Raw genomic sequence first — 144179 nt, forward strand, 5'->3', positions numbered from 1 at the left:
CCCGACTTATTGACAACGCAGTTGACGCGAAACACGTAATGCGGCACTTGTCACTATTGGTTTCATATCAGCCGCTAATCGGTATTGACCAGGGTCAACTCCATGACGATAAGGGGTAAGGGGACGTGCTCATTTGTGACACTCCTCATTCGCCACACCCGCCATTTACGCCGTCGTCAGCTCGACCACCATTTTCTATTTTTTGTCAGTCTTTCCATTACTGCTTTCACTCGACACTAATGTCACTGTCTCCTGCAGCGCTCGACAAGCGATTCCTGTCTGCTATCGACCTGTGTGTTGAATACTAATATCTATGTTTCTGGGATCACGGATCCCTTACATCCCTGCCCTAAAAACCTTATTTGTAGCCACAGGTGAAAAAGAATAATGGGAAATAATTATCACACAGCATATAAATGAAGGTGAGGAGCATTAGATTCTGGTTCACATACTGAAAGTTACAACGTATCACAAATAATACTATATTGACTCTGGTATCAAACTGCCCTACAGAAACATCATATAACATCAATCTATCTTAATTAACATAGCATGGTAAATATATTTTCAAACTTTGTCTTATATTCAATTACCAAAAATCTCCACTTTCAAAGGTTTATATGGGCTGTTAATTACATATTTGTTACTGATTACTCCTCTATAACTTGCTACAGCAAATGCAAGAAAAAAACTAATCGAATGCTAGCTACCCCTTTGATATGCCGTCCTTTCACTGGGGTTCCTGCCATCCACACTACTATCACACTGACTTATAACTCACTTGGTCAACACACCCGAAAGTTTAGAAATAAATTCACAACTTCTTCATTTGAGTCATTAACACAAGCGAAATTGAATATGAGAACAAAATATAGCATTTATACCTTGACTTAAGCAATTACTTTACAATTACTCATACCTCTACAGATTGATTCAATAATCTTAAATGCTCCATTATTGCACTAAACATGTCTTACATAACTATTTGCATGGCTATAACTAATGTATTATCCAATGAAAAATTTTGAATTACCATAATTTCATTTGGCCAAATATTTATACTGTCATATGTGAATTGTTATCACAAATGTTCAGATGAGAGGTACAGCTCTTCCTGTTATATTGACATTAATCCAAATCTGATAAATGGATATTTATTATTCATTACACACTGCCAGAATTCTGCTTCTAATGGTCGACCTAAGTATAACCATAATTGACGATGATAGCTAATTGGACACATGACTTACTCATGAGTTACACGTCCTGTTTTATCAGCATCCTTTGATCACCCCATATACCTACAAATACCTATAAACAGATGTTGCTTGAGTGCTAAATGACAACTTCGAACACCGCAAATTCAATACACCTCATTACGCAGAACTCCCTCAATTTAACAGCAACTTCAACAGCAAATATATATATCTTCAGCTTACGTCAACCCTCCATATTCGCTGCAATAGCTACATAAAAATACTACTCCAAGATCCTTGCCCTCTCCATACATCATATTTCATATCATTTATTCAAACAGGTATCTCATCATTTATTTGTTTCTTTATATGCCTTCTTATTTACAAACTAATACAATACTTAGATTCTCTTACAGTTGCTTGACCTTTTCATGCCTCGTAAAAACAACTCTATAAGATTACACAAACTCTTGTTTGATCAGTTAGCTTCCCATCACATTTTATAAACATTGGTTTTCTGATCTGGTTCTCATTTTGTTACTTCTAGCACAATTAACTTTGTAATGTTCTGGCACTAAACTGATTTTTAACTTATTGATCCTCTGACACCACACACTATACGCCAACAGTAACTACTTGTCCTTATTAAAAGTCAACTATAAATTTGTTAAATGGTTCCTGACTGAATTATTTGGCCAACTACCTATCCTAACTACTACACACTAACTTTCTTAACATAAGGATAGAGAAGGTGGTAGAGGAGTGAAACTTGAAATAAGAAATAAAGTCTCACTCAGCTGGGAGCATACCAGTCGCCACTTGACATACCAATGAAAGAGTTACTGGCTCTCTACACCTCCTCTGATTCTATTCCATTATCTGGGTAGATCTTATCCTCATGTGGATATTATCTTTTTCTACTTTCGACATGTTCCTTACCATGAGCTCTTTTTGTTTGCACATATTCCAGTTCAACTGTGTTCAAGTGATCAATTTTTGTGATTCTAGATGGTCCTTTATAAACATGGTTAAATTTATGTATCTCAGAATTTATTTTCTTCGATTTGGGGTGCACTTTTACTAACACCAGGTTCCCCACTCTATAAGTTATTGGCTTAACCAATTTATCATGTATCTCCTGTCTCCTATTTGATTTCTCTTTCATACTTAGTTCCACTAACTCTCATTTCTTCTCCCATGTTATGTCATTTCCTGGTGGATAATCCAATGGCTCACAATACACACTATCAGGTTCTTGGTTAAGTAAGATCACACATAGAGTCATGTGGGAGATGATTCCTGATACATTCAAATGCCCCCAGGTGCTCCTTCCATGAAAGGCCATCGGATTTTCTATTCTGGTTTTGGGGGTACTTCAACAGAGTACGGCTGTTCTAAGATGGAATAGTTAATGATTGAAGGTTTTTCTATTTTTAAAGGCCATAAAGGTTGCGATATACAAACTGATATGTATTTTCTATTAACACACAATGTATTTTGAGATCCGAAAGGCGAAACTTCGTATAATTTTCTGAATAATTAGCTAATGACATTTAGTTTATGAGCAGGTTACTGTGTTAAAGACCTCTTTTCAACTTTTTAGTACTTTTGAACTCACTGGTACCTCTAAATGGTACTATGCCATATTCATAGCGCATTCGTTTGACAATCGCTAACGAAATGTGCATTTTCGGAACTAAAGACTGAGTCATGTGCATGGGAGATGTATGTGAGAGCTGTCAGTTATGTTCAATGTCACAGCTCCTGAGCGCCCATCAAGCATACTGCAGAGCAGTTCCAGCGTGAGAATTGCTTAAGTGGAGTGAGAATGGAAAATATTTTGTGCAATTACAAATTTGCCATTTTCTTAATAAAACGGGTGTGTAAATAATTAAGAAAATCATTTTTTTTGTAATCGCCCGTCGGGCGCCTCCCCAGGTGTTGGATAAGGGAAAGCCCCACATATATTGGTGGCACCGGGAAAATGTAATACCTGGGGTGTACCAAAACTGGCAACGGGTCGGCGTCTGTACTCTAGTGGAGCGGCCTACCAAAGGGGGTCTGTACCCCATGTCGGGGATGGCCTGCAAATTGAATCGCCAATCCGCTATGAAGCAATCGTGGCGATTGTGCTTCTCACCTTTGAGTAATTATGTGTAACATTAATGTTAAATTTTCCGGAATAATAGCCCCACAGTCGGATCTCCGGGTGGGAGCAACTTTGATGTCCCATACACCAAGATATGCTGAGAAGAAGATGCTGATTTTTCAAGTCTGTACAAATACCTGTTGCTCTCTAATAGGTAACGACAGAGTAGAAGAGATCAACTTGAGTATTGTTGGTTTAAGTGAAGTACGCCGGGAAGGGGAAGACTGTCTCCGTTTGCACTCAGGCAACTTGTTCTACTTTTGTGGCTACCCAGAAGGATATCTCAAAGAAGATGGGTTCTTAATTAACAAGAATAGCGATGATGGAGTATCAGTCTTACAGGGAAATCCAGCAGGATAGCTCGAATGGTCCCTAAGGTGTTGAATAGCTATAAAATATAGATTGTCCAGCCACCATGACGAAGAAAATGAATCTTTTGATGAAAGCCTGGATAGCATCAGTAAAAAAGGTAGCGGTTGACACTTCCAGATGATTATTGGCTATTTTAATGCAAACGTTGGCACCAAGAAACGAGACGGTGTGGATCTATGGGATTGATGACCGAAACGACATAGGTGATGGATTAGTCCAGTTAGCTGAGTACACCAATATGTCTATCACGAATACGTTCCTTAACAAGCACCGTGACCGAAAATGGACTTGGAAGAGCCCAAATGTCAGCGTCAAAAATGAGATAGACTTTATTCTGACAAACATTCCGCAGATTGTAAAACACGTATCGGTACTAAATCAGTCAACAGTGATTAACGTCTGGTGAGAGCAAGCGTCGAACTCAATGTGAGAGATGAAAGCAATAAACTTATGAAAGGGAAGAGAAGCGTAATCAACCTCAAAATGGTGGAAGGACATTCGGCCGGCCGCTGTGGCCAAGCGGTTCTAGGCGCTTCAGTCTGGAACCGAGCTGTTGCTATGGTCGAAATTTCGAATCCTGCCTCGGGCACAGACGTGTGTGATGTCCTTCGGTTAGTTGGGTTTAAGTACTTCTAAGTCTAGGGGACTGATGACCTCAGATGTTATAGCCATGCTTATAGCCATTTGAAACATTTGAAGAACATTCGTCGAAATTCCGAGAAGTCTTCCAAAGCAAGTTCCACGTAACTAAAGACCGAGCTTTGGCGGGAATGATTCTTTCAAGTGCACAAGAAGTTGGTGATCTATGCCAAAAGAATAAACAACAAGAAGTTCAGCGCCAAAACTAAAAAATGAAAATACAAACCAATCGTGACATGGTAGCGTATTTCGAATGTGTAAGGCAGTGCGAAGAGAAATGAAGAAGACAAGTTTAAAGTAAGCCAAACCCAAACTCACAATCGGTTGAAAGCAGGTTATCGCACTTGGAAATGAATCACTGAAAAGGAGGACGTTTTGAAGTTTATCAGAGAATTTTATAGTAATCTGTATAGCAAACCAAGCGAACAGTTGAGTGTATCCAAATTAAATGATGTACCTAGTGTTCCAGATATACTCCCATCGGAAGTGTGCTCTAGATAGCATGAAGAAGGGAGCAGTGCCGGGTGATGATGAGCTCAATGTTGACATCCTGAAACTGGCAGGAGAGGTAACAATAAATGTCTTGCCAAATGCATTTATTTCCTGCCTGCACTATGCATCAATCACACTATCGTGGAACAAGGCAAAGATCATGTTGATACACAAGAAAGGAAATATTCACAATATCAAAAACTATTGTTGTATCAGTTTGCTCTCAATTTTGTACAAAATTTTCACAAAGATCCGGTTGAATCAATTTAGTTCCCCCATAGACTCACCCCAACCTATAGAAGAAGCAAAAATAGTTCAAATGGCTCTGAGCACTATGGGACCCAACTTCTCAGGTCATTAGTCCCCTAGAACTTAGAACTAGTTAAACCTAACTAACCTAAGGACATCACCCACATCCATGCCCGTGGCAGGATTCTAACCTGCGACCGTATCGGTCTCGCTGTTCCAGACTGCAGCGCCTAGAACCGCACGGCCACGTCGGCCGGCCCTAGAACAAGCAGTATTCCAAAGCAATTTTAGCACTGTTGACCACATCCTGGCCGTTAGAGAAGAGATAAGCAGAGCAAATGAATAACAACTGCCTCTCTACATTGCCTTTGTTGATTTTGAAAAGGCGTTTGACTCCATTAGCCGTATAGCTGTCCTCATAGCTTTGATTGAGCAAGGAGTGGGAGCAGCGTATACTGAAGTGCTCAGCAGTATCTACGAGACTTTTTCAGCTTATGTTAAAGACGGTGAATCAACTCAAGAATACCTCATCATGAGGGGTGTCAAACAAGGCGATCCCACCTCCCCAGAACTGTTCTCGGCTGTGCTGAAAATGGGTATGTCAGAGCTGAGCTGGGAAGGTAACGAAATTAGAATTAATGGAAGAATGTTTACCAATTTGAGGTTTGCTGATGACATTGCCTTACTGGCCAACGACTTCGCAGAGCTCAAAAACATGGTTACAGATCTTACATCGGAATGTCAGTTGGTTGGCTTGAACAAGAACCTTCCCAAAACAAAAGTAATGTCCAACAAACGGGTTACAGCTGCAGATGTAAAGTCAAGGACTGTGCATTAGAAGAGGCCAGTGAATATATCTACCTTGGTCACATAATAAATATAAAGGGAGATGTAAGGCTGGATATCTATCGGCAAATCAAGCTTGGCATTTGGGAGGAATTAAACAGTGTTCAGACCAAAAATGCCAGTAAATCTGAAGAAAACAGTATTTGAACAACGCATTCTTCGTGTGCTGACGTATGGTTGCGAGACATTAACACTGAACTAATTTACGAAAGGGAAACTTAGGACAGCACAGAGAGACATGGAAAGATCTATGCTTGGTTATACAGGAAAGTATAGGAAAAGGGCAGATGGCATAAGTTCTGTGACGAAGGTTTGAGAGATCTTACAGAGAACAGGCTCCTTGAAATGGATGTAGGCTGGCCACGTTGCGAGAAGAGAAGACAGCAGATGGACGAAGCTAGTAGTGGAGTGGAGTCCAACAGAGCATCGGAGATCTAGAGGCACGCCACCAGTCAGATGGGCCAAAAATATGTAGAAGATCGCTTGTAACACCTGGCAGAGAATTGCCCAAAACCGTTTCACTTGGAGAGGACCGCTGGAAGCCAACCTGAATCCATGACTCGAAGAGACCCAACATCTAATGATTGAATTGGCTGGTGATGATGATGATGATGATGGCGATGATAATGATGATTGTCTGCACTCGTTTGAAACATTAAAAATTTTACACGAATTACTTCAAAATCAGAAGGCTGTGTACTGAAGTGTAAAATTACGCTGTCTCTATTGCTTTTGTAATATAGACTCTTGTGTATGAATAAGTTTTAAGAATTCTGTTGCATGGCGACCAGATTCTAACAAAACGTCGTTGAAAATGTAAATCAAGAAACCAAGGACAACATATATACGATAGTAACTGAGAAGGAACAAATGGTGTAATGGAAGACTCTGCCGCAGTAGAAATTTTAGGACGATCCCTGAATGAAATGGATATTTGTCACTCAAAGTTATTCGGCAGTGGGTACTCAAAAGCACACAACAGTGTAGTAACAGCTCGGCATTATCACGGAAATATTATAACAAAATTTTAATATGTGGATCACGTCCAGTAGAGGATAGGCACCAGGCTGAGGAAGTCGAAGCTAAGCTTGAGAAACAACTTTCTGATGGTAAAACCATGAGAAGTAACTGCCAAACAAAATTATTGATGAATTACAACAATATTATAGGAGGATCATTAGGAGTAGCATTGCTGATTCATTCTGAATGAGTTGTGTAGTATGGACATCTCTTCCATTAGAAACCATTAGATTACCTTTGCCCTCCTTGGCCAAATTCATAGTGCAAGTATCACAACGCCCAGTACTCAAACTCTTGATACAGTCTTAAATATTCTATTCCAGCAGCGGTCCAGGAAGCCATAAGGCACATTTACAGAGACTTGATACATCCTGCTTTGTTGAAGAAGAATCCATATGGATACACTCCGATTCCAAATGAGTCTTTCAGCAATCACTCACTGACTTTCATTACCAAAAATGTTTCTATAGGAGAAAGCACTAACATGGGGGGAGGGGTCTGTGATGCTGTTACTGCTCTCAATGAGGCCAACGTTGGTTGGGCGGAAAGTGCTGCAGTATGAAGAAATCATTCCTGTAATAAACATCATCAAAGTGCTTCAGAAGATGACCAAGTTCTGCGTCGACAAAGTTCTGTATGAAGCAGAAAATGTAAATACATACGTGAAGTAAGTTTAGGCATTTCACACTGTAGAATCTGCTCATAGAAATGTACATTTTCAGTTGAATTTTGTCCTAAATCCAAGGAAGTGCATCAAATAGAATATTCAAATTTTCAGGGCGTTGCTACCTACACATTTTTAGTCTGCCAGACTAAAATAAAATAAAAATATTAAATGTAATTAATATTATTTTGGAGAAGGTACAAAAATATTATACAAAATTTTTGCTGCATGCTGAATACTTATTAATGTATCCTCTTAATTCTCCAATGTCGAACATGTTTGACTTTCCTACACTTTCAGTAATCTCGATACCAAGCATTCTGCTTTTTCATCCTTCAGGTCTTTTACCAATAAATCCTCCCCCCCTCCAAACTTTTACTGATGTACTTCGTGCAATGTGTCACAGAATGTAGCAGGAAGGAAACCTAATCCATCAATTTAGGGAAAGTACCCTCTGAGATGTACTTTGCAGATGCTTGGCAGAGCAAAGATGTGAATGTCCTAAGATCTTTCCATAAACAGAGTCACTTTCTGTCCATTGCTTAAAATTTAGTCCAATGAATTGCAATGTTAGGTTTTTATTGTAAGGAGTGTCAATAATTTTCCTGCTGTAAAAGACAATTTTGTTTAAAATTTCTGTTGCACAGTAATTCCTTGTGATAATTTTAAATATCTTTATATACTTTCAATATAGTTAGTTTATTAGCTGTGCATGAATATTCCAGAAAATGCTCTCTGCTAAAGATATGGTTTGTCGACTGTCAGCTGACCTTTACCATAAAAAATAAAGAAACATATATAAGCAAACTTACTTATTTTAACATGTTTCTTTTTTGTAGGTATGAAGCTGCAACTGGAATCGAGCACTACAACTAGAGTTGAAAGTGAAGTTGGAGGTTTAAGTGGAGGTGTAAGACTAGGGGGAACTGAAGAAGGAATTGGAGGTGGAGCTCGAGGTAGAGTTGGAACTGAAGGTGGAGACAGAACAGTAGTTAGAGGTGAAACTGGAGATTGGGGTGCAAGTGGAGACGAAAGTGGAGGTGGAGATGGAAGTGGAAGTGGAGGTGGAGGTGTTCGGAGAGGCAGAGGTGCTGTTCGCAATGGAGGTCGAAGTGAAGGTAGGGGTAGTGGTGCAGTTGAAGTTGGACATTTAGGTAGAGATGGAGGTGGAGGCGTTGGTGGTAGAAGGGGGAATGTAGGTGGGCATAGAGGTGGAGTTAGTGGTGTAACTGTTGTTGGAGGTGAAGATCGAGGTGGAAGTGGTGGCAGACGAAATAGTGGTAGAGGTGGTGGAAATGTTGGTCGAGGTATAGCTGGCAGTGGAGTTGGAGGTGTAGGTAGAGGTGGAGGTGTAGAAAGAGGTAGAAGTAAAGTTGGAGGTGCTGGAAGTGGAGCTGGTGTAGGAGTTAGTGGAAATGGAGGTGGACATAGAGGTGGAGGTGTTGGAGGTATTGGTGATCGAAGTGGAAGTGGGAGTGAAGGTGGTCTTAGATGGAATAGTAGTAAGGGTGGCGAAGATGCTGTTGAAAATGCAGATGGGTGGAGAAGTGAATGGGGAGGTGGACGAGGAGATGGACATAAAGGTGGAGGTAGAGGTGGCGGTGGAGAAGGAGGTAGAAGTACAGTTGGAGTTGCAGGAAGTGGAGTTGGATTAGGGGTTGGAATTGGGGTTGGAGTGGGAGTAGGAGTTGGAATTGGAGTAGGAGTTGGAGGTGGAGTTGGAGTTGGAATTGGAGTTGGAGTTGAACCTGGGGATGGAAGTGGAGATGGTTACGGGGGTCAAAATAGAATGCATTTAGTACCTGACCGTTCATGCATGCCAGGGAATTTGGTCTTTCGAAACCACAGCTATAACTGCTTTTGTTTAGGCGACAGTGAGAAAGTTTTATGCGTTGATCTGGAAGTCAGAGCTATAGGCAAAGGTGAGGTGACTCCTTAGAACAGATTTACATTCCAATCATAAGAGTTAAATGTTAGTTCTAAATGATCTCTTGATTACATATGTTGTGAACTCTCTGTGACACAGGAACACTGACACATGAATATTTACTGCAGAAGTTGTTGCTTTTAAATTTTGCTACTTGTTACGCAACATTCAGTGATATATTTGTTTTATGTTCCCTAGATTCTGCCTCTGCCATTGTTCTGTTGAAAAGTGTAGTTCAGCTACAGACGTTTGGTTGAATGCTTTGGTGTTTAGTATTTTCTTGTGATCTTTCTTTGTTCGAACACTTTGAGGATCTTGGTACTTTGAAGGGACACCTTGTCTATTTTTAAGCTTAATAAAATAACAAAAAATGGGAAACTTATTTTATTCAATTACCACTTCAGTTTTAAATTGTAGCTAGAGGGTGATCAGTTCTCAACATGTGCGCCTGGTGGGCATTTTTTCTCCTCGGTAGTGCTAATGGGGACTACATATCCGCTCCGGTGTGACGCCTTTCTACGTGTAGAGACCTCGCGGAAATAGTAGATGTTTATAATGTAACACAATAAAGTGTATTACGTGAAGGTGTTTCAAGTGAAATGGGGAAATGCAAGTATTTTGCTTGTCAAAGAGTATTCATGTATGAGTCATACGTGCATACAGAATTAACGCATGGAGTAAGGAAATTATTTCTAGAGTAATATCCTGATGCTGTTGTTCCTAATTAATCGTAATATGATTCATCGATCGGTAAACAAATTTCGTGAAACAGGGAGGTTTTTGACAGGAAACATAAGCCACCACATACAGTACTCACAGAATAAAATGTGGATAACACTGGACATGCCTTCGAAAGTTCTCCTAGAAAACCAGTTTGCCATCTTCCTCAGCTGTTCAAACGGCTACGAAGCTACAGAAGTTTCATCCCTATAAAGTAACTGTTGGGCAAGAACCTTAACGGGATGACCCGGCCCAAAGGTTGTGGTTTGGTAAATGGATTTCGAATATGGTGCATGGCGGAGAAATTGACCCTCACCTTTCTTTCCGGACAAATCATGGTTACACCTACATAAATATGTTAACTCACAAAGGAACGGTTACTGGAGCTCCAAAAACCGTAACGTAACACACGAGTAATCCCTGCTTGATCAAAAGATAGGAATATGGCACACTTTAATCGGAGAGGCAGTAACTGGCCTGATTTCTTTCCCAGAAACAACCAACAATAAGAGGGACATGTGGAAAACGTTTTCCAGCTTGTTTTGGACCACTTAACTGATATGAACGTGCTTTCGTGATCTTTCAGCACGACTCTGCGCCGGCACACACAACCAACTTCTCATTACAAGAAAGTCGTGGGGTACTTGAAAATAGGACTATCACTAACGACATTGTCCCCTTCATTACCCAGAGTTAATTCCCAACCATTTTTTTTTATCTCGGGGGGGGGGGGGGGGGAGGGGGCATTTCAAGAGAAAGTGTGCAAATCCGGTCCAAAAATTTTAAATGAACTTAACAATAAAATTCGGCAAGAAATTGCTGCCCTCTCTCACAGGGAACTGCAGTGTGTAATGAGCAATACCCTAAGCAGGTATCAGAAATGCTCGAACGAAACAGGAAAGCAGTTCCAGCATCTCCTTGTTTCATAAAAGTAAGAAACTTACTTTCCTTTTTAATTTTTTATGTTATGTACGTCAGAATAAACTTCTGCAACAAACCGTGCTATAATAATTGCGGACCGCTGCAACAGCAGAGGACGGGCCGCGCACCGCAGTTGCTTTAGCATTGATCACCATGTAATAACACATAAAACATAATAATTTTTAAAAAATAATTAGTATTGTCGGAATGTAGAAAAAAACCATATGTTCATAATAGTTTTCGCGGAGCATTTACTTACTCCAGTGGGAACGCCAGTGCTTTTTGAGCTGTTATTTTAGCCACAATCTGCAATTTGTAAAACAGTTAAGTTTCGGTTTAAGGATCCTGTGATCGATGTAACTGCCTGTGAGCTAGTTATCAGCAGGCGCTAGTTGGCGAGCCTTCGCATCTAGAATTTCTTGTAGTCTCCCACTTTTTCCTGCGATCATGGCGTTATCAGGTTGCATCGACTATGCGAGATTCTGGAGAGCGCTCGAGGTTAACAGGAGAGTGGTGTCGGTCGAGTGAACATATAATGAAGGATTAATGAACGATTCGTGAGTCAGAAATACGAGAAGTTGAATCAATAGTGATCAACAGTATATTGAGGGAAAATTTCATGGGAATAGGAATATTGCATCGTCCCTGTCATTTTAAAATGAATATCTTGGAATTTGTCAGCTCCATCAAAATGAATAGGTCCAGTACAGTTACACATGTTTTCTTTCGTTTGGAAAGTCAGTTAACTATGTTAAAGGATGTTATCCTTTAGTTCAAACGAATCTTGACAAAATTTTGCAGTAACTGATAGTTCATAACAGAAACAGTTGGGCTCCAATTTAGTTTTTTATGCGATGGTGGCTGAAGTAAGTCCCTCTCCCTATAGTCTACTAACCATACATTATGATCACGGTCAGTTCTCTTAAAATTATAGGCTATCACAGCTCTCAATAGTCGGCGACCAATGTTATACTCCTACAAGTTCTATTTCATGAAGTATGTAACTGAAAACCTCAGAAGTGCTGTTACATTCTCTTGGGGCCCTTCCTGCATCCCTTTTCTATGGGACATTCGCCACCCATTATACAAAGCTGAACCCACTTGGTCAATTATTTCTCCAGCGGATCACAATTGGTAAAGACAACCCGTATGATAATATCCTGGTTGGATTTTCAGTGTGGCGGATGTTAATATCAATACCACTCATCTATGAGCTTGTGTAGTGGTAAAAAATCGCTACCGTTCTGTTTGACCAAACACATATACTCACCTAATTTTCTTTATGACCTTTTCACCTTTGATCACCATTGTTTCAGTAACAGCATCGTGTTTGCTGATCCCTCTCTCACTAGTGGCATCGTCGAAAATATCGAGCCAGTTTGTTGCTAGGTCGTCTTGAATATTGTTTCCTCTTGTGCATTATCTGAGGCAGTTGTTAGACAACGTTTGTATCTTACTTTCCAAGACTGTTTATCGTCGCTGGCGATAACATACGTGTAGCTTTCCCGGTTGATAGTGGGCAGGTAAACGTCTCCAACAACTTCTACTATAGGCTGTGGGATTTCCACGCTATCCGGTTTATTCTACCTTAGAATGTCTCCACAACCAAAGTGTATATATTTTGAATGACATGAGCCTCACTGGTTGTAAAATACTTTTATCCAATGTTAGAATCAGTTTCGCACCAACTGAAAACGCATCATCAGGTGACATGTATGAAAATTAGTAGAGAGAAGTTTCTACAAATAACGCTTAACACTGGTTTGAAGAATAAAGGGATACTGATAAACATTATCATATAGCAATACCCGAAGAATGCTCCCAGCGATTCTATTAACATGAAGGGATTATCACAGAACCTATGAGAATAAAACCTAGACAGCGACCACGTGGGACAACTGGGATCTAGACTAGCAACACACCTAGACAACTTCAGGGTATCAACCCAGCATACGAGAAGAGCTTTAACCTTGCCACGAGCAGGAAGGTGCTTTAGAGGCGACACGCAAGAATATGTAACACTACTTTTCTGTTTCCCCTTATTCTTCAGACTGTTGTTAAGAACACTTTGTAAAAACTTTTTCCTTGAGGATTTTAGTACAGATCGCGGTCGTGGTTTTGGATAAAAGTATTTAACATCCAGTATAGATCGTTTCGTTCAAAATTTAGAAATTTTGTTGCCGTTGCTCACGATTTAAAATAATATGCTCAATAATTATACGTCTAGTCGTAAATAGAAACGCCCAATTAATCGTATTAGTCTAAGTTTAACTGAGGCAGTTGTCCATATTAGTTCGCTATCGAGTCCATTTTGGGCCTTATTCGACCTAGGACTTCTTCTTCGACCTTTAAGCACCATCCTCCTTTAGAATCTAATCTATCTTTCCACCACACATTCCATGTGCTCTCCAAAATTTTCCTTCTCTCTACTTCAGGTATCAATCCTACTGTGAACTTTGCAAATGGGGTATATTAATGGTCTGAGACTGCTATTGGTAATATCATTGTAGACAAATCTAGGAAATAAATCACAAAACCAATAGGAAATGGCCTATTTGATCATGAGATGCTACAGCTTGTGTTAAATGTTGAAACTTGTCAGGAAAAAATATTTATTAAATCTGTGTGCAGGAGGGTAATAAATCAGTAAAAAATTGAAAATTTTATGAGACTGCTCATAGACATGAACTGGATAGATGTTTAGAGTACTTCTGATTCAAATGGGAAATAGAAAGCATTCATTAATAAAGTTATTCTCTCTTTTGAAAATTGTTTTCTCCTAAATGTAACTCAAATCAAAAAGAACTCCAAAACTAAACCACAGATTACATAAGGAATAAAGATGAGATGTGGGGAAAAAAGAATCCTATATCTGTTATCTAGGAATAGCTCTGATGTTTAGATAGTAATATGGTACAAAGAATACTGCAAAATATAGAAACAAATATTCAGAAATCTAAGCAGTACCATTATGAGAAAATGATAATTACATCAGCCAAGAAAATAATAACTATATGGGATATAGTGAAGACAGAGACAGTTAGAGGCAAAAGGAATAAGAATAGATAGCTCTAGAAATAAATGAGACATTCCTAACAAGTGCATGTTGTGTCACAAACCTTCTAAACAAGTACTTTGTTTCTGTTACTGACAGCTTGGGTTATCGGGTTAGTAAACAGTGCAATGGAGTATCTGAGACTATTCTTTACAAATAACTTCAGTAAAATGGAAATGACTCTCATCTCTCCCAAAGAAGTAGTGTCCATAATAAAATCCTTATATTCTACTTGTTGTGATAACACATCAATGAAATTTAGCAAAGAGTTCTCATATGAGCTGAGTTCTGTCTTACTTTACTTTTACAATCAATCTCTTATTAGTGTAACATTTACAGACTGGCAAAAATATGCTAAAGTTAAACCCCTTTACAAGAATGAGCATAAGGAGATACCATCAGACTATCGATCAATTTCACTTATGCCAGGTTTCCAAATATATTGGAATAGGTTGTGTTCAAACATCTTGTTAGGCATGTGACTGCAAATAATGTGCTGTACAAGTCACAGTATGGGTTACTTAATAGTTCCAATATAGAAAAAACTATTTACACATGCAGTGAAAATGTACTTAATTCATTAGACAACTAATTAAAGGCTACTGGCATTTGCTGTGACCTGTCAAAGGCCTGTGACTGTGTGAATAACATCATTCTCTTATGTAAATAAGAATACTATGGTGTAACTAGCAATGCTGTGAAATAGTTTGACTCTTATCTAACTAACAGGAAGTGAAGGATGTTATGAAATACCTGTGCAGTAATTAGTCAGGCTCCATCTTATTAGGAATTAATTACATGTGGTGAGTGTCAAGGTTCCATCCTGGGTCCATTCCTTTTTCTTCTGTACATCAATGACTTCTCATCTGTTACATTGTCAGATGCTAAATTTGTTTTTTTGCAGATCATACAAACATTGTAACAACTAGCAAGTCAAGTACAGATTTAGAAATGGCTGCTAATCAATTTTTTACTGACATTAATAAATAGTTTTAAGTAATTCACTCTTATTAAACTTTGAAAAGACCTACTACATGCACTTAAAATTCTGTAAGAGATTTCCTTCCTGGACATATACAACATATGAAGACATACAGATTGAAGAGATTGACAGTTTTAAATTTCTGGGATTACATCTGGATAACAAATTCTGTTAAGAAGGGCATACCACAGTATTGCTGAAGCGCCTAAACAAGTCTGTATTTTCAGTGAGAATGATTCAGATGTAGGAGATATAAATATAAAAGACTTGCATACATTGCTTACTTTAACTGCAGTATGTCATATGGAATCATACCTTTGGATAAAGCCATCAGACTGAGCAAGTGTATAATGAGACTCATTTATTGTGTTCAAGGAACGTTGTATTCTAACCACAGCTTCTTAGTTTATTTATTCCTTAATGAATTTTGATGAAAGTAATTTATCTCTGTTTCTAACCACCAGCTCAAAATGTAGAATAAATATTAGGAATGAAACAGTCTACATAAAGACTTAAAATCACTTATCTTGGTCTAAAAAAAGGAACACAGATTTTGAATAAATTGCCAGCAACCATTAAAAACTTTGTTTCAGGTAAAGCATAGTTTAAACAGAATTTGAAAGTATTGCTGATAGGCAACTACTCCTACTCCATAGATAAACATCTTAACAGACACTGTTACACAAACTTAAGTAAAAATGTATTTTAGATCTCTGCTTTCACAGCACTTCCTCACAACAGTCAAGATTAGGTATTTTGTGTACAATAAAGTTATTAAAACTGCATCACTGTGTTTCATTTTGAAAATGAATTAATTTTGCAGATATTAGTCATTCCAGTTTACCATAATATATTCATTTGTTGTCATAGTCTCCTGATGAATGATCAGGATAGTTAGCATTATATTCAGATGTTTTATGTTTCTTATGTTACACTTTCTGACTTGTTTTACACCCAGGAGTCATCTCACTTTGGGGTATATGGAATGAAAAGTGAATCTAATCTAATCTAAGTAGAGGAAGGTAAGGAATTCTGCTGCCTAGGCAGTAAAATAACCCATGTTGAATGGAGCAAGGAGAACATAAAAACCAGACTAGTACTGGCGAAAAGTCCATTCCTGAACAAGAGAAGTCTACTCGTATGAAAGATAGACCTTCGTTTAAAGAAGAAATTTCAGAGAACATGTGTTTGGAGCACAGCATTGTCTGGTTGTGAAACACAGACTGCGGCAAAACTGGTAGAAGAGTATCAGAGCATTTGGGATGTGGTGCTACAGAAGCAATTTGAAAATCAGGTGGACTAATAAGGTAAGTAATAAGGAGGTCCTCCAAAGAATCGGTGAGGGAACGAATGTATGGAAACCACAGAAAGATAAAAGGAATAGGATTGCAGGGCAGCAATTAATACATCAGAGCATAACTTCCATGATACCAGAGGGAGCTGTAGAGGGTAAAAGCTGTAGAGGAAGACAGAGATTGGAACATCTCCAGCAAATAATAGAAAACGTAGGTTGCAAATGCTACTCTGAGATGAAGAGGTTGGCACAGCAGAGGAATTCATTGTGGCTGCATGAAATCAGTCAGAAGACTGATGAATCAAAAGAAGAAAGAAGTAGCCATATAGCTATAATTTTACAGACAATTACTACATTTGCCAGTTACAATTTTTGTAATTTAATATGTTCTTATGAAGTATTTTATGTGATGAGAGCATTTTACTCTTAAACCTTGTCATCTGATGCTACTTGTGATTATTTGGGTTTTCTAATGATGACATCCATAGTCAAAACTAGGTCAACAGAAAGTCTTGTTGCAACTTGTTGGATTTATGGTACATAGAAAACAATAAAATCAAAATATAACAGACCCACGAATCCAAATGGAGTTAACTTTAAATTGATTAATTTCGTTTTTAAAATCATTTTTCATATTTCCTGAATTTTACAGGTTAATATATAGTCTTCATCTTTGTACTAACTATAGCACAATTTTTATCAGAAATTGTCTATTTTATTTTAAAATGGCAATTAATAACTCAATATATAGTACCAGAGTGAGAACAATCTACATAATGACCTAAAATCACATATCTTGGTAATTAATTAAAAATGATAACAAATATTTATGTCATGTGTGAAGAGTCATCTTATTCTTTTTTATAATCATTTAATCAAGATTTTCATTGTGAATGGATTAACTAAATTCAGAAATTTACTCATATTTTCAAAAATAGTTTACAAATAAAGATCTATATAAAAATACAGAAGTATCACTGGCTTGTAGCAGCCATAGAGGGGACTTTGTAGATGCAATTCATGTCTGGAAATGTAGAGTTAATAATATGTTAGATGATTTTATAGCTTTCAAGTATCTCACTTCATGGTTTGACCATAGCATAGGCATTGGGCACTAACCTGTGGGCTCTTTAGCAGCTTATATCATGGACAATATTTCGAGTATTTATCATCGGATGCTCTTCTCCGCGAGAAAAGAAGGGCTGTTCAGAGTTGAGACTGAAAAATATTGGAGGGCCACAATTTGTACTCCTAGTTGCGAAAATAATGAACACAAGATGTAATCTCATTACTAAGGAAACATCTCATGTTTTGCTTCCGGTGGAATGAAAGTCCCTTTATGCTTACGTGGATAACTGATTCCTGCTGATATTATTGTTCATGGCTCTTTCACATTAGATATCCCACATTTGACAACCTTTCAGAAGCCTTAGGAAATCTAAAAATTACCAATGTGGTGTCTGCTTCACGTAGTTTTTATTTTTTATTTTTCTACTCACGTTCCAGTAAAAAGACTTATTCGAAACATTACAAACATTATGAGGTGACTTCTCACAATTTCATAGTAATGTATGAAACATACAGGCTGCTTGATACGCTGCTATGACAATGAGGTAACAAGAAGGAGCAATGTGGTCCCAGCTGAATGTGAAACTGTATCACGCAAGGTATAGAGTTTACAATGTTTACTTCCGATTAACACCAGACTTTTGATCAATACAGAAAGGAGAACTCAAGGGTAACTGGTATGAGTGTGGAAGCATGCTCAACACAATCCGTCAATTGGAAGTACAGAGATTGACAATTCTTTCATGTCTGATGACTTTATACTACAGAGAAAACTGTTCTTTATCGGAAAATGGGTTGTACTGGTGTCCCTTTCTAGGTGATACGCCTTGCCATCCTCAGATCTTAGAACTGACTAGCCAAATCACTTGCCGGGCGGAGTGGCCGAGCGGTTCTAGGCGCTTCAGTCTGGAACCGCGCGACCGATACGGTCGCAGGTTCGAATCCTGCCTCGGGCATGGACGTGTGTGATATCTTTAGGTTAGTTAGGTTTAAGTGGACTGATGACCACAGCAGGTAAGTCCCATAGTGCTCAGAGCCATTTGAGTTATCTGAACCAAATCAGTTCTGGACACCAACTGTTTTTAATGTGGACTCGTAAAAAGACTTTAACTTGACTTTTGATCATTAGTATGGCCAAAGGATTAAGAAATTATTAGGAGATGGCTAGACGTAACACCGGACTTTTGAATTTGGCTTCCAGCGCTCACACACTTAGCCACACTTTGAAAATTTGTAAGCCTTTGATGCTAAAATGTTAATATTGAATCTAACTGCCGCAGTCTCAACTGATTTGTTCAGGACGTGTCATTTTGAGAATATTTCTTAACAACTCCAACAAAACACAGCCATTACTTCAGAAACAAATATTTTTATTTGTGTTACTCACTCATATTTTCTCGAATAGTCAGGCCACATTAAATCACAACGATAATCTCTAATGTTTAGTAGATTACGTACCGTTGCGTTTCACGGAATTGAATTCTTTGTCCCTAGAAAGATAGCCAGTATTTTTTTTTAATAATTTTATGTTGGAACTCTTTCATTTTGTCCGTGTTTGCATAGAAAAACATCGATGATGGTGACATTTGTTGCCGAAACTACTTTAGGAGAATAAAGAAATGAACGAATAACAAGGTATTTTGCATCAAGGCGGACTCAATTTCTGATATTATTATTATTTTTTTAGCTTTTACGGTGATATTTGTCGTATGGCCCAATGTCTGTTTCAATAACTTTGTTGCAGCCCCACTGCTGAAAGAAGGCCAATCTCAGAGCATCCTGAGCGAGGAAATGCAATAACTTGCGGATTTCTCGGGCTTTGAAATTTTTTCTGGGGCTCTACTCTTGCATTGTTGCTTAGTGGTACAATCTTTTTAATCATCATTTATCGTTAGGGAAAGCATACTCATACACCACATGATGATACTGCGTGATGGCCACACAAACAAACTTGACATTATAAACAATTCTCACAATCAGTAACATACAAATCAGCAAGTGAAAGTTGCCCGAAATGAATAATCATTCACCGGGTTGACAGGCAGCACATTCCCTAATCCATCAATCGGTTGTCTCTCAGACATGTGGCCACACAGTCACATTAATTAGCTGCACGGTACTAACTCTTTATTACACTGTGCCCTCGCATTTTTCAACTTATAAAGCGCCTCTAGTTGGTATGGTAACCATAATTATATCTTTGTGGCAGTTATCCATACAAAAGTAAAATTCCTTCATCGATGAACATTCATTTGCATTTGTAAAAGCAATAATTAGTCGTACTGGCTGTTGCTAAGAAGTGAAAGCGTAGAGACAGGAAAAATACGCACAATATTAACGCTTAGTTTCCGCACAAAATCTAAAATAAGTACGTTATAGAAAATCACGTCGTTATGCCAGTTTGATGGTGTCATGTGTAGTAAACTACGCTTACTCCATAGATACTTTTACTCTAAGGTGTGTTCAAACGTGCAACAAGCGAGTGAGGTGCTTCTTACATTTCTGGTGAACGGCAACAGCCAAAATGGTTCAAATGGCTATGAGCACTATCGGACTTAACATCTGAGGTCATCAGTCCCCTAGAACGTAGAACTACTTAAACCTAACTCACCTAAGGACATCACCCACATCAATGCCCGAGGCCGGATTCGAACCTGCGACCGTAGCAGTAACGCGGTTTCGGACTGACGCTTGGTGGGGAGGCTTGCGTGCCTCAGCCATACAGTTGGCCGTACCGTAGGTGCAACCACAACGGAAGGGTATCTGTTGAGAGGCCAGACAAACGTGTGGTTCCTGAAGAGTGGCAGCAGCCTTTTCAGTAGTTGCAGGGGCAACAGTCTGGATGATTGACTGAAATGGACTTGTAACATTAACCAAAAACGGCCTTGCCGTGCTGGTACTGCGAACGGCTGAAAGCAAGGGGAAACTACAGTCGTAATTTTAACCGAGGGCATGCAGCTTTACTGCATGATTAAATGATGATGGCGTCCTCTTGGGTAAAATATTCTGGAGGTAAAATAGTCCCCCATTTGGATCTCCGGGCGGGGACTACTCAAGAGGACGTCGTTATCAGGAGAAAGAAAACTGGCGTCCTACGGATCGGAGCGTGGAATGTCAGATTCCTTAATAGGGCAGGTAGGTTAGAAAATTTAAAAAGGGAAATGGATAGGTTAAAGTTAGATATAGTGGGAATTAGTGAAATTCGATGGCAGGAGGAAGAAGACTTTTTGTCAGGTGAATACAGGGTTATAAATACAAAATCAAGTAGGGGTAATGCAGGAATAGGTTTAATAATGAATAACAAATAAGAGTGCTGGTAAGCTACTACAAACGGCATAGTGAACGCATTATTGTGGCCAAGATAGACACAAAGCCCACACCTACTACAGTAGTACAAGTTTATATGCCTACTAGCTCTGCAGATGATGAAGAAATTGATGAAATGTATGATGAGATAAAAGAAATTATTCAGATAGTGAAGGGAGACGAAAATTTAATAGCCATGGGTGACTGGAATTCGTCAGTAGGAAAAGGGAGGAAGGAAACATAGTAGGTGAATATGGATTGGGGGAAGAAATGAAAGAGAAAGCCGTCTGGTAGAATTTTGCACAGAGCATAGCTTAATCATAGCTAATACTTGGTTCAAGAATCATAAAAGAAGGTTGTATACATGGAAGAATGCTCAGATACTAAAAGGTATCAGATAGATTACATAATGGTAAGATAGAGATTTAGGAATCAAGTTTTAAATTGTAAGGCATTTCCAGGGGCAGATGTGGAAGCTGATCACAATCTATTGGTTATGAACTGTAGATTAAAACTGAAGAAACTACAAAAAGGTGCTAAATTAAGGATATGGGACCTGGATAGACTGAAAGAACCAGAGGTTGTACAGAGTTTCAGGGAGACCATAAGGGAACAATTGACAGGAATGGGAGAAAGAAATATAGTAGAAGAAGAATGGGTAGCTTTGAGGGATGAAGTAGTGAAGGCAGCAGACGATCAAGTAGGTAAAAAAGACGAGGGCTAATTGAAATCCTTGGGTAACAGAGGAAATATTGAATTTAATTGATAAAAGGAGAAAATATAAAAACGCAGTAAACGAAGCAGGCAAAAAGGAATACAAACGTCTCAAAAATGAGATCGACAGGAAATGCAAAATGGCTAAGCAGGGATGGCTAGAGGACAAATGTAAGGATGTAGAGGCTTATCTCACTAGGGGTAAGATAGATACTGCCTACAGGAAAACTAAAGAGACCTTTGGAGAGAAGAGAACCACTTGTATAAATATCAAGAGCTCTGATGGAAACCCAGTTCTAAGCAAAGAAGGGAAGGCGGAAAGGTGGAAGGAGTATCTAGAGTATTATGGAAATGGAAGAGGATGTAGATGAAGACGAAATGGGAGATAATATACTGCGTGAAGAGTTTGACCGGGCATTGAAAGACCTGAGTCGAAACAAGGGCCCGGGAGTAGGCAACATTCCATTGGAACTACTGACGGCCTTGGGAGAGCCAGTCATGACAAAACTCTACCAGCTGGTGAGTAAGATGTATGAGGCAGGCGAAATACCCTCAGACTTCAAGAAGAATATAATAATTCCAATCCCAAAGATAGCAGGTGTTGACAGATGTGAAAATAACCGAACTATCAGTTTAATAAGTCACAGCTACAAAATACTAACGCGAATTCTTTACAGACGAATGGAAAAAATGGTAGAAACGGACCGCGGGGAAGATCAGTTTGGATTCCGTAGAAATGTTGGAACACGTGAGGCAATACTAACTTTACGACTTATCTTAGAAGAAAGATTAAGAAAAGGCAAACCTACGTTTCTAGCATTTGTAGACTTAGAGAAAGCTTTTGACAATGTTAACTGGACTACTCTCTTTCAAATTCTGAAGGTGGCATTAGTAAAATACAGGGAGCGAAAGGCTATTTACAATTTGTACAGAAACCAGATGGCAGTCATAAGAGCCGAGGGGCATGAAAGGGAAGCTGTGGTTGGGAAGGGAGAAAGACAGGGTTGTAGCCTGTCCCAGATGTTATTCAATCTGTATATTGAACAAGCAGTAAAGGAAACAAAAGAAAAATTCGGAGTAGGTATTAAAACTCATGGTGAAGAAATAAAAACTTTGAGGTTCGCCGATAACATTGTAATTCTGTCAGAGACAACAAAGGACTTGGAAGAGCAGTTGAACGGAATGGACAGTGTCTTAAAAGAAGGAAATAAGATAAACATCAACAAAAGCAAAACGAGGATAATGGAATGCAGTCAAATTAAATCGGGTGATGCTGAGGGAATTAGATTAGGATATGAGACACTTAAAGTAGTAAAGGAGTTTTGCTATTTAGGGAGTAAAATAACTGATGATGGTCGAAGTAGAGAGGATATAAAATGTATACTGACAATGGAAAGGAAATCGTTTCTGAAGAAGAGAAATTTGTTAACATCGAGTATAGATTGAAGTGTCAGGAAGTCGTTTCTGAAAGTATTTGTATGGAGCGTAGCCATGTATGGAAGTGAAACATGGACGATAACTAGTTTGGACGAGAAGAGAATAGAAGCTTTCGAAATGTGGTGTTACAGAAGAATGCTGACTATTAGATGGGTAGATCACATAACTAATGAGGAGGTATTGAATAGAATTGGGGAGAAGAGGAGTTTGTGGCACAACTTTGAAAAAAGAAGGGACCGGTTGGTAGGACATGTTTTGAGGCATCAAGGGATGACAAATTTAGCATTGGAGGGCAGCGTGGAGGGTAAAAATCGTAGAAGGAGACCAAGAGATGAATACACTAAACAGATTCTGAAGGATGTAGGTTGCAGTAAGTACTGGGAGATGAAGAAGCTTGCACAGGATAGAGTAGCATGGAGAGCTGCATCAAACCAGTCTCAGGACTGAAGACCACAACAACAACAATGTAGGACAGCCAAAGTCTAATTCAAAATTGGTAAGTGTAAAGTGTGTTCTGGAAAGTTCGCGGACGAGAAGAATAATCATTTGCACTAACGTGTTTATAGTAATAATAGTTTTCACCAAATTAGCATTTTGTCCGATTGCAGTGAACTACGCTATTACGAACCTTTTACATCTAAACTGTTTGTCTCTAAACTTATCTCTGCCGAAACGACTGAACGTCTACGTTTTCCTCTCCTTACTTGAAAATAATCGTGTCTATTGACGTCGTATGATTTATGAGATCACAGATTTTTTTTAACTTACGATAAAAGACATGTCCTTCTTTACAGCCACGCTATCAGACACGATTAAACTTTTTTTTTAACTGGTTCCATAAGTACATATTGCGCAGCCTCTTAACTTCAGAGAACTAACAGTTTACAACTGACGTCATTTGTAATATACCATAATTTTCTTTACAGAAACATACAGCGTTCACAAGTTTATAAAAAAAAGCCAACTACATTTTCTGTCTAACTAAACTCCACAGGAAAAGGAAAGAAAAACTATAAGCGATTTTCACAAACAAATTTTCTCTTGTTGTGAAGGCACACTTTCAGAGAATTTTTGTGTAATGAATGGATCCGTGGTGTCTTGTGGTTCGTTAAAGCTTAATTGCATTTAGTTTCAATCCTTACCTCCTTTTATATTCTGATCAGCATTGCACTGGAAATATCTGCACAAGGTTCCAGACCATGACAGTATGCTTTGCGTGTCTTTTTTTCAAACTGACTTGTTGTATGCAGTCACGGTACAACATGTTGAAAACGGTAACACCTACTCCATATTCCGCCCTCACGTTTACATTCAGTACTCCTCGGTTCTGCCTTGACTGAATTTCATTCTTGTCGCACGGTAGCAAGGATATATGACAGTGTGCAAAGGTGTACTGACGAAAAGTTGGGCAATACGCATCACATGTATGTGCCACTACGTTCAATGAAAGAGCAGCATAACCACACAATGTTGAGGTGTTACCGCAGGGGTGGCAAGTTGCCACTGGGAACCACAAGTGTGGTCGAGTTCTTCCGAAGTTTGTTACATTACCTTGTGATTTGTGTAGTACCTTTTGGTGACTGCATATCAAAGGCCTTAACTGTTGTGAAGGTATTTTCACAGAAACAAAGTTAATTGGGGTAACAAACGGAATAAATTGTAATCACATTGTTACTCTGAAACAAGCCACCGAAAAACAAAATACTCAGAAAATATCTATCACTGAACAATTTTCGAAATTTTGTCGGTGAGTTTCGGACTCATACTGTATAAAATGAAACTTCACACATATTCCTATACATTCGAAAGTCCCGGTCGATTAAGGCTGTGAGCATCATCATGGCGATACGGAGCGAATGTGTATGTTTGTGTGTAAACTGATATGAAAGTGCTACTGAAGTAAATGTGAACTAAAAAAAAAAATCTTTCTTCCGGAGAGGTAAACGTTAGTGATTGCATTCATGGACTCATTAGTGACCATACAAAATTACTGGACCGTTTTCACTGTGAAATGAGACAGGAACGAGTGACAACAGCGCGCAAAATGGCGATCTATCACCATGTAAAAGAGTCTACTCATGCAGACACTAATGCAATGGCCAAAGTAGCACGACCTGCGGCTCTTAACGGCTATTCACTTTGCAGGGTGGCTGTATATACGATAATGATCTTTCGTGTTTCTGCTCTTACCGCTTCAGTAGATGACGAGTGTCAGAACACACACATATTTTTATGCTATCGATACACCTGTGCAGGAAATCTTTGGGCCCAGATCGTACGTGTATTATACTTATCGTTACGTTGTGTGAAGTTGGTCGAGAAACCTGACGCCAACCTCTGGTGTAGAAAACGCAAATGAACGCTTTGTGTGGACGCGCACTCACTCTGTTGGATGCCATTGTAGAGAGCAGAGTTGTTCTGAGCACGTCCTGTGGGCTTCAATGTGGGCTGTGGACATACCTCTACATCTACGTGATTACTCTGCTATTCACAGTAAAATGCCTGGCAGAGGGTTCAATGAACCACCTTCAAGCTGTCTCTGTACCGTTCCACTCTCGAACGGCACGCGGGAGAAATGAGCACTTAAATTTTTCTGTGCGAGCCCTGATTTTTCTTATTTTATCGTGATGATCATTTCTCCCTATGCAGGTGGGTGCCAACAGAATGTTTCCGCAATCGGAGGAGAGTGATTGAAATTTCATGAGAAGATCCCGTTGTTTTAAAGATTGCCACTCCAATCCACGTGACACTATCTCCCCTATTTCACGTTCACACAAAACGAGCTGCCCTTCTTTGTACTTTTTTATGTCATCCGTCAGTCCCACCTGATGCGGATCCCACACGGCACAGCAATACTCCAGAATACGGCAGACTACCGTAGTGTAAGCAGTGTTTTGGTAGACCTGTTGCACCTTGTAAGTGTTCTACCAATGAATCGCAGTCATTAGTTTGCTCTACCCACAATATTATCTATGTGATCGTTCCAATTTAGGTTATTTCTAATTGTAATCCCTAGGTATTTAGTCGAATTTACAGCCCTCAGATTTATGACTTATCGCATAATCGAAATTTAGCTGATTTCTTTTAGTACTCATGTGAATAACTTCACACTTTTCTTTGTTCAGGGTCAATTGCCACTTTTCGCACCATACAGATATAGTACCTAAATCATTTTACAAAGCCATTTTGATCACCTGATGTCTTTACAAGACGGTAAATGACATCATCATCTGAAAGCAATCAAAGGCGGCTACTCGTATTGTCTCCTATGTCGTTAATATACACTCCTGGAAATGGAAAAAAGAACACATTGACACCGGTGTGTCAGACCCACCATACTTGCTCCGGACACTGCGAGAGGGCTGTACAAGCAATGATCACACGCACGGCACAGCGGACACACCAGGAACCGCGGTGTTGGCCGACGAATGGCGCTAGCTGCGCAGCATTTGTGCACCGCCGCCGTCAGTGTCAGCCAGTTTGCCGTGGCATACGGAGCTCCATCGCAGTCTTTAACACTGGTAGCATGCCGCGACAGCGTGGACGTGAACCGTATGTGCAGTTGACGGACTTTGAGCGAGGGCGTATAGTGGGCATGCGGGAGGCCGGGTGGACGTACCGCCGAATTGCTCAACACGTGGGGCGTGAGGTCTCCACAGTACATCGATGTTGTCGCCAGTGGTCGGCGGTAGGTGCACATGCCCGTCGACCTGGGACCGGACCGCAGCGACGCATGGATGCACGCCAAGACCGTAGGATCCTACGCAGTGCTGTAGGGGACCGCACCGCCACTTCCCAGCAAATTAGGGACTCTGTTGCTCCTGGGGTATCGGCGAGGACCATTCGCAACCGTCTCCATGAAGCTGGGCTACGGTCCCGCACACCGTTAGGCCGTCTTCCGCTCACGCCCCAACATCTTGCAGCCCGCCTCCAGTGGTGTCGCGTCAGACGAATGGACACGTGTCGTCTTCAGCGATGAGAGTCGCTTCTGCCTTGGTGCCAATGATGGTCGTAGGCGTGTTTGGCGCCGTGCAGGTGAGCGCCACAATCAGGACTGCATACGACCGAGGCACACAGGGCCAACACCCGGCATCATGGTGTGGGGAGCGATCTCCTACACTGGCCGTACACCTCTGGTCATCGTCGAGGGGACACTGAATAGTGCACGGTACATCCAAACCGTCATCGAACCCATCGTTCTACCATTCCTAGACCGGCAAGGGAACTTGCTGTTCCAACAGGACAATGCACGTCCGCATGTATCCCGTGCCACCCAACGTGCTCTAGAAGGTGTAAGTCAACTACCCTGGCCAGCAAGATCTCCGGATCTGTCCCCCATTGAGCATGTTTGGGACTGGATGAAGCGTCGTCTCACGCGGTCTGCACGTCCAGCACGAACGCTGGTCCAACTGAGTCGCCAGGTGGAAATGGCATGGCAAGCCGTTCCACAGGACTACATCCAGCATCTCTACGATCGTCTCCATGGGAGAATAGCAGCCAGGATTGCTGCGAAAGGGGGATATACACTGTACTAGTGCCGACATTGTGCATGCTCTGTTGCCTGTGTCTATGTGCCTGTGGTTCTGTGAGTGTGATCATGTGATGTATCTGACCCCAGGAATGTGTCAATAAAGTTTCCCCTTCGTGGGACAATGAATTCACGGTGTTCTTATTTCAATTTCCAGGAGTGTAGATCAGGAACAATAGAGTGCCTATAACACTTCCTTGGGTAACGCTGGATGTTACTTCTGTTTTCTGGTAAGGAAAATTTTAATACCTGACCTACGTTGCAAGAGACCTTCGTTTATTAGATCGATGAAAATGCTGCATATCCTTGCAAGGTCTGACGACATGTTCCAGCAGCTTCTCCGAAAAATTCTGCACTGGTGTCCATAATTAAAGCAACAATCCGAAATTTTGTAAGATTGTGGTTATTTTGGTAGAAAACGGTGTAAACAGTTGGCAGCAAAGTAGAAACGATGTAAACAATACAGAACGTAAACAATTACACCTCAATAACGGTAGACAAAAATATTGCTCGTATTTTCCAAATTAACGGATTTAACACTCATTATGACAACTGGTTAATGTTCTGAGTGTGTGTTGTGACCAACTTTGACAGCAATGCAGGACCGACAATGATGGTATATGCTGTGAATGGTGTCATCAATCTCATGTTGAGGAAAAAACGCCCGTTCTTCCTGCAGAACTGCTCGCTAGCCTTGGAGAGTGATTGGTGGATGCTGACTTGATGCAGTCTGTCTCCCTAGTGCAACCCGGGCATGCTCTATCGGATTTATATCAGAAGAGGGAGCAGCCCACACCACGCATGTAATATCTCCCAATTCCAAGAAAACATCAACCATCCGTGCTCTATGAGGTCGAGCATTATATTCCATTAGTGCGAAGTCTGTACCCAAAGGACCTCGTAACAACTGCACATTAGGTTCCAACATCTCGTTATGGTAAATGACAGCAGTTAAACCTTGCCGATTCACTCATACAATTTCATGATGAGGTGTTCTCGTGGTCAACGTAATCTCAGCTCACACTATTACAGACCCTGTTTGATATCGGTCTCTGCCCACAATGTCTGGCTCCCTAAATCGTGTTCCACGTTGCCTCCAGAAGGGAATACGTCGACAGTAACTCACCACATAAATTGTGATCTGTGAAAAGAGTATTGGCCCACTCCTGGACAGTCCAGGTGGCATGTTGGTGACTCCACCCTAGATGTTCCTTCTGTGAAGACGCATCTGATCTACGACAATAAAGGCCGCGCTGCAGAATATATTGTGGCATCAAGGATTGCCCAGTCTGAGAATAGAAGTTCAAGCCATGCGGCTACGCCTTCAATAATAAAAATTGACATTAAAACAATAGCATTTTGGTTCTCATACTTTTTCTGGTTTTAAAAGATTTCAAAATACATTAGCTGTGTGGTAATTTTTTTCTTTTTTAATATTTTTTTTTGTTTTTTTTTTTAATTTTTTTTCCTATTCGCTCACACATTCACACAATATATACATTGTACTCACACATACATTTTACAGTTAACACATTCTCACACTCATTCATTCACCTGTTGATAAAGTAATAATAACAAATAAATAAGTGATAAATACAATGAAATAAGATTAAAATATAATGAAAATAAATAAATTATAAGTTAAAATAAAATGAAAATTAAAAATTAAGTTAAAATTATTAAATTGTTAAAATATTAACATTATTAAAATTATATAAAAATATATACTCAAGATGTGTAGTCTTGTTATTCTCGTAGTTCATCAGGCCATCTGGTGGAAGCCAGGTAGTGCATCCTGTGTCCAAGTTGTCGTGCAAATTCGTTATCTGACTGTTGCGTGTTTTCATAGAAGGCTTTTGCAGTGGTTCTGAATCGGTCTTCCAAATAGGCTACCCCTGCAAGTTGGTCAAGTTCATTTGTTGGGAACCGGTACAGCAGATGGAGTGCTCTTTTCAGAGCACGATTCTGAATTCTTTGTAGCTGCTGTATGTGGGTTCGAGCAGCATTGCTCCACACGACAGCAGCGTAGTCTAAGATTGGTCGCACCAGTTTAAGTTACGACAGTAAAGGCCACTCTGCCGAAGCCTTATGTACACCGTTTGCCTCTATACAACTCATCCAGTCGATGCGGCGAGGTCACACGTCAGTTGCCGTGCAGTACTAAGGCAGCATCGTTACGTCATTACAGCCAAATAACGGTCCCCTCTTCCTGATGCTGCATGTGGTCGGCCCTGCACTGGTCTTTGGGATACACTTTCGGTGTCTGTAACCTGTCTCCGCATCAAGAAACAACAGAACGATTCACATTAAGCCGTCGACCCACATCAGTTCGCGACTGTCCTGCTCCCATTCTTTCTATGGCCCCCCATCGCAGAGACCCCGCGAGGTAGCCGACTCTAACTTTCTACACAAAGATTGTGGATGTGGAACTAAACGGCAAATGCTATCCCGTTTGATAGGGGTACTGACGTCATTGTTGGCAAGGTTGACCATTGAGCGGAATGCCACCTTCTGTTCAGAACACGATCGTAAGAACATCTGTTGTCAGTTTGTATGATTATATCGTGAATTAGATAATGGCCCTGAGCACTATGGGACTTAACATCTGTGGTCATCAGTCCCCTCGAACTTAGAACTACTTAAACCTAACCAACTTCAGTACATCACACAAGGCAGGATTCGTACCTGCGACCGTAGCGGCGGTTCCCGACTGAAGCGCCTAGAACCGCACGGCCACACAGGCCGGTGTGAATTAGATACTGGGCTGGGAAACAGCTATTTGTTGCTTCAGTTTTGGACACCAGTGTAGTTACTTCACAGCAAGCGCGAGGGGCTATATTGCCGAATTAGTACATATTTCGTGAGTCCAGCATCTTCCGTTACTTTGTTGTGTTAATTTTCGACTGAAAACAAAGACACGATTTTGGCATTTTATGGTTCTGGAGGTACCGTTAGCCGACGTTCCTGAATCGTAATTTGTTCAACACCCAACTGTAAGTTCAATGAATGTTCAGGCCATGTGGGCAATCTTCTTTCAATGGGAACATGTGGACAGTCTTGTTTCTCATAATTTTATCTTGACACTCTTCCACTGTTCCGTGTCTGTGTGCAAAAACAACAACATGGAATTGTGGGTCCGCCTTGATGCAAAATGTTGTTGTTGTTGTTGTCTTCAGTCCTGAGACTGGTTTGATGCAGCTCTCCATGCTACTCTATCCTGTGCAAGCTGCTTCATCTCCCAGTACCTACTGCAACCTACATCCTTCTGAATCTGCTTAGTGTACTCATCTCTCGGTCTCCCTCTACGATTTTTACCCTCCACGCTGCCCTCCAATGCTAAATTTGTGATCCCTTGATGCCTCAAAACATGTCCTACCAACCGATCCCTTCTTCTAGTCAAGTTGTGCCACAAACTTCTCTTCTCCCCAATCCTATTCAATACCTCCTCATTAGTTACGTGATCTATCCACCTTATCTTCAGTATTCTTCTGTAGCACCACATTTCGAAAGCTTCTATTCTCTTCTTGTCCAAACTAGTTATCGTCCATGTTTCACTTCCATACATGGCTACACTCCAAACAAATACTTTCAGAAACGACTTCCTGATACATAAATCTATATTCGATGTTAACAAATTTCTCTTCTTCAGAAACGCTTTCCTTGCCATTGCCAGTCTACATTTTATATCCTCTCTACTTCGACCATCATCAGTTATTTTACTTCCTAAATAGCAAAACTCCTTTACTACTTTAAGTGTCTCATTTCCTAATCTAATTCCCTCAGCATCACCCGATTTAATTTGACTACATTCCGTTATCCTCGTTTTGCTTTTGTTAATGTTCATCTTATATCCTCCTTTCAAGACACTGTCCATTCCGTTCAACTGCTCTTCCAAGTCCTTTGCCGTCTCTGACAGAAATACAATGTCATCGGCGAACCTCAAAGTTTTTACTTCGTCTCCATGAATTTTAATACCTACTCCAAATTTTTCTTTTGTTTCCTTTACTGCTTGCTCAATATACAGATTGAATAACATCGGGGAGAGGCTACAACCCTGTCTCACTCCTTTCCCAACCACTGCTTCCCTTTCATGCCCCTCGACTCTTATTACTGCCATCTGGTTTCTGTACAAATTATAAATAGCCTTTCGCTCCCTGTATTTTACCCCTGCCACCTTTAGAATTTGAAAAAGAGTATTCCAGTCAACATTGTCAAAAGCTTTCTCTAAGTCTACAAATGCTAGAAACGTAGGTTTGCCTTTTCTTAATCTTTCTTCTAAGATAAGTCGTAAGGTCAGTATTGCCTCACGTGTTCCAACATTTCTACGGAATCCAAACTGATCCTCCCCGAGGTCTGCATCTACCAGTTTTTCCATTCGTCTGTAAAGAATTCGCGTTAGTATTTTGCAGCCGTGGCTTATTAAACTGATAGTTCGGTAATTTTCACATCTGTCAGCACCTGCTTTCTTTGGGATTGGAATTATTATATTCTTCTTGAAGTCTGAGGGTATTTCGCCTGTCTCATACATCTTGCTCACCAGCTGGTAGAGTTTTGTCATGATTGGCTCTCCCAAGGCCGTCAGTAGTTCTAATGGAATGTTGTCTACTCCGGGGGCCTTGTTTCGACTCAGGTCTTTCAGTGCTCTGTCAAACTCTTCATGCAGTATCATATCTCCCATTTCGTCTTCATCTACATCCTCTTCTATTTCCATAATATTGTCCTCAAGTACATCGCCCTTGTATAAACCTTCTATATACTCCTTCCACCTTTCTGCCTTCCCTTCTTTGCTTAGAACTGGGCTGCCATCTGAGCTCTTGATATTCATACACGTGGTTCTCTTCTCTCCAAAGGTCTCTTTAATTTTCCTGTAGGCAGTATCTATCTTACCCCTAGTGAGATAAGCTTCTACATCCTTACATTTGTCCTCTAGCCATCCCTGTTTAGCCATTTTGCACTTCCTGTCGATCTCATTTTTGAGACGTTTGTATTCCTTTTCGCCTGCTTCATTTACTGCATTTACTGATGCAAAATAGTTTTGTTATTTATTTACTCCTAAACCAGATTCAATGACAGAAATCGCCATCATCAGCGGGTTCTTTGATTCTAAAACATGTAGAAATAGCACCTTATAAAACACTGTAATACGTTAATAAATTTGTACTAAAGATTTTTTTGTCACCCTAAGATGAAGTCATCAACGTGTCAGTCTAGTTGGCTGGTCTTGGCCTACACAATATCAACAGGCATAATGATCCTTTTTAAATCCCACAACAACATAGTAAATAGGTATTGATGGCTTGTGGCAGGAGTTTTCTAAGTAAATCTGGAGCAGCGGTCAACGAACACCAACGTAAATGTGTTTAACGGTATTCGAGCGGTTATCAACGATTTACGTTAATGTGAATGGGTTTTGGTCTGTATAGCTTTAGTGAAAGTTACCCAAAACTTAATGCCATGTGCTGATACGATGGTCATTTACACGCAATATAATCATATGCACATACTCAACTACCGTTAATCAGAAGCACAGTAGGCATCCGAAAGATTACAACGGGATATACGCTTACCGCAGTTCAGTCAAACACTTAATATCGGCTGGCAGCATGCCAGAACAATAGAACGTAGACCAAAGGCGTAGATACTCGATCGAGAATTTAAAAATGCCTACTACTGGATAATGTTAACGATCGAGTGACACAACTTTTAGCCAGTCCCAACTACTATCACAACAAAGAGAACCGCGGCAAATCAAAGGATAGAGATTTCGTCTCTTGAAATAGGTAAACGCTCTGCTGAATCAACGTCCGGGGATAGAATTCCACCACCCACGGAATTCTCAGTCAACCTGCCCCGCGGATCCATAAAAGATGTCATTAAACCATCTGAACGAAGTTGTGAGTTAATCTCAGACGGTTACACGTCATCGAAAGAAAAAAGCTGTGCGATCCCTCACATCACAACTAAGAACAGGAAAGAAAAGAGCCAAAAATCAAGAAATCAAGTAAAAAACATGTGATGTAGCTGCGAACATAAACTCCCTAGCTGAACCGCGACCGAATAGTCAAACTATACAGCCGGAGTTGCAGTTAGATCTTAAATTACCTTAGTCTAAAGGCATGTCCGCTTGCGTGAGTACATAAGCTTACCTTTTAGCAACTAGAAATGTGAAGAGAATATCTTCTACCACTTACAAGCTTGAATTATGAAAGCAGAAAGCGAGATACTGGAGGAAGTAAAAGCTGTGAGGAACGGTCGTGAGTCGAGATTGGGTAGCTCTGTTGGTAGAGTACTTGCTCCCGGAAAGCAAAGGTCATGGGTTTGAATCTCGGCACGGCCTGAAGTTTTAATCTGCCAGAAAGTACCAATAATGAAACTGAACAAATGGCGGGTAATGAACACGTAAAATCGGAAGTTGAGTCGATCGGCGATAAATCGCCACACTCCAGCGAAAGCTTACAAAATTCACCACAGTTGTGCGAAATTTTAGAACAGCTGGCAACAGACACATCAGAATGAAATTTTGCTTCAATGTCTTATGAATTAACACAACACACCTCATCTTCAGTGAACAGTTACGTATGTTCACTCTGCGAGAATCCGACAAATTTCCCAGATGCTTAAAGAGACATAAGATGAAAATAAGAAATTACTGTAAGAAAGAAAAAAAATTACAGGAAGAAAACAGTAAATCACATAGCGAAGAAATTAAAAATGACCTTCAACCTATAATCAGCAGTTTTGCTACTAGATTTAGTGACCTTGAAGCAGAAAACGAAAACTTGAAAACGAATGAGCATTATGACAAGGTTGAATTGGTAGCTAAAATCAACACTGTAGTTCCGGTGCGACAGTTTCACACATAAAAGAACTGAACGAATTGCTTTACACAACGCTAAAGGAAATTAGTGAACAAGTGGAAACTATGACACTAAATTCTGAAGAACAAAAAGCATGGTGAAGCACAATTAAAGAAAAAGTTTATGTCCCGACAATGCAAATGGCAAATTTGTCAAGCAATGCAGACAGAGATTCAAATGACACAATGCTACATTCATACTCATAAATTAAGGATAATTGCAGACTGTGGTGCCACACAACGTGGCACTACACAAAACTGGCGATAAGAGTATAGGCATATAGGGAACACACATGATACAGATCTGCAAGTCCACGGTATTGGTGTTAAGTTGAGAAAACCGTCCCGAAACACATGTGCTACATAACGCCACTGTCTCCTGCGCATGTTCCTCGACATAAAAATGGGATCAAATGGCTCTGAGCACTATGGGACTTAACATCTGAGGTCATCAGTCCCCTAGAACTTAGAACTACTTAAACCTAACCAACCTAAGGACACCACACTCATCCATGTCCGAGGCAGGATTCGAACCTGCAACCGTAACAGTCGTGCGGTTCCGGACTAAAGCGCCTAGAGCCGCTCGGACTCACCAGCCGGCCCCCCGACGTCAGTATGGAATATGGACACCATACACACGTACACAGGCCGCACAACGGGGTGGCATACTCAGGATCAGGTGGTCGAGCAGCTGTTGGGGTATAGCGTTCCATTCTAGCACCAGTGCCTGTCGGAGCTCGTGAAGTGTCCTAGGGGTTTGCAGGCGTGCAGCGATACGTCGACCGAGAGCATAGTAAACGTGCTCGATGGAGTTTAGGTCTGGAGAACAGGGAGGCCACACCATTCGCCTGATATCTTCTGTTTCAAGATAATCCTCCACGACAGCACCTCGGTGGGGCCGTGCGTTATCGTCAAATGGCTCTGAGCACTATGCAACTTAACTTCTCAGGTCATCAGTCGTCTAGAACTAAGAACTAATTAAACCTAACTAACATAAGGACATCACACACATCCATTCCCAAGGCAGGATTCGAACCTGCGACCGTAGCGGTCGCTCGGCTCCAGACTGTAGCGCCTAGAACCGCTCGGCCACTCCGGCCGGGGCGTTATCATCCATCAGCAGGAAGGTGGGACCCACTGCACCCCTAAAGAGGCACACATACTGGGGCAAAATGACGTCCCGATACATCTGACCTATTACAGTTCCTGTGACAAAGATATGCTTGGGGTGTACATGCACCAATCGTAATTCCACATATAACACTATCGTCCGTCTGCTACTGCTATACCATAACCTTAAAGTTGGAAGCAGGTCGTGAAATAAAACTATCTTGTTAAAGCACTTATGGTATGAAGCAGTGTTACCCTCTGAGAGGAATTTTGTTAGGTTGACCGTGTTGTACCTAACGGAGGTGGCTTATCGGAAAGGAAAGTCAGAATTACGTAAATATTAGAACAGTAATAAACAAAATTTTGCCTATCTGCACTGTTCAACGGATAAAGAAAACGGTCGCCAGCCTAACTAGGCAAGAGAATGATTAACATTCTCTTTCAAGAAAATAGTTATTAATAACTTTAATGGATAAACACAACCTATACTTTGTCACACGCGAGTGCAGTGAACTCTTAACACATACGTATGTTATTGTAAGATTGAAACTAACAGTTAGAGCAGCACAAACTATTTGCAAAATTATAACAGATACCGAAACACACTATTACTTTCAGGGCTTGCACAAACTGAATGGCCTTTATAACGTTATTATTACTATTCACTGCAGAATCATTAATTGGATATAGGTTAAGTCTCAGTTAAATACTTGAATATTTAAAATGAAAGTTAATTGGAGTCCAGTAACAGGTTGCTTCTCACTATCATTTGAATAAAGAAATAATGTTTTTCATAATTAGTGGTTCTCCCATTACTTGTTACCTAGCGTTAACACAATAGACAAACTGTGGATCCTGTTATATTATTAATATGCCCTTCCAATACACAAGAGAGACAAACACTTAGCAAACATGAGTATATAACGTTTCACACTGCAGTTTTCCACTTTTACTACATTGAGAGACAAAATTAACATATATGTAAGGTACTGACTTACCTTCTGCGATTTACAAAAGGCAGTAATGTGATCATTTACTAAGAAAAACTTTATAAGCCTCAGTCTTAAGAACTCTTAATTTGAAGTTGGCAACAATACATTAATAAGCAGTGTTATTAGGAAAATTATTTTCAGCAAGCATCATTAACTTTAACTCACTCTCTTGAAATATTAACTTTAACTTTCTTTTTACTATGTTCAAGAGGCATTAATTAGCAAAAACACTGGTCTTTAATGTTATTTCAGTAGATACACTCGGAAATCACTATAGTTCAAACGGAGAGGAACCTGAGAGGTGTTACGATAAGGAGAAAAATTAAGGTAGGTACATAAATTCAGTTATAAGTTACCTTATATTTGAACACACTAACACATCCATTGAAGTTGGTCCTTCACTGTACATTACTATAGTGCTCCATTACAGTGACTGCGCAATGTGGTGGCGATTGCATGTTGGTAGGTGAAATTGCAGGTAGAATTGATGGACTCTGTCATTCTTGGTGGCGATGACACATACAAATTCCAGAATAGTTCCAGCTATTTATTCATCCATCCGAGGCATTGGAAAGTAGCAGAAAAATCCTCTCTCGGGACCAGCACAATATGCAACATTTACATGCCAGTGCGCAGGTCGTCCCTGACTCGTAGCTCGTCCCCGACTGACTCCCAGTTCCACCTTTTCTACTTAGGCCAACCACAATTTGCGCGCGCTACACAGTTCCGTTCCCGAGGGGAATCACAACAACTTTTACATACAGAATAACAAGGAACCCTAAGTGAGGATCAGCAGTTTACATAACAGTAACCAAATACATTAAACAGAACATTTAAACATACTGACATTTCTACAAAAAAAATTATTCATTCAGAAATTACAATTAAATATAGTAAGTTTCGTTCCCTCCAAATGGGACAAAGAATTTAAATTACAGATGTACTACATTGTATAGAATCAAATCAAGGCATCAAAGTTCTTACAAAGAAAGGAGTGTACAATTTTGTGTTATCTATTCTATCAAACACACTTACAGAAACTCAATGATGTAACATTAAATGGAACAAAAGCAACATAAATCTGTGCAGCATTAGAGCTATGGTGTTACACACACCGCACGATCAAACCACGACCTCCGTACAGGTTCCTTTCAAGGACATGAAGGGCTTGGTATATGGCTCCTGGGTCACGCCAGAAGAAAACCCAGCGAGAACCACTGTTCAGACTATACCTGGACTTGTCCGTGAACATAACTGGGACCACTGTTCCAATGACCATGTACTGTGTTCTTGACACCAGGTTTAACGGGCTCTCCTGTGACCAGGGGTCAGTGGCATGCACCTTGCAGGTATCCGGGCGAATAAACCATGTCTGTTAAATCGTCTGTAGACTGTGTGTCTGGAGACAACTGTTTCAGACTGCGGTAAGGTCCCGAGCAAGGCTACCTGCAGTACTCCGTGGCCGTCTGCGGGCACTGACGGTGAGATATCGGTCTTCTTGTGGTGTTGTGCACTGTAGACGTCCCGTACTGTAGCGCCTGGACACTTTTCCTGTCTGCTGGAATCGTTGCCATAATCTTGAGATCACACTTTGTGGCACATTGAGAGATCGTGCTACGACCTGCTGTGTTTGACCAGCCTCCAGTAGCCCTAGTATTCTACCCCTCATAACGTCATCAATATGTGTTCTTTGAGCCATTTTCAACACACAATCACCATTAGCACGCCTGAATACGTCTGTCTGCACACTTATTCGCTGCACCGTACTCTGACATGCACCAACACACATCTGCGTATGTCGACTGCAGCCAGCGTCATCGTGCGACAACTGCAGGTCAAAAGCAACGCATGGTAATACCCCGATGTGATTTAAACCCACAAAGAGGGCACCAGGGCGTTGTTTCACCATATATCAGCATTATCCTTAATTTATGAGCATGAGTGTAGTACAGTTTTAAGAGACAGCAGAATACCAGTCTTTAATAAATTTTAAAGAAAATCTAGAGAACATTAATCGGCAAAATAAGCGTTACAGGAACACGATGAATGGAATGATTGAACGATTGAAGGAAAGCTTATTTGCGACGATTTAAAGACGAATAATGGCGTGTACATTCATATTCAGAAAATTTTGATGACCATACAAATTTATGGCGTGTAGGCAACTTCCGACGAGAACAGTACCACACATCCAGATACGACGATGAATCGCCGATGCGGCGCAACAGAGAGCGATCTGGTGCACACAGAAACGTCTCCTACCTTCCAAACATTACAGAAGCTCTCCTGCGAACCTTTCAGAACTAGCAATCCTGAAATAAATGACATTGCGAAAGGCAAAGGTCCCGAGTTCGAGTCTCGGTCGGGCACACAGTTTTAATCTGCCAGGAAGTTTCATATCAGCGCACACTCCGCTGGAAAGTGAAAATCTCATTCTGGAAACATCCCCCAGGCTGTGGCTAAGCCATGTCTCCGCAATATCCTTTCTTTCAGGAGTGCTAGTTCTGCAACGTTCGCAGAAGAGCTTCTGTGAAGTTTGGAAGGTAGGAGACGAGGTACTGGCAGAAGTAAAGCTGTGAGGACCGGGCGTGAGTCGTGCTTCGGTAGCTCAGATGATAGCCGGCACGGTAGCTCAGCGTGTTCGGTCAGAGGGTTACGCGCCCTCTGTAATAAAAAAACTGAGTCAATCGATCAACAACGAACATAAATGGATGTCTTACGACGTCCGCCCCGAGCAGATGCAACGAACAAAAGCGAAAAAAGTGAGATTGAAAAAAAAAAGATGTTAGAGCACTTGTCCGCTAAAGGCAAAGTTTCCAAGTTCGAGTCTCGGTCGGGCACACAGTTTTAATCTGCCAGGAAGTTTCATGTTGTTTTGTCCTTGTCAAAAACAGATTTGCGACAAAGACATTCACACATCCCATGAGGTTCTCTGTGGGCTGCCAAACGGTTCAACGTCGTTATCTCCGTTCCTTGTACTCAAAAAGCAAAAAGCAACCAGATCGTGTAATTAACTCCATGATATTTTCAGCTTCGAAAAAGTAACGATGTAAGGAAGTAGTAGATATAGTGCTAAACATCAAAAAGGCTGCAGAAAGAAGAAGGAAATCTCAGCAGTTACAAGTAAATATCAAAAAGCTAGAGACTGGACCGAAAAGTTTGGTTAAATCTCACCCTTTATCTTGTAAAAGCAAGCATCTTAGTCATTAATTCTTTCTCGTATCAAAGGGAACTTACAGGATTCGTAGAACTGTACATGACAATGTTGTGAAAATTGAAACGATTCGGACACACAAGAGCAAGGGACTTAATCATATTTCGCATATTAAACCATACACAGAATAATCCTAAATACTCAAGTCTTACACAGGTGATAGAACTGTAGTATATGTCCCTATTCTAAAATATTTCTTTCGTTACAGCGCACAGCAGCAGTCAGCGATAAACATGGCTACTTCACCGCTCCAGAGCGACTCGCGTCGCACGGCAGACAACTTTTGACAAGAATCGGGCAAGTATCTCCGAGCCACAAACTTCATTTATCGCGCAACAACTCGATTTACTGCCAGTAAGCGTGCGCTAACAAGCTGCTATGAACTTCGAATAGTTTCTAATAAAACGAACATTGATATTATTTTTAAGCAGTTCTGGGAGGATACACAGGTTATCAGTAATGTGTTGTTCGCTTGTGAAATATTTCTTGCTGTAAGCAATGATGATAATGCAGAGACATTTAACACTTTCTATTACTTTTGATGAACGTAACAGATATACCTCACAATAATTCGAGAAGTGCATATTTTGTCACCATTTGTGCACGGAAAACATTTTTACAAAGTTGTGGCTCAGCACTGGTTGCTGTACTGTGACACTCTTTAATGTATGGTACCTCATTCAGGGACTGATGACCTCAGATGTTAAGTCCCATAGTGCTCAGAGCCACTGAACCTCATTCACTTTTTTGTGGTTTGTCTTTGTGTTAGTCTATTTTCTGGTTTATAATGATGAATGACATTGTTTTTTTCTGGTTTGTGTGTAGCTACATGCACTCACAATTTAACTTCCACTGAATTCTGTAGAACTAATCTGCCTTTCATTTGTCTAGCAGATTAATTTCACATAAGTATGTAACGATGTAGTAACTGTCTAGATGTTTGGAAAATTTTAAATTCTTAGGAAATGAAAATGTAACTCATGACTCATGAAACGTGACATGGATAGAAAGTACACTTGATAAGAGAAAGGAGATATAGAAAGTATGTGAGACATTAATGATGTTGTTTTTCTTACTTTTCTGCTTTACGTAATTTTTTAAGTCTTTTTTACTTTTCAGCTTTTCTTCTTTGCTGTGGCATTGGATAAGATTCTTTTAAAAATATATTTCTACTAATATGTGTGACTTTCCAGACAGTCTTCTTGTACTTGCATATGTTGTAATATAACAATATGTATTGTTTTAACGAAAGGAATTTTAGGTCGTATTTACCTTTTATATTTAGGCATTTATTGAGATTTTTTCATAATGCATATTCTCTGTATAAATTCTTGCTACAGGATGCGGAGACATTGGTATAATATTTATGTTAATTATAATGCTGTAGGGATCTCTCATAAGGCATTTAAGACATGTAAGAAATAATGGAAGACGTGTAAGAAGGAAACGACGAGAAATAGTTAAGCAAGAGTAAAGAAACGTATACAAAAATGAAATATGAGAAATGATTAGGTAGGGCAAAGACGGCAAATAGTTACGTAGGGCAATGGAACTAAATAATATTAACTGAAGAGAATGTATGAAACGTACGACAGCAAGAAGCAAAGAGTACAGAAACATTGGTATCTGTTGAAAGTTTTATGAAATTTTAAGCAAAAGGACTGAAAGATCCACGAACTAAGGGATGAAATTAACTAGATAGCATGCTAATTACTGACCATCGTCCTCTGATTGCGCTTTTAAAAAGTGTCCATTCTTCTTCAACTATACTGCCTACTGAGTTATTCTTTGTTGCCGTGTCTATAGCCTTAGAAATTTTCAAGCCTATCTCGTCACTCCTTAGTATTTCGTATTCCACGTCTTTGCGTATTGATTCTTCCTGACTAATCTCTTAAACTTCAGCCTACTCTTTATCATTACGACATTGTGATCTCAGTTTATATCTGCGCATACTCTGACTTAGAATCTGATTTCGGATGTAATCAAACTGAAATTTTCCTGTATCACCCGGCCTTTTCTAAGCATACCTCTTCTTCTTATGGTTATTGAGCAGACTATTCGCTACTACCAGCTGAAACTTGTTACAGAACTCAATTAGTCTTTCTCCTCTTTGATTCCTTGTCCGAAGACAATATCCTCCTGTAACATTTTCTCCTGCTCCTTCTTCTACAATTGCATTCCAGTCCCGCTTGACTATTAGATTGTCATTTCCCTTTACGTACTTTATCACTATCTTGCAGCTTCACTATCTTTCATCTTCAGCTTGCGACATCGGCCTCTATACCTGAACTATCGTTGTCGGCATTGATTTGCTGCGGAGTCTGAATAGAACAGCCTTATCACTGAACTGTGCACAGTGACACACTCTCTGCCCTACCCTTCAGGTCCAGATTGTATACCGATTAGGTTCCTTTCAGATTACGCTGATACAATAGCTCCCTACTTAGCAATCATATACAACTGCTCGCTCACCGATAGATCTGTACCTCCAGTTTGGAAAATTTCGCAGGTCGCACCAGTGTTTAAGAAGGGTAGTAGGAGTAATCGATCGAACTAGAGATCCATATCATTGACGTCGGTTTGCAGTAGGGTTTTGGAGCATATGCTATATTCAAACATTATGAATCACATCGAAGGGAACTATCTATTGATACGTCATCATCGAGTAAAACTGAAGTGATATTAGGTGTTCCCTAGGGAAGCGTCCTGGGACCTCTGCTGTTCCTGGTCTATATAAATGACCTGGGTTCCAATCTGAGCAGTTCTCTTAGGTTGTTCGCAGATGATGCTGTAATTTACTGTCTAGTAAGGTCATCCGAAGACCAGTATCACTTGCAAAGCGATTTAGAAAAGATTGCTGTATGGTGTGGCAGGTGGCAGTTGACGCTAAATAACGAAAAGTGTGAGGTGATTCACATGAGTTCCAAAAGAAATCCGCTGGAAATCGATTACTCGATAAATAGTACAATTCTCAAGGCTGTCAATTCAACTAAGTACGTGGGTGTTAAAATTACGAACAATTTCAGTTGCAAAGACCACATAGATAATATTGTGGGGAAGGCGAGCCAAAGGTTGGGTTTCATTGGCAGGACACATAGAAGATCCAACAAGTCCACTAAAGAGACAGCTTACACTACACTCGTTCGTCCTCTGTTAGAATATTGCTGCGCGGTGTGGGATCCTTACCAGGTGGGATTATCGGAGGACATCGAAAGGGTGCAAAAAAGCAGCTAGTTTTGTATTATCACGTAATAGGGGAGAGAGTGTGGCAGATATGATACCCGAGTTGCGATGGAAGTCATTAAAGCAAAGACGTTTTTCATCGCGGCGCGATCTATTTACGAAATTTCAGTCACCAACTTTCTCTTCCGAAAGGCAGCTAGTTTTGTATTATCACGTAATAGGGGAGAGAGTGTGGCAGATATGATACCCGAGTTGCGATGGAAGTCATTAAAGCAAAGGCGTTTTTCATCGCGGCGCGATCTATTTACGAAATTTCAGTCACCATCTTTCTCTTCCGAATGCGAAACTATTTTGTTGAGCCCAACCTACATAGGTAGGAATGATCATCAAAATAAAATAAGAGAAACCAGAGCTCGAACAGAAAGGTTTAGGTGTTCGTTTTTCCCACGCGCTGTTCGGGAGTGGAATGGTAGGGAGATAGTATGATTGTGGTTCGATGAACCCTCTGCCAAGCACTTAAATGTGAATTGCAGAGTAACCATGTTGATGTAGATGTAGATGTAGACCCTTTCAGTATCCTCATATCACTATCTTTCATCTTCAGCTTGCGACATCGGCATGTATACTTGAACTATCGTTGTCGGCATTGATTTGCTGTCGAGTCTGAAGAGAACAGCCTTATCACTTAACTGTTCACAGTGACACACTCTCTGCCCTACCCTCCTGCTCATAACTAATCGTACTTCCGTTATACCATTTTTTGCTGCTGTTTGTGCTACCCTGCACTCGCCTGGTCAGAAATCCACGTCTTCTCTCTATTTAACCTCACTGACTCCTACTATATCTAGATTGAGCCTTTGCATTTCATTTTTCAGGTTTCTAGATGCCCTATCTCGGTCAAACTTCTGACACTGCACGCCCCGACTCGTAGAAGATTATGCTTCCGTAGGTTATTCAATCTTTTTTCTCATGGTCACCTCTACCTTGGAAGTCCACTCATTTCGATCCGAAATGGGGTCTATTGCGGAACCTTTTGCCAATGGAGAGATCATCACACTTCTTCAATTACAGGCCACATGTCCTGTGGACACATGTTATGTGTATTTAATGCAGTGGTTTGCATTGCCTTCTGGATCCTCATGCCGTTGATAACTGCTGATTCTTCCGCCTTCAGGACGGTTTCCCACCCCAAGGACTTGAGTTCGCTGAACCTCTGTCCGCCCTTCCGCACCCTTTGACACGGCCGTTGGCCGAATAAGGATACCTTCTTATGCCGGAAGTCTTCGGCCACCAATGCCGATTGTTAATCGAAATTTAATAGGTGGTGGGTTTCGAAACATGGACCTTGACCATTTTCATTGCTAAACAAAGACGCTATCCCTAGGCCACTAACTAAAGACAATAACCAAATAAGCAACATCAGGAACCTGCTTCACAATCGGAGGTACCTATCAGAGTTTCACGTAAAACGAGGCAAATGGAGAAACTAGAGGAATGACCTGCCAGAGTAAATTTTGTTTGCACCACTATTCTTCAACATCCACACCGATGCTCAACCCCTTCCTGCAGGTGCAAATAGCTATAGATTACACACATTACACACATCTGACAGGGCAATTACAGCACAATGGAAAACATTGGAGGGAATGAAACAATATTTTATTAAGGTAATAGCAGAATTAGTTCTGTATTGGCGAAATAACCAGTTGAGAACAAATCCAAGGAAAAGAAAAGTGTGTGCCTTCCACCCTCGGAACAGTCAGTCCAGCAGAAAACTATATGTCGAATGGAAAGGGGTACTATTAGAGTATTGCCCCAAACCCCAGTGCGTGGGTGTAACAATAGATACGTCCGTAACATACAAACAGCACAACCTTAACACTAGACTTAAAGTTAGCGGAACTAACAATATCATTCGCAAGCTCCTAAGCTTTAAAGGAGCAGCAAAATCAAGGGTCCTAAAAAATCTCAAATGCGCCCTCCGTCACAATGCTATAGAGAATAAACGCCCGGTTTGGTAAACATCAGCACACGTAAAGTAAGTTGATTTTGCTCTTAACGGGACAACAAGAATCACAGAATCATCAACGGATATTTAAGTCATACCTCAGGACACGATACAGCTTTTAGCTGTCTTTGCCCCTGCAGGCGTGTGTAGTGGGGCAGCAGCATTTAAAGAGCCATTTCAATCAGCAGAACAGGAACGCCACCTCCTCTACGGTCTCAAACCGTCTCAAGTGTGATTAAGGGGCGCTAGAAAACTGAGCCATACTCATCACAAACGAAGCTACGCCGTAAATTCTAAACTCTGTGATTGCAGAGTACTGTAAACTACGCTTCACATATGCACCCCTCCACTGTGCCCCGCCAAATGTACTACAGAAGACCTTATGAGAGTGAAGAAAAATGCAGTTGACCCCGTCAGTTTCAGGGCAAGGAATGTTTATCTCTAGCCTAAAATTATGACACAATTTCATATTTTTATGTTTGTTGCATCGTAATCTTGTTGTTGTTGTGGTCTTCAGTCCTGAGACTGGTTTGATGCAGCTCTCCATGCTAATGTATCCTGTGCAAGCTCCTTCATCTGCCAGTACCTACTGCAACCTACATCCTATGAATCTGTTTAGTGTATTCATCTCTTGGTCTCCCTCTACGATTTTTACCTCCACACTGCCCTCCATTGCTAAATTTGTGATCCCTTGATGCCTCAGGACATGTCATACCAACCGATCCCTTCTTCTAGTCAAGTTGTGCCACAAGCTTCTCTTCTCCCCAATACTATTCAATACCTCCCCACTAGTTACGTCATCGACCCACCTAATCTTCAACATTCTTCTGTAGCACCACATTTCAAAAGCTTCTATTCTCTTCTTCTCCAAACTATTTATGTCAATGTTTCACTTCCATACATGGCTACGCTCCATACAAATACTTTCAGAAACGACTTCCTGACACTGAAATCTATATTTGATGTTAACAAATTTCTCTTCCTCAGAAACGCTTTCCTTTCCATTGCCAGTCTACATTTTATATCCTCTCTACTTCGACCATCATCAGCTATTTTGCTCCCCAAATAGCAAAACTCCTTTACTACTTTAAGTGTCTCATTTCCTAATCTAATTCCCTCAGCATCACCCGACTTAATTCGGCTACATTCCATTATCCTCGTTTTGCTTTTGTTGATGTTCATCTTATATCCTCCTTTCAAGACACTGTCCATTACGTTCAACTGCTCTTCCAAGTCCTTTGTTGTCTCTAACAGAAGTACAATGTCATCGGCGAACCTCAAAGTCTTTATTTCTTTTGGATTTTAACACCTACTCCGAATTTTTCTTTTGTTTCCTTTACTGCTTGCTTAATATACAGATTGAATAACATCGGGGAGAGGCTACAACCCTGACTCACTCCCTTCCCAACCACTGCTTCCCTTTCATGCCCCTCGACTCATATAACTGCCATCTGGCTTCTGTACAAATTATAAATAGCCTTTCGCTCCCTGTATTTTACCCCTGCCACCTTTAGAATTTGAAAGAGAGTATTCCAGTCAACATTGTCAAAAGCTTTCTCTAAGTCTACAAATGCTAAAAACGTAGGTTTGCCTTTCCTTAATCTTCCTTCTAAGATAAGTCGTAATGTCAGTATTGCCTTACGTGTTCCAACATTTCTACGGAATCTAAACTGATCTTCCCCGAGGTTGGCTTCCACCAGTTTTTCCATTCGTCTGTAAATAATTCGCGTTAGTATTTTGCAGCTGTGGCTTATTAAACTAATAGTTCGGTAATTTTCACATCTGTCAACATCTCCTATTTTTGGGATTGGAATTATTATATTCTTCCTGAAGTCTGAGGGTATTTCGCCTGTCTCGTAGATCTTGCTCACCAGATGGTAGCGTTTTGTCAGGACTGGCTCTCCCAAGGCCGTCAGTAGTTCTAATGGAATTTCTACTCCCGGGGCCTTGTTTCGACTCAGGTCTTTCAGTGCTATCGTAATCTTTACATCGTTTTAGATACACAATTCTGTTTTGTGCTTCTTTGTACAGGGTGACATTTATTAAACTATATAAAGAAGTAAGTTAATTAGAAACTACTGCGTGCACACACTTTATTCAACATGAAAGCGTCAGTACAGTTATTCGGATTTAGGTTATGAAATGTTCGATATGCCTGCCATCATCGGTGACGAGGTGGCGCAGACAAATAGCGAAATTGTGCATGACCCGCTGAAATGTCGGATCATCGATGATGTCGATGTCTTCCTGAATGGCTGTTTCCACCTCAGCAAAGGTTTTGTCGTTATTTATGTACACTTCTTCATTAATATAGGCTCTCAAAATGGAGTTGCACGTGTCCATATCTGGAGAACATGGCAGCTCAGCGAGGCCCATGCCAGTAGCACCCCCGAGCCAGAATGTGATCCCGAAAGTCTTATTCCAGGATATCAAACACTCTCTTGCATCGGTGGGGTCGAGCTCCGTTTTGCATGAACCACGTCTTGTCGAAATCAGGTTCACTTTGGATAATGGCGATGAAATTATATTCCAAAAGCTTCACGTACCGCTCGGTAATTACCTTGTCATCAAGCAATATCGCACCGATGTTTCCTTGACTGGAGATTGCACACCACACAGTCACCTGTTGAGGGTGAAGAGAGTTCTCGATAACGAAATGCGGATTCTCAGCCCCCTAATGCGATAGTTTTGCTTATTGACCAACCTATCCAAATGAAAGCAGGCTTCGTCGCTAAACCAAACCATATTCACACGAAAGTACTGTTCGTCAATTCTGTGGACACTAGTGTTAGCGAAACACAGCTGCTGTTCCATGGCCCTGGCGCTTAATGGCTGATGGGATTGAATTTTCTACAGGAAGAGATGCAGGTCTGCAACAACAATTTGTCACAGTGTCTTCTGGATGCTTCCCACCTGTCGTACAGATCATCTGATTTATCTCCTTGGGTTAGTTTGAAACACAGCGCGTAGCTTCTCGATGTTTTCACCCTTTTTGGATGATCGACATTGCCACCACTGTCATTACTAACACTACCCGTTGACTCAAACTTGCGAATCCAATTCTTGTTCATCAGCACACTTGGACCGGTTGTGTTCAGCTTGAACTCGGTCGGAAACAGCCGTAGTTGGGCTGTTATTGTCCTCACAGTAGGCCTTCACAAGGGCTACACGCTCAGGCACGCTGTACCGTAACATAATCACGTGCAAATGGCCGACAACAAAGCGCGTCCGCATGCACACGCTGATTTCCACCATGCCCCGCGGCCAACCGTGCAGTTTGAACGTCCTAACGCAACCGGTTTACAAGTCATGACGATTTTATTTCATGTAGTTCAATAACTGTCACCTTGTTTATGTTTCACCTATGAATCTTCTAGATACTACACGAAACTTGGTGATGCTTTTTACATGAGTAAATAAATTAGTATTTGTTTGAGTGTAAGCTTATACAGAAGTGAAACGTGGATGAAAGCAGCTCCAAACAGGAAGACAACAGAAGGGCTTCGCGTATGGTACCGCAGAAGAATATTAAAATTAGGTGGACAGATCAAATAACTAATGAGGAGATACCAAGCCGACATGTGGGGAAAAAAATTCAAGGCACGACTCGACCAAAAGAAGAGATCATTTCGTAGGACACAACATGAGGGGTCGAGGAATCGCGTAACAAACTGAAGTGAGAAGGGTAAGAATTTTAGAGATGGGTCAGAGCATGGTTGTTGTAAAGAGGTACAAATGGATTGATTTGGCAGTACTTATAACGAAGTAAAGAGCCTTACAGAGGGTAGAGAGCCGTGTACAACCACATCAAACCACTTTTCGGAATGAATACCACAGTGGCTCATACAACTACATCTGAAGCTACGTTCGGCAAAGGCCCTTGACGGTGTTTGGGGGAGGGTACTTGTGGTATTTTCCGTCATCCCTCTTCCTTGTTCCATTCGCGAGTTCCACGTGAGAAGAATGATTTTCTGCAAACCCATATCATCTCCAATTGCTCTGTTTTTTGTCGTTGTGGTCATTCTACGAGACATGTGTGGGAAAGATTAATACATTACTCGGTTCTTCCTTGCATTACTGTCCCGAAATTTTCATTTTAAATCTCTTTATGGTGTATAACTTGTCTCCTGTAACGTCTACTGCCTGAGTTCGTCGAGCATACACTTGAAGCCTTCACATCCACTAGATGATCTTGCGAGGAAAGATGTCGATCTCCTTCGGCTCTTACCTATCTCATCTATTAATCGAATCTCCTAAGGATCCCAAACTCATGATCAATACTCAAGACTCGGTTGTGTTTCGTTAACCATCTCTTTCTTGGACCAATCAAATTTTCTTAATACTCTACCCCTGAACTTCAGCCTGGCATCTGCATTTCCTAAACTTTGCGCAGTCTTCCAACTTAAGGTCACTTCAGATCGGTAGTCCTAGGTATATTACAGTACTTAATGTTTTTTTTACTTTTTTTTAAAAAAAATTCTTTATTTCCAAAACAACTTATTATTTACACAATTTAGCCCACTACCTTATGTGATTACTGGGCCGAAATAGTGATACAATGGTTTAAGTTGCAGCTATTCTAAGTTATATTTTAGTAACTAGCTAGTATGTGAGCTATGAGATAAATGCAATGGGCAAATTAGTGTGTTAATTAACTACTAAGCAGGTAACCAAACTATAGACTCGTTACTAAGGCCTACAGCGTTACAAATGTGTCAGCTGAATAGTATAAACCTACTATAGAGCCTTGCTCATTGAGCTAACCCCAATGAGCGTGCCCCTGACACTGGGCAGGCCAAGATGGTGATCGCTGCAGGTTTCTAGAGATAGTGTCTAAAACACTAAGTCCTTCAACTAAACTTATTCTAAGGTCCAATCAGGTGAGTTGTCGACATCGGTGCGGTTGCACCCCACTCCCCCAGAATCCTGTGGCGCGGCGGATTCCAGACTGAGGAAGTCGGCCTTTCCGCCCCCAGGCGGTTTGGGAATAAGGTACCAGACTCTATTGGTGTTTAGGTAAGTCTCTCATAGGTGCTAGTTTAATTCTCTCAGATAATCCTTTAAGACCTTCTGTGATACCACGTTTAATGTTTACAGTAATTGTCAAAAATGGTTCAAATGGATCTCATCACTATGGGACTTAACATCTATGGTCATCACTCCCCTAGAACTTAGAACTACGAGGGTCGGTCAAAAAGTAATGCCTCCCATTTTTTTTCTACTTAAAAAAATTAAGTTAAGTGAAAAATTTGAATTTGGCGCCATTCCTCAAACCTTCTGCAATCCACTGCAGTAGTAACTTTCTGTGTCAACAGGTGGCAGCACAGCAGAAGTTTGTAAGATGGCCGACATCGATGTTCGTTTGAGACAGCGTTGTGTGATTGAATTCTTGAATGCAGAAGGTGAAACGCCCATACGCATTCATGAAAGACTGAAGAAGGTGTATGATGCTGTGACAGTGGATGTCAGCACTGTTAGACGATGGGTTCGTCGTTGTAAGGAAGCTGAAGGGCAAACACCGTTGACTGACGAAAAGCGGAGCGGCAGGCCGGTGAGTGCAGTGACTCCACACACTTGCAGCGCTTCCGTTTTTTTCTGAAAAAAATTGTGACCGGGGACGAAACATGGGTGCATTTTTTTGAACCAGAATCAAAGAGGCAGTCAATGGAGTGGCGTCACACAAGCTCGCCGAGGAAGAAAAAATTCAAAACTGTGTGATCGGCAGGGAAAGTTATGGCAACAGTTTTCTGGGATACAGAGGGTGTGATTCTGGTTGATTTTTTGGAGCAGGGATGCACAATAAATTCTGTTCAATACGTCACAACCCTCAAAAAACTTAAAGCACGTCTTCAGCTAGTTCGCCCAACAGAATCAATGGCAGATGTTCTTCTTTTGCATGACAATGCAAGACCACACACCAGTCGTCACACCTCTGACGAGATTGTCAAAATTGGATGGGAAGTTTTGCCTCATCCCCCATACAGCCCTGACCTGGCACCATCAGACTTCCATCTGTTCGGGCCACTAAAAGAAGCTCATCGTGGGATTCATTTTGAAGATGAGGAGGCCGTCAAAACATCCGTGCGTCAATGGCTTAGGAAGCAGAGCTGTGATTTTTACCGTGCTGGTATACATGCCCTTGTTCAAAGATGGACCAAAACTGTAGAGATGGGCGGAGATTACATTGAAAAATGACAAAATGATCCTCAATGTTGTGGTTTCCAACCTATGTAATTGCATTTAAATTTCCTGACAATTAAACGTAGAAAAAAAATAGGAGGCATTACTTTTTGACTGACCCTCGTATTTAAACCTAACTAACCTAAGGACATGACGCACATCCATGCCCGAGGCAGGATTCGAACCTGCGACTGTAGCAGTCGCATGGCTCCGGACTGAGCGCCTAGAACCGCTAGACCATCGCCGCCGGCCCAGTAATTGTCGCCAATAGCACAACTGTGGTGTCACCGCCAGATACCACACTTGCTAGGTGGTAGCCTTTAAATCGGATGCGGCCCGTTAGTATACGTCGGACCCGCGTGTCGCCACTTTCAGTAATTGCAGACCGAGCGCCGCTACACGGCAGATCTAGTCTAGAGAGACTCCGTAGCACTCGCCCCAATTGTACAGCCGACTTTGCTAGCGATGGTTCACTGTCTACATACGCTCTCATTTGCAGAGGCGACAGTTTTGCATAGCCTTCAGATACGTCATTTGCTACGACCTAGCAAGGCGCCATATTCAGTTACTATAATTACTATATTCAAGAATGTATTCTGAACAGATAATATTGTCAATCATGTACCGTCAAGAGCGACGTTCACCATTTTTGGATTAAAGTTAAGTAGCAAACCAATTACTTACGCTTTCTGATTTCTCATTCCTTGTTAGGTTCCAGACCTCACGTCAGTATAGTTCTTCCCTCCTCACGGCAGCCTGCGTGAGCTAAAACTCGTGCATTTCGGCCTCCACTCGTAACACGATGTTGGCTCTTCTGCTAACACAAAATCAACAGTAGTGGATTTCTTCGCCTGTTTATGTGCAAAATGTTAAGTTACGTCAATTTTTTCTGCCAGTCGCAGTACAAATCATGGTTCCACAACAGGTCTCTTTACAATCTACTACAGTCTTCCTAGAGACAACTTAACTGTCTTCAAATGACGTAACGCAACTTATGACACTATCCAGGAGACCATTGAATTATATTATGAACAGTAACTGTAAAGTCTTCTCCAGGTAATGCAAGATGTGAATAAAGACGGGCAGTATGCAACAGTCAAGCAGAATGCCAACACGGAATGGTCCCTGATGTTGCATTGCTACACGCCACGAAAGCGGTCCCAACTTGTCATAGCATTAGAACGACGTCATAGGGGGACAGGGTTGCTATCGTTGTGGTGACCAGGTAGAGGGAAGTAGGAAGGTGTACGTCAGACGCAACAAAAAGCATTGTGAGTGGGGACTGTGGAAAACAAGTCTGCCACCACCCATGATAAGCGAAGTTAAGACACATTTCAGCTGCAATTATGGTGAAGGGAGACGAGAAAAACAGGCCAATTGATGTCTTTTGATGTCTTTGCCACCTCAACATCGAAGTACATGCGTCAGTCCTGTATAATTATTTCTCCCTTTCACGAGGGGGATCTACTCAGTTTGCAGTAATCCAGCCTCTAAGTTGGATCTCTGATGGTCCGTTCCCTATTTGCCTAGCTGCCAACAGCCACTGATGTATCAGTGAGTGCCACCTTAGGGACATAGCCACTACGAGCTGCAGCGCCGTCAGCACAGCAAAGACTGATGGGGGAAATGTGGGTGCTATCACACGGCCAACCAGTGGAGCAGACTGTCATCCTTCATCATGGGGGCATGCTGCTGCAGCTCTCCGCCTTCCTTTCCGTGAGCTGTCGTAGATGTTGCCGGCCGTTCTCTAGGCGGCAGTCCACAGTATGACCCGACACAACTACATTCACTCTGTGTTGAGCTGGTGGTACTTCTCCAGCCCGCGTTCCAAGGTAGATCGGGGTGCCATGATCACCTGTTTTCTGGAGCAGTTAGCAGCTATGGCCAGAGCGCGTGACGATGCTTGCACCGAAATGGCCACCAGCCCTGTGACTTCGATGGCGCTGACGTCATCGTTCCATCACTGTCGCAGGCCGAGACTGCACGCCGAGAGTCGGTGGCGGCGATTTTCTGTTTAGGGCGCACGTCATTCCTGCCCTCACGTTGCAGGTGGCTTTAGAATCAAGGCTACTGTGTTACTGATGGTTCATTAGTGCTTTCGGGGTGTCCAGCGGCGACATCAACCAATTCCAAGCTGCACCACTGAAACCAACAACAACAACGGTAACAACCCTGGCCTCTACAGTCCTATCACCACTCCTTGGGCTAATCTTGAAATTACCTTTACGTCTATATGGGAATGCAGGCTTCCTGGGCTAATTTTTAGGCTGAATTCTGCTCGGGTTATCGGCCGAGTCCCGGCGTCGTTCTGCAGCAACGTTTTAACAAGTTTGATCCACGTCACCTTCACGTGAAGTCTTCGTCTTAAGATAACAAGTAGGGAACTTGCCAAAATGCTGCCGCAGAAAGACGCCTTGACTCGGTCAGTAACCCAATAAGACTTCATCATACTTTTACATCTATCAGTTTCGTTCCATTAAGAGCGGCGTTTTGAGATCTATCGGCAAGGAAGCCCTGAATCCAGTCACAAATCTCATTTTTTTTTCAGCCAACGACAAAGTGGGACAGTATTAAAAAATGTGTGTGAAATCTTACGCGACTTAACTGCTAATGTCATCAGTCCAGTCCCTAAGCTGAGACACTACTTAACCTAAATTATCCTACGGACAAACACACACACCCATGACCGAGGGAGGACTCAAACCTCCGCCGGAACGGATAGTATTAAATTCTTCCCCTACTTTAAGAAACTGACCTAAGACACCTATTTCCACGGTGTTCTGCATCTCATGGACATCAAAGCGAGCTGCGTTTTGGCAAAATCTCGAGGGTTTCGTTGTCCCAGACGTCATATCACATGGGCATGAAAATCTTCCGCAATTGTAGAGAAGATTGACATCAGTGACCTATCTATCGCTTCAGCCGTGTCCCGCAGTTACGCAGGGTCAGCAATCATTGATCGGATTTGGTATATTAATGTTAAGGGGTGGCCGGATGCTCTTCCTGCTGTCACACCAAACCCCCAGGTATGGTATTAGTGTACCCCAACTGTCTTCATCGAGTGTAATCCATGGAATAATGCGAATGTGTGCATAAGTCTGCGAGCCGTGTAACTGAGGCGGAACATGGGGATCAGCCCGGTATTCACCTAGCGGGATGTGGAAAACGGCTAAAAACCACATCCAGGCTGGCCGGTACATCGGCTCTCGTCGTTAATCCACCAGGCGGATTCGATCTGGGGCCGGCGCGCCAACCCGAGTCCAGAAAACAGCGAGTTAGCATTCTCGGCTACCCTGGCGGGTGGATTGACGTCAGTGATGAAGAAGTGTAATTATGTGCATCTGTCGGAAGATTCTTTATGAAAGCTGGAATAGCGTGCTGGTTTGGCAGTCGCTACGTACCGTTTGTTACACCAGCGACATACAAAAAAACACTGCTAGAAGAGGAGCAAATTCTTTCACATAATCTTTTTACAATCTCACAGGTATCTGATCTGGTAATGAATACTTTCCGTTAATGAAATATTTTATTTGACTCCCCATTTCTACCTCATTCACATCAATATCCGACATTTTGGCGTTAATGCTGTGATTGAAATGAGGAAACGTATTACTGTCTTCCATGGAGAAACAGTTTCGGGAAACCGAATTCAATATTTTTATCTTCACTGTGTCATTTTCCCTTTCGGTGCTAGTATGGTCACTGAACTACTGCATACGTGACTCTGATGTGCTTAGTGACTTTGCGTAACACTTCTTAGCGTTTTAAGCAAGCTCGATTGTAAAACTTTACTTCTGAATTCATGGCACGCTACTGTCTTGGCAACTAGGCTTTGACTACACTCACTTCTGTTATGAACCTCTCGTTGCTTTCGTAGAAATCTTCTAACAAGGCTGTTAAACCACAATGGGTGTTCCCCACACCTTGCTCAGCATGTACTGGTCTAAGGCGTATTCAGTATTGCTTTTGAATTACTTCCATTCGTGCTCTACATCATATTTTACGTTCACTGTTAAGGTAATCTATAATTTGTATCATAGTTCTTGCTAAGTCAAAGTATTTTCCTAACCTCTATGATGTGACCGTCACACACTGGTTTGCAGTTTTGTATCTGCCCTGTGACGATTACACAATAATTAATTCTGAGAGCTCGCTACAATTTTGCTGGGGTGGCAATTATTCGAGTCCCCGCTGGAACATAGCTGACCTGGAACTCTCGACAGTCCTACAAAGTCGGCAGAATTCTTTTCATGGTGTCGCCTTCTACGTGGTTGCCAGTTTTCGGAGAAATTGATCCTGTTTGTAGAAATGGTTATTGTGGACAGTTTCTGGTGATAATCTGCTCGCTACAAGCATGGATGCTGCCGGACGCCACAGATTTCCCTGAGGGTACATAAGAGTGAAACTGGTCTGCCCATCTGCTCGTCGAAGAAGAAGCCGTGCCCAGCATTTTCATGGCGTGAAAAAGTTCGTTGCTTCCCTCCAAAAACAAAGGAGAGTCCAGTACAAATAACTGACTCACCTCTGAACGCAGCAATCACAGTTCCTGTCCATACTAAAGGCCGCCCGATAAATACTTACATATACCCAAATTATAGGAGATGAACCTAAAGAACACTGATGAAATGTAAAGCTGTGTCAAATTACATTTCTCTGATGCGCTACTGCAGCTGCTAGGAAAGGTATCACTCGACTGAAGGATCTGACTACCAGAGGTGGTCCTTGAAACACAAAAACAGATGCCTGGCGCGAAGCAAACTGCGGTTCTACGCACTATACAGTTAATAAAGCATGGAAGTGTAGCTGATAAATAAAGAAACGTGAACGCAATATAGGAGTCAATACTGAAGACCACTGACGAAATTTGAAATAGGTCACTTCTTATGAGAAGCTATGTCAACTCACAGTGCTCTGACAAGCGGCTGATGCGCTGAGATCTACCACTCGGCTGGGTGAACTAAGTACTGCAAGTGGTTCTTGAAATATAAAAACGAATGCCTGTTGTTTTACCCAATTTTTAGGGGATCATGCAGTCCCTCCTCTAAGTGCAGCTTGGAAATTGTGGGTTCTGGGTAAAAGTTTTATGGAGAGACAGGGTTCGCTCCTCGGCTTTAGTCTGGTGTTGACCAGTGCCCTCTGAAGAATGTGTTTAGCTCAGGCAGTTCCACAGTCTATCTTCTGAGCAGCTCATATTGATTGCCCTTGGCTACGCATCTTATATCCATCTCTGCTGAACATTTTGTCTCTTTTACCTTGCTTTTGCGAGTTGTCGGGATGTGAATGTCTAATACATTTCGCTACCTATAGTCTCATAGTTGTATGTGCATACCACAGAGTTTAGAGTCATTTCTTTTTAGTTTGCAACAAGTTTCAGAAATCTGCTCTGTACTATTCACTGTGAATGGTTTGCTTGATTTGTTTAAATTGTACTTCCGTATTCTCAGACTAACACACATTTTGTAATTCTGTGTGTCTTACAACGTAGTGTGAGTTTAATATGGATGTTAACATAGGTTATGGAGTTCAGTTTATTTCTTCTACCAACACTTAGAGAACAAGCTTTTAATAGTGACCAGTTTGAGCCGTAATTGACGATCTTCAGAAAGCATATGCTTTCTGTTTTCTGAAAATCTTAACAGTACAACCGAAACTGGCAGCATTTAAAATCGTGTTATGTGATTATGTGTGTTGTGTTTTTGTAGTTGTCAGTGCAGAGTCTTATTTGGTGTACGTATCCATGCCGATATACTTTTTTCAAGTGTTTTCGTATCTGTATAGCTACCGCAAAATACATACGTTTGGGGTATTCAAGCTTTACTCTTTCCCCACTCTTGACACTTCGCAGACATTCCTAACAATCAGTTCCTTGTAATTTATGTTTGTAAGAATTAAAATTAAATATATTAAATGGTTTTTATTCTATTTAAATTAATTTTGATATAACGTTTGTTCCATAGCTCCAAAGAATGAGGAAATTGTCTTAAAAAAGAAAGCATGAAATGTACTTACAAGGTAAATGATATGCTGATGTTTCTTCCACTGATTCTAAGTGGGTGTGAAATAAGATGAAAAGAAAATCTTTTCATTTGAGAAGTAATAAACTTACCAGAAAACGTAAGAAATTATAGAACGCACTGAGGTGCATATGATAATTCACAGGCTACTGTAGTTACGCATCATCAAACACACGATCATTTTACAACACTTACTTACATTTACCACATTACTGCACTGATGGGGTGCAGAAGTTAGATATTATGTGCTACTTAAGTTATTTGATACTATTAATAAAATTCGGTTCATACGTCAGCTTTGACCCGTGACTTAAAAGATGCTGGGGAATGTGACGTACTACGTGTTCAAACAAAAGTAATATAATGAATAGCGATAATGTTGGTTCTGCGTCCAAATTATTTTGTGGAATGTTGGTTGTGGTGCCAGACTGGTGTGTATCGTAGAGTCAGTGCGAAATGCCAGAATGCTTTCTTAAACATGGTACAGGACTCTAGCTATAGTTTCATTCCTATTGTCCGTCTTCACACTATGTCACTTGGAGTATCTACATATAGGCTGTACCACAGTGTGAGATCGTACTTTGTGCAGCGCGCCTTTTACATAGGCTTTGGAAAAAGAAAAATCATCAGAAAGCGGTATATTTTTTGCATGCAACACGTTGTCAAGCCTTCTAATTGCACAGTTCACATGAAATTCACGGAATCCAGGTATTGTTGATTCCAGCTGTACATGCATCGTCGTATCTGATTATCTATCTATACATGGAGTTCACAGGGACCTAAAGATGGCATTAATGAGATGCAGAAACTGGTCGTGTAGATAAAATAAGAACTTCTAGGAATATACGGCTGTTCGGTCGTTTATCTGTAATAAATATCTGCCCGGTCGCTGTTCCGTATCTACAAGAGGCATTCAAAGGAAACCCGGTCACTAGTGCAAAGCAACGGTAACGATTTTACTAGCTCAAAAATGTAGCTATACACAGTAAACATACTCAAAAAGTAAACATACTCAAAAACAGTCGCCAAAACTGTTGGAACATCTATCCCATTGCGACACTAGCTGGTCGATTACATCCTTGAAGAAGCCGCTGTCGGATCCAGGTGTGGACCCAGTCACACACTTGGTCGTTCGTTGCGAATCGATGCACGCGAATAGCTTGTCTTAGAGGTCCAAACACGTGAAAGTCACACGTTGAAAGGTCGGGACTGGACGGTGGACGTTCCTGCGTTTCCCACCGAAACTGCTGCAATGCCGTCTTCAAGTGACGAGCATCATCTTCTAGTGACTCGCGCCACTCAAAGATTCAGACTACACTCACCATACACAGCCTGTAACACCATAGCTCTAATACTCTACTGCTTTATTTTGCCTTTTGCTTTGGTTTAATGTTATAACATTGAGTATCTGTAAATGTGTTTGAATCGATAACACAAAATTGTATACTCCTTCCTTCGTTAAAACTTTGATGTCGTGATTTGATTCTATGCAATGTAGTATATCTGTCATTTAAATTCTTTTTCTCCATTTGGAGGGAACAAAACTTACTATACATAAGTGTAATTTCTGTGTGAATAATTTTTTGTAGAAATGTCAATATGTGCAAATGTCCTGTTATATTTAATGCATTTGATTGCTGTTATGTAAACTGAAGATCCTCACTTAGGATTCTTAGTTATTCTGTGTGTAAAAGGTGTAGTGGTTCCCCTCGGGAACGGAACTGTGTAGCGCGTGCAAATTGTGGTTGGCCTAGGTAGAAAAGGTGGAACCAAGAGTCAGTCGGGGACGAGCTGCCAAACTGTGCACTGTCATGTAAATTTTGTATATTGTGTTGGTTCCGAGAGAGGCTTTTTCTGCCATCTTCCAATGCCTCGGATGGACGGATAAATAGGTGGACCGATTCTGGAATTGGTATCCATCATCGCCACCAAGAATGGACAGAGTCCAGCAATTCTGCCTGCAAATCCACCTACGAACATGCAGTTGCCACCACATTGCGCAATCACTGTATCGGAATGCTTTAACAATGTACAGTGAAGGATCAGCTTATTGGATGTGTTAGTGTGCTCAAATTTAAGGTAACTTATAACTGAATTCATGTAACTACCTTAATTTTTTCCCTATTACAACACCTCTCAGGTTCCTCTCCATTTGAACTATGATTACCGAGTGTCCTAGTTTGTGGAAAAAATGAAAGCCTCAAAACATTAAAAGATGTGGTTTGATCTTTGGTAATAAGAGAGTATTCAGGTTTACTGTGGAAGCCTCCCAGTGATGGAAATAGTCTAATTTATAGTTTTGTGGAGTTTCAAAGTCACCTAATTAATCATTTACTCGAAAGTAGAAGACTTTGGTAATAAATACTATTTGCTGTTTATTTTATAAATTGAAGTTCTTAAAATTGAGGCTTATAAAGATTTGCATTGTTAATGATCATAGTGCTACCTGTAGTAAATTTTAAAAGGTGAGTCAGTTCTTGCAAATTTGTCAACATTGTGTTTCACTGTAGTAAAAGTGGAAAACTGCAATAGTAGAAAATTATATGTTCATGACTGCTAAGTGTTTGTCTCTCTTGTGTATTGGAAGTACATATTAATAGAATAACAGGATCCACAGTTTGTCTATTGTGGTAATGCTGGATAACAAGTAACAGAAAAACCATAATTTCTTTATTCAAAAGATAGTGAGAAGCAACCAGTTAGTGGATTCCAATTAACTTTCATTTTAAATAATAAAGTATTTAACTGAGAGAGACCTAACTTATGTCCAGTTTATGATCCTGCAGTCAATGTTAATAGTTATGTTATAAAGACCATTCAGTTGGAATAAGCCCTGAAAGTAATAGTGTGTTTAGTTATTTGTTATATTTATGCAAATACTTTGTGCTGCTCTAGCTGTTAGCTTCAATCTTACCGTAAACGTGTGTATATGTCAGAGTTCATTGCACTCGCGTGTGGCCAAGTCTAGGTTGTGTTTGTCCGTTAAAGTTACTCATACCTACTTTCTTAAACGAGAACGTTAATCTTTCTCTTGCCTAATTAGGCTGGCGACAGTTTTCCTTATTCTTTAAACAGTATAGCTAGGCAAAAATATTGTTAGTTACTGTTCAAATATTTACGTAATTCTGACTTTCACTTCCGATACACCACCTCCGTTAGGTACAACACGGTCAACATAACAAAACTCCTCTCAAAGGGTAACACTGCTCTGTTGCTCTATACCATAATCATCCTAACTAGTTAGTTATATTTCACGACCTGCCTCCAACTTTAAGGTTATGGTACAGTAGTAGCAGACGGAAGTGTGACAAGCCTTCATCCGACGACACATTTCATGGCCTCCAGCTCCCTACGCTGCCAAAAATCGAATCACTCCTCGTTGTTGCTGCCTACTCGCCTGCACGTTCGGCAGTGGACGATGACTTGTGTGACCACCTTCTCTTTTGCGTGAAACCACCAGTGGCGTTTTACGAGATCAAACGGTGCGCAAGCGTCAGTCTCTCTACCAATAGATGGCGCCACCATACCCGCAGATACGTGGTGCCACCTTGCGTGTAAGGCAAAGGTAGGCGGACTGACCAGGTTTCATTTGAATGAACCTCAGCCGATGGATCAAGGAGATTTTAAATTGTGCACAGAGTGCAACCATGCTTATAACGTGTCTATTTCTCACGAAACACGTTAACACTATGTGGAATACGGATGCTAATATCGAACATAAATACCATAAGGGAACTGCACATACAGCATCTACATAAAACACTGTGTCCTGCACTGAAGTGCTAGATGGGAGACTGATGTTTGGTATTCCTCTATGGAAATAGTGGCGCTCTTTTGAGAAACTCCAGTTCCCCCATAACAAGGGTGAAGAGCTGCACTTGCTCTAATCCAGATCTGTAAAATCCTTTTGTTTTGCTTTGTATTCTACAGTCTACCATAAAGCACGTACCATCATTGGATACCAGATCGAGAGTTTCACTCTGCAGCGAAGACTGCGCTGATATCAAACTTCGTGGCATATTAAAACTGTACGCCGGACCGAGACTCAAACTCGGGACCTCTGCCTTCTGCGGTAATCTCATTTTGATCACTATTATTCTTTGTGTCTACTCGGGACGGACGTCGTAAGACATCCGTTTAAGTTCGTTGATGATCGATTGAATCAGTTTATTTATTTATTTATTTTACAGATGACTGCTAACCCTCTGACCGAACACGCTGAGTTACCGTGCCAGCCCATCTGAGCTACCCAAACACGACTAACGCCCCTCCTCACAGCTCTACTTCAGCCAGTACCGAGTTAGAGTCTCGGTCTGGCACAGTTTTAATCTGCCAGGAAGTTTCCATCGTTGGATACCATTGCTAACTAGTTATTCAAGCAGAATTTTCCAGAACTTTATTATTCAACATATAGCTTAGATTATTTGCCATAACAGTATAACTACTTTTGAAGAGACATTCCTTTAAAGAAATATTCACGATTTAAAAGTCATGTAAACTACCAGCACACCAAAATTCCACCTTGGTAATAATTGTTTCATTTAGGACTGCAAAACTTTATTTCAAAGATCGCCGGCCGTTGTGGAACCGCGCGACCGCTACTGTCGCAGGTTCGAATCCTGCCTCGGGCATGGATGTTGTGATGTCCTTACTTTAGTTAGGTTTAAGTAGTTCTCAGATCTAGGGGACTGATGAGCTCAGATGTTAAGTCCCATAGCGCTCAGAGCCATTTGAACCATTTCAAAGATCTCATTTTGCTCTTTCCAACAAACAATTTATTTTTTCCAAAACTTGCCATTTTAGAAGTTCTTCTTAATCAAAATTCTCGTATTCTTTAAGATCATAATCTTAAAATTAATAGTTTACATAATCCAGTGGCCTAATTGTGTAGCTCCAATTTTTTCGGTTTCCAGAATTGTATACAGCTACTAAAACAAGAAACAAAATGTTACTAGGCGACAAATTCAAATTAGGAAGTTTAATTTTCCGGAAAAGCCTTGTCGGTATTTTGTAGAGCCAAGCGCACGCCAAAATCTCCGCACCATAAAATAAATTCATTATTTGTGCCGATTTAAGAGCACACAGATTATGAATAAACAAATTTACCTCATCACCTAATGTTTTCATGCATATTTACTTTTTTTGTCGTTTATGTGAATATCTAAAACGTAATATTTCTGTACTTAAACATTTTGTGATTTTCGTCCTACACTTGTCTTTACAAAGGTTCGTACAGAGTCAGTCAGTCGTTGTCCGAAACTCAGTACTCAACTCTCTACGTCAGTGAGTTGGCAGCTAGCATTCATAGAGCGCAGTTACTATGTTGCACTGAGCAAAACCATGTACATATTCGAGAGTCGAGCAGTTAAGGAAAGGTCACAACCCCACGTTTAACTAAGAACTTGTTAGATTTCGTTTTGGGTACCTAGTCTGTATTACAAGAGATGTATAATTCAATATAATTAGGTAACCTCCCACGCGTAAATGTATTTACTGGAAATAAAAATGAATGGTTTGGGAAACTTAACTCTGACCTGTAGAATCATTTAACTGTTGTTCAAAGAGCGTAATAATTACTGGAAGATATCAGGTGAACAAGATAATCTTCAAGGGTTACGAGGCACTAAACAGGTTAGTAACCTCAGAAGCGCCGCCGGCCCTTCATTTTACAGAGTGACTGTAATAGACCTTTCCGTACATCGAATACCAGTAACACTTTCAATTACTGAAACTATGCCGCTGTTTTGTTTTATACAGTGAATCACTCCTTGGCGTCAGAAGTGTTATCGAGTCTCTTGGTAACCTCGACCTCCGAGGTCAGAAAAGTCGAACGGAGTGCAGCTCCACCAGATAAGGTGAAGAGCCACAGCCAGCCGTGTGGTTCACTGTCAGTCACCAAGGAAGCCATGAGGTTCATCGTCGTTGTATTCGCCCTAGTCTTACTGGCTGTGGGGACGACTGCGCAAAATGAGAAAGGTACAGTGTTTCTGGCAGGCAGCCTGCTTTCTGTCAGTCAGCGCTCCGGTTCCTTGTTTTCTTTTTTTATTTCAACAGGCATCATACTACTTTAATGCCGCCCGCCACAAACTTCTCTTATCTAAGAGTAACACTTACCCCCAACATTCTCTATTATTTGTTATACATTTTCCAGACCCTACAGATTCAACCCTCTGCTACATTCTCTAATAGCTTGTATGTTATTTCCTTATGTCTGAACACATGACCCTATCAACCTTTCCCTTCTTCTTGTCAAAATTTTCCAAATATTACTCTACTCACAGATTCATTCCCTGTCATTCTATCCAATTTTTGTACCTCCCTCTATAGCCTCAATCAGCAGACTCTTCGATTCTAATCTTTTCTGGTTTTCTCATCCTCCGTTGTTCACATCCATACAATGTCTTGTATTCCTAATGTACATTCTCAGAAATTCCTTTGTCAGATTTAGATCTGTATTTAATACTAGTAGACTTCTGTTGACCAGAAATGCCGTATCTCCTTGTACTACTTTACATTTTATGTCCTCCATCACGTGTTATGTGCACCCACGGTAACAGAATTCCTCCACTTAGTCTAGTCCGTGGTCCCTAATTTTAATGTTAAGTTTATTGTTAAGTTCATTTCTATTACTCATTACATTCATGTTTCTTCCGCTTACTTTCAACCCATAGCATGTGCTCATTAAACTAATCATACCATTTAATCGGTCCTGCAATACTTTTTCACTTTCACTCAGGATAACTATGTCCTCAGCGAATCCGATCATTGATATTCATTCTCAATTACAGTTCCCCCACTTACTCATTCTTTCATTTTTTATGATTGCATCTTAGATGTCCAAATCGAATACTAGAGGCGAAGAACAACTTTTCTGTCTTAGACCCATTTTAATGAGAGAACTTCGTTCTCGGGTGTCCATTCATTGTCCACTTTTAGTTCTTGTACATATTGTAAATTGCCGGCTCGTCGGTTGGCTGGTGAATTTTCGGGAAGGGACCAGACAACAAGGACTTTGGTCCCATAGGATTAGGGTAGGATAGTGAAGAAAGCGACCGTGCCCTCTAAAAGGAACCTTCGCGGCATTTGCGTGGAGCGATTTAAGGAAATCACGGAAAAGAAGAATCAGGATGGCCGAACGTGGGTTTGAACCGTCGTCTCCCTATGTGTGTGTATAAATTAACAGCCCGTCCTTTAATTTACACCTAGTTTCCTGAGAATGTCGCAAGTCTTGCAACATTTTACATTGTCGGACATTGTCGGACGACTTTCTAGGTTGACAAATTCTATGAACTTGTCTTTATTTTTTTACTTTCATTATCAAGCTTAACGTAAGATTGTCTGTAACACACCAAACGTCTCCAATGTTTCCTTGGGTTTCATTACTGACTCACGACCGGCCGACCTCCGCTCGTACAGGCAAAACCACGAGTGGAACAGTCTTCTGAATCATTTCTCCTTCGAGTGTTGTCGCTTTAGAACAGTTCGGCGGCTACCGTGGCGGGTTTCTCTGTGCTCTCAGCTGTTTTGATTATAGTGGCGATATACGTAATTTCCATTATCACGCGCAGAGAAGGCATTAACTGTGTCTTGCCGCTAGCTTACTTTGCTTGCGAACAGAATGTCTATGGATTTTCTGTCAGGTTTCGAGACAAATTTTCTGTGTGGGAACTATCATAAGCATAAATTTCATTCTTCTGCAAGAGACCGCCAATATTGGAGACTTTGCGTTCGTTGAAATTTTGCATGCTTTTTTCGGTGTTCTGCAGCAGTCTTCTGATCCGTTTTGTTACCCAGGAGGATCAGATACGCCCTTTTTTAATTTTTTGTAACTAAATCTGTCACATGCTGCCGACACTCTTTCTTTGAATTCAAGCCACATCTGGTCTACACTTACATTGTTAATTCGGAAAGGGCAGAGATTTTGGATCTGAGAGGGTCCTGAAATATTTCAGTATGCACTTTTCCACTTGTGCAATGCATTCTAGCCATGTCTTTTTGCTATTTCAGGGCCTCACAATTCAAGACCATTCCTTCAATGGAAGGAAATTTGTTGTAGTCAGTCGTAAGATTATATGTAAATGTCCTTTTTTCTTTATCGGCATGACCCACGACTATTTTTTTAGATTCTTTTGAATCTTCATATGAAAGTGACGTTCCGCCACGCACCGTGTGGTGGATTGCGGAGTATGTATGAAGATGTAGATGTAGCATCGAAGTCGATCACGACCTAGCCCAACTCTGCCTGCCATCTTCTGTATCTACATAAATACCTGCCAACCACCGTACGTCTCTTGGAGGAGTGTACTCCGTACCACTACTAGACATTTTCTTTCCTGTTCCACACACAAACAGAGGGAAAAACGAGTCTTTATATGCCTCTGCAGGAGTCTTAATTTCTCGTATCTTACCTTCATGGTCCGTATGAGAAATGTACGTTGGTGGTAACAGAATCGTTCGGCAGTCAGCTTCAAATGCCTGCTCTTTTGTCGGTAGTGTTCCTCATGATGCACGACATCATGAGGATCGTATAGATATACATGTCATGTGGAATTGAAGTCCTTTTTCCCTATTCAGACCATTCGCGTTATTCTGATCTACAAGTTTAATATCTGCATTATTGAAATGCTGTCTTGGACCCAGTTGTAGCACAGGTGATATATAAATTCACATTCAGTCTGTTGCATTGTTATTGAACCCATTTAAAAATTTAAAGTGCTGTTATAATACACTTATTAAAATGTATAATCATATGTTGAGAGTTTAACACAATGAGACCTATTGTTGATGCTGGAAACTTGTGTGTTTGTCTTGTGACAGTGTCACTAACGGTGCGCTAATAAACGGTCTTCCTTCTTCTACTGTATGGGAACGATAGCACTTAGCGACTTTCAACAGAGTTTACACGTAATTTGAAAACTGTTACTAAACATGTTCTCGCTAACGCCCCTCGAAAAATGATAAAAGGGAAAAAAATTACCGTGTGCTGTGCGTTAGCTGTTGATGCTGATTTCAGCATCAGACATGACCTTTTAACGAGCTTTTAACTTATTACTTCGTTACTACTAACGCTATTTGCAGCAGAGTTTGCCATTGAATACCCCTCTAAAATTATGTCACTCTACGACGTGTAGTTCAGGAGATATAACGTCATAAACATTTAAATGTGTGAAAAACTGGCTTTTGCTTAAAATGGAGGGCAAATTACCAAGTTGGTTTTCATTCATTGTTTCATAATGAGAGGCCTCGCCGACTTGCAACAAACTTCAAGTATAGTTGTCACCGTTCCTAAACTTTTTCTCACTTACATGCCTAAAGGTAAGTATCTAGCACATTTACACATTTCTAAAGTAATCTGAAGTTTGATGCTGCTACACAAACGGGAGTTAGATTCTTTAAAGTATCGGTATTTTATTGGTAATGTATTAAAGTACAAATTTTGTGCATGTATGCTTATGACAGACAAAAATTTGTTAAAACTTGTGAAACAATAAACTAGGCCTCCTAAACAGATGCGTCTTTTTATGCTGCATGCAGTGGTGGTGAAAAATTTAGCGTGTAAATCACCACTTTAAAATGAAGAGTTCCTTTAGTATATGCCGAGTTAATACTTACTTAAATTAACAAGAAATCAAGCAAAAATTTTGATATATGATACATGGTTCATCAGGAAGAGGCGGGGGAAATGTCTTGCTATAGTCATTTCCTATGTTACTACAGAGAATACAAAATTAAAAATGTATTAAAGACGAAATAATTCCATAAAAGAAACATGTACACATATGTGGTTTTCATGGATGGTAGCCAAAGACCTAAGCTCTCACCCAATACCTCGTTTGTCGAGACAGAATGAAGACAACGTGGCTGTTGTGTTAAGATCCGTTAAGCACAGTAAGCAACCAATATTCCAACAATTACTATTAAATCCATGCCAACCCAAAACTTTAAGTAACTATCTTCAGAAATCTCCTCAGTAAACTTCCTTGCATCAATAGCTGGGCTAAACCACACAATTCTTAAGGCACTCCACCAATGCAATTAATTTTCACCCCCAAAATATAATTTCCATTTATTAGAAAAACACGTTTTGCATGCTGCACACCAATTTCTTATTTCTCGTTTGAAGCCAGACGCGTTTCGTCGCTTTTACAAGGCATTTACATTAGTTTTCCTGAGATATAGATTTTCTTTCGTTTCCACATACAGGTTATAGATTTGAAACAGTTCATGAACATTTTTATATTAAAATGGGAAAGTACTTAGAGATCAGACTCTAACTCACTGTTTTTAAATCAGTGTCTTTTTCTCATGTGCAAAACTAATTAAAAGCTTCAGTTTTTCTTCAGGACATTCTATTTTCGTAATATAGCACTCTAATTGCCATTTCCTGTGTTTAAATTGTCATTTGTTTTCGTGAGTGTTGCTAACGTCCGCAGGTTTTTTTTTTCAACCAGTTTTAGTCGTGAGAGCTAGGTTCTTGATGTAAAAATAATGAATTAACTGCTGATCTGTAAGTACTATTCCCTTTAAAACAAAAACTTCCATGAACAGTTTGAAAACTGTAACCTATATGTGAAGATGAGAAAAATTGTGTAATATTTCACGAGAATCTCCGAGAATACACTGTAAAAATGGAAACGCATCAGGATGCACAAGCAAAATAAAAACTTAATGTGCAGCATGAAAAAGGTCTTTTTCTCGTAAACTACTACAATGTAATACAGCTGCTGGGAAAATGGACACTTCAAGAAACTTCTTAATTTTCTTTTATGAACTTTACAAACGACTTACATCCCAGCACGGACTTGTATATATTAACACAATAAAACCTCTCCAAAATAAAACATAAGATAAATTAAAGTTACCCCAACTTAATTCATACACTACACAGAATCAACATTACTTTTATACACAAACAATAATATTGATATCTGCTGATCTTGATGCGCCATAATTATGCAAACTGTTTTCCTCACCTCTGTAGCACAAAAATGTGCCACTTTATCCTCTGATTACATCGTGACATAACAAAAAAAGGAAAAAACAATCAGTCCAGGTCGCAAGTGACCTTCGTAAGGTAACCAGTTTCATTCATAGATGGCCCATCTTCAGACCAATAATGTTCCCATGGGTGATGCAGGGAGTCAATGTCTGGAGCTGTTGTGCTAAAGGACACATCTCACCAAGTGTCTTTCTAGTGCCATAGCATCACCAGAATACATTGTCAGCTGCTGTCATAATGCTACCACTGTCGCCCAGGATTTCTGAACGTTTAAGTTCGCCACCCTACTGGTTTGCACTGAGGGGTGTGGGGGAGGGGGCTGTCTCTCCAAGGTGAAGCAGTATTCAATGAGGACCATTGATTGGACGAACACTGACTGCCTACTGTACGTGAGCACGAGACTACTTTCAGTAAACTGTTATAAAGACGAAACTGCTTTCAGTAAACTGTTATAAATACATTTACTGTCTGCAAGCTGTATGTGACTTGAACTGCCCAGGCTTACCTAAACGAGAATCCAACACCACCACCATAGAGTTGCTCGATTATTGGGTCCACCAATGACGAAGACATTACTACGAAAAATTCAGGTCTCTGAGCCATGCATTGGGAGAAAGCAAACAAAACTCCCGATCAGGGGCAGTCAGCGGAACTTAGCTCGATGAGAGCTTTGGGAGAACGCGATCTGGGGATTCCATCATTCGGAAGTCATGTTGGTTACTTCTGAGATCATTTGGAATCTACGCTGTGGGATTCTGATTCAGAAGTTATTGAAAGAGCTTTCTGAGACCTATGCAACTTCGTTATGAGGTAATTTGAGAGTCACATTGGTAATTCTTTTCGGAGACTGTTTGATGATTCTCATTTCCATTTTTAGTCGGGTTTCTGACTTCGCCTTCTGGAGGCACGTCAGTCTATTTTATGCAAAGTTATCAGACTTCGTGCTGGATCCCTGCGCTTATTCTGATGTCTGCCATCAATTTATAAGGTTCTCATTACCCATACCAGTTGGCTAGTCTTTCTTCTGGTCTCATGCTGGAATGTTTAAGCATTCGGCTATGTTCACCTCGTTCTTTGACGTCAGCTTACAAATGTAAAAAGGCACAGCTGCTGCATTTCATTACTGCGAACAACAAACACCACGTGAACGTTGCAAGTCAACCTATGGCTTTTACATCAAGGACAGTAGCCCTGCATTAATTAGCCAGTGGATGGCACATTTACCTGGAGAGCCATTGGGCAGGAACCGTGTAATGAGAAACTAACTGCCCCAGATACACTACACACGAAGATGGAAGCTGCTGGCTGTCAATCAGTTGCCATGAAACAACACAAGAGACTCGCTGCGAGGTTGACGTGTGGTTTTAACATAATACCAGCTGCCCACGTCTACACTTGTTTTCAGTTCCATTATGTGGTGAGACTCAGTAGTAAACCTCATATTCATACCCTATTACTGAGTGTGCCTGTGCTTAGTCAAAACGATTCTTTGAACTGGTGATTTTTGAATTATTGTAGTAAATGTAAAATATCCATGCTTTATTGATTTGAATTTAATTCATTTCCACACTATTTGCTTGTTATTATTAATTTTTAAAGGTACCGTATTTTTGGCGCCCAGTGTAGATTTTTCTATGCTACATTTGATCACAGGCGATTTATTGGTTTTCGCAGTGTTTAGCACTAGGACATGTTGTTCTGGTCAAAGTAAACAAATTGATTTGATTCCTTTCCAGAGTGCACACCAGGAGAGACGAAGAAAGAGGACTGCAACTCGTGTTTTTGCAGTGACGCTGGGATTTGGGGCTGTACCCGCATGGCATGTCTATCGTGGCAGACAGGTCTGTACCTCAAGATTTGTTATACAACTGAAATGATTAAGTTGTTAAAAGAGGTTGTCTCACTTACTGAACTTCCTATATTTAATATTTCTCACACCAGCCTTGCCTCGAAAGTTAAAGCTAACGTGAGCCTAAATGTAGATATGACACACACGGTGACAGGTGAGCACAAACAAACAATCACAGGGGATTATATCGCTGACGAGAACCGTGGGCGCAATTGTCTCTGGCGGTAGTTGTCAGCTGTCTTTATTTAGAAGACAGACAGGCACAGAAAACCTGCATTAACTTCATAACTGTTTCCCAAAGATGCTTAACAAGAACCATCAAGAAACTCGTGAAGGTGTCAGACAGTGTTTTTGCCACACTGAAACTGGATTTTTAATATTATTCTTTTTCCTTGAAAAAAAAATGTTACTGATGAAACATTTTCAAAAGCGAACGCAATGTTGAACTTATGTCAGGCTTAAACATATGAAAAGGTGAGTGTATCGAAGAAACGTCCCCAAGCGGATAAAGCAGATGGAAGGAAGTGTTATATTTTATTTCATACAGTTCAAAAGAACCTCAAAAAGAAAATGAATAATTAAAATTAAAAGCAAAAAAAATTCTACATGAAGTGTGGATGTACACAAAAATATTATTGAGTAAAACCCCACCAGAGGTCTATACTCCCATCCTGTTCCTTAGCATTGAAAACAATGTCCTTACTTTCAGTCACTTTAGTTACTTTAACCCAGCGGGCCGCACATAAGGCCTCCCCAGTTATTCTAACAAAGAGGTTCCTGGTGCTGTCTGCGGCTGGCACTGTCGATCAGCCAGATGCAGTCACCTGTCCTGTACCACACATGCGCCTTGTACTGAAATTGAGCGCTTATGGGATGTCATCTCACTCATGTGACTGGATTCGTGATATGCTGTCAGAGAGCCCACAGTTCTTAGTAATTGAAGGAAAAGTCATCGAGTAAAATAAAAGTGAATTCTGCCATTCCCCAAAGTAGTGTTATAGGCCCTTTGCGTTTCCTTATCTACACTCTTGGAAATTGAAATAAGAACACCGTGAATTCATTGTCCCAGGAAGGGGAAACTTTATTGAGACATTCCTGGGGACAGATACATCACATGATCACACTGACAGAACCACAGGCATATAGACACAGGCAACAGTGCATGCACAATGTCGGCACTAGTACAGTGTATATCCACCTTTCGCAGCAATGCAGGTTGCTATTCTCCCGTGGAGACGATCGTAGAGATGCTGGATGTAGTCCTGTGGAACGGCTTGCCATGCCATTTCCACCTGGCGCCTCAGTTGGACCAGCGTTCGTGCTGGACGTGCAGACTGCGTGAGACGAAGCTTCATCCAGTCCCAAACATGCTCAATGGGGGACAGATCCGGAGATCTTGCTGGCCAGGGTAGTTGACTTACACCTTCTAGAGCACGTTGGGTGGCACGGGATACATGCGGACGTGCATTGTCCTGTTGGAACAGCAAGTTCCCTTGTCGGTCTAGGAATGGTAGAACGATGGGTTCGGTGACAGTTTGGATGTACCGTGCACTATTCAGTGTCCCCTCGACGATCACCAGAGGTGTACGGCCAGTGTAGGAGATCGCTCCCCACACCATGATGCCGGGTGTTGGCCCTGTGTGCCTCGGTCGTATGCAGTCCTGATTGTGGCGCTCACCTGCACGGCGCCAAACACGCATACGACCATCATTGGCACCAAGGCAGAAGCGACTCTCATCGCTGAAGACGACACGTCTCCATTCGTCCCTCCATTCACGCCTGTCGCGACACCACTGGAGGCGGGCTGCACGATATTGGGGCGTGAGCGGAAGACGGCCTAACGGTGTGCGGGACCGTAGCCCAGCTTCATGGAGACGGTTGCGAATGGTCCTCGCCGATACCCCAGGAGCAAGTGTCCCTAATTTGCTGGGAAGTTGCGGTGCAGTCCCCCACGGCACTGCGTAGGATCCTACGGTCTTGGCGTGCATCCGTGCGTCGCTGCGGTCCGGTCCCAGGTCGACGGGCACGTGCACCTTCCGCCGACCACTGGCGACAACATCGATGTACTGTGGAGACCTCACGCCCCACGTGTTGAGCAATTCGGCGGTACGTCCACCCGGCCTCCCACATGCCCACTATACGCCCTCGCTCAAAGTCCGTCTGCTGCACATACGATTCACGTCCACGCTGTCGCGGCATGCTACCAGTCTTAAAGACTGCGATGGAGCTCCGTATGCCACGGCAAACTGGCTGACACTGACGGCGGCGGTGCACAAATGCTGCGCAGCTAGCGCCATTCGACGGCCAACACAGCGGTTCCTGGTGTGTCCGCTGTGCCGTGCGTGTGATCATTGCTTTTACAGCCCTCTCGCAGTGTCCGGAGCAAGTATGGTGGGTCTGACACACCGGTGTCAATGTGTTCTTTTTTCCATTTCCAGGAGTGTATGTAGACGATTTTGGAGACCATCTCAATATCCGTCTTAGGTTTTTTGCACATGACACTGCCGTTTATCGTCTAGTAAAGTCATCAGAGGGTCAAAATAAATTGCAAAACGATTTAGAAAATTTATCTGCAAGGTGCTAAAATTGCCAATTGACCCTCAATAACGGAAAGTGTGGGGTCATGCAGATGAGTGCTAAAAGGAATCCGTTAAACTTCGGTTACACGATGAAGCAGTCAAATCTAAAGGCCCTAAGTTCAACTATATATCTAGGAATTACAATTACGAACAACTTCAATTGGAAGGAACACAGAGCTAAGTTTTGTGGAGAAGACTGCTTATTACTGGCAGAACACATAGAAAATGTAACAAATCTACTAAAGATTCTGCCTACGCTATTCTTGTCCGTCCTCTTTTAGAATACTGCTGCTCTATTTGGGTCCTTACCAGACAGGATTGATGGAGTACATCGAAAAACTTCAAAGCAAGGCAGCACGATTTGCACTATCGCCAAGTAGGGGAGAGAGTGTCATTGAAATGATACAGGATTTCAGATGGACATAATCAAAACAAAGGCGTTTTGTTTTTCGTTGTGGAGTAATCTTCTCACTAAATCCTAATCATCAATTTTCACCTCCAAATGCGAAAATATTTTCTTGACGCCGACCTGCGACTGGCCGGTGTGGCCATGCGGTTCTAGGCGCATCAGCCTGGAACTGCGTGACCTCTACGGTCGCAGGTTCGAATCCTGCCTCGCGCATGGATGTGTGTGATGTCCTTAGGTTAGTTAGGTTCAAGTAGTTCTAGGGGACTTATGACCACAGATGTTAAGTCCGATATTGCTCAGAGACATTCGAATTGGTGGTATGTGGTCGGAGAACTGGTAACAGGTTTTGACTGAGCTGCCGAATCCCTCTGTCAGTAAAACCAGGTATATTTTCAACCGACTCGGTTGTTTTGGCCCTTCCACTGACAGAATGACCCGCTTCCTAATTCTGTATGTATATCACAAATACGGACTTGTAGCTATCACGCTTTTGCACTTACTGTCCTAGTGGTAAGAGGTAGTAGTGACTTCAAGTTGTTAATATCTGAATACAGCACAGCTGCTACACTCTCAGTTCACTTTTACTCCACTCCTACCATCTCCATTGCGCAACATTAACTATGTGCCGCTCGGACCTTGCTAAGCTATTAAATTCACTTGCATGTACTTGTCGACCGTTACTCGCCAGTATTTACCTAAGGATTAAATCACTCTTCTAACCAGACTATGACCCAAAGAGATGTGATGATAGAATGGGTTCTATCCACGACCTACAGCGCCCTGCAGTTCACTTGGTAACACTGCCTACCTGACCACTTAACTTTGTAGTGAGCTTAAGTATCTAATCATCACTGCTAGCAGCAGTGAGTAATCTTTCCAGCACGACGAGAGCAGCAGAATTACCGTCGAATCCTCCTGAAAATACTTATAACTACAGTCGCCAGCTCTGAAAGAGTAATAGAATAAATAAAGTGGTCGTGCGGTAGCGTTCTCGCTTCCCACACCCGGGTTCCCGTGTTCGATTTCCGGCGGGGTCAGGGGTTTTCTCTGCCTCGTTTTGGCTGGGTGTTGTGTGTTGTCCTTAGGTTAGTTAGGTTTAAGTTGTTCTAAGTTCTAGGGGACTGATGACCATAGATGTTAAGTCCCATAGTGCTCAGAACCATTTTTGAATAAAATTTTGTGCTTGTTTCAAAGTGAAATGGCTTTGAGTTAAATTTAGACTTAATTTTTAATATTTCTATTACTTATAAGTCAAGATGAATAAACAAAGCAAATACTCTTTCAATTTCTGCATCTTGACTTGATAATTACTATCATGGAAATTTATACAGGTTGGCTTAACAAAATTCTATCTTTGAACTTTATGTAATTATTTTGGATATTACTCTTGGAATAGTTAATATAGAATTATTTAAGAACCGTTGCTTGAAAAGTTACTCAGAAAAATATAAGTTAACTATAAAATGGCGACTACCAAATTCTTGTGTGACCGTTGTTCTTTTCAACATTCTTATACACTAAAGTTTTCTACAATAAAAGAAATTGTCAATGAAAGAGACGATGGTGGTCAAAGTCTGATTTCACTATACTAGGTTGGGGGTACTACACTTTACCATGAACGACATGTGTCGTACTTTTACTCATAACTGTATTCTGTCCTGTGTACTTGCATAAAAACAGGACTGGTATCCTTCTTTTATCTTTCTATAAGGTTAGAACTAAACAGTTATAAACCGTCTTGCTTTGGGTGGACATGCAGATGCTGGTAGTGAGAGGTATGTGGAAAACGCAACTCTTCGCGCCTCATACTCTCGATGGCGGCTGGAACAACGAGCCATTACACTAATATAAGCCACTGCACGTTCGCCATTAAATGTGGGCCCAGGAACTCTTGCAACCCGCCACAGTAGCGTAGAGAGGACTCTGATGAATATTCGGCGCGTTTTATTCCACAAACAGCCGCCATATTCACCTCTTCCCTGTTGCACAACCACTTTTGCGTGAGCGCACTTACACCGGTCCGATCATGTCAACACTACTTTTTTTTCCAAACTATTCTCTTTGTTCAGTCCCTGTGCCTCCAGCTACTACGAGCGAAGCTCGTCTCCCCAAGAGTGGGGGTTGCCCTTCCACAAATTTATGATAATCATTTAGTGTTTAAGCAAATTATATCTATTTCTCTGGAGTTAATACCAGTCGTAATGATTCACCAACTAGCGCTTAACAATGTTAAATTATACAGTAATAACTTACAATTAACAACAGAAAAAATACATTTAAGTCTGATAGCTTAGTGCGTTGGCTGACAGATAGCGTGGCGATGCTTTTTCGCTCGTTCTCGCTGGCCTCAGCTCATACTAGTTCCAGGTTTCGCCAAGAGATGGCATCAGGATGCGTGCCCTGGCCGTCTCACGCCAGCGCGATCGCTTTACTGGCAGCCTACAATCATTTCAGTTCCATTACAAGGTGGTGCTCCAGATGTGTCCAGTCGGGTCCAGGTAGCACGGATTTGTTCACCCATGCTTTAACATGATTTCACTATCATGTTCCTCACACTACCGCTGGACAATTTTAGCCTTTTAACAAAGACTGTTACGCTGCTGTAAGGTACCGTTGCTTAGGGTGAAGGCATCAAGCATGTCGGTATGCTGGTACTACGCAATATTGTTCACGCTGTCAGCAGCTGTTACAAGGTGGTCGATAACCAAGGAAGCCCAGGTGAACAATCTTCATAGCACAATACCACCCTCAATGGACTGTGTGGCAGAGGGCGTGTTCCTAGCAATCGTTCGCCTAGACAACAGCGTGTGTGGGCACCACGAATTTCCTGGTGTTACCAGAAACTTGATTGATTCTACCAGGAAAGATATTTCCGTTGAGATGAGGCCGAATCTTAATGATCCTTGCTATCTCCAGTCGTTGATGTGTTCGTCTGTTGGGAGGTCGATGTTAGACAACGTACGCTGAACGACCTGCTTCGAAACACTTGTGCCTTCATCATTATTGTACTGTGTCGTCATATCTACCACACAGATCACCACGTGTCCTGCTTAAAACAGAAAGCAAGAGCATGATCTGCATACTCTGTGATCAGGTGTTCACATCCAACACCTGGCCGCTGGTGCGTAATTCAAACCAAAAGTCTTTACTAACGTTAATCTTAAAAATCTTAGATGAAGTAAAAGTTCTTGAGGTTGGACGGTTTGGGGCACAGCGCTTCGTGTCGTCCCTATCTATGTTAGGCAAGACATGGTATTGGGCAGACATCTACAGTCAGTGAGTCATGGTTATGACATGAGAGATGGGCTCTGATCCAGTAGCTACAGGGTGTTTCAAAAATGACCGGTATATTTGAAACGGCAATAAAAACTAAACGAGCAGCGATAGAAATACACCATTTGTTGCAATATGCTCGGGACAACAGTACATTTTCAGGCGGACAAAATTTCGAAATTACAGTAGTTACAATTTTCAACAACAGATGGCGCTGCAACTGATGTGAAAGATATAGAAGACAACACAGTCTGTGGGTGCGCCATTCTGTATGTCGTCTTTCTGCTGTATGCGTGTGCTGTTCACAAAGTGCAAGTGTGCTGTAGACAACATGGCTTATTCCTTAGAACAGAAAGTTGTTCTGGTGTTGGAATTCCACCGCCTAGAACACAGTGTTGTTGCAACAAGACGAAGTTTTCAACGGAGGTTTAATGTAACCAAAGGACCGAAAAGCGATACAATAAAGGATCTGTTTGAAAAATTTCAACAGACTGGGAACGTGACGGATGAACGTGCTGAAAAGGTAGGGCGACCGCATATGGCAACCACAGAGGGCAACGCGCAGCTGGTGCAGCAGGTGATCCAACAGCGGCCTCGGGTTTCTGATCGCCGTGTTGCAGCTGCGGTCCAAATGACGCCAACGTCCATGTATCGTCTCATGCGCCAGAGTTTACACCTCTATCCATACAAAATTCAAATGCGGCAACCCCTCAGCGCCGCTAGCAATGCTGCACGAGAGACATTCGCTAACGATATAGTGCACAGGATTGATGACGGCGATATGCATGCAGGCAGCATTTGGTTTACTGACGAAGCTTATTTTTACCTGGACGGCTTCGTCAATAAACAGAACTGGCGCATATGGGGAACTGAAAAGCCCCATGTTGCAGTCCCATCGTCCCTTCATCCTCAAAACGTACTGGTCTGGGCCGCCATTTCTTCCAAAGGAATCATTGGCCCAATTTTTCAGATCCGAAACGATTACTGCATCACGCTATCTGGACATTCTTCGTGAATTTGTGGCGGTACAAACTGCCTTAGACGACACTGCGAACACATCGTGGTTTATGCAAGATGGTACCCGGCCACATCGCACGGCCGACGTCTTTAATTTCCTGAATGAATATTTCGATGGTCGTGTGATTGCTTTGGGCTATCCGAAACATACAGGAGGCGGCGTGGATTGGCCTCCCTATTCGCCAGACATGAACCCCTGTGACTTCTTTCTATGGGGACAGTTGAAAGACCAGGTGTACCGCCAGAATCCAGAAACAATTGAACAGCTGAAGCAGTACATCTCATCTGCATGTGAAGCCATTCCGCGAGACACGTTGTCAAAGGTTTCGGGTAATTTCATTCAGAGACTACGCCATATTACTGCTACACATGGTGGATATGTGGAAAATATGGTACTACAGAGTTTCCCAGACCGCAGCGCCATCTGTTGTTGACAATTGTAACTACTGTAATTTCGAAAGTTTGTCTGCCTGAAAATGTACTGTTGTCCCAAGCATATTGCAGCAAACGGTGTATTTCTACCGCTGCTCGTTTAGTTTGTATTGCCGTTTCAAATATACCGGTCATTTTTGAAACACCCTGTAGTTGCAAGTAGTTACGACAGTTACCGAAAGGTGTCAGGTTCTTACAGTCTATGGAATTATCAAGTAGTTACAGCATATTTTGGAAACAAAACTATAGTTTTTGTGATTATTGCGACTATCACGAATTACTACTGATTTGTTTATTAATACGAATGATAGTGTGCGTGGAAAGTAAGATATTAAATGAAATAGTTATGTCTACTAACTGAGTACACGTTATCGTGAGATCTGTGTACAGAGAAAGTGAATTATACCCTCAGGAGAATTTCGTAATGTATAACTAGAAAGTTTATGGAACTGGGAGAACAAGAAACGTTTCACTATAACTCTGCTTTAGAGAGAGTTAATTTGACATTTATGACACTTCAAATTTTTTTATTTTGTATATTGTTCATAAAAGCTATTAAGCTGTGATAGGGCAAATGTAAATGGCGAGGTATTGCGCCGTTTAATACTGATATCGGATTGGCTATGATGTGTATCAGCCGATCAGAGGACAGTACGTTCGCGTACCATTTTAATGTTCAGATGCGGATATGAAGAGACGTAATAACTTTGCAGAACAGTGATTAAAACTTGATCGGCGGTGTGCCGAAAAGTGCATGCATACGTGTGACAGAAATCAAGACATGAAATTTCGATTTTAAATATGAACTGTGACTTTTGAATAACCGAAACCCGCGTGGCATCGCAAACTGCCAATTCGTGGTGATCAAATTGTGTAATTCTGAGCGAGCATTCTGTCACAAAATCTTTTCGGTAATCCTTCTGCTAACTCGGTCCGTTAGTTACCATAGCATGGCTATTACGAGTGACTATGAATGCGTGTGAGTGTTGAAAATGGAATTTAAGACTAAAACAGGCTTGTCAGTGGTTTTGTGTCAAACCAGTGCCAGTAAATCGAAGTTTTTACTCACAAACTTCCTTTACATTAATCGCTCAGTTATCCTAATACTGAAAAATGTTCGTTGCATTCATTGGATTTGCGTAATGCTGCTGATTTTACTACAGCTTTTCCAGTAGAGGAACATTGTTCGTTTTTAACAGGGAAGCCATGTGGCCCGCACTGCAGAAGGTGACCTCGACACTAATCCGCCGGGCTGGCTCGTGCTGGGGACCCGCACGCTTTCCCGCTCGGGAAGCAGCGCGTTAGACCGCGTGGCTAGCCGGGCGGGCTGGATATTACGGTGAACCACGGTTATCTGTGCTTTAAGCCCACATTGTGTATACGACAATTCACGAACAGCTGTATCATGGTTTCTGTGATATTCACTTTAATGTGGGATTGACAGCAGTGTGCTTTAGACCCTTACGGATCTCGGCAGCTCATTTGTATTCTAGTCAAGTGACCATGTTGGTAGACATTACTACTTGAGTTTAATCATTTCCAGAAACGGCACTTTGTGTTTGGAATTTGTTGTTTACTGTGCAGGAATCGGCTTTCATGTGCAGTGTAAACATGAACTATGTTGAATATATTTTATATGCTAAAACAAACGTAAAACTGTGACGACGGGTCATGAGTCGTGCTTGGGTAAATTATTCAGTAGAGCACTTCCCCGCGAAAGGCAAAGGTCTCGAATTCGAATCTCGATCCGACACACAGCTTTAACCTGCCAAGATGTTTCATATCAGCGCATACTCCGCTGCAGAGTGACAATCTCATTCTGAGAAACGTAAATTACCAGGAAAAGTTACCCCTAAAGATACTAGGGCTTCCGAGAACCCATCCTTTGATCGAGAAATCAAATAAGTGTGACTACAACGAAATATTTAACAAGGAAGTACACAGTTAGCATAAATTTGTGTGTTGATGTAGCGTAAGAATATCTGAATTTCAGCCCGGAAGTAAATTCGCCAACTAAGACATCTCTTAGGGATCTTGTACATTTGTCTGATGAAATGGAAAAGCACGAAAACTCCCACTTCCACAAAAATGCGAAGCGGAGAGTTGCGAAAGCTTACACATTATGTCTTACACTTTACTTACTAAAGTACAAAACAACAAAATTACACAAAACAATTCTTTATTTGGTCCGGTGAGTTATGCGTTTTATTATTATTATTATTAATGTTGTTATGGTTATTCGCAGTGTTGTCGTTGTATCAACTTGTTGAGAAACTCAATTGTTAAACAACAGATGCTGTTAATTTCACACTCTCAAATTCATCTGAATCTGGAGATTTGTGTACATCCAGAATGTAAACTCACGAGCAGTCACTGCACTTTTACTAGTTCCAGATAGTGAGTGCCTAAATTCGAGGAATATGAGCACGTAGCTGACACCTCGTCGGACGCACAGTAACACTGGAGGGAAGCATCCACGTAACAAATAGCTTAACGATCAAGGAACGAATGAAGTCGTTTAAGCATCTGATCAAGTTCTCACCATACTTACCTGGCAGGATAGGAAATCTACTTGAAGTACTCGCTTGGTTTGATAAAGAAACCACGTGAATATATTTGTAATGTCATTGTTTCACATTATTCAAACTCCATGTAAAATAAAACCTGAACCCTCTTCTTTTATCGAGACAACGAAATACGCTAATGCACCCCAAGTTAATTTGTTGGTTGTGATAAGTGTTTCCAAAACGATGTACGAGAAGTCATCATAAATATGTAGCCAACACCGCGCTGCACTTTTCAACGTTATGCTTCAAACGACAATGACAGAACGTTTACATTACAGTCAGCGACATACATGGCAGTCAGAAACAGTCTGAAATGCTTTTGAGCTCGTTGCAGGGTAGGCTGTGCTGAATAATAAGTGTTCAGAGAAACATTCGATACTTTTCGTCGATTACGAGTTAATTAGAATTGAATTTAACAAGTGAGGCTATTACCTGCGCAGATTCAAGCCTCCTGCCAGAGATGGTGCCGTCGAAGGTGCTCTTTGCTTGGTTTCGTGCAGATGAACAGGAGAGCGATAAAAACATTGGACAGTAGGTGGCAATAATGATCAAAGCCGAAACAAAGGCTGAGCAGTCACGTGCATTACCATCTACGCTCGCAGAACGACTGACACTAATTGTCTCTGGCGGGCAGCTTGTATTTGCACGCGCTACAGACTGACTGGCTAACTTCAGTGCTAATCAACTCGGAAACGATGCAACGTATGCAAGTTTTTGTTAACAATCACTACTCAGCACAACCTACCATGCAAAGTCCTTACAAGGTTTCCAAGCTGTTTCTGACCACCCTGTGTGTTAACAGTTTGTTGAGTTAATGGTGTATACACTAAAATACAAAGAAAACTTGAAGTGATGCTGCCTAAATCAGTTTGCCTCCAGGAAAAATAAAACGAACACTTAATCGATTCTGATATTCCACTTAGTAATGTGAATAGAAAAGTACTGTCATGACACAATGGGATACATAAAGGTCTTCGAAAGGAAAAGTGAAGAAAAAGAATACTAAATATTGGGAAAAGAGATGGTGAAGGACATAAGCAAAAGACTGATTTACACTTACAATTACGGAAGATAAAAATGGTTCAAATGGCTCTGACACTATGGGACTTAACGTCTGTGGTCATCAGTCCCCTAGAACTTAAAACTACTTTAACCTAACTAACCTAAGGACATCACACACATCCATACCCGAGGCAGGATTCAAACCTGCGACCGTAGCTGTTGTGGTTGGCAGGAGAGCCAACCGTGTTTTTCTAAAGGAGGCCGAAATGCACGCGTTTCAGCTCATGCAGGCTGGCGTGAGGTCTGGAACATGACAAGGGAATTAGAATTGAGAAAAACGGACGTAGCTGGTGAAATACTTAACTTTAATCCATTAATGGAGAACGTCGCTCTTTAGGGTACATGATTCACAATATCAATAGTACGGATACTGGCGCCTTGCTAGGTCGTAGCAAATAACGTAGCTGAAGGCTATGCTAACTATCGTCTCGGCAAATGAGAGGGTAGAAGTCAGTGAACCATCGCTAGCAAAGTCGGCTGTACAACTGGGGCGAGTGCTAGGAAGTCTCTCTAGACCTGCCGTGTGGCGGCGCTCGGTCTGCAATCACTGATAGTGGCGACACGCGGGTCCGACGTATACTACCGGACAGCGGCCGATTTAAAGGCTACCACCTAGCAAGTGTGTCTGGCGGTGACACCACAGTAGCAGTCACGCGGTTCCAGACTGAAGCGCCTAGAACCGCACGGCCACACCGGCCGGCCGGAAGATAGAGCTAGGCATCGTCATGTCAAAAACATGTGAGTCAAGTCTGAATTTCAATGCTGATGTTCGGTTTGGAAGAGAGCCACCGTTTAACCAAAGCTGCAGGTAATTTTGTCAAACTACTTTCAAGATTTGACATTTAATACAGAGATCACTAGCTGATGAGAAAAGCTGGAAACTAACCCGCTGTAAAAATTTATACGTCAAAATTTGGGTCTGAGTCGAGGTGGCTCTTTTAAAATATGTAAGAGTCTCTAAGCACTACGATTAAAAAAAATTCATGATATGCTTTCTTGCCAAGGAAGTGAAGAAGTGGTGGAGAGGAAATATCACTGGAAAAGCGCGAAGAGAACAGGAGCTATGATTCACAGTCAGCCTTTCTGCGGAAAGAGCATGTTATAAATAAAATGGAGGCGAAGCATAAATAAAGTAAAAACCACGAGTACATGATGTGTATAAGGAGACTATTTACACGTTTAAGACCAAATCTGTTGTAACATCGAAGAACAAAATGCTGTTTAAGAAGAAAGGCTATATATGGTTCTGTTGGAAATAACTGACACAAAATCCTATTGGAGTTATAAATAATATGTTATGCATCATACAGGTACACTGCTTTAAAACGTTTGGAATAAAGATGAATGGTGTTTATGAAACTGTTCACGTCCAACGTATCGTCGTTGGATGCGAAATGAAGACTGTGAGGAAACCAGAGATGGCGTAGCTAGTAGCATTTGAATCATGGTATAAAATAATTTTAAAGTTGACAGAGAATATGCGAAGTAAAGACGTAGTTGAAGCAATAGATGAGATCAGTAGCATATGGAGAACATTAGTACAAAGTTGTGACGGATGTGTCCAGCACTTCGAAAAAGTTAATTTTGGTACAGAATCTAACAGTAGGGAGGAAATGTTACAAGAACAGTAAAAGTTAAAATATGTTAAAGACGTTATTGTAATAGTAGGGTAATGAGATAGCATATACTGATCCACTTTGAAGAATGGCAACAATAAAAATTTTTAGTCACTAATTTTATAATACTATAAGAAGGAATTCCTAAACAGCCACCATATAGTGTCAGAACTGCTGAAATTATGTTAGGTGACTCAGTTGTTTGCACAGTACAATCATATTCGGAAGGTAAACAGTTCTTCTAATTTAAATTTTCAATGACATCTCTTTAGTGATGAAGGCAAGTGACACAATCCCTTTTTCAAAAAAAAATAATACAGTTGATTTTCCTCATTTTCCCTCAGTCACAGATAGTGGTCCGACAGTAGAAACCACATCATTGAAGGACCACTAACTGTAGTCTTCCTTCGTTTAGATTACACCTTGAACATAGGCAGTTTTGTATAACCCGCTTTTCTGAATGAATATTATGTACAGAACCATCTGCTAAAACAGTGTGCCTTTCTTGGAATCGCACATTGAACCCTGACTTTCAGAGTGTTACCACATACATTATCCTAGTTTTCTATTTCTTCCTTCCTTTTCACATTGGCGAGTTCTGTATTCCATCTATCCAACAAGTGTCGACACAGTAAGTGCAGTGCAAATGCAACCAATATTGAGGAACCAATGTATCTTTATTGCTTTATGGCGATCTTGGCTAAGAACCTTTTCTTCTCCAAACAATGTATCTTTGTCCAGCTTCGACACCCAGTGACACAGCCACCAGAGTGAGGCGGTCTGAGAGACAGTGCACTCCCAACACGACGTTCAAGAAGGACTGCAACACATGCTACTGCAACAGCGACGGGACGGCGGCTCTCTGCACCGCCAAGGGCTGTCTGTCGCGCTCCACAAGGGGTGAGTCTCTTTTACTGTACACTATGTGTACACTGTGAAAGTCTTTCGGGAGTCTGATGAGTCTAACGCAAGACTGCCTTCACCGGCATGTTCCCTATTTTGTCTGACGATGAAAGTCTTTTCCAAAATGTAATCGCAGACATTTTATTTTTATCCGTTCCTTAAAAATTTTTCTCTTTCTTTTCTTGTTTTCATATCATACTGTACATACCAGCTTCCAAATTCTACAAATGAGTAAACGCCTTTGCATGGTAGAGGCTACAGCCTCCTACTCAGATTCCACTTCCTATGATCCGTCAATGTCAGTCAAAAAGGCAGTAACCCAAGATTGCACAATGATATTCACGCAACACAACACTCGCCGTCACCTTGTCTGTTGCTAGCCCAGCACCAGAAAGTATTCAGTTATCTCGAGACGATTTACACTGAAGAGCCTAAGAAACTGGTACACCTGCCTAATATCGTATAGGGCCTCCGCATGACGTGGCATGGACTCCAATAACGTCTGAAGTAGTGATGGAGGGAACTGACACAATGAATCCAGCAGGGCTGTCCATATATTCGTAAATGTACGGAGGGGTGGAGATCGCTTCTGAACAGCACGTTGCAAGACATCCCAGACACGCTCTATAATGTTCATGTCTGTTGAGTTTGGTGGCCAGCGTAAGTGTTTAAAATCAGAAGAGTGTTCCTGGAGCCACTCTGTAGCGATTCTCGACTTGTGGGGTGTTGCATTGTCCTGCTGGAATTTCCCAAATCCGTCGGAATGAAAAACGGACACGAATGGATGCAGGTGATCAGACAGGATGCTTATGTGTCACCTGTCAGAGCCGTATCTAGACGTATCAAGGGTCCAATATCGCTCCAACTGCACTCGCCCCACACTTTTACAGAGCCTCCAACAGCATGCACAGTCCCTTGCTGACATGCAGGATCCATAGATTCATGACGTTGTCTCCATCCGCTCCATCCGCTAGATACAATTTGAAATGAGACTCGTCCTACCAGGCAACATGTTTGCACTCATCAACAGTCCAATTTCCACGTTGACGAGCCCAGGCGAGGAGTACAGCTTTGTGTCGTACAGTCATTAAGGGTACACGAGTGGACCTTCGGCTCCGAAACCCCATATCGATGATTTTCCGTTTAATGGTTCGCAAGTTGACACTTTTTGATGAGCCAGCATTGAAATCTGAAGCAATTTGCAGAAGGGTTGCACTTATGTCGCAATGAACGATTCTTATCAGTCGTCGTTGGTTCCGTTCTTGCAGGATCTTTTTCCGGCCGCAGAGATGTCGGAGATTTGATGTTTTGCCGGATTCATGATATTCACTGCACAATCGTGAAATGGTCGTACGGGAAAATCCCAACTTCATCGCTACCTCGAAGATGCTGTGTCTGATCTTTTGTGCGCCAACTATAACACCATGTTCACACTCACTTAAATGTTGATAACCTGCCACTGTAGCAACAGTAATCGGTCTAACAACTGCGCCAGACACTTGTCTTATATAGGCGTTACCGACCGCAGCGCCTTATTCTGCCTCCGTATTTGAATACGCATACCTGAACCAGTTTCTTTGGCACTTCAGTGTATAATGCTAGCTGAGAAGTTGGAAAGAAGGATTGCAGGGTATAGGGCTGCTGAGGTGGAAGCACTGAGTCTAATATGAGGACACACAGAATTAATACTTACTTGTTTATTAAAAAAAACCTGAAGCAATCCACCACGGGTAACAGCATAAACACGCTCTGATTTCCAACGGCAGTTTTACAAAGGAATGCCTTTAAAACGTTCCGGCCTCACTAGCATTAAAAGACACAGCCAAAGGTCAGCAAAACAAATAACCTTACAACAAAAGCAGCAATTTAAATTTAAATTTGGTTACCAAAACCTGTCAAAAATTGACAGGACTGAAACTTCAACAGCACGGAAATTTAAATTTAAGTATTTGATTTTAATTTTTTAACAAGTTAGCTAAAAGCATTTAAATATTCCTCCAGATTTACTGCAATACCGAAGACTTACAGGATATATCTTAGTTAGGGAATTTACAAACGGTCAAAATGGATTGCGCAGTTGTTGAGCTTGTCTGGTCACAAACAGCATTCGTCGTTTAGTTAATTCGGCCGCGCGACAGAACGCCATAGGCCCTTCAGCTAGACCACGAACAGCTTCATCTAAAACACACGAAAACGATACTAGCATAAGGCTCAAGTTCAAAGCTACCACGAAAGCCATGCTTCACTATATAAGACAAGTAACTGATGTCTTGACACTATTACCAAACATCTACACTGAACCGCCAAAGAAATTGGTATGGGCATGCGCACTGAAATACAGATGTATGTAAACTGGCAGAATATGGCTGGCGCAGTTGTTAGATCGGTTACTGCTGTTACAGCGGCAGGTTTTCTAGATTTAAGTGAGTCTGAACGTGGCGCTGCAGTCAGCACACGAGCGGTGGGACACAGCATCTCCGAGATAGCAATCAAGTGGAATTTTTCCCCTTACGACCATTTTACGAGTATACCATGAATATCAGGAATCCGGTAAAACATCAAATCTCTGCCGGAAAAAAGATCCTGCAAGAACGGTACCAACGACGACTGATGAAAATTGTTCAACGTGACAGAAGTGCAACCCTTCCGCAAATTGCTGCAGATTTGAATGGTGGGCTATCAACAAGTCTAAGCGTGTGAACCATTCAACGAAACATCATCAATATGGGCTTTCGGAGCCGAAGGCCCACTCGTGTACCCTTGATGAGTGCATGACACAAAGTCTTACGCCTCTCCTGGGCTCGTCAACACCGAAGTTGGATTGTGGATGACTGGAAACATGATGCCTCATCGGACGAGTCTCGTTTCAAACCGAATCTAGTGGATGTACGTGTACGGATATGGAGACAAACTCAAGAATCCGTGGACCTTGCATGTTAGCAGCGGACTGTACAAGTCTGTGGAGGCTCCGTAACGGTGTGGGGAGTATGAAGTTGGAGTGATATGGGACGCCTGATACGTCTGTTGATAAACTCTGCTGATTTTATCAACAGACTGTGGGCTCTCCGTTTAAGTAGTTCGGATCTTCCAGTGAGTTCTGATGTGGTTTCCCTTTTCACAGAAGTCATTCTTGTGGATTCCTTGATTCTAATTGGTCCACAGTTTGAATCGCACATCACTGTTTTTTTTTTTTGACATGTTCTTTCCTCTACTTATCTTATGTTTAACCAGAAATATTTTGAACAGTTTGACGCCCTGGGCAGCCCTCTGTCTCCTCTGATGGCTAACCTTTTTATAAAGGATTTTGAGGAGAGAACACTTGGATCATCGGTTTGTGAACCAACTGTTTTTTGGAGATACATCGATGATACCTTCATAGTGTGGTCCCACAGAGAAGAAAAGCTAATGCAGTTATTTCATCATCTTAACTCCATTCATGAAAATATTCTATTTACTATGGAACTAGAGGAACATGGCTGCCTTCCATTCCCGGATGTTTTGGTTAAACGGAAGAGTGACAGCTCGGTGGGACATTCTGTCTATCGTAAGCCCACCCACACTGATTTGTACTTGCAGTCTTCAAGTTGCCATCACCCATGCCACACCATCAGTGTACTTAAAACCCTTGTGCACAGGGCACATACAGTGTCGGATGCTGAGAATTTGCCTAAGGAACTTGCACATTTGGGGACGGTGTTCATAGACAATGGATACTAGACCTGGCAAATTAACAGGGCCTTCTCAACTAGAGCCAGGAACCGAGAAGTGGATTAAGAGGAGAATGCGTCAGCCAAGTCCCTAGCTTTTCTTCCCTTCGTTGGAAATATCGACTTCAAGATAGCGAGGATTCTTAATAATTTTCATGTCAAAGTGGTTTTTCGTCTGTCTTGTAAGATTTCGGATTTGCTGGTATCGGTGAATGATGATTTGTTATTGCATAAGGCGGGAATTTACAAAATACCGTGTCAATATGGTATGGTCTATATAGGACAGACAACGTGTACAGTGGATGAGCGTTGTACAGAACATCAACGTTGCAGTCGCCTACTGCAACCCAGTAAGTCTGCAGTTGTGGAACATTGTATTTATAACGAAGTACGACGAAACTTCGATTCTGGCCACAGAAACAACATTTTGGGACTCAATTATCAAAGAATCCGTTGAAATATGCATTGCTAATGAACTGTGACAGCTGTTACCAATTGAATAACACATGGAATCCCGTCATCTCCGAAATTTGCTCGAGACAAAGACGTCAGAAGACTTCGATAGCTGCGGCCAGCGACAATACCGACTGCAGCTGAGTATTGCAGTTCCATCAGGGACGGAGCTGTCACTGGGCGGTGTGCCAGTTCTGTCTCTGTGACTGCAACACATGAGCGGCAGTACTACCAGCGCCCTATATAAGACAGAGCGGATAACGTGTTCGTTCCCCCCCCCCCCCCTCCCCAGAGCCCACTGTTTCCTGTCCCCTCCTCTCAGAGCGGAATTTCCTCCTTCCCTTCCCCCTGACACCCTGCACCCCATCCTAGCCTCCTTCCCTCCCACATCCCTCCCTACCCGACCTTCTTTGGAGCGCCCCCCGCCATCCCCCACCCTCTCTACCCCTCACTCCCTTCTACCGTTCACCCTTGTCTCCTTGTGCCTGGCAGATCCTCTGTTTTGATCATCATCACTGTGCCACGTCAGTGCTGTGTTCAGTGCTGCTTCTCCTGTGTGTTGAGAGGTGTGATTTTAATTTTGTGCTGGCCTTGTATCTACTGTTACTGTCGGTGTTTATTATGTGCTACGCCGTCGATGCTTTTATGCTCCAGTCATACTGCACCCTGTGTTCTTTAATTGTCCCAATGAGTGGTTTTTTGTGCACTACTTTTTTACTTTTTTTTATCTTCATTTTACAGTCGCTCCATTTTTGTCTATTGTCTTCCACGATGTAACCCCTTTTTATATCTATCTTCATGATGTTTTCTCCTTTGTTATTTTTAACTGTCTTCTATTGGTTGTTCTATGTCTTTGGCTGAAGAGCAGCGCATATGCTTCTGCCAGCCCACCCTGATAGGGAATTGAAATACAGTAAAGGAAAAAATAAGTCTTCTTCTGTACTTATTCGGCTCATCTGAAGCTGGTTCGCAGTTGTCCAGCCAAAATATCGTGCAATGAAGTTTATGGCGACTGGCTGCAAGCCCGAAATCTTTTTGAACGGAGCTGGGAGTCATTACGGAGCCGAGCAAATACAATTTACAGATACACTGTCATCTATCAACAGTAGAGTTACGGCAGACCAAGCACATCGATATGTACTGATTCGATTTCCGATTGCAAATGGTCCCCACACGTATAAGCTGTTTCACCATTCACCCTTGCTCATTAAGATAAGGGATTCTAGAAAACATTGCACAGGTAAGAACAGGGAATATACAGCTGGTGTCAGAGGGTGGGGATAAGCATGTGGTAATGACAGCAGATTAATCTAGCACTGTCAGAGGGAAAGTGTTGGACTGTACCCGATCTGGGTAAACCTGAATTGCATGGGCACATGCGAAATTAGGTTGTTTCTATGCAAACCAAACAGCCATGTCTGTTGCGTGACATCCTGGAGTCTCAATATCCAACAAGCAGCGCTACACTGAATCTACTCAGTGTACAGCCCTGTAGTGGTCGTAGTGAATTGCTATAAGCAGTAGACTCACAGCGGTAAAAGGCTGGAACTGTATGGCAGTGGGTTATTAATTAATGCAACATTTTCTGACATAACGGGCCAACATTCTACCTGCCAGCCAGTGTAACAGGTGTACCAGGTTAAATATCACGCAGCTACAGTTGTACTGACCCGAAAAATCGCGAGGAGTACCCCATTTCTAAATTAGATCTATCTGAATAACAAGTAGAAGCCAGATTTAATCTTGTCCCTGAAGAAGCTCAAAGCAGCCTATTAAGGGAGCATTTCGGCGCAGCATGTGCAGCTGTATCAGGGTGGACGTTCGTGACCCCGGGTGTCACATCAAGCACCATCCTAGTTCTGACTCTATTCTGAAGAGCCTTCTCTCAGGCAAAGAGGTGCCTGTCCAAGTGTAATCCGGTAGTGCAGATGATCCCAGTAGGCTGGATCACCAGCTGTGATTGAGCTGCAAAAACAATGGAAATGGAGAGAGATAGTTGTTGCGTGCTAAGAAATATGTTTCCCAGTATTTGAAGGTAGTGTCTGTTCCCGAAAGAACAGATACCATTGATGACCGTGAAAGTTCTCTAGAATGAAATGACAATTAAATCGACGCCATAGCTGCAAACAGGCGTTGATATACATCATTGGGGACATGTTGAAAATGTGCTCCCCGACCGAGACTCGAACCCGGGATTTCCTGCTTATTTGACAGACGCTTTATCCATCTGTGACACCGAGGGCACAGAGGAGAGAGCTCCTGCAGGAAGTTATCCCTTGCGCACTCCCTGTGAGACCCACATTCCCAACAATGTGGGTCTCAGGGGGAGCGTGTAAGGGATAAGTGCCTGCAGCAGCTCTATCCTCTGTGCCCTCGGTGTCTCAGATTTATAGAGCGTATAACATTTAAGCAGGAGATCGCAGCTTCGAGTCCCGGTCGATGCACACATTTTCAACATGTCCCCAATTATGTATATCAACGCCTATTTGCAGCTAGGATGTCGATTTAATTATCAATTTATAGCATTTAAGATGTAGCGAAACTAGTGAGCAGAGCAGGGGTCCATGAGATTTATGGTGACACGTTTAGCATGGTGAGATTGCAAAGTATCACATTTAGGTGACAAGAGCAGTTGTAAATTGTGTTGTAAGACTTTACGAAGAACCGTTTGACTGTAATATACTAGTTGTATGAGTAGACGTGAGAGAATCGTGGAGCATATGTGAACTTGGAGACAGAGGACTATGAGCTACTGGGTAAATTCGCTGTCTCTGGCCTTGTGTCTCACGCCGCCTACAGTCGGGTTGCTAGTTGATCCCTGACAGTTGCAGTGATCTGATCCAGCAGCTTCTCACGCCTACCTCAGTCAGTCACGTAATTCGATTTTGTAAATGTCTCTGTGGCAACGCGCCCCTGTTCCACAGCTCTATGGCCTTCCATAGCCTGTTATTGTGTTCGTCTGTAGCCATTTGCGCTTTGCCCTTGAAAGCTGGCAACAACGCTGCTAGCTGCCAGGGATATTGTTACTGTAACTCGACTGTAGAACTTAAGATCAGTTGTAAATACTGTACATTGTTATTCACAAATGCTGAGTTTTCTTGCAGGCCGGCCCTGGGAGTCGGGTTTCGCAAAGAGGGAAGTATTGTAGAACTCCAACTATTTTTTGGGCATTACTGCAGAAACTAGCACCTCAGCTGCAGCAGCCGAAGAGTCCTTATGCAGCTATCCTGAAGCATATGGCGCCCGGAAAAGTATCGGCATGCCGCCTGCAGCATCACGGCTGTTTATGTGGGCGAGATCAATCACGGCAATCCTGCCAATGGAGCGGTAAGACAGGTTCTTGCAAGACGGGCCAAACAGTTTCTTCATCACCGAGCCACGTGACTAGAAGCAGTGTATCGGCAAACTAAGCGAGCTCCTAACTTGTATAAATAGTCACCAATTTTAGCAGAGGTATCAGCATTCCGACAGTGCCTACTATGACAAGAGAGTTACGTCAGTCGCTGTAGCGATAAGGTACTGCTTGCAGTTGTCTTCCAGCACCAAGTCTTCCTTCATGGACTTGGTATCACTGCATTGGTGGGGTGGCTACAGCTCACTCCAGTTGCAGCAAGATTCCTGCTCTGGAGAGCAGCAAATCGAGACCAGGTTGTACTGCTGTTCACCTTCCTTTGCCGTACTGACACATACTGTCACCAGCAGGAGCGAGGTCCACCACCGGCGACTGTCTTCCCCTGCAAAGCAGTCGGGAAGTCTTCCGCTCCTCTGGCTCCCATCATCAGCAGCTATGCTGTGTTTAATTGACACATGCCGTTGAGCGATCCCCTGGCGCCAGCAATCGTGGGAGCAGACGTCACACCGTGCTAGCCGATAAGTGAACGAGTACTATGTACCGTCCTCAACACGTGCTGAGAGTGGGGATGGCTCCTTCACCATGATGCTACGACAATAGTCGCAAAATTTTCTATAAAACATTTGACTTATTATGTGAGGTACCATCGATCTGTACACTCGCTGCGTCCCACCGCAGCCTGTAACCTGGGACCACTTCAAGAGAATTCATGCACGTCAAGCAGGAAAACATTATTAAAATTTTCTGATTATGTCTGGAACATCTGGCCTCGTACTTTCGCTGGTATAAATTGTCGTGACCATAGGCGGCTAAAGATGAGCGCCATGCTGGTAAGACACAGTGTAGTTGCTGTTGGAGCCTAGGAAGCATTGTACTTCTACCAGAACTTTGCAGCAGTAATGATAAAAGCACATGTACACTAAGAGTATGGGGAAATATTCAGTTACCACGGCATAAAATAACGTGTGAACTCTGTCTGTCATCGTATGAGCCACGCCAAGCGATTCTCTGAGGAACTATCATTGTAGCCGTCGTCATTCTTTGTTGTGGTCTATTTCCGTAAAAAATATGTTTCCTATGATTGCACTGTGGGTGCAGACGTCTGTTTTTCACATTAATGACTTGGATTGGTAGGAGATGGTGTTGTGTTCCCTGTAATCCATTCTATCACTAAGCCGAATACTAGCGGACAGAAATTGATAAACGCCATAGCTGGTATACACCTAAGTTACGCTGGGTGCTTGTTGGAAATACAGTCCATTTTGGCACTGTGAAGCTTTCACAATTCACTAACAGCCGTTACACAATGAATTATGTTACACGCATAGTAGTAGGATATACATACAAATCAATATTCTTCGATTTTTCGTTTTTCAGTATTCCAACTGAAGATTGATTTTAAATTATTTCCCGACCGTTGATCAAGAAGTCCAACGCCAATACGAAAAGAATTTTTGTTTTCACAAGATCCATGTCGTAAATGCTGGCGAAGTATCAAGGAGGAACCATTACTTTCTTTACGTCAAGAAGTAAGTATCATACTCCTTTCAGTTCTCTTTATTTTGATACAGGTAGAACACGAGTGATGAAAAAAGCACAAGAGAGAGAGAGAGAGAGAGAGCCCTTGCCTTTAAAACCAAAGAGAAGAAAGTGGTATAGAAGGTAGGTGTAGAAGGAGAAATCAAGCCTTTGAGACCACTCCTCACTCAGTTACGTAACTATGAAATCTTTTAATGAATTACTGCATTAGTAACTCTTGGAACGAATTAAAATACATACAAGAGTCAGTATCGAACTGTGGAGGCTAAAAATTTGCCTGTTAAGTCACTACGTAATTCTAGCAACTTCGTCTTCTGCACAAGCCTTGCGGTATTATAATGTCACATGAGGTAACACCTTTGCGTAAAAACACATCGCATGCACAGAAATATAGCCTTTACCACTACGTTGATCTAAATTTCACTTATAAAAATACCACTTCTGAAGCATTCGGAATAGTATATTCCTTGACAAAAACACCTTACCGCCAGGCGGCCTCGACAGAGGTTGAGGTGAAACCGATTCCATAGGTAGCAGTAATCATTTTGAGCCTCAGAGCCCCATGAACCATTGACCTTGCCGTTGGTGGGGAGGCTTGCATGCCTCAGCGATACAGATAGCCTTACCGTAGGTGCAGCCACAACGCAGGGGTATCTGTAGAGAGGTCAGACAAACGTGTGGTTCCTGAAGAGGAGCAGCAACCTTTTCAGTAGCTGCAAGGGCAAAAATCTGGGTGATTGAGGGATCTGGCCCTGTAACATTAACCAAGACAGCCTTGCAGTGCTGGAAATGCGAACGGCTGAAAGCAACGGATACTAAAGCCGTAATTTTGCCCGTGGGTGTGCAGCTCTACTGCATGGTTAAATGATGGCACCCTCTTGGTTAAAATATTCCGAAGGTAAAGTAGTCCCCCATATGAATCTCTGGGCAGGGGCTACTGAGGAGGACGTCGTTATCAGGAAAAGGAAACTGGCATTCTACGGATCGGAGCGTGGAATGTCAGATCCCTTAATTGGGCAGGTAGCTTAGAAAATTTGAAAAGGAAATTGATTGGTTAAAGCTAGATATAGTGGGAATTACTGAAGTTCAGTGGCAGGAGGAACCAGAATTCTGGTCAGGCGAGTATAGGGTTATGAATGTAAAATCAGATAAGGGTCATGCAGGAGTAGGTTTAATAATGAATAAAAAATCGGAACGCGAATAAGCTACTACGAACAGCATAGTGAACGCATTGTTGTAGCCAAGGTACGCACGAAGCCCACACCTACCGAACGAGTACAAGTTTTTATGCCAACTAGCCCACAGATAATGAAGTGATTGAAGAAATGTCTGGTGCGATAAATGAAATTATTCAGATAGTTAAGGGAGACAAAAATTTAACACTCATTGGGGACTGAAATTCGATAGTAGGAAAATGAAGAGGAGGAAAAGTAGTAGATGAATATGGACTGGGGGTAAGGAATGAAAGAGGAAGACTCCTGGTAGATTTTTACACTGAGCATAACTTAATCACAGCTGACACTTGGTTTAAGATTCATGAAAGGCAATTGTATGCGTGGAAGAGGTCTGGAGACACTGGAATGTTTCAGACTGATTATATAACGGTAAGTCAGAGCTTTAGAAACCAGGTTTTAGTTGTAAGACATTTCCAGTTGCAGATGTGGACCCCGACCACAACTTATAGGTTGTGAACTGTAGATTAAAACTGAAAAGACTGCAAAACGTAGGAATTTAAGGAGATTAACCTGGATAAACTGAAAGAACCATAAGTTGTAGAGAGTTTTAGAGAGTATTAGGGAATGATTGATAAGTTCAGGGGAAAGAAAAACAATAGAAGGATAATGGATAGTTTTGAGAGATGAAATAGTGAAGGCAGTACAGTATCAAGTAGGTAGAAAGACGAGGGCTAGTAGATATCCTTCGGTAACAGAGGAGGTATTGGATTTAATTGATGAAAGGAGAAAATTTAAAACTAAATTAAATGAAGCCTGCGAAATGGAGTACAAACGTTTCAAAACGAGATCGACGGGAAGTGCAAAATGGCTAAGCAGGGATGGCTACAGGAAAAATGTAAGGATATCGAGGCATATATCATTATAGTTAAGATGATATTGCCTACAGGAAAATTAAAGGGATCTTTGGAGGAAAGGGAAGAACGTGTTTGAATACCAAGAGCACACATGGAAAACCAGTCCTAGGCAAAGAAGGGAAAGCAGAAAGGTGGAAGGAGTGTTTAGAGGATCTACACAAAGGCGATGTAACTGAGGCCAATATCATGGGAATGAAAGAGGACTTACACGAAGTTGAAATGTGAGATATGATACTGCGTTAAGAATTTGACAGAGGACTGAAGGACGTCCAAACAATACCTCGGGAGTAGACATCAATCCATTTGAGCTGCTGGTAGCCTTCGAAGTGCCAGCCATGACAAAACTCTACCATCTGGTGAGGCGAAATACCCTCGGACTTCAAGAAGAATATAGTAACTAAAATACTAAAGAAAGCAGTTGTTGACAGGTGTAAAAATTACCGAACTATCAGTTTAATAAGTCAGGGCTGCAAAATACTTATACGAATTCTTTACAGACGAATGGTAAAACTGGTAAAAGCCGACTTTGGGGAAGATCAGTTTGGATTCCGTAGAAATGTTGGAACACGTGAAATTAATACTGCCTTACGACTTGTCTGAGAAGATAGATTAAGGAAAGATAAACTTAAGTTTCTATCATCTGTAGGCTTAGAGAAAGTTTTTGATAATGTTCACTGGAAAACTTTCTTTCAATTTCTGAAGGTGGCTGGGGTAAAATACAGGGAGCGAAAGGCTCTTTACAATTTGTACAGAAACCAGATGGCAGTTATGAGAGTCGAGGGGGATGAAAGGCAGCAGTGGTTGAGAAGGGAGTGAGACATGGTTGGAGATAGAGGAAAGAAAAGAAAAATTTGGAATTGGAATTAAAATCCATTGGAAGGTAATGACAACGTGGAGGTTTCCCGACGGCGTTGTAATTCTGTCAAAAATAGCAAAGGACCTGGAAGATCAGTTGAAAGGAATGGACAATGTCTTGAAGGAGGATGAAAGGTGAACATCAACAAAAGCAAAACGAGGATAATGGTACGTAGTCGAATTAAATTAGGTGATGCTGAGGGAATTAGATTAGAAAATGAGACGCTTAAAGTCGTAGGTGTGTTTTGCTATTAGCGGAGCAAAATAACTGATGATGGTCGAAGTAGAGAGGACATATAAAATGTAGAATCGCTATAGTAAGGAAAGCGATTCTGAAAAAGAGAAATTTGCTAACATGGAGCATAGATTTAAGTGTCAGGAAGTCTTTTATGGAAGTATTTGAATGGAGTGTAACCATTTATGAAAGTGGAACATGGACGATGAATAGTTTATAAAAGAAGAGAATAGAAGCTTTCGAAATATGGTGATACAGACATGCCGAAGATTAGATGGGTAGATCACGTAACTAATAAGGAGATACTGAACAGAATTAGCGAGTAGAGAAATTTGTGACTCGACTAGAAGAAGGGATCGGCTGGGAAGACACATTCTGAGGCATCAAGGGATCATCAATTTAGTATTGGAGCGAAGCGGTGGAGGGTAAAATTTGTACAGGGAGACCAAGAGAAGAATACACCTAGCAGATTCATAAGGATGTATGTTGCAGTAGCTACTCGGAGGAGAAGAAGCTTTCACAGGATAGAATAGCATGGAGAACTTCATCAAACCAGCCTCTGGACTAAAGACCATAACAACAACACGTCGGTAAAGCCTTAAGAAATACGTTATTAATATTTAAACTTATGAGCTGCAGCTTGTTAGCTGAACACTTGTGTGTGTGTGTTTGTGTTTGTGTGCATGAGTGTGTGTTTGTATGTGTATTGGTGTGTGCAAAATCTCCCGTCAGCAGTGTGAAAGCAAGTACTTACAAATTTCGGTTACTGAGTTTGTCTAGAATTGCCTTCGCTCCCTTACTTTTATACACGAACATGTCTATGCAAATTGCTTTTTAGGTGTGAGATTTTTACTAATCTGAAACGCATCTGATTTTGAGTATAAAAAATGGTTATCAATAATACTCAGAACGGCTTCGTCATGAAACAATCACAAATATTGGCTAACTGTTGCGTAACGAAAATATGCACTGTTGAAAAACTCATCTGTTGAATCTACACGAAATTTTGACGAAGGAAAATCATCTTAATTCTCTCTCAAAGGTTCATTTAGGCCCTAAATTTCTTTCGTGTCCTGGTAACGATTAAGTCTATTCTCTCTGCGTGCCGGAAAACGATGAGCTAAATTGAATCACTGCACGGCAGTGTGCCTTTTTATCTTATTTACCAGATAGCTAAAGAAAAATTACGTTTTTTGGTTCTCATTCAAAAATACTAATTACTGTTCACGCAATACTGCAAGGCATGACGGTGTATTTTTTAACAAATATATTTTTCTTAATCTGTGAGAATAAAGTTCGGTGAAATGTTTTGTACATGGGTAAGAGGTGTTGCAATTAGATTGAAACCTTTCAGTAACACATCAAATGACTTTTACTAACATGAAATATAACCTTATCTCAGTGTTGTCAAATACCATTGATAGTACGTTTACGTTTTTTGGTTCTCGTTCAAAAATACTAACTATTGTTCACGCAACACTGCAAGGCATGACGGTGTATTTTTTTACCAAACATATTTTTCTTAATCTGTGGGGATAAAATTCGGCGAGGTGCTTTGTGAGTAAGGCGTCTTGCAATTAGATTGAAACCTTTCAGTAACACAACAAATGACTTGTACTAACATGAACTAGAACCTTATCCCAGTGTTGTCAAATACCATCGATAACACGATTAAACAAAACTTACATTGCGTAAGATTTATTGTCTTGCATTCGTAATGAAATATCTTTTTTATTAATCTTTGCTGGGGAAACTAATTAGAATACTGAAAACGTAACTAATAATTCTCTCTGGGCACCAATACATACATATTGTTAAACACAATGAAATCTTTATTCTGCAGTAATTACTAAACTAGCGCCTGCATCAAAATAAACTCAATGCAAATTACCTTTTCTTTCAAATGAGACGTCTTGCTATACAATCGTATCAAATTATCCTCTATTCTCAATTCGCAGTTAGATCATCTCAAATAACCTCTCTCTCTCTCTCTCTCTCTCTCTCTCTCTCTCTCTCTCTCTCTCTCTCTCTGGTCGCCAAGTGACGGATACTGCCGTGCTGCCGACTCTTTCGCTCGCCTAAGCTCTAGTGAATAATAACACAATCTCTGGGAGCCAAAGAATACGTCACTTGTCCAGGCGTGCAAGGATGCACGTAGTAGCAAACATTGCGCATAAAATGTGATTTCTCTGGATATTTACACTCGGAGATCCTCCAAGTGGGAAACATTCCAAAGAAACTGTAAAATACACCAAAAAACTGACATATCTCATGATATAGACCCTATTCGCCACCATTTCCCCTAAAATGTATATCTTTCGATATTATTTATTTTACGATAAGCCACGTAAACGAGGCTGATTTAGCGCATAGTTTTAAGAGAGCTCGATGCACGAGAATTGTTCGAAAACTCGGAGCAATCTCAGATCCACCGGAACGTTGATGCAGCTATGGAGACGTTAAAACAGTCACAAGCACGTCACATTTTAGACGCTCAGCGTCACGCGTCTCTTCTAGCTTTTGAGACGCCTGAAGACTCACGACAGTGGTGTCATTTACTCGTAAATGTTGGAAGACAGAGAGGCGTCGTGTCTTTACATGTAGTAGCACTGCATAGATTTATACGCAGACGTACACACATCTACACCAGTATATAACCATTTAGTCACCGTCACACGTCGTAACGAAACTACTGATAAGCGAGCGTAGCCGCGGGTATCAGCTAGTATGTTTATATATGTCCTTGTTTTGTCGATCAATTGGAGAATTTCTTCTGTTGGCGTCTTCACAGCCTCCTTTCTTGTAACTGTCCAGCTCTGTGCGGCCTCTGTGAAAGTAATTTTTGAGGACTCCCTTTCCTCTATAACGAAACCGCCTACAGTTATATACATTATTTTAATCGATAGTTTCCAAAATTGGAAACTTTCACCATCACTGCTGAAAACTTCATTAGTTCTCTACCTTGCACGTTAAATCTTCTGAAGATGCTCTTCAACTAAAGCTAACTCTTCATGACTACTAAATTACAATCTCATATGGGAAAGACCTGCCCTAATGAGGTATCTGATTTAGGAATCTCTGTCTCATCGTAAGATAAAGCTGGTATCTATTTTTATATCTAGGCCTTTTTCAGTTATATCTTTTGTCTCATTTCTAATGGTAAACCTGTATTCTTCCATAACTCTGCCATTTAGTCCTTCTTCTTACCATAAAATTTCAGTTCCTCACTATTATTAGATTTTCACCTCATTTTACGTATTGAATTACTAATATTATTTCCTTACATAGTCTTTCCGTCTCGTTGTCTTCTATTTGTGACGTTGCTACGAATGTTTTCTGTAACGTGCTGAAGTTCCTTTTGTTTCTATTCTGACGATGATCATATCAATGAAATACTCACAGTACCAAATTAATGTCCCTACTTCCCTATTTATTAAAAATCCTACACACAATACAGGTTACTGTTTTCTACTGCTGTTAAACACCTGAAATCTTCCCATTTTCCCAATTTACTTTACTGACCCCTATCACATCTAAATCGATTTCTTACCGTATTCAGGCTTCTCAGATTCCACACTGCGGCTCGTTGATACCATTACATTGCTATGAAAATATTTTCTTATGATCGCCCCTTCTTCGGCATTCGTCTACTGCACATGCGAGCAAGAATCTAACTTGGAATCTTAATAGGTGTCTTTAATTCAGTGGTTTCCATTGCTTTGTGTATTTTCTTGCAGCTGCCATTTCTTCCGCCTTTAGAGGCAGCTTCCCAACCGAAATGCAAGACAATACCCTGAATCACTATTCACTCCTACAACTTCTTTCACAAAGTTGGTGGCAGAATAAGGGTATAACGGGAAGTCATAGGCAACAGCACTGATGATTTTCGTTCAGAGCCTAAGAATATCGGCCAGGAATTCGGTCATAGACAATCTAAAACTCTGCCCATAATCCACAATGCAGCTTTCTCTTTGACTCATCAGTCTTTTGACTGTTTTGATGCGGCCCGCAACTGATAGGGCTCCTTCGTCAAGATCTTCATCTCAGAGTAGCACTTGGAACCTGCGTCCTTAATTACCTGCTGGATGAATTCCAATGTTTGTCTTCCTCTACACTTTTCACACTCTACAGCTCCCTCTAAAAACACAAAAGTCATTCCCTTACATTCTATCATCCAGCCCTTCTTCTTGTCAGTGTTTTACGTATATTTCCTTCCTGATAGTTTACCTTATCACCCTACCTAACTTTGAACATTTGTTTGTAGCACCACATCTCAAATGCTTAGATTCTCTTCAGTTCCGGTTCTCCAACAGTCCATATGCGCGACATATTTCTTCCTCAAATTAAGGCAAATGTTTCATAGACTTTCCCTGGCCGGGAACGCCCTTTTTTTCCGGTGCTAATTTGCTTTTTATGTCCTCCTTGCTATGTCCATCATGTGTGGATTTGCAGTCTCGGCAGCAGTATTCCTTAACTTCATCTACTCTCGTTGTTTTCTTATCTACTACTTTTCATTACTTTCGTTATTCATCGATTTACTTTCAGTCTAATTTCTGTTCTCATTAGACTTTTCATTCCATTCAACAGACCCTGTAATCCTTCTCCGCTATCACTGAGGATAGCAATGTCATACGCGAACCGCATCACTGAAATCCTTTCATCTTGAATTTCAATTCCACTTTTGAACTTTTCTTTTATTGCCGTCATTGCTTTTTCCATGTATCGACTGAACTTTAGGAGTGCATGACTAAATCATTGTCTTACACCATTTTCAATTCGAGAACTTCGTTCTTGATCTTCCACCCTTATTATACTCTCTTGGCTCTTGTATATTGTGTATATTACCCGTATCTCCTACTCCTATTTTCCTGAGAATTCCGAACATCTCGTACTATTTGACACTGTCGAACCCTTTTCCAAGTCAACAAATCTTATAAATGTCTCTTGATTTTTTTTCTTTAGTCTTGCTTCCATTATCAACCGCAACGTCAGAGCTGCCTCTCTGATGTCTTTGCCTTTCCCAAATGCGAAATGATCGTCATCTAACACACCCTCAAATTTCTTTTCCATTTTTCTGTATATTATTCGTGTGAGTAGCTTTTGATGAATGAGCTGTAAGGCGATTGTGAGATAATTCTCGCACTTTTCAGCTCTTGTAGTCTTTGGAATTGCGTAGACGTTTTCCCGAAAGTCAAATGGTACATACAGTTTACACATCAACCTGTTGCTACATCCTCCAATTATTTTAGTAGTCCTGCTGCCTTATTTGGTCTTAACTCTTTCAAAGCTCTTCTAAATTCTGATCCTTATACCTGATCCCCTATCTCTTCCCCATCGATCCCCGCCGACTTCTGTGTCTTTTTCAATCACACCAATCAAGCCTTCTCCCTGACAGATGCTTTCAATGCACTCTTTTCACCAATCCGCTCTTTCCTCGGCATTTAACAGTGGAATTTCCGTTGCACTGTTAATATTACTACACTTGCTATTATTTTCACGGAGGTTGTTGTCTTTTCTATACGCTGAGTAAGACCTCCCAGCAACAGTTCTTTTTCGATGTTCTCCCAATTTTTTTCGTGCGGCCGTTGCGTCGTAGCCCCCCCCCCCTTTCTACCTACGTATTTCATTCCTATGCGACTTCTTTTTCTTTATTCGTGAATGTTCATGAACAGTTTGGTACTTCGTTCTTTCATCGAGCAACTAAAGTATTTCTTCTGCTACCCATGATTTCTTCAAAGTTACCTTCTACGTACCTATCTATGTTTTTCTTTCCGTTTTGTGTGATTGCCCGTTTTAGAGATGTCCGTTTCCTTTCAACTGAACTGCGTACTGAGCTATTCCTTATGGTAGAATCTATAGCCTTAGAGAACGTCAAGCGTGTCTCTTCATTGCTTAGTACTTCAGTATACCACTTCTTTGCTAGATGATTCTTTATGATTAGTCTCTTAAACTTCACCTTACTCTTGATCGCTACTAAATTGAGACCAAAGTCTATACCTGCTCCTGGTTATTCCTTACAATCCAGTATCTGATTTCGGAATCTCTGCCTGACTATAATATAATCTAATTTAAATAATCCCGTACATCCTAACATTTTTCATGTATACCTCCCCTTCCTGTGATTCTTCAACAGAGCATTCACTATTATTAACTGATATTTATTACAATACTTAGTATTTCTTCTCTCTCATATTCTCCTGTAACCCTTTCTTCTATTCCTTCTCCGAAAAATGCATTCCAGTACCCTATTAGATTTAAATCTACCTTTACCTATTGAATTACCCACTCAGTGTCCTCGTATACTTTCTCTACCTTTTCATTTTCATCTTGCGACGTCGGCATGTACATCTGAACTATTGTTGTTGGTGTTGGTTTCCAGTCGATTCTGGAGAGAACAAGGCCCTGACTGAATTATTCACAGCAACACACTCTCTGCCGTACCTTCCTGTTCACAATGAATTCGAATCCCGTTATAATATTTACTGCTTCGGTTGGTATTACCTGCACGTATCTGACCAGAAATCCTTGTCTCTTTTCCATTTCACTTCACTGATGTCCACTATATCTAGACTGTGTCTTAGCGTTTCCATTTCCAGATTTTCTAGCTAATCTACCACTTTCAGATTCTGACATTCCATGTGCAGACTCGTAAAAAGTTATTCAGTCTTTTTCTCAGAGTGACCTCCCCCTTGACAGTCAATGCCCTAAAATCCGAATTGGGAACTGTTCGTGAATCTTTTGCCAATGCACATTTAATACTTCGGAATTTAAGTAACTTGAGTAGTGGCAATTTACAGAGGTTTTTGAAGTAATCTATACGCTTACTGAAAACGCCAAGTAATTTAAAATGTAACTAAAAGATATCTGTACGTCCCTTTTCCAGCAAAATTCTCTACGGTTGCTCCATTCTTCTGAGAAACCGTTTACGGAAGAATCGTGTGAAATATAAATTCTGCAGTCTGATCTGGTTCCACACACATCAGCCATCACAATATGTGGCCCCTGAACTACTAACGGAGTCTGTATTCAGAATTGTTGGCGGTAACTCACCGGTTAAGATAAGAACTACGAATGCAAAGCTTCTGGGCTCAATCTTTAATTCAGTTGTAGGATTTTGTCTGACACGTTTCACTTTTTTCATCTCTGGCAATGACATTATGAGATCAACTGTTGGACCCTGTATAAATGCTTGCAGCCAGTTCGAAGGTCATAGGGAGGCGAAGACAAACAATTATTCATTACTGCTGATACGTATTTGTTTAACGTTGTTCAAGGATCAAGTATAAGAGTACTGGAACAAAGTATGTAACTCTCGCCGGAAATAAGTAAAACTCCACTAACATTAATACACGTGGCAAATGTTGGAAGTGGAGTGCTATCCACAACAGGATATTTTTCTGACTCTGATTCCGATTCACCAGGATTTGACTCAGAAAAATTAAGCGATGTGGAAGAAAGGTCACAGTTCGTAGTAAGAGACGGAAAGTCATCGAGTAAAACAAAAGTAATATCTGGCGTTCCGCAAAGAAGTGTTATAGGCCCTCTGTTGTTCCTGATCTACGTTAAAGATATAGGATACAGTCTGAGCAGCCGTCTTAGATTATTTGCAGATGATGCTGTCGTTTATCGTCTTGTAAAGTCATCAGCTGACCAAAATGAATTGCAAAATGATTTAGATAATATAACTGTATGGTGCTAAAAGTGGCAGTTGACTCTGAATAAAGAAAAGTGTGAAGTTATTCATATGAGTATTAAAAGAAATCCGGCAAATTTCGATTAAGCGATGAGCTGTAAATTCAACTAAATACTTAGGGATTACAATTTCAAATAACCTAAACTGCAACGATTACATAGATAATGTTGTGGGTAGAGCCAACTAAAGACTGTTATTCATTGGCAGAACCCTTAGAAGGTGCAATAGGTGTACTAAAGAGACTGCTTACACCACGCTTGTCCGCCCTATTCTGGAGTAGTGCTCTGGTGTCTGGGATCCGCATGAGGCTGTAATTAGGGATGACATCGAAAAGGTACAAAGAAGGGCAGCTCGCTTTGTATTATAGCGAAATAGGGTAGATAGTGCAACAGACATGATACTTGAATTGGAGTCGCAATCATTAAAACAAAGGCATTTTTCGTTGCGACGGGATCTTCTCATGAAATTTCACATCAGTTTTCTCCTCCGATTTTTGCGAAAACATTTTGTTGTCGCCCACCTACATAGGGAGAAATGACATCAGGATAAAGTAAGAGAAATGAGGGATCGCACAGAAAAATTTAAGTCCTCGTTTTTTCCGGGCGCCGTTCAACAGTGGAACGGTAGAGAGACAGCTTGATGGTGGTCCATTGAACCCTCTGCCAGGCACTTTAGTGTGAATAGAGGAGTAATTACGTAGATGTAGATGCAGAATCCTCACCGTACAATTCAAGCAATTGTCGGCTGCTGTGTCCGAGCGGTTCTAGGCGCTTCAGTCTGGAACCGCGCTGCTGCTACGGTCGCTGGTTCGAATCCTGCCTCGGGCATGGATGTGTGTGATGTCCTTTAGGTTAGTTAGGTTTAAGTGGTTCAACTTCTAGGGGACTGATGACCTCAGATGTTAAGTCCCATAGTATTTAAGAAAAAAAAGAACTTCATGCAACTTTTTCAGCCGAAATTTTGAACTGTGTGTTACAGGTTACGCGAAAATGATTCCTTTTTTTAGTGGCAGATTGCGTGCATACGGCGTAGCAGTAACAAGGACTGTTCATTGTGTTCCAGAAGTGTCGTGCACCCCCGGGACTACATACAAGGAGGGGTGTAACACCTGCCGCTGCCTCGCAGACGGGAAGTCCGGAGTCTGCACAAGGAGGGCCTGTCTCCCAGACGGCAACTGAGGGCTGAGCATTGTGTAGTGGCTCTGCACGTAGCTGCTAAGTCTTGCAAAATTATTTTAGTCCCTGCATCTCTAGACCGATTCAGTTAAATCAGTTATGTGTCTCTTCTTTAATTACTTTCTTCTACTTCTAATCAAACATAGATTTCGAAGTTTTTTCTCCATTTAGTTCATTAGTGCAGCTTTTACTTGAACCTTGTCCAATGTTCGGCAAGCCTTTGGATTTGTGATTATAGGCTTATTAATATAACTTAATGAAGTTATTTTATGTTAAACACGTGCATTAATTGAAAAATAATGTGACAGAAGGGTACTCTATCAGTAATCAATCAGTATCGTATGAAAGGACCACTGCGCCAGCTACAGAAATGTAATCACACACTTTTTCCAGCGCTTACATGTTCTATGGAAACATCTTGTTCCCGAAAACAGACAAATTATTTGCTGTAAGAACAAAGTCATCTGTTTTTAAAATAAAAAAATACTATTGCGCGAATCTGTGCTGTTTTCTTAAGGTAACGTTTCATGCGGCATATGAAAAATCTAATAAAACGTGTATGAACTGTGATTTCTGATCAACGGTACCAGAAAAATCAGCCTGCGGCTGAAACGGAACGGACGAATTCTATTTTCAAATGTCTTATAGCAAAATGTAAGCGAGAAGCAAAGTTTCTCTCAGCAAACTGTACTATCTTGAAACTTCCTGGCAGATTAAAAGTGTGTGCCGGACCGAGACTCGAACTCGGGAACTTTTGCCTTCCTCGGGCAAGTGCTCTACCAACTGCGCTACCCAAGCACGACTCACGCCACGTCCTCACAGCTTTACTTCTGCCAGTACCTCGCCTCCTACCTTCCAACTTCACAGAAGCTCTCCTGCGAACCTTGCAGAACTAGCACTCCTGAAAGAAAGAATATTGCGGAGACATAGCTTAGCCACAGCCTGGGGATGTTTCCAGAATGAGATTTTCACTCTGCAGCAGAGTGTGCGCTGATATGGAATTTCCTGGCAGATTAAAACTGTGTACTATTTTCTCTTGTCTCCATCGAACTAGTCATATGTATATTATGTAAGTCTCTGTGTAGCAGAATTGCTTCTTATCTGTAATTACATATGTAGAAAACAGATTATATTTATGTATCATTTAAAAGTAATTAAGTGTCACATGATTTACAATTTTTTTCCCGTTAAAGATAGCTGGAATTGTGAGCTCAGCAAATCATGGTAAAGGGGCGCAGTGTGTCGAACGCAGTTCGCGTTCAGCCACTGATTTCATTCTGCTATTAGCAAAGCACGGCTTTGAGTTATTTGCCGATCATTTAACAGTCACCTGGGAACGTTCTGAGTAAGCACAAATTACATGTAACCTGACCATTGTCTCCCTACTGTGAATCTGCTACTCTCCTTTCTGTCAGATACAGGCCCCAAAGAACTGATGGCTGTGTTAAGTTTCTACGGCTCGTAAATTGTAGAACCTTCAAGGGCCCATTTTATTTTGAAATCAATGAATTCTTTTTAGATCCGTATCAGACGCTACCGAAGAACACGCGCCCCCATCCACAATGGCCGTTGCTCGATGCGAGAGAAACTATATTCAATTACTAATTTTATTTCCACATACGTCGTCATTTTATTCAAATACCGAACCAACAACGGGTCATGTGCCAGCTGCAGGAACGTGAATACACAACTTTTCCAGCACTTACATATTCTATGGAATTACCTTATTCCCGAAGGGAGTTAAATTAATTGTGGTTACGTTTTCCAAAGCTTATTCCGAAATCATTAGCATCCGTCCATCATTCATCAGAGCACTCATTGTGTTCGTAATTTTCAGAGGTTCACTTCTCGGGGTGTTAATCAATTGAGGATTTTGATAGGCGGACATTACCGCATACCATTATCAGGTAGAGATCAGGTTTTGAGCTGTGCGGACAGGGTGTGTGTGATAGTCGATAGGCAGCGGATGTTGTGTGTCTGTGTATGCAGCCAGCACTAGACCGAACCTCTGGCATTATGCAAAAGAGTATGTGTTAAGTCACTGTGATATCTATGAAAAACCGTATCGATGTGGCAGGGTAATCAATGTTTGGAGAACAATCAAAACAACAGAAACCGATTTTCATAATTATTTTACTTTATGAGAAAGACGTGGATGGAGACCCATGCATCTTTTAACATATTTCTGGTAAATATATACTGTCATCCTTAACCAAACCACTTATTCCAGTAGTGGTAGCGTCCCTACATGCATGAAAATTTAATTCTACCTTATTTCAGAGATTAATAACTTGCGGAACAGTGCGAGTTGAAATTTGTATTGTTGGCCGCCGTTTGCAAGACGACAGATCCCTCTTCAAATTAATGTAATATTAAGCGGCGTAAAGCAAAATGGAGAGGCCTTACAATTGATTCTCGAGTAAACATACTAAAATTAAGTTAGTTTCATTCATTTTGCAGAGAGTCGCATCGATAGTAGAAGATTCTCGCTGTCACCTCTACGTGGCCATCTCTTGTTGAAGTGACGAGATTTTCGCAGCTAAGAAAGTTTTCAGCTTTGAATTAATAATACGTGTACGTTGAAAAGGTGTTTCTCCACGCAAATCCACGAAAGCATAAATTATTATTCATGTGGAAAGATGTTCAGTGAGAACACTGAGAGAGTTCTAAACGTGATTCACACTGAGCTGTTCCTGATTTATTTTACGTGTATACAGGCATTCCTAAGTTAGTTATTCATCGTGCAGTTGAATATAGAAAGCCTTAACAATATCAAAAATAAAGCTCAGCCGTGAAAAAAATTTGTAGTGAATATGTTGTGTGTAGCTTTATGTGAGTTTACGATGTATTATTAACAGCACAAATATACACACAGATACACAGGCAAACAAACGAAAAAATCATTATAACGTGTCTCATATGACGGTTAGTTGTGAGGAACATCATTTTAGAAACGTGATTGTCTTCTCTCCCACCGGTCAGAAAATTCCCTCTGAGTGTGTCCTTTCGTCAAATTGATCAACTCTGAATTCTCGTCTATCACATCGAATGACATATTAGCAATTTTCTCTCTTCAGATGTTAGAAGAAACACACTCCACAATACACACCTTGACCCATGCATAATGTTTGGTTTAGTGATTTATTCATAGTTATGTGTCCCACTGGATCACAAACTTCGTCAAGTGGCATCTACTGACTCTTACGTTGTTCTGTCATAGCTGACCGTATAGGGCAATTACGCCTTTGGGGCGGTTATTAATGCAGCGCATGTCTGACCCCTAGAGAAGACGCCTTGTTCACCTACAGTTCCACATTCTTGACAAGTCACTTCTCCTGTCTCAGTCCTCTCCGAAGGAGACACATTACAGGTTTTAACAAGACGTGTTTTGTTAATTGATAGACTCACTGAACACACCAGTGAATTACGATGCACACAACAATGGCTTGACACACAAGTTCGAAAAAGACCCATTTATTTTACATTGAGCTAAAATGTGCCCTACCTTGTGTTGTTTTGCACATTTCCGAATGATCCTACAAATACGTAGACGGATAGTGTTGCAGTAATAGTGTAACCACGTGGTAAGATTCGAGCGAAAGATAACACGTAGATTCACATACAAATTTTATATCGTTGTCTTCAAACGTATCTCCATTAAGCACCAACTGCTGCGTTTCCAGTTATTTCTAAACTGTAAGTACACCACTAAACAATAGCATTTATCTGAAAGGCCACAGCGCTGATCACGTCCCCATTCTGCTCATTAACTTTAAATTTAATGACCACCGTGCGTTTTCGTACTTGCCACGCAAACGTGCTCTACACAAGCAACCATACATAACCAAGCGAAAACCATTGTTTTACATAGCTCTGTAAATTTACTTGATTGTATAGCACAGAATGAGGCTACAAAATACTTCTTCAAATCATAATAAATTATTTTGAACTGCTAACAACACCCTGAATTTAACATACAACGAGCTGTGACCGCTGCTAGCATTTCATCAAAATCAATTCGGCAAGGTAGACAGTAAATCTCACCGCTAAGTAGAACAACAGATTTCTGTAACGGAAATACGACTAATTAAATCCAAGAGTATTTATTAAGTTTGGGAGTACATTACATAATTGTAAAAAAGGAAATATTATATTATTCCCTTCCAGTGTATAAGAATTAATTTAGAATCACTTTTGAAAACACTGTAATACTAAACGACGCACAACAGACAGAGATAATACATCACATATGTAAAACGACGCTAATTAGAAACAAAATACGATCATACACAGTAGCCAAATCACAGTGAGTGGAGAGGAAAGAATGGCATTCATTCACTGAAGAGTATTAGTACAACCTTTCTGCCTTCTGACACAAATACCATAGTAGTAGTAATCACTGCAAACACATAATTTCAGCTCATTCACGATTGTGAAAATATGGGGAAACAGTTATTCTGAAAATATGCTATGCAGAATGGAGAGTGAAACAATATGACAGCAGAGCGACTTTTATATAACGGCAGTCCTGGTAAGTATTTTCAAACTTCCAATTTTAACTTTTATGAGTTGTTAACTGCTATAGTAGTTACTCAACTACTAAGTACTGAAAACTTATTTTAATGAGCAGGGACAAAGTAATAAGAGTGTAAACAAAGATATTATTAAGGTCACCTGTATTATCCAGAAGGATTTGGTTCTACTCGAGTGATTCATATACAAAAACAAGTTAGAATCTGACAGGTTTGTTTCCGTGCCGTCATCCCCAGAAATTGTATGAATATGCGTATTATAAATTTAAACGCTTCTTTCTTGCCCCAGTCTGTATGTTTGTAAGTTCGTGACGCGTTTTGCCCTATGCATTAATGCATCTTGTGTGGATTTAATTTGGAATAATACAGTTTTGTTTTTATATGCAATATTTGTAGATCAGAAAAAATTCACATCATAAACCATATAGTCATTAAGAATGTATGTATGTTCTACACCTCCCCCTAAACCACTGGACCGATCAACCAAACCTGTTACACGTATTCAATACTGTCTGCAAAGAATCGTTGTGGAGGTAAGAACCACCTACCTGTCAAAGGGATTGGCGTGAAATAGAAGTGTAGTCCAAAACGTGCGAATACCCAGTTTTTATTTATCCAGTATTTGATTGTAAGAGCACTTAGTGACTTTCACCAAACTTTACACATAATTTCAAACCTAAGTGAAACTTTTTATCGCTGACAGGTCTCAAAAAGTGATGACAGGGGAAACGTTTATCGCTTGCTGTTTACGTTTACCACTTACTACTCCGCGCTGTAGAAGCAGTAAACTGCCGCACCAGGCATGAAGTAATTTATTACTTCTCTACTGCTAACTCTGTTTGGAACACATTTTTCACACAGTATTCACTTACAAGACTGTATTTACATGCAAAATTCATTGTAGGACACATGGTTCGGGAAATATGATGACATAAACACAGAGATGTGTGAAAAACTGCCGCAGTTTAACACAGGATTTAAATTTATTTGTTATTTGCTACTAACTCTATTCGCAACAAAAAGAATGGTTCAAATGGCTCTGAGCACTATGGGACTTAACATCTATGGTCATCAGTCCCCTAGATCGTAGAACTACTTAAACCTAACTAACCTAAGGACATCACACAACACCCTATTCGCAACACATTTGGTATACACTATCCACATTATCCGGTGAATGTACCTGAAAAATTATATCATTCTAAGACAGACAATTCAGGAGTTACGACGTCACAAACACTGATACGCGTGACAAAGTGCCTGATCATGGACGACCTTTAAACTTACTAAGTCTGTTTCAACACATTCCGCAGACGGTACCCTTATATGTCACAAAATATACCAACAAAACTATATCATTGTACGTCACGTAGTTCATGTAGTAATGACGTCATAAACATTGATCTGCGTGAATACGAAATAGCAAGACGGAATTCGCTGGAGATACAAGTGAGGTATTTGTACGTAAGTTTGAATTATATTATACAGTGTCATTCTTATTAACGAGTAATAGCCCCCGAAGCGCTGCAGATATCTCTGAGACAAGTAATTTAACGTAATTCTCATGCGGCCGCAAATGTGGAGAAATACCCCAAAGTGTGTGACAAATGTTGGATATGTGACGTCACCAGATGACGTAACTGCCGCATGTGCAGCGATCGGGCTTGTCTACCCTATCCTCACCTGTAAGGGACAGTGCTACACATCGCACTATCCGATGTGGTGCACCCTAATGTTCGCGGTATTAGTAATACGACACTACGATGAATCGACTTACATTTACGAGAACAGTAACCTAGCTGAAGCGACGTGTAGAACTGACTGCTACCAACGAGAGATGGATCGACAACGCCAACTGCTGCTTGTGTTGATGAGGTACGTCGTCATGTGACGTCTCGTGTTCAACTTATGTCATCCACTGTTGGGATATTTCTCTATATTTGCGACCCCCTGTGTCTTATACTCAATTGCTTGTCTTATCACCATCTATGTAACTTGGGAGTCTTTGAACGTTGATGAGAACCTGTATATATTTGAAATGCGACATTTGCATAAGTGGCAAAACCACGTGCAGAAGGCTCCTCCTAAAATCTAGGATCGATTTCTACCGAACACAATACATATATTACTTACTATCTGGAAAGAAACACTGGCTATGTAAGAACCAGCAATACCGTATTGGAGTGGGGTGATAAACATGGCTAGAGAAGAGGAGAGAAAGAGACATAGAGACAGAGAGAGGGTTAGAAGGTATGAATACAGATATGGGGGAAATCAGATGGACAGAGAGAGGGGGGCAAATGGGCAGAGAAAACGAGGAGGAGGAGATGAGGAAGATGAACCAAGAGTGGGAGTAGGAGAAGGACAGAGGGTGAGGAGGAGGAGGTAGAGTGGTTGATGAAGAGATGGGGAGGGGGTGGTCAGCAGGAGATGCTTTCGAAGGGAGGTGGAGGAGGTGGACAGAGACGGAGCAAGAAGGTTCAGTTGGACAGAGGGGACAGAAGTACATGGTCAGAGAGAGTGAGGGGAAGCAGAGAGAAGGTAGATCTCCAGATTCTGCTCATACTGTTCCCTCTGTCATAGTTCTGCAAACTGAAGAGCGACCAGGCGATTCCTCATTGTCTCTGCCCCACTACATAACAAAAAGGCAGCTATAGGTGTTTCACAACCACAGAACGCCACTTTCAGAGCTCCCCATATGAATCATTGGCGATGCAGTGTGCAGACGTGCCTACAAAGTGTGGTAACATTACGCGGAATACACATATAAATTATCCATAATGCTAACGTAAGACACTCGTATGGACGGAATATATCTGAATGCCTACACACAGCTCTAAACTGCTAGGGAGGAAACTGATTCGCTGTCATCCAGTAATCGTTACCTGAGCAAGGCAACTTCCACCACCACGAGTGGTGTTCTCTTTTCAATTAACAGGAAGCGAATATTTTGCCAGCATGTTCTGTTAAGTTCATTTATGATCCATATTTCGATACTCGCAAATCCATCATCATCATCATCATCATCATCACTTTCGAAGGATTAGGTGTTCCAGTTTCTATCATCCACTTGCCTAGTTCTCTCTGTTCAGTTGGTTGAAAATTTATTTATTTATTTATTTTTGGCGACCTGTATCCTGTCATTCCTTCCATTTCAGTCTCTTCTTTTCTGTCTTGTTATTATAAGAAAAGATTTTTAAATCTAACCTTATCGTTGCATTCCTTATTTTAGTGAGTTTTATCACACCATCTTGCATATCTCATGAGCTTCATCTCTACTTCCTGCAAAAGTGATTTCGCTCTTTTTTGTAAAGGCCATAATTCAGAGATATATACAAGAGTAGGTACAGCCATAACTTTATAGAATTACACGTGTGTTTCTCCCTAAAGTTGTACTAGTTATTCCGCAGTCAGCTTGGTATTCATTAACATTCTTCTCAACGTATTTGCCACAGTTAAAACTAATTGTTTTATTCCTAACTGACTGATCTTTCCATTTCATGGCAAAGTAGTTAACATATGAACTAAATAAAGTGGGAGCTGTATCCGTGTCCAACAACCCATTCGTACTTCATCTGAAATTTTCTAATCTGAACTTACGACTGTTTTTGTACTTACATAAAGACCCTTTCTGACATCAATAAGGCTTTTAGGAAAACCTTTTATTTCCACTTTTTCTACTCATCAGAACATATAGGGCACTTCCCATTGACCCAGAATCATAAAATGTGACTAGAAGTAATTTTTCACGATGCAAGTGTAGGAAAAAAGTCCAAATATTGTTAATTTGTGATTACGTCAGCTTTTTGCTTTTTAAAATCCCTCTGTCCCTCGTTCGATTAAGACACAATTTCCTTATCAATTGGTAAAGGTTTCAAGCTGAAATTTATGTCGAATACTAAAATATACGGTCACCTGGCGATAAAAATAATTTCAGATTCTAAGACAGTGAAATCAAACAATACGGCCCTATATCTCAGAAATGTCCGCCTGCTTAGCCGGGTGGTAACGTGCTTACCTCCCACGCACTGGGCCTAGGTTCGATTCCCGGTCGGGTCGAAGAATTTCTCATCTCGTGGACTGGGTGTTGTGTTGTCCTCATCATCATTTCATCCTCATCAACGGCCGCAAATCGCCCAGTGTAGCAGCGAATGAAATAGACTCGCATTTGGCGGCCGAGCCCGAATGGGACATCCCGGCCAACAATGCAGTACGATCATTTCATTTTCATTTATCTCACATATTTTGATACTCGGAAACTCATTCACCAATCTGTACATTTAGTGATTGGATACATCTAACCTGTAGGCTTTGGTGAATGAAGCGCAGCGGGTGGTCTGGAGGTAATTCGCATGCAAGAAAATCAAAAGGTTGTTGGATCGAATTTCACTGAGACAACGCATTTTGCAGCCTTCATTTTAACCTAAGAGTCTCAAAGATGTGAGGAAACGCCACATACAATACGTGGTTCGGTTTCCGCGCTAAACTGTAGATCCCATTTGCTCTGTTGGATGACTAGGGTACGTTAAGGATACGCAGGTCACCGAAGTTGCATCGAATAAAAAGAGTTGCTCCTGGCAGTTTAGCTACATGAAGTTATTATTACTATCCATATACGTAACTGAGTTTCTACGAGAAAGTCCTACTCGCATTGGTCCGATTATTTGTAGCAGGTCTTCCGTTTTGCAATAATTTTACTTTATGTCGACTAAAGTCGATATTTTTATTTCTATAAAAATTTCGACAGTGTAAGTCGCCCGATAAATGGAAAGTAAAGTTAAAATTAAGAAAACTGCTGTTGTAATATTCTTCTGGATCTTACTTATCGGAAATTCGGATAAGTCAAGATGACTGTATTAAATACAATGAAACAAATAATTTTGCTTTATATTGAATCGCATGGTTCGGACTTCACGCAGTAAATTTGTGTGCTGTGCAAATTTGCACGTAATGGCGCGTAGTTGGTGCGCATCGTCACCAAACAGACCTCCTTTCAAGTGAAGTTACATTCAAATACAGAAACTGTTTACATCATTAATGACAAAAGGATACAAACAGAGCTCTTTAAAACAAACATTGACAAAAGTAGACATTATATTTATTATTATCCAACATTGATGCTTACATGCTAAGCTGCTGCGTTTGAAGGCCAAAGGAGATGAAGTAGTGACAAAAGACAGTAGGTGAATCGTGTCTCTCATGTTAACAAAAGAATGTCGTACTTCACATCAGCGATTGTTGTAGCAATGTAATAGCACCTTCTTAGAGCAACTGATATCAAAGTATTTACTTAAACTGTCCCCTTGAAAGACGATGACATTATTGACCACAATATACGAGGAGCCATTCAACTGTAACCTTTCGGGCGTCTCATGACTTGAATTTCATTCTTGCCTAACGAAAATGTTGACTAAACTGTGATTGTAGGTTGAAGGTTGCAGCAAGATGATGAGATGAGACAGATTGAAGATTCGGTTGATTCGGTTGAGGTGGTGTTGACAGATGAGATCCGACCGAGGTAAACGATTGGCTTTCCGGCAGCGGAGTTCACCATCGAACAGTAGGTGTGATAATTCATCCAGAGTTTCTTGTGTCTCATGTTTGCTACATACAGCATCGCATCGTCGGATCAAATGGTTCAAATGGCTCTGAGCACTATGCGGCTTAACTTCTGAGGTGATCAGTCGCCTAGAACTTAGAACTAATTAAACCTAACTAACATAAGGACATCGCACACACCTATGCACGAAGCAGGATTCGAACCTGCGACCGTAGCGGTCGCTCGTGTCCAGACTGTAGCGCCTAGAACCGTTCGGCCACTCAGGCCGGCATCATCGGATCACAGGAAGCACTTATTAAACTGGATTTTTACTACGACGAGGAAAACTTACACAAGTTATATTGAAAGGATGTTTCGTTACACTATAGAAAAGAGGTTTTTCTTTGTAATGAACACAATAATAATATGACTTCTTCGCACATCGAATGTATTCAGGCTTTATTTGAGGGGAGAGGTGAAATAGATTCTCCTATATTTGCCATTTTTTAAACCGTCACTTTCGTTTCCACAATCTATTACAGAAATTCGTGATGAAATAGTCCGTGATATGAAGTTTTAACTTTATTTGATTTCTGTAACATGCACTTCTTTACTTTCTCTGTCGGGAAGTGATTTATGTGTGCAAAACGTGAAGGATGTGGATACTGAAATGCAACCAATCAGAGGTCAGGAAAAGTGACGCTTCCGTATAATGCTGTGCTAAGTACAGCCAGTGTGAGACTAGATATGCATTTCTACGTCGTTGCGCGTGATAGACCCCGCACAGAGCATGTGAGCACAACACGGTACTTGTCACTAAATTATGGCCATTCCATACTGCACAACATTACAACAGATATCAGCGTAAGATCAATTATCCAAAGTGAGTAGACAGTGTTCGAAGCACAAATCAAGTAGTGACAACAGCACATATTCAGAGCGCGTATTCAGTGTCACGTTGTTTATCAGAGTGCGCTAGTGACATACAGCAAATTGAAAAGAAAATATTTGGAAGAACAGCAACGTTGTTCACGCTAATTTTTCGTAGGGAAAATGTACTGAATCAGTGTTCAATGAACACTGTGCATCCGTTTCGCCGCCAGCGTCGTGTAGATTGAGGGAACAAAGCCGAAGAATACCTCCTAAAAACGTGTCGAACCTCCCCCATCAAGGCGTAGTGCAGCAGCTCAATGTGTCATGGACTTAAAAAGTCATTGGAAGTCCCCTGCAGAAATATTCAGCAATGCCGTCTTTATAGTCGTCCAAAATAGCGAAAGACTTGCCGGTCCAGGATTTTGTGCACGAACTCGTCTCTCGATTGTCCTATAAACGTTCGATGGGATCGATGTCTGTCACCAATTGTCAAGAGTATTCTTCAAATCAAGCGCGAGCAACTGTGGCCCGCTGACATGACACATTGTCATCCGTAAAAATTGGTCTCCAAGTAGCCGAATATGACAGTCCATAATCGGTTTGGTTGGACCAGAGGACCCATACAATAGCATATAAACACAGCCCACGCCATTGTGGTGCAAACACTAGCTTGCACAGTGCCTTGTTGACAACTTGGGTCCATGGGTTCGTGGGGCCTGTGCTATACGCTGACCCTACTGTCAGCCCTTACCAGCAGAAAGCAGGACTCATCTGACCAGTGGTCTAGAGTCCAACAGATTTGGTCACGAGCTCAGAAGAGGTGCTGTAGGTGATATATCGTGCTGCTAGCAAAGACATTCGCATAGGTCGTCTGCTGCCATAGCCCATTAACGCCAGATTTCGCCTCACTGTGCTAACGCATACGTTCGTCGTACGTTACAAATCAATATCTGCGGTCATTTCACGCTGTGTTGCCTGTCTTTAAGCACTGGCAACACTATGCAAACGCCGCTGTGAAGGCTGTCGGACACGGCGTTGTCCATGGTGAGAGGTCATGAAGTTTGGTATTCTCGGCACACTCTTAACACTGTGGATCTCAGGATATTGTATTCTCTAACGATTTCCGAAAGGAATGACCTTTCCGAATTCAGAGTGTGTTAATTCCAGCCTTGCTGCCATAAACATGCCGGAAACATTTTCACACGTATCACCTGGTTAAAAATGACAGCTTCGCCAGTGTACTGACCATTTGAACGTTGTGTACGCGATACTACCGCCATTTCTGTATGTGCATATCGCTGTCCGATGACTTGTGTCACCACAGGGTCACTTGCATGAAAGCGACGAGGATGCGGTGAGAGAGGTAATAGGCGGCAAATCATCGAGTGTAACTGAAGTGATATCAGGTGTTCCCCAGGGAAGCGTCCTGGGACCTCTGCTGTTCCTGATCTATATAAATGAGCTGGGTGACAATCTGAGCAGTTCTCTTAGATTGTTCGCAAATGATGCTGTAATTTACCGTCTAGTAAGGTCATCCGAAGACCAGAATCAGTTGCAAAGCGATTTAGAAAAGATTGCTGTATGGTGTGGCAGGTGGCAGTTGACGCTAAATAACGAAAAGTATGAGGCGATCCACATGAGTTCCAAAATAAATCCGTTGGGATTCGATTACTCGATAAATAGTACAATTCTCAAGGCTGTCAATTCAACTAAGTACCTGGGTGTCAAAATCACGAACAACTTCAGTTGGAAAGACCACATAGATAATATTGTGGGGAAGGCGATCCAAAGGTTGCGTTTCATTGGCAGGACGCATAGAAGATGCAACAAGTCCACTAAAGAGACAGCTTACACTACACTCGTTCGTTCTCTGTTAGAATATTGCTGCGCGGTGTGGGATCCTTACGAGGTGGGATTGACGGAGGAGGACATCGAAAGGGTGCAGAAAAGGGCAGCTCGTTTTTTATTATCACGTAATAGGGGAGATAGTGTGGCAGATATTATACGGGAGTTGGGACGGAAGTCATTAAAGCAAAAACATTTTTCGTCGCGGCGAGATCTACACTCCTGGAATTTGAAATAAGAACACCGTGAATTCATTGTCCCAGGAAGGGGAAACTTTATTGACACATTCCTGGGGTCAGATACATCACATGATCACACTGACAGAACCACAGGCACATAGACACAGGCAACAGAGCATGCACAATGTCGGCACTAGTACAGTGTATATCCACCTTTCGCAGCAATGCAGGCTGCTATTCTCCAATGGAGACGATCGTAGAGATGCTGGATGTAGTCCTGTGGAACGGCTTGCCATGCCATTTCCACCTGGCGCCTCAGTTGGGCCAGCGTTCGTGCTGGACGTGCAGACCGCGTGAGACGACGCTTCATCCAGTCCCAAACATGCTCAATGGGGGACAGATCCGGAGATCTTGCTGGCCAGGGCAGTTGACTTACACCTTCTAGAGCACGTTGGGTGGCACGGGATACATGCGGACGTGCATTTTCCTGTTGGAACAGCAAGTTCCCTTACCGGTCTAGGAATGGTAGAACGATGGGTTCGATGACGGTTTGGATGTACCGTGCACTATTCAGTGTCCCCTCGACGATCACCAGAGGTGTACGGCCAGTGTAGGAGATCGCTCCCCACACCATGATGCCGGTTGTTGGCCCTGTGTGCCTCGGTCGTATGCAGTCCTGATTGTGGCGCTCACCTGCACGGCGCCAAACACGCATACGACCATCATTGGCACCAAGGCAGAAGTGACTCTCATCGCTGAAGACGACACGTCTCCATTCGTCCCTGCATTCACGCCTGTCGCGACACCACTGGAGGCGGGCTGCACGATGTTGGGGCGTGAGCGGAAGACGGCCTAACGGTGTGCGGGACCGTAGCCCAGCTTCATGGAGACGGTTGCGAATGGTCCTTGCCGATACCCCAGGAGCAACAGTGTCCCTAATTTGCTGGGAAGTGGCGGTGCGGTCCCCTACGAGACTGCGTAGTATCCTACGGTCTTGGCGTGCATCCATGCGTCGCTGCGGTCCGGTCCCAGGTCGACGGGCACGTGCACCTTCCGGCGACCACTGGCGACAACATCGATGTACTGTGGAGATCTCACGCCCCACGTGTTGAGCAATTCGGCGGTACGTCCACCCGGCCTCGCGCATGCCCACTATACGCCCTCGCTCAAAGTCCGTCAACTGCACGTACGGTTCACGTCCACGCTGTCGCGGCATGCTACCAGTGTTAAAGACTGCGATGGAGCTCCGTATGCCACGGCAAACTGGCTGACACTGTCGGCGGCGGTGCACAAATGCTGCGCAGCTAGCGCCATTCGACGGCCAACACCGCGGTTCCTGGTGTGTCCGATGTGCCGTGCGTGTGATCATTGCTTGTACAGCCCTCTCGCAGTGTCCGGAGCAAGTATGGTGGGTCTGACACACCGGTGTCAATGTGTTCTTTTTTCCATTTCCAGGAGTGTATTTACGAAATTTCAGTCAGCAACTTTCTCTTCCGAATGCGAAAATATTTTGTTGGGCCCAACCTACATAGGTAGGAATGATCATCAAAATAAAATAAGAGAAATCAGAGCTCGAACAGAAAGGTTTAGGTGTTCGTTTTTCCCACGCGCTCTTTGGGAGTGGAATGGTAGAGAGATAGTATGATTGTGGTACGATGAACCCTCTTCCAAGCACTTAAATGTGAATGGCAGAGTAGTCAAGTAGATGTAGATGTAGAGGTTAGGGAGGACACTACAGTGGCACACTGAAATTGGCACAGGACAGCTAATATTGAAACTAGGTACCTTTCGCTATGTACCGTGTAGCAGCTTTCGGCGCGTATACATAGATGTAAATCTTAGCTTTGACCCATTGTCTTCTGTGAAGTGTCGGAGCTAGGCAATCCATCTCCCAAGCAGCAGCTCACGAAGCAATGTGTTGCCCTCCCTGAAGAGAAGCCACTATCTGCGGTTACCTAGTTTGACGTCCAAATGCCTTTCCTCGGAACTGCAGTAAACGACCACAGGGCACCTCTTAGTTGCACGTGCACTTGTCCTCCGCGGTTGCGCCTCACGACAGAGGAGTCACCAAGGTCGCGCAGGTGGGAGACATCGGACGTTTAAAACGACGCGTCTGCTCTTCCTGTACCACCAGAAAACGCTCAGCTGGCGACGCCGTAACCATGATGTCCAGAGCCGCCGCATTCGCTGTACTTTTCGTGGGGCTAGCGTCACTGGCCCGATGTCAGGAAGGTAAGACTGCTGTATTGTTAAGCTGTGTACTACTCAGCGTGACACGTAAGTTTTTGCAGTCTGCTGTGCAGGACGTGCTTGGATCAAGGAACAGTCGTAATTATAGTTGTAAATTGTTGTAGTTGCGCTGGAGAAGTCCCTGAGCTTCAAGCGCTAATAGAAGGCACAGAAGCTGATATCGTTATAGGTACAGAAAGCTGGCTAAAGCCTGAAATAAGTTCTGCAGAAATTTTTACGAAGTCTCAGACGGTGTTCAGGAAAGATAGATTAGGCAGAATTGGTGGTGGAGTGTTTGTGTCTGTCATTAGTGGTTTATCTTGTAGTGAAGTCGAAGTAGATACTCCGTGCGAATTGGTATGGGTGGAGGTTATACTTAACAGCCGAATTAAGTTAATAATTGGCTCCTTCTACCGACCCCCAGACTCCGATGATACAGTTGCGGAACAGTTCAGAGGAAGTTTGAGTCTCGTAACAAATAAATACCCCACTCATACGGTTGTAGTTGGTGGGGACTTCAACCTACCCTCGGTATGTTGGCAAAAATACTTGTTCAGAACCGGTGGTAGGCATAAAACGTCTTCCGAGATTGTCCTAAACGCTTTCTCCGAAAATTATTTCGAGCAGTTAGTCCCCGAACCCACGCGAATTGTAAATGGTTGCGAAAACACACTTGACCTCTTAGCCACAAACAATCCAGAGCTGACAGAGAGCATCATGACTGATACAGGGATTAGTGATCACAAGGTCGTTGTAGCTAGGCTCAATACCATTTCTTCCAAATCCATCAGAAACAAACGCAAAATAATTTTATTTAAAAAAGCGGATAAAGTGTCACCAGAAGCCTTCCTAAAAGACAATTTCCATTCCTTCCGAACTGACTATGCGAATGTAGACGAGATGTGGCTCAAATTCAAAGATATAGTAGCAACATCAATTGAGATATTAATACCTCATAAGTTGGTAAGAGATGGAACGGATCCCCCGTGGTACACAAAAAAGGTCCGAACGCTGTTGCAGAGGCAACGGAAAAAGTATGCGAAGTTCAGAAGAACGCGAAATCCTGAAGATGGGCTAAAATTTACAGACGCGCGAAATTTGGCACGTACTTCGATGCGTTATGCCTTTAGTAGGTTCCACAACGAAACATTGTCTCGAAATTTGGTAGAAAATCCGAAGAAATTCTGGTCGTATGTAAAGTACACAAGCGGCAAGACGCAGTCAATACCTTCGCTGCGCAGTGCCGATGGTACTGTTATCGACGACTGTGCCGCTAAAGCGGAGTTATTGAACGCAGTTTTCCGAAATTCCTTCAACAGGGAAGACGAATGGAATATTCCAGAATTTGAAACACGAACATCTGCTAGCATGAGTTTCTTAGAAGTAGATACCTTAGGGGTTGCGAAGCAACTCAAATCGCTTGATACGGGCAAGTCTTCAGGTCCAGATTCTATACCGATTAGGTTCCTTTCAGATTACGCTGATACTATAGCTCCCTACTTAGCACTCATATACAACCGCTCGCTCACCGATAGATCTGTACCTACAGATTGGAAAATTGCGCAGGTCGCACCAGTGTTCAAGAAGGGTAGTAGGAGTAATCCATTTAACTACAGACCTATATCATTGACGTCAGTTTGCAGTGGGGTTTTGGAGCATATACTGTATTCAAACATTATGAATCACCTCGAAGGGAACGATCTATTGACACGTAATCAGCATGGCTTCAGAAAACATCGCTCTTGTGCAACGCAGCTAGCTCTTTATTCGCACGAAGTAATGGCCGCTATCGACAGGGGATCTCAAGTTGATTCCGTATTTCTAGATTTCCGGAAAGCTTTTGACACCGTTCCTCACAAGCGACTTCTAATCAAGCTGCGGAGCTATATCGTATCGTCTCAGTTGTGCGACTGGATTCGTGATTTCCTGTCAGGAAGATCGCAGTTCGTAGTAATAGACGGCAAATCATCGAGTAAAACTGAAGTAATATCAGGTGTTCCCCAGGGAAGCGTCCTGGGACCTCTCCTGTTCCTGATCTATATAAATGACCTGGGTGACAATCTGAGCAGTTCTCTTAGATTGTTCGCAGATGATGGTGTAATATACCGACTAGTAAGGTCATCCGAAGACCAGTATCAATTGCAAAGCGATTTAGAAAAGATTGCTGTATGGTGTGTCAGGTGGAAGTTGACGCTAAATAACGAAAAGTGTGAGATGATCCTCATGTGTTCCAAAAGAAATCCGTTGGAATTCGATTACTCGATAAATAGTATAATTCTCAAGGCTGTCAATTCAACTAAGTACCTGGGTGTTAAAATTACGAACAGCTTCAGTTGGAAGGACCACATAGATAATATTGTCGGGAAGGCGAGCCAAAGGTTGCGTTTCATTGGCAGGACACTTAGAAGATGCAACAAGTCCACTAAAGAGACAGCTTACACTACACTCGTTCGTCCTCTGTTAGAATATTGCTGCGCGGTGTGGGATCCTTACCAGGTGGGATTGACGGAGGACATCGAAAGGGTGCAAAAAAGGGCAGCTCGTTTTATATTATCACGTTATAGGGGAGAGAGTGTGGCAGATATGATACACTAGTTGGGATGGAAGTCATTACTGCATAGACGTTTTTCGTCGCGGCGAGACCTTTTTACGAAATTTCAGTCACCAATTTTCTCTTCCGAATGCGAAAATATTTTGTTGAGCCCAACCTACATAGGTAGGAATGATCATCAAAATAAAATAAGAGAAATCAGAGCTCGAACAGAAAGGTTTAGGTGTTCGTTTTTCCCGCTCGCTGTTCGGGAGTGGAATAGTAGAGAGATAGTATGATTGTGGTTCGATGAACCCTCTGCCAAGCACTTAAATGTGAATTGCAGAGTAGTCATGTAGATGTAGATGTCTGAAGGCTGGTCTCACGCACCTCTCCATTTTGGTCGATTCTGTGCATGTCTCTTCAGCTCCGTGTAACTACTGCAGGATACAATCACTTTCAACTGCTTGCTGTAATACAACCTTGGACTCCATCTTCAGTTTTCATCTCCACGCTCTCCCCCACTACCAAACATCAAAAAACTTCTGCATCTGATATTTGTTCTTCCCGACATGTCCGACGCCACATACATAATTAAGGCGAGGCTGGCCAATGATCCCTTCAGTGCAGATGCACACCACGCTCAATCTAGTACGGGAATCGGCAAAAGACCGTAAGGACGATAATGGACAGGGGCACTATGTCAGCAGTGTGGGAAAAAGTAGAGAATTTGGATCTGACTGGAGACCTGCTAGGGTAGTGCGGGCAGGAGCGTTGACCTTTGTGCCCGGATGCCTTAGTGGTCAGAGCATGTACCTCGCGAACTAGAGCCCCGTGATCGAATCCTGGTCTGGCTAAAATTTTCAACTTCCTCATTAATCTAAATCAACGCCCACTAGCAGCTAAATATCGTTAATTCCCTTGTGTATTGATTACAAATGTTGTTGGATCTGCATCTTTTTTGTGTGTGTGTATTCAAAGTCATTCAAAAGATCGAAAATCTTATTATTACAATCCGCACGTGACAGTGGGTCGTAGTGTTGCCCTTGTCTGCTGCCGGAACTACAGTTCGCTTGTCCTTCCGCAGATTTTCCAGTGCCATTTGTTCTCCCTTGAAGACGTTTCATCTTAGTACTGGTAACTTGGTAACTGCTTCAAATACTACGCATAAAGTACAAACAACGATTCGGCAGAACGCCTAGGAGGAATCAATAGCCAACATTACCGAGAATAGATGTCAGCAAAAAATATAAAACCGACAGTAAATTAATGGCTAATTTTAAATTTAAAAAATAATACATTCATAAGACATAGGGCACTAAAATAAATAAATGTTTGTCCTATCGATTTATATTACGCTGATTCCATGGGACATGATAACTGTGGCGTATCTTTCGGTAATGCAACTACCTGAGAATTCCACAACGTGCCTTGAACCAGTACGGCCTTTTGTATCTCAGTGTCAATATAAAATAGAGTTCAAATAGATGAGGTAACGGTAAAGGCTGAGGAACCGCGCGACCGCTACTGTTGCAGGTTCGAATCCTGCCTCGGGCATGGATGTGTGTGATGTCCTTAGGTTAGTTAGCTTTAAGTAGTTCTACGTTCTAGGCGACTGAGGACCTCAGAAGTCCCATAGTGCTAAGAGCCATTTGTACCATTTTTGGTAAAGGCTGAAATGATACACTGCTATTGGCACTGCCAACGATGTGTGCCGCCTGTCGACTAAATGCCGTGAGGACATTCGCCTCGTTTGCAAAGCGCCTGTCCCGCAGTTGTTTCCTCAGCTGCGAAATGAAGTGGCTAGAAGAGGATTCATCTTGTAGCACGGCTAATCTCAGCCGGAATGTTTTAGGCGTTTGTACCGAGCCACTCTCGCATGCTGTTGCAACCTGTCGGTTGATTTCGGTACTGTCACGAGATTTCGAATGCATCTACTGCCATTGCGGTGGTCTCACACGTTCGCACGACTTACCGTACTTGTCATGACTTACGGAATGATCCTCGTAGTACGACACAATTTAACATTGTTTCAAAGGATAATCAGTGAGGTTTAGAAGCGTTGGTTAAGTGGAGAGCAACAGAGTCTGTTTGCTTACCCTCTAGGTACCCACGATGATATTTGCGGGATTTATTGATGTGCAGTATTTCAGGCAGTGACAATTTATGCCCGTCATACCCAGAGTGCCGTATTTTCGCTTACACTCCTCAAGTGCATCTGGTTTCCAGAACATACAGAGCAAAGATGGAGTCTGTTTTCTGCAATTTCCAGCTCTTATGGTATTCTTGAAGCTTGCTGCACACTAATCGACCTGTTTTTCCCATACAATATGAGTAACATTTCTTGCAAATGATTTTATAGACCCCACTATTGCTCAATGGGAACTACTTGTTTTCATAGTTTAATAAATTTTTCATACTGTCAGTGTGGTAGAGAATGCCTCAAAATATTACTTGTTCTTCAGCGTTTTGCCGAATTTGATAGACAGTCAGTTAAAAAACTTCAATCCGATGTTGATAAGAGTTGACAGGGGGCAAAGATAAGCCACTTGCTTTCGGTGTTCAGAAATGTATAACTGTGCACTTGACAAAACGAAGGTAAGTACGATCCTATCACCACAAAATCAAGGAACGGATCACAACTCAAGCCGGTCACAACTTATACAATTACGTGGGTGTAACAATTTGTGGGAATAAATATACTCAGTTACATGGGGGGGTGGGGGGTGGGGGGGGGGGGGGGGGGAGAGCTGAGTGCAAGGTGTACCAATGACGAGAAGGTTAAGTGATCAGCAATAGTTTTTACTATGTACAATATGTAGCACAGTACAGTAGTAGTTTTAAAGGATAAGTTGTACGTATCTATGAACTTCCTTTAAAGTTACATATAGCTTTTTATGATCGTTATTTGACTTCTTTATAAGCTGTACTTAACCATTCCGTTCCTCTATCTTATCTCTGATATATTTAGGATTTAGGGAAGTATATTCGAGTGGAAACAGTTAAAAGCTTTCTGTAAATCTACAGACCTCGTAAATGTGGGTTTGCCTCCCTTCAATCTGCCTTAAAGAGGATAGTACTAACATGGTTGTATCGCTTTTTCCTGAATTCCAGGAACCTATTAGGAGTGGTAGTTGTAGTGGTAGCAGCTTTGTTCACCCGTATATCACTTGTTCTAATCTGCACCGAGATCGGCTGTACAACATTTTATTCGGTTCTGTAAATAATTTGCACTAAACTTTCGCAAAACGTGATTCATTAGATTAGTACCTGTCTGATATTCATATCTTTCAGCACCTACATCTGTTTCGGCACTGGATTTATTACATTCATCTTGGAGTAAGATATTACGAGTGTCTCATGTTTCTTTCATGCCAAATACAGTAGCTGTGTTGTGGTTGGTTCTACAAAAGATTTAAATGTTTTTGAGTAAATAGCGTCTACTACATACGTCTTGCTCTCTCTCAGGTCTTTCCATTCTCTGCAAAACACTTCATGCAGTATCATATGCCTCTTCAGCCAGTTCCACTTACGATCCCATAATCACACCTTAAACTCTACTTTTCTTTGTGTATCTCTTCTATATATAGCTTTCTCTTTCAGCCTTCCTTACTTTGCTTGGTACTTGCTTCAAATCTAGGGTATTGACAATCATGCAGCTGCATATCTTTCTGTTCAAAATTTATTTAACTTTCCTTATTCGGCATCTATCGTCACTTTGTTCGCGCACGCTCTTACAGCTTTTCCTTTCTCCACTACCGATTTACGTAGTCAGAAGTTCCGCAGGGATATGTAACATGCCATATCCCAGTACATAAACGGCCTCTAATATTATGATATGCCTTCATAAACGTATTGTGGTGGGAATCCAATTCAGATATATATTACCCATTAGTATAACAATTACTACTGTGAAAATGGCATTTTTATCCCAGTGTTGTTTCCATTATCTTCGTTACATCATTCCACAAATTGTCCAAAACGAACTTAACTATGGCGTTTTTCTTGTTTTCCTCGCCTGATTATCGTAGACCTCACAATTGTTTCTCAGGTCAAATTTTAGGCATTCGTTATCCATACTAACGAAGGAAAATGTGCAGGTTTTCTCGACATTCTTGCAGCTGCTCTGTTACTGAAATTGGCTCAAGTCAGTGATATAATATAAACTCTACGCTGGAAATTCTGCCCACAGATTTTTTTCCGCTGTGGTAGCTATTGCAGCTTCAAGCTAATCTCGAATCGGGTGCCACTTTACAATGGTGTCAATATGCTTACAAGATATTGCATTTATCACAGACATTGTTTCCTAAATCTTTATTGAATTTTGAAAGAACCTTTTCTACCTGTATTTCTGTTTGTGATTTAATCTAGAATATACTCCAGGCTCCATACAAGGTTTGGGATACTGGCTTGTAATTCTAGGCGTCCGTCAGGAGATGGTTCAAATGCAAATGGCTCTAAGCACTATGGAACTTAACATCTGAGGTCATCAGCCCACTAGGCTTAGAACTACTTAAACCTAACTAACCTAAGGACATCACACACATCCATGCCCAAGGCAGGATTCCAACTTGTGATCGTAGCAGCAGCGCGGTTCCGGTCTGAAGCGCCTAGAACCGGTCGGCCACAGCGGCCGGCCGTTTTTGCGGATTTAATGCTAATAACAAGAGTGATCTGGTCATTTTTGGCATTCATCGATGATACCCGGCTCGTCCACTAAACTTTGAGTGCCATGTCAGTAATAGGTCTACAGGTTCTGTACAGAGAACACGGGGATCAATCAGGACAAGGGACATTACACACATTTCCCTAACCAACAAGTGCGACAACGTGTCTTCCACCAAAATTCAACCTGAGACAGTGAAACACGCCTCACCTACTGTCCGGTGTCAAAGAACGGTAAATACAGTTGTAAGGAGACTGTTAATTCCGGCAATTTGGAAGTATGGCGAACAATAGTACTCTTTTGGGAAGTGACAGCAAGTGATTGGGGAGAGCCGCCTCTGTGTAGACGTGTATGATCACTCAACATGTTGAAGATGCATTTCCGGCAGCCATTGAGGAAACAAGGTGTAACCGACTTCAGATTGTGTTGCACGTTGTAAATAATGGTGTTTGTCGTCTGGTGTTAGGGGTCATTATTATATCAGTCGAGCAACTGGCAGAGATAATTGAGAAGACAAGCTTTGTTCACGGAGTTCTTACGAAGCTCGCTGTCTGTAGCTCTGTCAGCAGACCTTATCGGTGCCCTCTGGTTCTGAGTGAAGCAGTAGCCTTGAACCAGAGATAACATTTCTAAACTATGCTGTAGCCACTTCAACTTACTACATAGAACTGAGAACTGCAGGGTCCCTGTAAATGGATCTGTGAAGCACTAACACTCAGAGGCTGCAACGCAGGTGGCTGTATGTGAGTGTAGCGCAGGCAAGGTTTATTTGACCCGGAAGACTCACCATCGATTCCAAATGATGAAACATGTCCCACACACCGAAATAGTAGGGTAATATTCAAGAAATAGTCATCACAGATGAGGCAATTAAAATCGTACTAAGCAACTACCGAAACCTTCGTAGTGAAGTCTCAGAGTTTGAAACAAACCTAATAAGCAGCGGAGCTCATACACTGATAAGCCAGAATCACTTGTCGGGAGTCCTTGGAGTTCTCTGGTAAGTGTCTTCAACACGCGGCGAAACCAAGACGGAGCCACGTCCAGACGTTGCGGGTGTGGGTGGCCACCTGTCATTACAGATGTTGGATGTTGAAGGCTTGTCAGACTGGTAAAATACGACAGGCGGCGAACTGTGTCGGAACTGACATCAGACTTTATTTCTGGGCAGAGTACAAGTGTGTCTGAACACACCTAATGATCGGTCTCAGCAGCCGGCTACCCTTGCAAGCGCTAATGTTAACACCACGATATCGGCAACTACAACTGAAATGGACACATGACCATCTGCAGTTGGTGCAGTGGCTTATCGTTGTATAGTCTGATGATTACGGACACCTCGCTCGTAATGGCGATGGGAGAGCTCGAATCCGTCGTCTTCCAGGACATCAGGTCCTTGACACCTGTACTGCGGACGGAGATAAGCTGGTGGCAACTCCATTATACTCTAGGGAACATTCACGTGGGCACCATGATGCCCAAGGAGTATTATATACTTGTTACAGACCACGCACACCCTTCATGACGATCATGTTTCCCAGCAGCAATGGCATTTTTCAACGAGATAATGCGCCATGTCACAAGGTCAGGATTGTGATGCAGTGGTTCGAGGAACCACTGGCGAGCTCCAATTGATGTGCTGCCCCTCTCCCCCCACCTCGCCAGATCTGAACCAGACTGAACGCCCCTTGAATGTTACTGAACGTGGCGTCAGAACTCATCCACCGCCCCCCGTGAATTTACCGGAATTAGGTAACTTGTGGGTGCAAATGTGGAGCAAACAACCTCCAGCGAGCTACCAAGGCCTCACTACTTACATACCGGCTACTAGGTAGGTGGTCATAATATTCTGGCTGATTCTAGTATACTTATATGTATAAATAGCTTGGTTAAATCCGAAATTGACACCAGTGAGATTTTAGGGGTAAATGTAGGTGTACACCGTAAGGATACTCTAAAGGGATATGCTGCTTGCCGATCGTTGTGGCCGAGCGGTTCTAGGCGCTTCAGTCCGGAACCGCGCTGCTGCTACGGTCGCAGGTTCGAATCCTGCCTCGGGCATGGATGTGTGTGGTGTCCTTAGGTTGGTTAGGTTTAAGTAGTTCTAAGTCTAGGGGACTGATGACCTTAGATGTTAAGTCCCATAGTGCTCAGAGCCATTTGAACCATATGCTGCTTGTGTCTTTGTGGCAATAGGTAAGAGACTCAAATCCACCAAGATGCAGATTGCGCGGCCGCTCTCGCCGGAGGTTCGAGTCCTCCCTCGGGAATGGGTGTGTGTGCTGTTCTTAGCATAACTTAGTTTAAATAAAGTGTAAGTCCAGGTACCGATGACATGAGCAGTTTGGTCCCTTAGGAATCCACACATATTTGAACATTCCACCTAGATGGAAACATATACTGAATGCGACATCGTTTCAGCAAGACTCATCATCAAGCGTGGCATAAACTTATAATGGGATTTCCTATCGATTATCTGAGTCACCCACTACATGTAACCGAAAACGTTAGAAGAACACATGAATTCACCAATAGGAATGTTCCCCGATCGTACGGTCATCGCTAGATGAGATACTAATCACCCAAAAACCAAATTTGAAAATTTACAGATTTGAAAGTGTTAAGCGTGACAAGGTATCTTTTGCAACATTATTAATAGCTTTTCTGATAACTATGTAGATCAAGTAGTTCAGATCCCCTATCAGGATGGAAATATATTCGACTTAAATGCAAACAATTAATATAATCTCTTTGAGAACTTCCCAACGGAAACTGGTATCAATAATCATGAGTCAGTTGTAGCAACAGTGGCAGCTAAGGAACGAAGGCCAACTAAAATAAGTAGCTTTTACAGACGATATGGCGTTAATTACTGACTCACTGGACAGAAGAGAAGAAAAAGTCACAGAACTGCAGAAACAAGAAGACAAAACATGACGAAAAATATTACTGAAATGACACATTTAATAAAAATTTTAATGATGCCCCCCCTAAAGTATTAAAGTTCACAGCAACATGGCATCTAAAACAAACTATTTTAAAGACTTGGGAGAACTGATAAGGGACAAAAGAAAATGTAGCAATCGAAAACAGAGTACATCAAATGGGAAGGGTGTTCCACACGACAAAAAACAAAACGATAAAACTTTTCCCTGGAACACAAATCTTAGACAACATGAAAGTGTGGTAAAACCTGAGGCACTGTACGCAGCAGAAGGACTTAAATTAACATGATTTCGGAATCTTCAAAAAGTGAGAAAAGTTTAAAGAAGATTTACTAGGAATGTACTGGGACCTAACAGTAATAGTAATACTGTATACGAATTAATATCAAACAGAGAGCTCTATTTGAAATTGGAATATCTAAACGATGTAATGAGGAAAACAATATTACGGTTTTATGAAAACATATACTGAATGGACAAAAACAGATTAACCAAGCCGCTCTTCACTTACTAATCAGCTAGCAATCTGAATCCACATGGTTAACTGAATTTGACAAAGGTATGAGAAACACTGGAATTAGAATTGACATGATAATTAACAGGGTAATTTTTAGAGAAGCAATACGGAAGGCAGGATTTCAGGAAAGAAATAAGTCTGCCAATGGAAGAAAACTGACCTGTGAGGAAACGAAATGACACTTTCGAAAGAGGAAGAAAGTGTGGGAACACCGAAAATTAAACGCAAAGAAATAAAGCCAAGGACTGATTTGTCGTCCTCCCAAAATGTTTATTCGAAAAATAAACAATGGAAGGTCCACTGAATAAAGAACAGTGCCTAGTAGCAGAAAAAAAGCAAATGTCACCCCTATGTACAAGGAAGGTAACAGAAGTGACCGACAAACTTCCGTTCAACTTCATTGACGTCCAGCTGATGTAGAAAACAAGTATATATTCTAAACTCAAACGCACAATGATCTTCTCCATAACAACAGGTATGGAGTCCGATAAAGTAAGTTTCGCTTTCTGATAAGAAACCTTCAATCCTTGGATCAAGGAAATTTGGTAGATCGTATTTCTCGACCTCCGAAAAGAATTTGGCTCTTGTAACTTTTATTAACAAAAGTGATGACCAGGTTGAATATTTCTGGTAAGGTAGGACGCAGCACGTTATCCACCGAAGTAAGAGTATCTTCAAGTGTGCCCCAGATAAGAGCCCTTGGACACTTGTTATTCATGTTGTATTTTAATGAACTCTCAAAGAGTGTTAATGCCAACCTTAGATTTTTCACAGATGATGCAGTTGCGTATTATCAAATACAGTCTGAAATTCTGCAGTACTAGTCATTCTGATCTTGAAATGATTTCTGACTTATTTTAAACATTCGGAGTATCAAACTACGCACATCACAAAACAAACAAATGCAGTCTCCCTAGAGCAAAATATCAGTGTTCCACTATAAGAAAGCACCACCTCATGCAAAAACCTACGTGTAACAATTCGTAAGGTTATGAAATGGAATGATTACGTAGGCTGAATCGTCGGAAAAGAAGGTGGAAGACTTCGTTTCATTAACAGGATAATAAGAAAATGCAATGCGTTTACAAAGGAGTTTGTATACGAGTTCAGTCTTAGTATATTTCTCAAATGTACTGGTATCGAACGTGTGCAATGAGAGGACACAAATATCCAAAAGTTTTTTCACCAGCAGGAGAGCATTACCGAAATGAGAAAACCTAGATTGGTGGAGCTATGAAAACGTGCCAATTGCCCCTTGGAAAGCAACTTCCGAAACACCAAGTATCATTATTAAGAGGAAGTGCCCTAATATCAGGTACCGTTTTTAAACTGAAGATTACCAGTAAATCAGCAGTCATTAAATTGTGAAATATGTGCAACGCTATTAGCATGGAATGTTTAAATACTAACCTTGAAAAAATCTTCCGAAAAGTTTCTGATTGTCTAGTAGCTCGACAAAGAATTAAATCGTGTGATTTTTATCTTCGGGAAATATGGTTTCTAATTTCCTATTTTCGGAGTTCCTATTTACAGATTGTAAAAAATAAACTAAAATTTGATTAATTATTAACACAGCCTTTATTCGTACCAAATGTTTGTTTCAAACGTAAACAGATTCGCGTAATTGTCGATTACTCTACAGACACTTCAGCCATAACAAGAAGAATATTAAATTAACAGTTTTCGATTTTTCAGAGCAACAGTCACACAATATTTTTTTAGGTAACAAACTGCCATTTGACTGTTTTATTTATTTAAGTACAACCTCGATTTCGGCCTTTAATGCCATTTTCAAGTATTTGATTTATCTCTTTGGTACATATTGCAGTATACTTAACATGTTGTTTGAGCATGACAATATGTCAAGTTTCCTGCAATATATGTTTTTCCTTTAGGAATGGTCAGTTTCCTGACCGACTAAAGTACTCAGTAGTAAAGCCACTTTATAAAAAGGGAGAAAGGGATAATGTAGACAATTTTAGACCTATTTCTCTGCCATCAGTGTTTGCTAAAGTTACTGAAGAGGCTGTGCATGTAAGGATAATTGATCATTTTCTATCACCTGGTTTGCTATCAAATATACAGTTCGGCTTTAGAAGTTGTTCAACAACTGAAAATGCTATATTTTCTTTTCTCTGTGAGATACTTTATGGATTAAACATAAGGTTTCAAACGCTAGGAAAATTTTTTGATTTGACGTAGATGTTTGATTGTGTTGATCACAAAATATTACTCCAGAAGTTGGACCATTACAGAATACAGGGAGTAGCTCACAATTGGTTGAGCTCTTACTTTAGCAACAGACAGCAAAAGACAATTATTAATAGTGGTGATGTGGGGTCTGAGTGGGCTACAACCAGTGGGCGGTGCCCCAGCCATCAGTGTTGGGGCCACTCCTGTTCCTTATTTGTATAAATGATGTGCCCTATACTGTTACAGAGAACTATAAAATATTTCTGTTTGTTGATGACATTAGCTTGGTAGTATGGGATGTTGTCTGCAAAATTGGCTCGGTTTCAAATAGTGCAGTTCATGACCTAAGTATGGGATGTTGTCTACAACATTGGCTCGGTTTCTAATAGTGCAGTTCATGACATAAGTTCACCGCTTGTAGAAAATAAACTAATGCTAAATCACAGTAAGACTCAGTTTTTACAGTTTCTAACACAAAATTCAACAAACCCTGACGTTTTAATTTCACAGAATGGGCATATGATTAGAAAAACTGAACAGTTCAAATTTCTGGCTGCTCAGGTCGATAGTAAACTGTCGTGGAAATCCCACGTTCAGCATATTGTTATGAGACTTAATGCTGACATTTTTACTATTCGAACCGTTCCTGAAGTGAGTGGTAGTTCGACACGAAAGTTAGCCTACTATGCTTATTCTCATTCGCTTATGTCGTGTGGTATTATATTTTTGGGTAACTCTTTTTTGCTCAGAAACTGGCGGTTCGGGCAATAAGTGGTATAAGTTCACAAACCTCTTGGCGTCCCCAGTTTACCACTCTTGGTATTTTGACATTGGCTTCTTAATACATATTTTCCTCACTGTCATTTATTGTTAATAATACTGGCTTATCCCCTGGAATAAGCAACTTTCACTCAGTTAATACCCGGCCGAAATCAAACATGCATTTGGATGGGACTTCCTTAACTCCTGTACAGAAAGGTGTGCTGGATACTGCTGCATGCATTTTCAATAAGCTACCACTCGGATTCAAAAATCTTGCAGTAACCCAAGTGCTTTCAAATCGAATCTGAAGAGTTTCCTCATGGGTCACAATTCTGTCTAGCAGTTCCTTGAAAAATTAAGCTGATTCTTGTTGTATTGTTGACTGCGTTTACTTAAACTTATGGCTTGACATTTTAGGGTTCATAACGTTTTATTTTTATCTGTTATGACTTTTATGTTGTAATTTCATGTACTGAAACGTTCCATGACCTTGGAGATTTGCTCCTCAATTTGTTCCTACGGAACTTGACGTGTAAATAATGGGTTGTACTTAAATGCACAATAAAACAGTCAAATATCTGCGTGTTCCTTTACAAAACAGTCCTTACTTCTTGCTTTTCGATAGAAAAGTCACGTATAAAATCTTTCCGAATTTCATCGTCGACACGTGCACAAAGCTTGTAACACCAACGAAAGCAACCATGCACTTAATCCTGGGGTTTCTATAGGAGTATCACTTGGTCACAGTTGGTCGCAGTAAATGCAGCAATCGTCCTCTCCACATTCAGATAATGAGTTTTTCAATATTGTTTCATCGAGGTTCGAATCAGTCTTCCTCTCTATGGTCCTGCTACTTCGCGACTGTCTGGTTCTTTCTTTCGAAGAACTTTCGTTTAGTTGTCCCAGATGTTGAAGGTATATCAGATGCATCGCATCACGCTCTTGGAGCAGGTTTTGTTGAAGGTGATATCTTCGCTGTAGTCTTGGTACTTGCTTTCCTTTTTTACTATTTTTTTTTTCAAAGGAGACCAACACTACTGCTTTACCAGCTCTTGGTGTTGAGTTTCAACGTGGAAGCTGATGGGGTGAGCTAATTTAAAAAGTAGAAACGATTTTTTCTTCTATTCCAGTAAATACAATCGACAACGGCCCTGCTTCAGCTTCTCAGGTCCCTATCAGAATCTGAAGACTGCCAAGAAGGAAAATCCGAAGATGAAAAAACCAGGGAGTCACAATGATGCCACATTTTTTGAAACCATTTGCAAACACTTCTGTTGTTGCAGCTCTGCAATATGTCCAATCCATCAACGGGCAAACGCTCTTCAAACACTGGGAAGGCGGCATCTGGAATAAAATTCAGGACAGCTGTCTATATAAACCGATTTCAAATTTTGGATGCAGAAGTCCTGCAGCTGGTTACTACCCCCTAGTAGACACAATCCCTTACTTCTACTTAGGCACAATCTAACCTTTCAAGTGCGTGGAGGAAGACACTTTTATCGGTTAGATAAGAAACAGCATGCTGCAAACTACTGTCTCACATGAAACACTTCGAATGTGTGTCTTCGCAGGCTTGAGGAATGACGTCCAACTGATCTCTGTAGACTATCTTTATCTCGACCACAATTACAAGATAGCTGTGGAGAACGAAATGACAAACACCGGCACGGCTTATGAGAATGACGTTGGCTGTTTGTTGTCGGAGTGAGCTACGCAGTGCAGCACCAAGCAAACGAGATATTCAGCTATCCTGAATTTGGCACCCTCCCGAAATATGAGCAGTTTATCGTAAGTGTCGGAATCGGAGATATTCTCCAGCTCATAGTTGCATAATTTGAAAGTGAAGAAGCTCTAATAACTACTTCACTGTAGTTTCCGGAGTATGTATGTAGATGAGGATTAATGCAGATGTAGAAATTTGTTCGTTCCACGAAAGACTATCTGTGATTATGATGCAGGACAGTTATTAACTCCGTAGCAGAGATACCGAAATTAGATAATGAACTGTAAATTTTACCCAGGAGCAGATATAGACTCGGACCACAATTTAGTAGTGATGAAGAGTACTCTAAGAGACTAGCCAGGAAGAACCAATGAACAAAAAAAAAGGGATACGGTAGTAATAAGGAATGATGAGATTCGCTTGAAGTTCTCTGAGGATATAGACACTGCGGTGAGCAACAGCTCAGTTGGCATTTCAGTTGAAATGAAATGGACATCTCTAAAATGGGCAATCGCAGAAGTTGGAAAGAAAGACACAGGTACAAAGAAGATCAGTGTGAAGCAACCATTAGTAACAGAAGAAATAATTCAGCTGATCGACGAAAATAAATAAGAACAAAATTGTTTATGGAAAATCAGGAATACAGAAATATAAGTCACTTAGGGACGAATTATATGGAAAGTATAGGGAAGATAAGGCAAAATACCTGCACAAAAAATGAGAAGAAATCCGAAAAGAAATTATTCTCGGAATCGCTGACTCAGAATATGTAATAGTCAAAATAACCTTCGGTAAAATGAAAAGCTAGGATAATAGCGCTAAGAGTGCATCAGGAACTCCGGTGTAAAACGCAAAGGAGAGAGCAGATAGCCGGAAAGAGTACATTGGTGGTCTCTGTGAGGGGAAAAAGCTGTCTGATGATGTGGCAGAAGAAGTAACAGGAGTCGATAAAGAAGAGGTAGGCGATCCAGTTTTAGAATCAGAATGTAAAAGAGCTTCGGAAGGCTTAAGATCGAATAACATGAAAGGGATTGAAAACATTACATTACAGTTTCTAAAATAATTGGGGGAAGTGGTAATAAAACGGTTATTCTCGATGGGGAGTCGAATGTATGAGTCTGGCGACGTACCATCTGACTTTCGGAGAAACGTCATAGAAAGATATAAGGAGCTGCCAAGTGCGAGAATTATCACACAATCAGATTTGCAGCTCAAGCATCCAAGTTGCTGACAAGAATAATATACAGAACAGTGAAAAAGAAAACTGGGGACTTGTTTGACGACGATCAGTTTGGATTTGAGAAAGATAAGGGCGCCAGAGAAGAAGTTGTGACGTTGCGGTTAATAATGGAAGCAACACTAAAGAAAAATCAAGACACGCTCACCGAATTTGTCGACCTGGAAAAGCATTTGACAACGTGAAATACAACAAAATCTTCTAAATTCTTAGAAAACAAGGGGTACGCTACAGGGGGAGAGAGGTAATATACAGTCTATACAACAAAGAGGAAATAATAAGAGCCTAACACCAAGAACGAAGTTCTGGGACAAAAAGTGTGTAAGACAGGGAAGTAGCCTTTCGCCCCTACTGGTCAATCTACACATCAAAGATGCAATGGGGGAAATAAAAGAAAGGTTAAGTAGTGGAAGTAAAATTCACGGTGAAAGGATATCAGTAATAAGATTCGCTGATGGCACTGCAGCCTCAGCGAAAGTGAAGAAGTACAGGATCTGCTGAATGGAATGAACAGTCTTATGACTACAGAATACGGATCGAGAGAAAATCGAAGAAAGACGAAAGTAATGAGAAGTAATAGATATAAGAACGGCGAGAAACTTAACATCAGTATTGGGGATCACGAAGAAGATGAAAATGAAGAATTCTGGTATCTAGATAACAAAGTAATGCATGATAGATGGAGCAAAGAATCAATAATTTTAAAAAAACAGACTAGCACTGGCGGAAAGGTCATTCCTGCTCAAGAGAAGTCTTAATTTGAGGATGAAACTTTTGACAATGTTTCGAGCACAGCATTGTATGGTAATGAAAATGCACTTTGGGAAAATCAGCATTTGAAATGTGGGGCTACAGAAGAATTTTAAAAATTATGTGGACTGATAATGTATGAAATTAGGAAGGTCTCCGCAGAACCCTCTAGGATTTTTTTCCTGGTTGAATTTGAATGATGCCATTTCATTGATTGACTCTTCGTCTCTGGTGAAAAATGATGCAGCTATGTTTCATCACCTGTCACAATTCTTCCAAGAAATTCATCTCCACCATTCTCGTACTGTCCCAAAAGTTCGCTGCACAGCGTTTTCCTTGTTTCTTTGTGAGACACTGTCAACATCCTGTGAATCCACCTGGCATAAATCTTTTTTAACACCAACACTTTCAGTATTCTGCAAACACTTCCTTCCCCTATCCAAATGTAGCGTGACAGTTCGTTCACTGTGATGCGTCTCAGTCACCAATTCCTTAACTCTCTGCACATTGTTTGGAGTGTGTGCAGTACGAGCCCTGCCGCTGTTTGGGCAATCCTCAATATTGCCGTGCCCGCTTTCATCAGGTAACCTGCTTGCCCACCGACTAACTGTACTGCGATCGACAGCAGCGTCTCCATGCATATTTTTCAACCTCTTGTGAATGTTTCCCACTGCCTCGTTTTCAAAGCACAGGAATTCTATGACAGCACGTTGCTTCTAACGAACGTCAAGTGTAGCAGCCAATTTGAAGACATGCTGTGACAGCGCCACTCACGGGAACAGATTGAACTAAGTTAGAAAATGAGCGGGAAGGATGTATCTACACACTGTAACACTTCCACACAAGCAGAATAAAAACTGTATTTCTACAAAAATAGTGTGCATTTCTTTTGGAGTGACTCTCGTAGATTTGTGGGTGAAAATGTAGTCTGCTACTGTGGCTGAATAGCCAATCCTATAAAGCACTTTCCAGGTAGCAAAGTGGTTTCAGTTCGCCTTGGACGAAGCTCTTGTTCAAGTTGGCACCACGCAGTTGGGAGCTCTCTGCGCACTTCCGGAAGAACGAAATGTGTGGATTCCGAAATGGTTTGCTCGGCTGTGTTTGCGGGAGACGCGAGACGAACGACACCGATTAAGTGCAAGGCGTGTCTATTCATAGACAATTCATTATCTCATTTTCTTTTATATTTCAGCTCCAGCCAAAATTAACGTCTTGCTCTCATCGCTCGTTGATCAGTATACTGTATTTTTCTTGCTGTTTTTGGAACATCATGAGCAGTTGCATTTAGCCACATACGCAAACTACTGTTCTGCTCTACCTCTGTTCAGACATGTGGACTCGAGATGTATCTTCTCAGTTCAGTCTGATTTAGTTCGTTGTTGATCTCACAAGTATGGTATAGTTGAACAGGTTACTGAAACCCGACTAATTTAGATTTCAGTTCGTCATCTAGTTTCCACGAGTCTTTGTGGTCTCACCACGTGTGAAGTACGGATCTGAGAGCCTTAATTCGCAGATCGTATCTCACAGTAACACATCCAATCGAACTTGCTTAGCAAATCTGAATTTTACCACTCATTTTATGCAGAATTTTTCTTTGTGACGACCACGTGTTCGGGGATTATGAGAATCGCTACATATCAAAGTTACTGATTCTCTGGCTAAAACTTCCAAATTAGTTTCAGAACTTCTTCTACGGTGCGACTATTAACAGTCTCTTGTTATCGATGAATTCTTGTTCACTTGCTTCGTGCACTCAAGACAAGAGAACGACCGTTTGCCAACCCCGTACACACTGGTGAAGTTCTTCTTTATTCTTGTATTTATCCTGAATTTCTGTTATATGTTTATAACTGCGTGAATGTCGCGATTGAAAGATTCCTCTTATCTTTCCATAATAAATAATTAATGATGAATCGTTCTGGGGTCTCCAAAACGCAGCTGCAAATGTGACATTTTAATTCAGCCGAGAGTGTTATGAACAACAGCAACAGTCACCAATTTATTAGTTCCTTACCTTATTAGTCTGTTCAGTTGTTGCCGGCCGCTGTGGCCGAGCGGTTCTAAGCGATTCAGTCCGGAACCGCGCTGCTGCTACGGTCGCAGGTTCGAATCCTACCTCCTACGCATGAATGTGTGTGATATCCTTAGGTTAGATTTAAGTAGTTCTAAGTCTAGCTGACTGATGACCTCAGATGTTAAGTTCCATATTGCTTACAGCTATTTGAACCATTTTTTGTTCAATTGTTCTTGAACAAACGAGATTTTTTACCAGAGCAATTGCTTGCGTATTCCGTCGGAAACTTCAATTTTACGTCCTATTGCCATCTGTTGTGGGACAGATAAACATGATCAAGTTATTTATTAGATATTTATTCAACTACCTTAATAGTACCAGGTATTTCACCAACAGATACCTTTCAACATCACCCACTAAGTCACAATGTGGACGAAAGAGTTTGGTGAGTCATTGTGACAGACTGTCGTTGAAGAGGATTGTGACGAAAAGTAAAAGGATTAAATCTGCAGAGGCCACTGCAGAACTGAATATCGCAATCGCGAAACCTGTCGGTACCAAGACGAAACGGAAAGATGTCCATAACCTGGGAGCTGCTGGCGAGCTGTAATTCTAAAACCACACTCAGTTTCAAATTCAACTTCAATACCAGGAATTACAGCTACGACCAACTCAAATTGGAAGAACACATAGAAAGTGTTGTCGGGAATGCAAACCAAAGACTGCGTTTTATTGGCAGGACAATTATAAAATGTAACAGATCTATCAACGAGACTGCCTACAGTGTGGGATCCTTAGTAGATACGATTGACGTAGTACATCGAAAAAGATCAAAGAAGGGCAGTACGTTTTGTATTTTGCGAAAAATGGAACAGAGTGTCACTGAAATGATACAGGATTTGGGGTGGAATCTTCTCACGAAATTCCCATCAACAACTTTCTCCTCCGAATGCTAAAATATTTTGTTGACACCGACCTATGTAGGGAGAAACAATCGCCGTGATAAAATTAAGGAAATCAGGGCTCGCACGGGAATATATAGGTATTTGTTCTTTCCGCAGGCTATATGAGATTGGAATAATAGAGAATTGTGAAGGTGTTTCGATGAAACCTCTGCCAGACACTTAAATGTGATTAGCAGAATATCCATTAGATGTAGATGCAGAATAATTCTAATACCCACAACACGAAAACGCATTGGTGAAACCATGAGATCTGGTCTATGGAGCAATTGAAAGAAGTCATTCGGCTGAATGAGTCTTGTTCACGGTGTTTCAATTTTTGGACGAGTTTAGATCTCAAGAGCGCGATATGGAGAAGGTTCGGTGACGATTTGGTTTAATCATATGACGCTGTACCGTGGGCCCCATTATTACTATGCAAACTTTCGTTACCGACATGGACTACATGACCAGTATGGCGAGTCAGGTCCACCTCATTGTACCATGTTTGTTCTCCGGTCGTCCGCAGCTCGTGGTCGTGCGGTAGCGTTCTCGCTTCCCGCGCCCGCGTTCCCGGGTTCGATTCCCAGCGGGGTCAGGGATTTTCTCTGCCTCGTGATGACTGGGTGTTGTGTGATGTCCTTAGGTTAGTTAGGTTTAAGTAGTTCTAAGTTCTAGGGGACTGATGAGCATAGATGTTAAGTCCCATAGTGCTCAGAGCCATTTGAACTACATTGTTCTCCGGTGGTGACGCTGTGCAGCAATAAAACAAAGCACCTGTTCACACAGCACATATCATCCAGGACTCATAATGTGAGCACGAAGATAAACAGTCGCATCTCCCCTAGCTTCCCCAGTAACCATCATGAATATTAATGGGCTTTTGTGACTACCCACCGCAGTTATCGTTACTTGAAATCGCCGCTATGATTGGTATAAGACTCGCTTGGATGAGCACGAACTGTATTTGATATATCCTAGCAGATTAAAACTGTGTTCCGGACCAGGACACGTGACCTCTGTGTTTTGCAGGTCATTTCTCTCCCAACAGAGGACTTGAGCATGGCTCACGGCCCGTTCTCCAGCTTCCACTCCCGCCAGTTCCTCACAATGATTTGTTGATCAGGTAATACAGTTACATCACAATTAACAAATGGATGGCTATCAGCAGTAGACCCAAGCTACTGGGAGGATGGAACTGAGGAAAGAAAGACACAGTGAAGCAAACGAAGCGCTGTATCGTATGGGAGATACAGAGATGAGCGAGTGTGCCGGGACTTACCTCAGTTCACTGCTAGTACTGACACGTCACCTCAACGGGTCTGCGCTTATCGAGCAAGTATTGCACCACAATTAAGTATGAAATTAAAAAAATCAAAATTTATGTCTAGGAACTTAATTAAAATATAGTTTTGTGCAATAATGTTCCAAATACCAAGTCTTTATATATTAGACTTATCAGTTTACGTAAAAATGCCGATTTAAGTGAAAGATATGTGGTGGTAAATAATGAAGCTAGAGAGCCAGAATATGGTACGAATGTGCAGTTAGAGCTCATAAATAAGTGGTGCAGGTTTCCAAAAGCATGTAACAAAACGTAACGCCGGAATCCACGTTTTTTAGGAAAAATCAGAGGCGCTAAATAATGGATTTAAAAACATGAAAATTTGTTTTGTGCTTCATTTCAATCCAAAAATGATAACTGAGAGACCACGTTAAGCTACCTCATACAGGTTTTGAGTAATTACATAAAAACCAATTTTGTAACTGAAGTATACCCAGTCGTAATAGATTAAGTACCTGAACGTGTAATGATAGAGAATTTTGGTTACAGTGAAATGATACAATTATACCAAATTTAGGAGTTGTAGTATTAATAACAGCCGAGATAAGTGTTAGTAAAGGTATGGTTGAGAGGTAACGACCTACCGTTAGTTCAACTATAAAAATTGTAGAAGTCAAAGTTGTCATTCTAGCGAGCTGAAACTTTTTCTGTGAGTTCAAACAACTTCACTGTATACAAGTAAAAATTAAGAACTTTATGAAGCAATTTGTGACTATGTTATTAAAGATTATGTGCCCGAGAAAGCGGTCGTTCGGATGCTGATGTAGTATGCAGATAGCCTTAGACAACACATGTTCCCCTGGGCCGTCCGCTTCGAGACCTTCGTAAAAACAGCACGAGAGGCAGTAGGAAGGTTCGCTTCACACTCAACCACGGTAAGATACGCTCCTGCCAAACGTCGGATCGCGGTGTGCCTCGGATGACGTCAGAGACGAACTGTGTCAAACAGCGTATTTTGGGGTAAAAACGGATAGTGAATTCTCGAGGACTGTACACCGTCCTGGATCGCTTACAATTCGCCAAAATAACTGTTAGTGTGCAGTCCGTGTGAATTACAATTCCGCGCGGCAAGTGGTGACTTTATTTCCACTTTTACGGCAAACATTAATTTTGAACATATTTTGCAAAATTTCATTTGAGTAATTTTAGTCAGGGTGAAAGACAATCTGGAAGGAATGTACCGTAGAGGTCGCCTCTGAACTACTAAATGTACTGTTAGAACAGAAACACGTCCTTCCTATTGATAATAGTGAATTTCTAAGTGTTGTCTGTGAGAAACTTTACGTAATATACATTTTGACTGGAACTTCATACATTTATTTAAAAACATAGTCCTGATCACGCAAAGAAATGGGAGAATAGAAACTTTTCTTTCAATGATCTGGACGATAATGTGGCCATGCAGACTGTAAACTAAGGTCAGTATGTTTCCCTTCGCTTTCTGGCTGAACACATAATTAGTTGTCAGCTCGCGTGAGTAAAGACGGCGACATTAAACAGATTCCATGGACAGAACTAACTAATTTCAGATACTCAATGAATTTCACATTCAATAGCTTTCGCAGTTATACTTAAGATACTGTTATACTTAAAGTAATGATTTACAGAAATATTGTCAGGCTCGATGGGAAACATCATTACAGCCCGGAACTGGAGTTTATACGACACACTAACATTAACATGAATGTTATACCTAGCTACACCAGTTTATCTTGCATCACAGTCTTGACTTGTTTAGACGTAATTTGTTGTACTGTTCGAAAGGCTGAAGCTCACGGAAGAGTAAGTTAACAAGCTGGAATATCTCGTCCCGTATATGCTGCTGCTGATTGTGGTCACTTTTCTAGGTCCTGAAACGGCGGCCGCAGTGCTGCAGCCCACTGAACAGCGCTGCACTCCCAACACGACCTTCAGCCAGGACTGCAACACGTGCTCCTGCAATGCGGATGGCACAGTGGCTGTCTGCACGAAGAAAACTTGTCTGTCGCGCTCCACGAGGGGTGAGTCGCCACTCCACCACTTCCTCCACGTCGTCGTCCTCCTTCTTCTTATTTTACTTCTTCTTCTTCTTCTTCTACTTCTTCTTCTGTACCGAAAGGCTGTCAGTTTGTTCCGCCCCAAAGGCTACATTTCCATATACTTTGCCTACCTCTAAGTTCGTGATCTCTGTATTGCACAATTTCATTTGATCAGTCTATAAGAAACCATTCGTTCGATTCTTATAATTTACTTATTTGCTTACTTTTTTCCCAGTGACATCTGCAGTCGTCTATAGTTTTTCCCAAATTAAATACCACCAAGGGTTATTTTTTAATGCCTGTATTGCAGAGGAGGCATGGTAAGTTAATGAAATGTGATATCTGATACTTCAGTTTTTGTGACTTCCGCTTTTGCTGAGTACACAGAATTGAATTGT

The 144179-nt window shown here is 41.5% G+C and overlaps 1 protein-coding gene across 1 annotated transcript; it reads left to right on the forward strand.

Moving 5' to 3' along the window:
• Window positions 1–62989: 62989 nt before the first annotated feature.
• On the forward strand, window positions 62990–105438 carry LOC126284524 (protease inhibitors-like). Its single transcript, XM_049983517.1, has 4 exons — window positions 62990–63112; window positions 69872–69976; window positions 83681–83839; window positions 104828–105438. Exons 1-4 carry the CDS (start codon window positions 63043–63045, stop codon window positions 104941–104943), a joined length of 450 nt encoding a protein of 149 aa, XP_049839474.1. The 5' UTR covers window positions 62990–63042; the 3' UTR covers window positions 104944–105438.
• The last annotated feature ends 38741 nt before the right edge of the window (window positions 105439–144179 follow it).

This window comes from Schistocerca gregaria, chromosome 8 (genome assembly GCF_023897955.1).
Source record: "Schistocerca gregaria isolate iqSchGreg1 chromosome 8, iqSchGreg1.2, whole genome shotgun sequence".
In the NCBI taxonomy this organism is placed as follows: domain Eukaryota; kingdom Metazoa; phylum Arthropoda; class Insecta; order Orthoptera; family Acrididae; genus Schistocerca; species Schistocerca gregaria.

Excerpts from the sequence above, each read along its gene's own strand:
- LOC126284524 (XM_049983517.1), top strand. The coding sequence starts at position 63,043 with ATGAGGTTCATCGTCGTTGTATTCGCCCTAGTCTTACTGGCTGTGGGG. Across the intron at positions 63,113-69,871 it reads GACTGCGCAAAATGAGAAAG|AGTGCACACCAGGAGAGACG; the intron begins GTACAGTGTTTC and ends ATTCCTTTCCAG. Across the intron at positions 69,977-83,680 it reads ATGTCTATCGTGGCAGACAG|CTTCGACACCCAGTGACACA; the intron begins GTCTGTACCTCA and ends ATCTTTGTCCAG.